This window comes from Pseudophryne corroboree, chromosome 3 (genome assembly GCF_028390025.1).
Source record: "Pseudophryne corroboree isolate aPseCor3 chromosome 3, aPseCor3.hap2, whole genome shotgun sequence".
Classification (NCBI taxonomy): domain Eukaryota; kingdom Metazoa; phylum Chordata; class Amphibia; order Anura; family Myobatrachidae; genus Pseudophryne; species Pseudophryne corroboree.
The window spans coordinates 367,367,696-367,511,874 of record NC_086446.1 but is presented as its reverse complement, the minus strand read 5'-3'; the positions used below and the strand labels follow the sequence as shown (position 1 = coordinate 367,511,874).

Here is a 144,179-nt window from a genome sequence, read left to right as displayed (position 1 = left end):
CGTCCCTGCTTTACAGTAACATCCAGACAATGAATCGATGAAAAGTCATATGTGCATGTGAACCTAATGGACCCTGGTAAGTTATCAAGTTTGTCAACAGACTTCAGTAGTGTAGTCTTGTCTTCAGTCCACCTCATGAAAAGATCATCAATATAGCATATATAAAATGTAATGAATATTGTAAAAGCAGAATCCACTAAAATATGAATCTTTTCGCAATCAAACATAAAGAGGTTCGCATATGACAGGGCCATATTTAACCCCATCATGGTGCCATTTAACTGCAAATAAAATACTGTGGGGGAAATTTACTAAGCTCCCGATTTTGACCGAGATGCCGTTTTTTCATCAAAGTGTCATCTCGGTAATTTACTAAGCACTAATCACGGCAGTGATGAGGGTATTCGTAATTTTTTGCAAGTTCAGGTAAAAAATTACGAATGAATACACCATCGGTCAAAACGCGGCTGTTTAAGTATGAATCTCGGTCATTTACTAAGAAGTGCAAAGCAAAAAAATAAGAATTTACTTACCGATAATTCTATTTCTCGGAGTCCGTAGTGGATGCTGGGGTTCCTGAAAGGACCATGGGGAATAGCGGCTCCGCAGGAGACAGGGCACAAAAAGTAAAGCTTTCCGATCAGGTGGTGTGCACTGGCTCCTCCCCCTATGACCCTCCTCCAAGCCTCAATTAGGTACTGTGCCCGGACGAGCGTACACAATAAGGGAGGAATTTTGAATCCCGGGTAAGACTCATACCAGCCACACCAATCACACCGTACAACTTGTGATCAAACCCAGTTAACAGTATGATAACAGAGGAGCCTCTGAAAGATGGCTTCCTAAACAATAACCCGAATTAGTTAACAATAACTATGTACAATTATTGCAGATAATCCGCACTTGGGATGGGCGCCCAGCATCCACTACGGACTCCGAGAAATAGAATTATCGGTAAGTAAATTCTTATTTTCTCTATCGTCCTAGTGGATGCTGGGGTTCCTGAAAGGACCATGGGGATTATACCAAAGCTCCCAAACGGGCGGGAGAGTGCGGATGACTCTGCAGCACCGAATGAGAGAACTCCAGGTCCTCCTTAGCCAGAGTATCAAATTTGTAAAATTTTACAAACGTGTTCTCCCCTGACCACGTAGCTGCTCGGCAAAGTTGTAATGCCGAGACCCCTCGGGCAGCCGCCCAAGATGAGCCCACCTTCCTTGTGGAGTGGGCCTTTACAGATTTAGGCTGTGGCAGGCCTGCCACAGAATGTGCAAGTTGGATTGTGCTACAGATCCAACGAGCAATCGTCTGCTTAGACGCAGGAGCACCCATCTTGTTGGGTGCATACAATATAAACAACGAGTCAGATTTTCTGACTCCAGCTGTCCTTGCAATATATATTTTTAATGCTCTGACAACGTCCAGTAACTTGGAGTCCTCCAAGTCACTTGTAGCCGCAGGCACTACAATAGGCTGGTTCAGATGAAATGCTGACACCACCTTAGGGAGAAAATGCGGACGAGTCCGCAGGTCTGCCCTGTCCGAATGGAAAATCAGATATGGGCTTTTGTAAGATAAAGCTGCCAGTTCTGACACTCTCCTGGCCGAAGCCAGGGCTAGTAACATGGTCACTTTCCATGTGAGATATTTTAAATCCACCTTTTTTAGTGGTTCAAACCAATGAGATTTTAGAAATTCCAAAACCACATTGAGATCCCACGGTGCCACTGGAGGCACCACAGGAGGCTGTATATGCAGCACTCCCTTAACAAAAGTCTGGACTTCAGGAACTGAAGCCAATTCTTTTTGAAAGAAAATCGACAGGGCCGAAATTTGAACCTTAATAGATCCCAATTTGAGACCCATAGACAATCCTGATTGCAGGAAATGTAGGAATCGACCCAGTTGAAATTCCTCCGTCGGAGCACTCCGATCCTCGCACCACGCAACATATCTTCGCCAAATGCGGTGATAGTGTTGCACGGTTACTTCCTTCCTTGCTTTAATCAAAGTAGGAATGACTTCTTCCGGCATGCCTTTTTCCTTTAGGATCCGGCGTTCAACCGCCATGCCGTCAAACGCAGCCGCGGTAAGTCTTGAAACAGACAGGGACCCTGCTGAAGCAAGTCCCTCCTTAGAGGTAGAGGCCACGGATCTTCCGTGATCATCTCTTGAAGTTCCGGGTACCAAGTCCTTCTTGGCCAATCCGGAACCACTAGTATCGTTCTTACGCCTCTTTGCCGTATAATTCTCAATACTTTTGGTATGAGAGGCAGAGGAGGAAACACATACACCGACTGGTACACCCAAGGCGTTACCAGCGCGTCCACAGCTATTGCCTGCGGATCTCTTGACCTGGCGCAATACCTGTCCAGTTTTTTGTTGAGGCGAGACGCCATCATGTCCACCATTGGTCTTTCCCAACGGGTTACCAGCATGTGGAAGACTTCCGGATGAAGTCCCCACTCTCCCGGGTGAAGGTCGTGTCTGCTGAGGAAGTCTGCTTCCCAGTTGTCCACTCCCGGGATGAACACTGCTGACAGTGCTATCACATGATTCTCTGCCCAGCGAAGAATCCTTGCAGCTTCTGCCATTGCACTCCTGCTTCTTGTGCCGCCCTGTCTGTTTACATGGGCGACTGCCGTGATGTTGTCCGACTGGATCAACACCGGTTTTCCTTGAAGCAGAGGTTCTGCCTGGCTTAGAGCATTGTAGATTGCTCTTAGTTCCAGAATGTTTATGTGAAGAGACGTTTCCAGGCTCGTCCACACTCCCTGGAAGTTTCTTCCTTGTGTGACTGCTCCCCAGCCTCTCAGGCTGGCGTCCGTGGTCACCAGGATCCAATCCTGTATGCCGAATCTGCGGCCCTCCAATAGATGAGCACTCTGCAACCACCACAGAAGAGATACCCTTGTCCTTGGAGACAGGGTTATCCGCTGGTGCATCTGAAGATGCGACCCTGACCATTTGTCCAACAGATCCCTCTGGAAATTTCGTGCATGGAATCTGCCGAATGGAATTGCTTCGTAAGAAGCCACCATTTTTCCCAGGACTCTTGTGCATTGATGTACAGACACCTTTCCTGGTTTTAGGAGGTTCCTGACAAGCTCGGATAACTCCTTGGCTTTTTCCTCCGGGAGAAAAACCTTTTTCTGAACCGTGTCCAGAATCATCCCTAGGAACAGCAGACGAGTTGTCGGCATTAACTGGGATTTTGGAATATTCAGAATCCAGCCGTGCTGTTTTAGCACTTCTTGAGACAGTGCTAATCCCATCTCTAGCTGTTCTCTGGACCTTGCCCTTATTAGGAGATCGTCCAAGTATGGGATAATTAATACGCCTTTTCTTCGAAGAAGAATCATCATCTCGGCCATTACCTTTGTAAAGACCCGAGGTGCCGTGGACAATCCGAACGGCAGCGTCTGAAACTGATAGTGACAGTTTTGTACAACGAACCTGAGGTACCCCTGGTGTGAGGGTTAAATTGGAACGTGGAGGTACGCATCCTTGATGTCCAAGGACACCATAAAGTCCCCTTCTTCCAGGTTCGCTATCACTGCTCTGAGTGACTCCATTTTGAACTTGAACTTAATAATACCCCTTTCCCTGTTGTAGAAGAGGTACCTTGACTATCACCTGCTGAGAGTACAGCTTGTGAATGGCTTCCAAAACCGTCTCCCTTTCGGAGGGGGACGTTGGTAAAGCAGACTTCAGGAAACGGCGAGGCGGATCTGTCTCTAGTTCCAACCTGTACCCCTGAGATATTATCTGCAGGATCCAGGGATCTACCTGCGAGTGAGCCCACTGCGCGCTGAAATTCTTGAGACGACCGCCCACCGCCCCCGAGTCCGCTTGAGAAGCCCCAGCGTCATGCTGAGGCTTTTGTAGAAGCGGGGGAGGGCTTCTGTTCCTGGGAAGGAGCTGCCTGTTGGTGTCTCTTCCCCCTTCCTCTGCCTCGTGGCAGATATGAATATCCCTTTGCTCTCTTGTTTTTAAAGGAACGAAAGGGCTGCGGTTGAAAAGTCGGTGTCTTTTTCTGTTGGGGAGTAGCTTGAGGTAAAAAGGTGGATTTCCCGGCTGTAGCCGTGGCCACCAAATCTGATAGACCGACTCCAAATAACTCCTCCCCTTTATACGGCAAAACTTCCATATGCCGTTTTGAGTCCGCATCGCCTGACCACTGTCGCGTCCATAAACTTCTTCTGGCCGAAATGGACATAGCACTTACCCGTGATGCCAGTGTGCAGATATCCCTCTGTGCATCACGCATATAAAGAAATGCATCCTTTATTTGCTCTAAAGACAGTAAAACATTGTCCCTATCCAGGGTATCAATATTTTCAATCAGGGACTCTGACCAAGCTACTCCAGCACTGCACATCCAGGCTGTCGCTATAGCTGGTCGTAGTATAACACCTGTATGTGTGTATATACTTTTTTGGATATTTTCCATCCTCCTATCTGCTGGATCTTTAAGTGCGGCCGTCTCAGGAGAGGGTAACGCCACTTGTTTAGATAAGCGTGTGAGCGCCTTGTCCACCCTAGGAGGTGTTTCCCAGCGCGCCCTAACCTCTGGCGGGAAAGGGTATAAAGCCAATAACTTCTTTGAAATTAGCATCTTTTTATCGGGGGCAACCCACGCTTCATCACATACATCATTTAGTTCTTCTGATTCAGGAAAAACTATAGGTAGTTTTTTCACACCCCACATAATACCCTGTTTAGTGGTACCTGTAGTATCAGCTAAATGTAACGCCTCCTTCATTGCCAAAATCATATAACGTGTGGCCCTACTGGAAAATACGGTTGATTCGTCACCGTCGCCACTGGAATCAGTGCCTGTGTCTGGGTCTGTGTCGACCGAGTGAGGCAAAGGGCGTTTTACAGCCCCTGACGGTGTTTGAGGCGCCTGGACAGGCACTAACTGATTGTCCGGCCGTCTCATGTCGTCAAACGACTGCTTTAGCGTGTTGACACTATCCCGTAATTCCATAAATAAAGGCATCCATTCTGGTGTCGACCCCCTAGGAGGTGACATCCCCATATTTGGCAATTGCTCCGCCTCCACACCAATATCGTCCTCATACATGTCGACACACACGTACCGACACACAGCAGACACACAGGGAATGCTCTTAACGAAGACAGGACCCCACTAGCCCTTTGGGGAGACAGAGGGAGAGTTTGCCAGCACACACCAAAAGCGCTATATATGACAGGGATAGCCTTATAATAAGTGCTCCCTGTATAGCTGCTTTTATAATATAATTTTTGCCACTATTTTGCCCCCCCTCTCTTGTTTTACCCTGTTTCTGTAGTGCAGTGCAGGGGAGAGACCTGGGAGCCGTCCTGACCAGCGGAGCTGTGTAAGGAAAATGGCGCTGTGTGCTGAGGAGATAGGCCCCGCTCCTTTTTCGGCGGGCTCATCTCCCGCTCTTTAGTGTATTCTGGCAGGGGTTAAATATCTCCATATAGCCCCCGGAGGCTATATGTGAGGTATTTTTTAGCCAAATAGGTTTTCATTTGCCTCCCAGGGCGCTCCCCTCCCAGCGCCCTGCACCCTCAGTGACTGCCGTGTGAAGTGTGCTGAGAGGAAAATGGCGCACAGCTGCAGTGCTGTGCGCTACCTTTAGAAGACTGAGGAGTCTTCTGCCGCCGATTCTGGACCTCTTCATGTTTCAGCATCTGCTAGGGGGCCGGCGGCGAGGCTCCGGTGACCATCCAGGCTGTACCTGTGATCGTCCCTCTGGAGCTGATGTCCAGTAGCCAAGAAGCCAATCCATCCTGCACGCAGGTGAGTTCACTTCTTCTCCCCTAAGTCCCTCGTTGCAGTGATCCTGTTGCCAGCAGGACTCACTGTAAAATAAAAAACCTAAGCTAAACTTTCTCTAAGCAGCTCTTTAGGAGAGCCACCTAGATTGCACCCTTCTCGGCCGGGCACAAAAATCTAACTGAGGCTTGGAGGAGGGTCATAGGGGGAGGAGCCAGTGCACACCACCTGATCGGAAAGCTTTACTTTTTGTGCCCTGTCTCCTGCGGAGCCGCTATTCCCCTTGGTCCTTTCAGGAACCCCAGCATCCACTAGGACGATAGAGAAAAGAACAAACACTGCCGTGAAAAATTACAACTCGTAAAAAAGTGCTAAAAAAAAACAGACCTTTTTTTTTTCCCCGTGATTAGATAGGCATGCAGGGATCCATGAGATCCGTGCATGTATATCAATGGGAAGGGGTGGGAAAGTGCTTATTTTGTCAAAAAAAATTGCGTGGGGTCCCCCCTCCTAAGCATAACCAGCCTCGGGCTCTTTGAGCCGATCCTGGTTGCAAAAATATGGTGAAAAAAATGACAGGGGTTCCCCCATATTTAAGCAACCAGCATCGGGCTCTGCGCCTGGTCCTGGTCCCAAAAATACGGGGGACAAAAAGAGTAGGGGTCCCCCGTATTTTTAAAACCAGCACCGGGCTCCACTAGCTGGACAGATAATGCCACAGCCGGGGGTCACTTTTATATAGTGCCCTGCGGCCGTGGCATCAAAAATCCAACTAGTCACTCCTGGCCGGGGTACCCTGGGGGAGTGGGGACCCCTTCAATCAAGGGGTCCCCCCCCCCAGGCACGCAAGGGCCAGGGGTGAAGCCCGAGGCTGTCCCCCCCCATCCAATGGGCTGCGGATGGGGAGGCTGATAGCCTTTGTTGTAAAAGAAAAGATATTGTTTTTAGTAGCAGTACTACAAGGCCCAGCAAGCCTCCCCCGCATGCTGGTACTTGGAGAACCACAAGTACCAGCATGCGGTGGAAAAACTGGCCCGCTGGTACCTGTAGTACTACTACTAAAAAAATACCCCAAAAAAGACAAGACACACACACCGTGAAAGTATAATTTTATTACATACATACACACATACATACATACTTACCTTAAGTTCCCACGCAGGTCGGTCCTCTTCTCCAGTAGAATCCAAGGGGTACCTGTTGAAGAAATTATACTCACGAGATCCAGGGGTCCAGGCTCCTCGGGAAATCCAGGGGTAATCCACGTACTTGCATAAAATAAGAAAACGGAAAGCCGAGCCACGAACTGAAAGGGGCCCCATGTTTTCACATGGGACTCCTTTCCACGAATGCCAGAAACCCACTCTGACTGATGTCTAAGTGGGTTTCTTCAGCCAATCAGGGAGTGCCACGTTGTAGCACTCTCCTGATCGGCTGTGTGCTCCTGTACTGACTGACAGGCAGCACACGGCAGTGTTACAATGTAGCGCCTATGCGCTACATTGTAACCAATGATGGGAACTTTCTGCCCTGCGGTTGACCTAAAGTGACGTCACCGCTGAGCAGAAAGTTCCCATCATTGGTTACAATGTAGCGCATAGGCGCTACATTGTAACACTGCCGTGTGCTGCCTGTCAGTCAGTACAGGAGCACACAGCCGATCAGGAGAGTGCTACAACGTTGCACTCCCTGATTGGCTGAAGAAACCCACTTAGACATCAGTCAGAGTGGGTTTCTGGCATTCGTGGAAAGGAGTCCCATGTGAAAACATGGGGCCCCTTTCAGTTCGTGGCTCGGCTTTCCGTTTTCTTATTTTATGCAAGTACGTGGATTACCCCTGGATTTCCCGAGGAGCCTGGACCCCTGGATCTCGTGAGTATAATTTCTTCAACAGGTACCCCTTGGATTCTACTGGAGAAGAGGACCGACCTGCGTGGGAACTTAAGGTAAGTATGTATGTATGTGTGTATGTATGTAATAAAATTATACTTTCACGGTGTGTGTGTCTTGTCTTTTTTTGGGTATTTTTTTAGTAGTAGTACTACAGGTACCAGCGGGCCCGTTTTTCCGTCGCATGCTGGTACTTGTGGTTCTCCAAGTACCAGCATGCGGGGGAGGCTTGCTGGGCCTTGTAGTACTGCTACTAAAAACAATATCTTTTCTTTTACAACAAAGGCTATCAGCCTCCCCATCCGCAGCCCATTGGATGGGGGGGGGGCAGCCTCGGGCTTCACCCCTGGCCCTTGGGTGGCTGGGGGGGGGGACCCCTTGATTGAAGGGGTCCCCACTCCCCCAGGGTACCCCGGCCAGGGGTGACTAGTTGGATTTTTGATGCCACGGCCGCAGGGCACTATATAAAAGTGACCCCCGGCTGTGGCATTATCTGTCCAGCTAGTGGAGCCCGGGGCTGGTTTTAAAAATATGGGGGACCCCTACTCTTTTTGTCCCCCGTATTTTTGGGACCAGGACCAGGCGCAGAGCCCGATGCTGGTTGCTTAAATATGGGGGAACCCCTGTCATTTTTTTCACCATATTTTTGCAACCAGGATCGGCTCAAAGAGCCCGAGGCTGGTTATGCTTAGGAGGGGGGACCCCACGCAATTTTTTTAATGATTTTACAGTGTTTAATTTAAAAAAAAAAAAAAAATAAACCCCAGCACGGATCACACAGATCCGGCCGAGATTGATTGTAAAAAAAGTCGGCAGTGTTTTGCTAATCACTGCCGTAAAAATAGGTAAAAAACCACGAATGACATCGACATCGGAAGAAAAGAAAAACCCGAATACGACAGCTTAGTAAATCCATCGTAATCAATTCAAAAAGTTGCACTTTTACACTGTCGATGTCATTCGTGATTGAACTTGGACATGAATTTGGAAAATACGAATCTTAGTAAATGTACCCCTGTGTGTGTGTGTGTGTGTGTGTGTGTGTGTATACATATATATATATATATATATATATATATATATATATAATATAATTCTTGAAATTGTGGATCCGTAGTAGTTGCCAAACTCTGCAAGCCTCTGGTTTGCCTATATCTCTCTGGGCACCAGCCAGTTAATCACAGTGTACAAATTTCCTGGTCCTATTTATATGCCTTGACATTATATGTTCTCTGAAGCTCACTCCGGGCTTTATAAAGGAATACTTCTTCATCTTGGCAAATAGTCAATTATCCAGGAGCCTGCAATACCTCTCTTGTGTGGTTTTCAGATTCCTCAGAAGAGCTGGAAATAATGAGGATATTATCCATGTATATAAGCACTGATGTGCCTAGTAGGTACGTTGGGGTTTTGCACAGGATGAGTAGAATAACCTGGCATTCATTGTGTGATGAAAGCCATCATCCAATTGACCACACTTAAGTTAGGTTTTGAGAATTCGGTTAGGTTTTAGACTCCTAGTAGACCCAGTTTGGTGAAGAATATAACTTGCTGAAGGCTCTCAAAAAAGTCCAAGACCCTGCGGAAACCTTGATAATTTTCAGGTAGTCCCACTGCTCTGGGATTAGTCTCTTGTTTTGGGTAGTTGTCACTTTCACTGCAGTGATGTGTGGTGAGGTGAGGAGGCAGAGCCTTTCCTGTCATACTCCAGTATAAGCCATGTATTGTTTATATAAAGGATATGAAAAATACATAGAATATATTATAAATATCTTTGTATTATTGTATTTTTTTTTTATAGTCAAAACTCTGGAGTAAAAAGTCTATGACAGGTGAGGCACTGCCTACCTTTTCCGCACATCTCTGATCAAAACTCACCAAATTTCCAGTAGTATATGCTGCTGCACCTGTGTATAATGCCCACATGAACCCTTGGGCACATATATTTTGTGTAAATCTGGCTCTGGTACTAGTAAGTGCCTCCTGAGCCATTTAACTCACCGCACGTCCCTGTTTCTCTGGTTATGTGCAAATGGCCTGTTATGACTCGTCAGACTACTGTATTATATTTTCCCATCTCTTGTCTTTGGGCAAGGAAAACCTCCCTCACAGCATGAGTTCTTGAAGTACACAGCAGGCACAGCTGCTTAGTGAACTAATGGCATATTGTAAGAAGCCATTTATATCTGCTGAAGCTCATTCAGGTGAAGAGATCTTCTTTATAGACTCTGCCAATCCTTCCAAGTAAGGAGGAGAGCAGTGACTTGATGTTCCATCCAATCACTGCAGTGAGAGTACAAAATTCAGTGTATCCTACTGTAGGAGATTGAGGGATCAATTTACTAAAGCTTTTTAAAAGACAGAGGTGGTGCTGTTGCCCCAAGCAACCAATCAGATTCTAGATATCATTTCTCTACCTTATTCTGGTTAATGATAGGATCTGGTTGGTTGCTATGGGCACCATCAGTTCTTCTCTTTTTTAAAAGCTTTAGTAAATCTACTCCTGAGTGATCATGTTGCTCTATCTTATCATGGGCAATGAGACCTGGAGAGTCAAATGGACAGTCAAACATGGCCAAAAACTCCTTGCTGTTACCCATCAATGGAACAACATTTTCGTGGAGTGGTATGGACAAAGCCAAAACCTAGTCTGTCAGCAGGAGGATGACATATACCATTTTGATCCACTCTGTTGGGAATGATGTTGCCTTTAACTTAAACTGCAGAGGAATCTGGGTAAAGTATACTCTGCACTCTTTGCGGGTGAAATAAAATTAAAGTTACAGCAATTTTAGTATCTGGAAAAAGAGATTTTATCAGCAGATGAAGGAGGTGGCTGTCCAAATATTCATAATTGGCAACAGTCTTGCTGACTTGAGGACACCAATCTCTGTTTTGTGTACTTACAGTCTGAGTAGTGTTGCAAAGTTTGGTGCAGTTAATACAGACACACCATGTCTGCCCAAGCAACAGTATTTAATGCTAAGACACAAGTCACGAGGGACAAAGCTGAAGAAGATGAGTTGGTGAATGTAGAATTGTAAGGGATGAAGCGGAAATCAATGATAACTGCCCATCTTGTCCATAATTCCCTTAAACAACTGATGAGTAATAAAGCTATGGGGATCTCTGAGTTTGGTGGGTGCTCTTGCTCAACAGCACAAACAGCAGTTAAAGTTAGGTGTACACTTGTATTAGCCATACAAGTGGAAGCAGTAACAAGTTATTTTAAGTGAAATTTTTAGTTTTGTTGGCATGTACCTTTTGCTCTGGGACTCTAATCTTGCAAAAAGTCTACATGAAGGCTCTTCCCACACCCCCATGACAGTCTGCCTAGCAGTGGCTTACCATTAGAAGCGCTCCATGCTAATCACAGCCGGAGGGGCAGTCCCAGGGGAGGTGATAACTACCCTAGGGACTGCAATTAGTAGAAAGAGCTCTTTTAATGGGTAGCCCCTCCTCTGCTATAACAGCAGCCCTAACTTGATTCTAGGGGCTGTAGCCAATGCAGTCCCAAGAAGCCTGGGCTGCTTTTTAATGTGTGTGCATGTGTAGGATCACAATCCCATGCATGCGCACAATCAGCACATTTCAACCAACAATGCTCTCCCATGACCAGTGATGCAGTGGGAGGCAGAACCCTCCAAAGGAATGACAGGTAGGAGCTGCTGCTAAAACTGACTAATATACTAATTACTGGACTGTTAGGAAGCCTTGAGGGCCGAGTTTGGAAATCCCTGTACTCACATAAAAATTTAGAGCTCTAGATATCCTAGTCCAATACAAGCAATTAACATTTTATAATAATAATAATAATCATCATCATCATCATCATCATCATCATCATCATCATCATCATCACCACCACCACCACCACCACCACCATCATCATCATCATCATAGAGCAGCATGAACTAATTTGTATATTGGAGATGATATATCTATATAAATGTAGCCAGGCGTGGCCTTTCTTCTTCTTGTGTAAAATAATGAAAATGTCTAAATTTCCTGAAAAACTAGTAATGAGCTCTCAATTCATCTGAAAAATATCTCAAGGTCAGAGATTAAGTGCATTCCATTGAAAATTGTATTTCCTGACCATGAAAGTGTATCTGTGGTTAGTTTAAATGAATTAGGCTAATTTACTAATGAAAAAATGTGTGTATCTTATTCAAACACTGACAAACATTTAATTAAAGGTAAGGAGTGGTAATGATGGACTTTTAAATCAGTTTATATTTTTAATTATTTTACTACTGCCTAAGTGACTACAGTGGAATATAAAAGAGGTAAAGATAGAAAGCATAGAAGAGAAGCTATTGCAATTGTAGATGACGTAAACGTATCCACAGTATAGTAAGGGGTTTCTTTGTTATCACAGGTTGAAACCATCTACCATATTCTCTTTGTTTTTGTTTTTTTAATATTAATATGTCATGTAAATGATGGTGGGTTATCAATAAATAAGGGAACATTGGACTACAGAATTTCCCTATATTGGTAATAATAGAGTATCAAAGAACCTCACACACCAGGCGCTAATTAAAATATATATACTGTATTTAAATATTGTTCATAGAAGTTTAATCATAAGCGGCAATAAACACTCAAAACATGCTTGTGAACATGCACAAACTCCACAACATGGATGTGGAACAAGGTCATTTTTCTGACAAGAGTGTGTGCTAATTTCAGTAACCCCAGTCTATGTGCCAAAAACCACCAGATGAATCTTGCAATAAATTAGTTTTTTTATTTTCTACAGTGCATCTGGAAAGTATTCCCAGCGCTTCACTTTTTCCACATTTTGTTATGTTACAGTCTTATTCCAAACTGGAATAAATTAATTTTTTCCCTCAAAATTCTACACACAATACCCCATAATGACAACGTGAAACAAGTTTTTTTTTTTTTTTTTTGCTAATTTATAAAAAAATAAAAAACTAAGAAATCACAAGTACAAAAGTATTCGCAGCCTTTGCCATGAAGCTCAAAATTGAGCTCAGGTGCATCCTGTTTCCACTGATCGTCCTTGAGATGTTCCTACAGCTTAATTGGAGTCCACCTGTGGTAAATTCCGTTGATTGGACATGATTTGGAAAGGCACACCCCCTATATAAGGCCCCACACTTGACAGTGCATGTCTGAGCAGAATCTTTGAAAAAGCACCTGTGTGCAAAACGCGTTAGTGAATCCTGCTGATCACTCCTCACGGATTACCCCACACCCGAATCCGCTCTATACAGCTGGGAGCCAAGGACAGCCGACGCGACTCCATATACCTGCCTTGGTGGCTGAGCCACCATCAGAGGCAACAGGGTGAGCCAGCTGATGCTAGGAGTCCAACCTGCTAATGTCCACATACAAGCGGCGCCAGCACGCCGAGCAGGCTGTGATTCACAGCGGCTGCTGCTACGGAACAGGCACGAGGAGATTGTCATTAATCAACGTCCATTCACACGGCCGCGGCGGTAAACTGCATACATATGTTAATCCAGCAATTTACAAACCGTGGAATAACGGTTTAAAATCTAATTGTGCTGTTATATAAAAGACTGGGATATTCTGAGAGACATTATTGATCTGTGTGGAAGCGTTATATGCCTGCACAGAAACAAAATATATAAGATTCTTTTATTATATCTTCAAAGTGGACTTTTTATTATAAAATCACTGCATATGAATTGATAGAAGGTTTATAAGAATTAAGTGAGCTCACATTTGGGTATATGTTGTTTTTTAATTATATATTTTTTAATATACACAAATAAAACCAGAAGGTTATATACGATACAAGTGGTTTCATTCATATACGCACCTGATAATAATATAGCGCAACCAGTCATTTTTCTCTTTCATGTCTGAGCACAAACCAAGCATGAAGTCAAAGGAATTTTCTGTAGACCTCCGAGACAGGGTTGTCTCGAGGCACAAATCTGGGGAAGGGTACAAAAAAAATATCTGCTGCTTTGAAGGACCCAATGAGCGCAGTGGCTTCCATCATCCATAAATGGAAGAAGTTCGGCACCACCAGGACTCTTCCCAGAGCTGGCAACCCGACTAAACTAAGCAATTGGGGGAGAAGGGCCCTAGTCAGGGAGGTTGACTAAGAACTTGATGGTCACTCGGTCAGAGCTACAGCAGTCCTCTGTGGAGAGAGGAGAATCTTCCAGAAGCAATCCACCAATCAGACCTGTATGGTAGAGTGGCCAGACGGAAGCCACTTCTTAGTAAAAAGCACATGGCAGCCCGCCTAGAGTTTTCCAAAATGCACCTGAAGGACTCTCAGACCATGAGAAACAAAATTCTCTGGTCTGATGAAACAAAGATTTAACTCTTTGACATGAATTCCAGGCGTCATATTTGGAGGAAACCAGGCACCGCTCATCACCAGGCCAATACCATCCCTACAGTGAAGCATGGTGGTGGCAGTAGGTGTTTTTATACATGTTATACTCTTGCTTATATACATGTGATATTTTCAGAAGAAATATGTTACCAGTTTTAAAGAAAAAATAATTTTATTGATAGAAAATAAAAAAGCTAATTTATTGCAAAACTCTTCTTGTGGTTTTTGGTACATATCAGACTGGGGTGAATGAAATTAGCGCACACTCCTGTCAGAAAAATAATAGAGTATCAGTCAATAAGAAGTTTATGGGATAGGATAGATGAAGCCAAGTTAGCCAATATAAGGATACAAATATAATATCAGGAAATAAATATAGTATTAAGGGGGGCAGTGGCGGAACTAGTGAGCGGTGGGCCCAGGTGCGACAAAATGCTTTGGCCCCCCCCCTCCATCCCATCCAAGTCCACCCCCTCACCCCTGGAGAGGATCTGGTGAGGGGGACCTGCTCAGGGCCAGAGAAATGGATACCTAGCAACAGTGCCGTAACTAGACATTTTAGCACTGTGTGCAAGAAATGGCATCGGAGCCCCACCCCTGCATGAAAAACAGGGGCAGTGCACGCCGCAGGCGCGCGCAAAAATACATAGTGGCTTCGTGGGGAAGGGGTGTGGCCACAAAATAATACCAATTCATAAAACGGTGTACAGTAGTCTCCATTATTCAAATTACGCCGCACAGTAGCACCACTACACCAGGTAGAGACCCTTTTACACCTTATGGCGGACAGATTCCTCTTTTTACACATTACAGCAGACAGCGTCCCCTTTTTACACATTACGGCAGACAGCGTCCCCCTTTTTACACATAACGGTAGACAGCATGCCCTTTTTACACATAGCGGCAGACAGCGTGCACTTTTTACACATAACGGCAGACAGCGTGCCCTTGTTACACATAGCGGCAGACAGCGTACACTTTTTACACATAACGGCAGACAGCGTGCCCTTGTTAAACATAGCGGCAGACAGCGTACACTTTTTACACATAACGGCAGACAGCGTGCCCTTATTACACACAACGGCAGACAGCGTCCCCTTTTTACACATTACGGCAGACAGCGTGCCCTTGTTACACATTACGGCAGACAGCGTCCCCCTTTTTACACATTACGGCAAGCAGATTCCCCCTTTTTACACATTGCGGCAGAGAGCATCCCCTTTTTACACATCACGGCAGACAGATTCCCCCTTTTTACACATCACGTCAGGCAGATTCCCGCTTTTTACACATTGCGGCAAAGATATTTCCGCTTTTTACACATTACGGCAGGCAGATTCCCCCTTTTTACACATTGCGGCAGGCAGATTCCCCCTTTTTACACATTGCGGCAGGCAGATTCCCCCTTTTTACACATTGCAGCAGACAGTCCCCCTTTTTGAAGAAAGAAAGAAAGAAAGAAAGAAAGAAAGAAAGAAAGAAAGAAAGAAAGAAAGAAAGAAAGAAAGAAAGAAAGAAAAAGAAAGAAAGAGAAAGAAAGAAAGAAAGAATTATACTTACCCTCTCCGCTGGCTCAGGCTCCTCGGTGCAGCTTCTGGCAGATCACGATTCCCGGGCAGGAGAGAAGGAGGAGGAGGGAGGTGGAGGAGGGAGCCGCAGCAGCACTGTGTTATTGGTGGAGGCGCTGCTGTCCCTCTGCTTCACTATAGGCTGTTCTCGGAAGACAGCCTATAGTGAAGCAAAGGGACAGCAGCAGCAGCACCTCAACCAGTAGCAAAGTGCTGCTGCTGCTCCCTCCTTCTCCCCCGTACCGCTGCGCTCCTCTCCTCTCTGTCCGGGCGGCTGTGTGCTGCGGGCAGCGGTTGCCTGCAGCACACAGCGGCATGTAATGAGTCAGTTTGACTCATTACATGCTTTGGGCCCCTGGACAGTGGCGGGCCCCAGTGCAACGCACTAGTTACACTGGCGGTAGTTCCGCCTCTGAATTGCTTAGATTTTCAGCAAGATCGCTCCGTGTGTAGCCCTAGGTGCTAGATTGGCCTGCATGCAGGCCAATCTAGCAGGTCGCTCATTTCACCCGCTGGGTGAAATGAGCGGCCCCCCGTCACCCCCCGCACGCTCAGCACACATCACGCTGTGCCGAGGGCCGGGAGAGATGTGTGCTGAGCGGTTCGCTGAGCACACATCTCTCCCAAATCGGGCCGTGAGCACTGGCCTTAAGAATAAGAATTAAGAAAGAAGAGCACAAGATACATCTGGTACAGAGAATGCCTGCATTATGATGGTAACAGAGTAGCAGTAAATAAGAGAAGGTTGTGGAAAGAAATGTCTGGATATTGATTATTTTAGACCATTAGAAAATAAACGAAGGCTGGTTATAGAAGATAAAAACATTACATACGTTCATATATATATATATCAATGTATATGTAGAATGTGTATATATATATATATATATATATATATATATATATCAATAATAATAGACTAGAGCAGGGGTTCCCAATTGCAGTTCTCAAAGCACCCTATTGGTCCAGGTTCTAAGTTTATCCATGCTTGGGCATCGGTGAATTAATTAGTACCTCATTTTGATTTAACCATCTGTGCTGAGTCATGGATATACCTAGAACCTGGACCGTTGGGGTGCCTTAAGGATTGCGTTTGGGAACCTCTGGACTAGAGTATCAGAAAATATAGAATGTATACTGTAGCTCTTTAGAAATACAAAACTATACACCCCACATTCCACCCCACAGAAGAATGTATAGTGGTATAGAGCAATATGAAATGAGAAAGCTGAAGTATGGAATGTATAGATATCAATGACTACAGAAATCAGGAATCTTTTGTGCATTGCAGCAATACAATTTCCCAGAAAGTTAGAATCAGAAGGCTGACTGCAGAACAATAAAATGGATACTACTCATGAACCTGTAGCAGCCAATTAGTTAACAGATTTTACTGTATAGCCTGCAGTAGATTAATCAAATGTTGCTGATTGTTTGCTATAGGTTACTGCACAATTGCAGTTTGCTCGTGAATCACCCTCAGGAGCTATATATGAGAATAGTGCAGAGGGTTAACTGACTGCTTTATTCTTAAAACAATATAACAGAATTCACAGTAGTACTCTTGGTTGCAAAGAAAGAAGGGTAAGATATAGAAAGAGGGCAGGACACAAATAAGATTTAAGATTACTGGGACAGGATGGCAGGGAGACATGAGTCACTTGAGAGGGACAGGTGGATGAGTGGGAGTGTAGAGGGAGTCCAGAGAGAAAATCTTTACTAGTTATTGAAAGTAACTGTCAGGCTCAGCTGAATTATGTCAGCAGCACTTTGCTCTGTAGAACACGGTTTAGATAATAACTGAAGAGGATGAGGAGTCTAAAACCACAAGTCAATGAGCTAGAATAGAAGAGAGAAGTAATGAACATATCGACCTGCCAACCTGTCCCTTTCTCTTTGTAGAGCCTCCTCTTTCTGTATTAAACCTTTGCAGGCTGTTATCAATAGCATCTCAAGAGGTTTGCAGAGCATTTCTTCAGCAGATTTTTTTCCCCCTGTACCCATTTTCACAAGTGTCTAGGTGATGTCCCTGCTACACAGTGAATGGAGAGAATGTGTTCTCACATAATGATTATCTCAGTGATGTCCATGTACACAGTGGTGAATTTACGTGTAATATCATGACAAGTGGCGTAAAAGTGCAATATGAATTGTTCACACATTTTACTGGGTATGTTGGAGTTCCTCCACATTGTTTCAGTTCACTTAATCTACAATTATACCTTTTGCAATAGTATTTATTTGACGAAAAATTATCTCATAAACAAGGTCAGCAAATACATATAATTGGCTTCTACAATTACAAAAGTTTCAAAGATAAAACTTCACAATAGCATTTCATTAAGGTAATTAGGGTAAAATGGGTTAGCGTTTCACAACACTTGACTCAGTTACAAACCGTTCGCACACTGCGGTTCATCACTGCGGTGCGAACGGGTCGGAAATGCGCATGTGTGGTGCCCGCAATGCGCACGCACGTTGTTGCCCGGTCGCTGGGCAACGATCAGAAGAAAGAAGAAAGTTATCACTAGCGCAATTGCAAGAAGATTGACAGCGGGGAGGCGTTCCGGGGCGTATACTCACCATTTTCCGGGCGTGGAGATCCGAACGCAGGCGTGTCCAGGCATTTGGAGGGCGGTTGTCTGACGTCAATTCCGGGACCTTCATCCCTGGATCCATCGCACAGGGTAAGTAACTGCAGGGCTAGTCTTGTTCTGCACAAAACTTTTTTAGCATAGCAGGGCTGCACAAACGATCGCAGCCCTGTTATGCTAAAATACACTCCCCCATAGGTGGCATCTAGTTGATCGCACGAGCAGCAAAAAGTTGGTACGTGCGATCAACTCGGAATGACCCCCTCTATCATTAAGATTGCAGGTTATTTTGCAACAATTACAAACCTTTGCAAAATGTAACAAATTCTTTGAAATAACTTCACTGGAGAGTTGTATTCTCCTTCCTAACCCTTATGCAGAATATACAGTAAGTAAATTATTTCAATAACTTCCCTAATGGGCCCTGCACATTGGCCGATCCGCCGCCGAGCTGCCCGACGGCGGATACGGGCGCCGGGCAACCCGGCGGCGGAGGGGGAGTGAAGTTTTTTCACTCCCCCCGTCACCCGGCTGCATTGAAGTGCAGGCAAATATGGACGAGATCGTCCATATTGGCCTGCATGTACAGCCGACGGGGGACCAGCAATGAACGAGCGAGGTGCCGCGCATCGTTCATCGCTGGAGCCTCCACACTCAAAGATATGAACGGTATCTCGTTCATTTATGAACGAGATCGTTCATATCTTTGACTGATGTCAGCCAGTGTGTAGGGCCTATAAGAGAGTTTATGCTTTAAGGCCAAACATTCTTTCATTGGTACATGTATGTAGGTTATTTATTAACATGGGTTTAATTACTATAGTTATCTGGTGTTGGTGATAGTGCTGTTTATTTTTAAACTTTTGCAGTTGATAGTACTATGGGCCTAATTCAAGGTTTATCGCAACAGAAAAATATTCCTCTAATGGGCAAAACCATGTGCACTGCAGGTGGGGCAGATGTAACATGTGCAGAGAGAGTTAAGGCCCGTACACGCTGGTCGATATATCAGCCTTCTCCTGAACGGCCGATATATCGCGGGACCGTCGGCCAGTGTGTATGGCCGATACGTCTGTGAACTCCGTCGTTCACAGACGTATCGCGTCGGCCCCGCAGCACAGCCGACGGCCAATATATCTACCGATATATTGGCGCGTCGCTGTGTGTGTACGGGGCGGTCGGCCGACCGCCCGTACACATGCTGCGGCGACCGGCGGTGATTGACAGTTCATGACGTCAGTCCCCGACGGATCGGGCAGTGTGTATGCTGAACACACTGCTCGATCCGTCCATAGATATATCTGCAGATCAATTGATCTGCAGATATATCTACTAGTGTGTACCCACCTTTAGATTTGGGTGTGGTGTGTTCAAATTGAAATCTAAATTGCAGCGTAAAAATAAAGCAGCCAGTATTTACCCTGCACAGGAAAAATATAACCCACCCAAATCTAACTCTCTCTGCACGTTATATCTGCCCCACCTGCAGTGCACATGGTTTTGCCCATTAGAGGAAGATTTTGCTTTTGCAATCAACCTAACAAATAGGCCCTATATGAGGGATAGCCACTAAATATGTTTACTGTTACCCAAATTCCTGTCCATATTTTCTGCAAGTAGCAGTCTAGTTTGTTAGAAATGGTGCAGTTAGATAAATGTAATCCTTAACTATGGGCCTGATTCTGATTAGTACATAAACCCAATACTTTCAAGTTCTGGATCTGCATAAACCCCATGGTTCAAGTTCTGGATCTGCGTGTGTGCAGAACGGGTTCTACGTGATTGCTCACAGCCCCCTTTTGCCACACCGTGATTAACATGCTAAGGCGTTTGGAGGGTAGAGAGAGGGGGAATATCCCTCCAGTTTTGAAGGCATGCCGAGCACGGGGCATGCATCATTGGATGCAGAATTTGGCTAATGCTGACTGGCCAAGGCCTGTAATGGTGATCCGATGTTGCATTTTCAGATGTTGCGCTCAGATTGCAGATGCTGCCCAGAGATGTCTATGTCCTACAGACGGGTGGATTGAGATAGAAAACCAGTCTGGAAAATTTCTTGGAGCAGCCTAATGGAGATGGGGATTGTTGATTGGGCGGAGTCTGTGGAAGGGCGATGGAATACTCTCTCCTCATAGGGGTTGATTCTGAGTCGGAGGCTATTGCAGCCATCCTTGTGCCTTTTACTGCAAAGGCATCTGCGACTTTATGCTAATGCCATTACATTGCTCTTCCCTAGTTTACATCTGTGCATTTGAATGTCCAAGGAATGGGGAGCCCAATTTCAGTTCTGCAATCATGCTTTCCCTTACAGAGTACAGGCAAGAATAGCAATTGCACTGAGACTTGGCACCCATCCATCTGAAGGTGCTATATGCAGCACACCCAACCATCGCTGCCCATAACCAACCACCAGACCCACTAATAGGTGACCTTTATTGAAATCCTGTGTCTGATAGGCCTGCCGGACAAGGGTAGTACACTTAAAAGGCAACTGATAAGGTGCACTGGATGCATTAAGATGTGCAGTAAAGTGCATTTGGCTGACAGTTAAATATGGACAATTTCACTTCTCCTGATCAGAACATAGCAACTTACCAGATGTCCACTGCTCATTCTCCCACAGCAGGCAGAGCTGTACACTTAACAGCACTACTGACTCAACTGGCAGCACTACACTGGCCGACTTGTTGCTGTGAGCCATTGTTTACCTCCCACCTTTCTATTGTCGGAGGTGTCCAGTGAGCCTCGCTAGCGGGCATGTCTATACAAAGTAGCTTCAAAGTCCAAGCAAAAATGTAAAAACATGTCCATCTGCAGAAAAGACTGCAGATAATTTAAGAGTTAGCCTCATATCCTCATGTTTCTCACCTCCTTCCCCAACCTGTGTCTCTCAGCCTCATGCCCCACCATGTCTCTCACCCTAATCCCCTACCATGCCTCATTCCCCTCCACGTGTCTCTCAGCCTAACACTCCTCCCTTGTATCTCTAAAGCATAGGTCTGCAAACTCGGTCCTCATTACCCCATACAGTGCATGTTTTACAGGTCTCCTCACAGAATCACAAGTGAAATCATTAACTCCACCTGCGGACCTTTTAAAATGTCTCTGTGAGTAATTAATACACCTGTGCACCTGCCGGGTTACCTGCAAAACATGCACTGTGCGGGGTAATGAGGACCGAGTTTGCAGACCTATGCTCTAAAGATTTTCCTCCTCCTATATCTCTCAGCTTCACCCACTCTGTATCTCTCAGGCTTATCCTTCCGGTGTCTTTCAACCTGAGCCACTTTGTGTCTCTGAGTCTTATCCCCCCTGTGTCTTTTGGTCTCACCCACTTTGTGTCTCTGAGGCTTATCCCCCCTGTGTCTCTCAGTCTAACCCACTTTGTGTCTCTGAGGCTTATCTCCCCCTGTGTCTTTCAGCCTCACCTACTTTGTGTCTCTGAGTCTTATCCCCCTGTGTCTTTTGCTCTAGTCCACTTTGTGTCTCTGAGGCTTATCCACCCCTGTGACTTTCAGTCTCATCCAGTTTGTGTCTCTGAGGCTTATCTCCCCTTTGACTCTCAGCCTCACCCACTCTGTGTCTCTCAGGCTTATCCTTCCTATGTCTTTCAGCCTCATCCACTTTGTGTCTCTGAAGTTTATCTCCCCCTGTCTCTCATGCTCACCCAGTTCATGTCTCTGAGGCTTATCCACCCTTGTGTCTTTCAGTCTCATCCAGTTTGTGTCTCTGAGGCTCATCTACTCTGTGTCTCTTAGCCTCACTCACTCTGTATCTCTCAGGCTTATCCTTCCTATGTCTTTCAGCCTCACCCACTTTGTGTCTCTGAGTCTTATCCCTCCTGTCTTTTGGTCTCACCCACTTTGTATCTCTGTGGCTGATCCCCCTGTGTCTCTCAGGCTCACCCAGTTCGTGTCTCTGAAGCTTATCCACCCCTGTGTCTTTCAGTCTCATCCAGTTTGTGTCTCTGAGGCTTAACTACCCTGTGTCTCTCAGCCTCACCCACTCGGAGTCTCTCAGGCTTATCCTTCCTAAGTCTTTCAGCCTCACCCCCATTTGTATCTCTTAGGCTTATCCCACCTGTGTTTTGCAGCATCATCACTCCCCCATGTCTCAGTCCTGCCCCATGTCTTTAGCAATTCCTATGTTTCTCCCTAGCCCCGTGTTTTCAACTCGATCTCATTTCACACTTCACCTCCAATGTCCCAACACCTGCCCGAACTTGACTTACCACTTGCTGTCGATGCTGCTCCTCTTCGCGGGCATCAGTGGCTCGGCTCTTCTCTGATCCAGCAGCATGATGTCATGACATCATGCACGTTGCACTTACAAAAAAAAAAACTTTATTGCACTGGTTGTGTGCCAGGTTTCTTGGGCTGCTGCTGCCTGTACCGCGCTGAATGCAGTACAGCATTCAGTGCAGCGCTATTACACAGGCAAGGAGGGACACACGAACTAGACTCCTGAGATTCTTGAGGAGCCACACCTGCCCAGTAATGCCATCAGTACAAAATAAACTGATAGACTGCCGAAGCAGTGAAAAGTCCTGTTTCATAAAGCACTTCGGAAAATGGTCTTTTCACGGCTTCCTCATATTCAAGATGGGTTACAGTATACTATGGAGAAGTCTAAAATGTATCCAGCAGTGCTAGAATGGTTAGAATCATTTACAGAAGAATGGAAACATTTCTGTTTCGCTTCTACATTTCATTCCAGCATCTGGAGATGGCAAAATGAGCTGAAGTGTACCTTGGTGAGGGGACATGAGCAGTGAAGTTCACTGCTCCTTCTCCATTGCTCCTCCCCCTTGTGTCCAGCTTATGCCTTGTTTCGCAGACAGACACTGCCAGCACATGTGCAGTGGGAAGAGAATTTATCAGATTCCCAATATTTAATTCTTCTCAGTTCTTACCGGGATCGTGTAGGGAGTGTTTATTGAAGAATGTCACTGGACAGGTAAATATTACTGAATGGCTACTAAACATTACTATATATTGCATGTTAGCACTGGGAGGCACGTGTCCCGGCCGTTGCCGTGGAGCCGGGCCGCCGCACCTCCCGCTGACCCCCACCCGGCGCCCAGCAACAGGCAGCCGCCAGCTGCAAAGTTTCCTAGTCCACGCCCAGTGCCTAGCAACAGGCAGATGCCGGGCGCTGTGAGCCGCCGATCCCTAGCAATGGGAACGCTGGAGGCAGACGGCGTTCCCCCAGGGCCGTAACTACGTGTGTGCCAAGGGGGCTTGGCACACAGAGCAGTTGCCCTGGGGGCGCAACGGCCAGCGGCATGTAATGAGTCAAATTGACTCATTACATGCCGCCTCTGAACTGCGCCGTGCGCCGCGCTGGAGGAGAGAAGACAGGAGCGCCGGGCAGCGGAGGAGGAGGGAGGGGGAGCAGAGAGCCGCAGCAGCGCTATTTGATTGGTAGTAAGCGCTGCTGCAGCATCCCCCTCTCCTTCTGTATTGGCTGCCTGGCGCTGCTGTGGATGCATCCCAGCATCCACAGCAGCGCCGGGCAGCCAATACAGAAGGAGAGGGGGATGCTGCAGCAGCGCTTACTACCAATCAAATAGCGCTGCTGCGGCTCTCTGCTCCCCCTCCCTCCTCCTCCTTCTCAACTGACTTCACACTGCACCGAGAGGGAGATGCACGAGGAGCCTGTCAGCGGGGAGAAGGTAAGTATATTTCTCTCTCTTTCTCTCTCTCTCCTGCAATGTGTAAAAAGGGGTCCCATCTGCTGCAATGTGTAAAAAGGGGTCCCATCTGCTGCAATGTGTAAAAAGGGGTCCCATCTGCTGCAATGCGTAAAAAGGGGTCCCATCTGCCGCAATGTGTAAAAAGGGGTCCCATCTGCCGCAATGTGTAAAAAGGGGTCCCATCTGCTGCAATGTGTAAAAAGGGGTCCCATCTGCCGCAATGTGTAAAAAGGGGTCCCATCTGCTGCAATGTGTAAAAAGGGGTCCCATCTGCCGCAATGCGTAAAAAGGGGTCCCATCTGCCGCAATGCGTAAAAAGGGGTCCCATCTGCCGCAATGTGTAAAAAGTGGTCCTGGCTGCCGCAATGTGTAAAAAGGGGGACTGGCTGCCGCAATGCGTAAAAAGGGGGATGCTGTCTGCTGTAATGTATAAAAGGGGCTCTACCTGGTGTAGTGGCGCTACTGTGCAGCGTAATTTGAATAATGGAGACTACTGTGCACCGTAGTATGAATTGCTATTATTTTGTTGCCACGCCCCTTCCCGTGAAGCCACGCCCCTATATATTTTTTGCGCGCCTACGGCGCGCACTGCGCCTGTCTTGTACGGGGGGGGGCGCCAATGTCAGTTATTGCACACAGCGCTAAAATGCCTAGTTACGGCACTGCGTTCCCCATTGCTGGGTAACTAAGTACCCAGCTATGTACAAGGACGTGCAACAGCACAGCTGCATGATATTTGCAATTAAGGAGTTTCTTCTGTGATTGGTGCAGCACCATTTATATTCTCTTCCTGGTCACTCCAAAGACACTGGTGATAGTTCTTACTTCTGTGTGATCATGTCAGCTCATTGGAGAACCTGCCTGTGTTGTGCTGTGACCTGGAGACTTGACTGATCGATTCTTGACCAGATCTTGCCAGCCGGTGTTCAGGTTTTCGTGGAGTATCCACGCTAACAGTTCTTGTTTATATTTATATCTTTAACATCCCTGAGCATTGTTGCTCTCACTGTTTACTTGCTTATAACATCTAAGACCATTGTAGTTCTCATTATTATTATTATTATTATTATTATTATTATCCTTTATTTATATGGCGCCACAAGGGTTCTGCAGCGCCCAATTACAGAGTAGTACATAAACAAATAATCAAGCAGGAAAACAGCAACTTACAGTTGACAATATAGGACAAGTACAGGGTAAATAAACATAGCTACATCAGCAGATGACACTGGAATAAGTATCAGGTGGCAGAAGACTGCTGGATTTGGTGCAGTTGAATATTATTAAAGTAAGAAAAGGATAAGCACATGAGGGAAGAGGGCCCTGCTCGTGAGAGCTTACATTCTAAAGGGGAGGGTAGACAGACAGGACTCGTGCATTGGTGTTGCAGGGTTAGTTAGGTTCCCCACTTACTCACTCGCAGTCTCGGGTGGTGCCTCGTCACTTAATAAGACCGGGGGGCATCGGAGTTTGGGCGGATCTAATTCGCCCATTCAAACGCGGCTGCCATGGGCAGAAGAACACTAGCACCGCGGACACCCTCCGATGACTAAGAGGGGTAACGGAGTCAGGGGTAGAGCATGAGTTGCTGCAGACATCAATTCTAGCTGTAAACCTCCACACAAAAGTAGACATTGTTTTTCCTGCTGTCAAATTATTCTGTTTCTGCCTCGTAGACTTATTTATAACACAGAAAGCGAGTAATGAGACAGATAAGCATTCAAAAAGGGATAGGAAATATGTTATACATGTAGAAAAATGTGAGTTACAGCAGTGAAATAATGAAATCATTAGACCTTGGGACATAGATGAGGGAAGGGTAATATGTTCCCCAATCCATGATCGCTCCAGCAGACATGCTGCACAGGCTGTGACCTGCATCTCTCTAATGAGGACAAGGCGTATTGCTGCCTGCTGTACATACAATATATATGTGGTATTTCCATAGATACTCAACTGGAAGAATTCATCTCATAATGTGTATGGTTTTCTAAATTGCAGGTGTTCAGAATGCAAAGGGCAGGGCATGGTAACCCTTGTTTCTGTATATGCAGACAGCTATATGTTAAATAGGCATAGTGAGCATACAAAGCAGACAACCTGTGACTGTCGCCTTTGTTGGTTGGCAATGCCTGCAGCTGAAGTCACAAGCCAAGTAATCATTTTAAAGAAATATCTTAAGTAAAAGTAAATAAATAAAAAAACATAATAATTAGATTAAATGTGTATATAGTCACTGCTCTATATATGAGGAAGAGTCAATGTTAATAACATTAGCAGTTTGAGAAGAATGTATAAAGCAGGTGTTTTATTGCCTGTTAGCCATATAGCGATGATAAACTTAAGACTTGTAAAGCAGGTTATTATTCAAAATACATATCACATTTTAAAACTCTTTCAAGTACAATTCAAAATGACAATCTTACATTTTTTTGGTTCAGAGGTCATTCTCCCTGGAGAGAAATGGTGACCTAATGACAGTGGCTGGTTTAATGGATAATAATAGACCCACAATATTTTAAAGAGAAAGTATGCTCTTTTTATGAGAGGATTTATTTATTTAGTTTATATTAGCTACAAGTTCACGGAAACCTGGACAGAGAATACTTGACATTTCCGTATACAGTAGTAGGGACTTGCCAAACAGCTTGCACAGCCATGGCAAAATCCTCTGGATCCTTCTCCATTTGACCTTGATGTCACATGCACTGGCCAATGGCCACTCACATGTAGTAAGCACACACTGACTCTTTGCCGAGAAGGACTCTTAAATCCGTTAATCTACATCTTCACGTTGCGAATTCAGGCATAAGAAATGTATCACATTCATAAGAACCACAATTACATGCAAAAAGATGCAGACTATTCCATCAGGGATACACAGTGGGTGCAAGCACTGCTGGAAGTGTGTGTGTGTGTGTGTGTGTGTGTGTGTGTGTGTGTGTGTGTGTGTGTGTGTGTGTGTGGTCATTGATACATTATATAGGGCATAATTCAGACCTGATCGCTCCTCTGCGAATTTGCAGAGGTTTGCAATCGTAAAGTCGGCATCCAAACATAGTGAAATTCTGACCCGTGCAAATCTGCGTATGCCCTGCGAGAAAGCTTTGCAAACGCCGGTCAGCTACAAATCTGTTTGCAACTCACTCACCATCTAATGGGGTCATTCCGACCCAATTGCACGCTGCAGTTGTTCGCAGCGGTGCGATCGGGTCAGAACTGCGCATGCGCCGGCGCATGCCAAACAGGGCATAGGCCATCATTGCCTGGCGATCGCCTCTGCCTGATTGACAGGCAGAGGCGGTCGCTGAGTGGGAGGGGGCAGCACAGCGTGTTTTGCCGCCGTTTTAGGGGCTCGGTCCGGCAAATGCAGGCGTGGCCGGACCGTGCGGAGGGCGGGCCGCAGTGGCTGGGTGATGTCACACGCAGCCGCTGTGACCCTGGCAGCGACAAGTAACTCCCGGCCAGCTGCAGGAGCTGCGCTGGCCAGGAGTTACTCTAAAAGTACAAAAGCTTTGCCGCTGTGCGATGATTTTGTACTTGTGCGGGGGGGAGGGGGGGCGGTCTGGCATGCAGGCCGGACTAGCCCTGTGCTGGGCATCGCCCCGCACATCAGCGAAGATGATTGTAGGTGTGCTATATTTAGCACACCTTCGATCAACTCAGAATGACCCCCAATGTTTTTTCCAGTCTGTGCGTAGCCAAGGACTTACTTCTACAATGCGAAAGAAACAGGCTGATCAGGCTGACATCACACACACACACACACACACACACACACACACACACACACACACACACACACACACCCTGAAAGCACTTGGGAACGCCTGTGTTTTTCCTGACGCTCCCAGAAAATGGCCAGTTACCACCCCCAAACGTCCACTTTCTGTCAATCAACCTGCATTCGCCTAGCTGATTTCTTTTGTAGTTTGGCCTCACGCGTGCACATTACGATCTGTACGCATGCACAGTAGTTCGATAATCGCCCCCTCCCCCCTTCCCCCCAGCGAATTCACAGAACAGCGATCAGGTGTGAAATACCCCCCTATTACCTTCATTTACTATATAATGTTCAAATAATATAATAGCCAAAAGGGACATCAATGCACGTGACTTTATTTGTAACGTGATCTGGGAAATGAGTAGGGAATTGTAAAGGGATGAATAGAGAAGGAATTTAACAGCTGAGAATGAAAACAAGTGTGGATAAAGAAGGATGAATATCTAAAAAAACAGGAAATGAGTGATTTAGTTTACAGGTAATTTCCAAATTTTCAGGGGCAACACTGCACATTTACTAAAGTTTAAAAAATGATTTTAAAAATAATCTGTTAGTAAATGTATGTTTTAGCTCCTGAAACACAGCATCGATTTCGATTGATTTAAAATTGATAAATATCAACCTTTAGTAAATTTACCCCTTAGTACATGAATCTAGTGTTATCACCTTTGCCCTAAAGCTGTTATGCATACAGGTACTCGTATGTTGGAACTCATCTTGGTAAGAATACGTTTATCCCAGAGTGGTATTATTGTGAAGATAGGACACTAATCACATCTAATAATAGATATAGTCCAATGTACTAGGCAACAAATATAGTACATAATACTGATACCATAATATAATTGTTTTTGACTGTGTATATATACTGTATTTGATATGAATTATTGATTGTAAGCTCCACTTTGGACAGGGATTAATATGTGTGCACTATATAAATAACTGTTATTAAATAAATACATGGAAGAACAGAATCGAACAATGGTCCTTCAGTAGTACAACATAGGTCAGTAATATGCATAAACATCATACTCACTGTAATACTGTACAATAAAAACCACTACCATGTGGTAATGCAGCAGTGCATAGACAATACTAACCAGACGTTATATGTAAATTGTACACAATCATATAATATCCTCTGGCAAAAGTACTCTAGTATGTGGTTCAATAACAGCAGAGTAAACTACAGTATATATGAATGTGGCCCTATATGTGAATATTGCCCAATAGATCAATTAGTGTAAGCAATTATTCTGACATAACTGTGGAATAACCAAAGTAATACAATCTTAAATCAATGGTAAGAGGCAGACAGAATAAACCGTGAACTATTCCAAAAGTCAGGACTAGTAGCACAAAATTGGAAAAGAAAGCCATGGTTATAACATGTAATATCATATATGGAATAGAACCGGTAGTAACCACTATAGAAGAACTATCACTGGCAAGGAGGCTAATTCCTCCTTGCCTTTTAAATTCAGAGGACCCAAAGAGAAGATACCAAGCAGATTTGTAATATCCTGCTATGGGACACTGTGCATCGCATTGCTCTACATTGCATGTGTAAAGTATGTCATTACACTAACAGAGCAAAATTCCCAGCAGCCTCTGCAGCTGCTCAAGAGGACATAACATGAGCAGTATCAGATTCAAAGGCAAGCAACAATTGGAAGCTTGTGGCAGTCGGGAGAATGCTGAGTTACCTGAGGCAGGAGCAGGGCCTGAGTACTGCTGTCCTTTTGGTCAAAAATAAAAATACAAAGTCCTGCGTCAAAACACAGAGGTAACAAAACTGACTGAGGAGAGGGATCGTAGAGGCGAAGATTATGTAAGCATCAAGGCTGTACTGCTTGGCTGACAGTAGGGAAGGAAGAACATGTCCAGAGCTGTTCGTTAACATAGTGCTGATTTGGCTGCTGTCTGACTGCAAGAAGTGTATGGTAATGTAATCAAAGTACTATATCACATTTGTGTAAAAAGGAGTGTGTAACAGTAATCGACAAGGCTCCTCAGATATAGGATGTATAAAATTCACGTGTACATTCCTTGTTGACGAATGACAATTCCGCCTTTGCAAAGAGATCCTCCAATAGTGATCAACAGCACATGTAGAGAGAACAGAATCTCATCATGTGTAGTAATAACATTTAATGATACATCACAGATCACAATAAAACAATTGACATACAGTGTTTAAAATAAAAAAGAAGAGGTCCCCCTATGTTCCTGTGCAATGGAAAAGAGGGCAGCGTAATTACCAGAAGGTCTTGAGAACTGTTAAAAAGCAGTTCTCAAAATACGTCTGTTAACAGTCACCAGGTGTCCCCCCGGGTGGGTAATCTAGGATTTTCCTTCGGGCAAAGCAGCTCCAGAGTCTCCAGTCCCACACAGAGACAGCGGGGTCCCCACCCTGTGGCAGCCAACGCGTTTCAACCCTTAAGCCGTGGGTCTTTGTCAAAGCAATGACCTGTATGTCTCATTTCCAGTAATTTAAACTATGACTGTCCAATGAGAATCCTCCACACACAGCTGATTGTCAGTAGTCCAAAACATGGTGTCACAGGTTGCCATGACAACCGGAACCACGATCACACCCATTGGTCAAGGACCCGCAGTGTCACCTCCCCCAACACGACACCCACATACTCCCACTGCTACATCACTTCCAGGTACAGCCCCATGTGTGAATACATCCAGAGGGTGGGAGCATCTAGTTGCTGTGGTCCCGCTCTGTCATTTCCTGTGATAGAGGTACTGCAGCCGAAGGTAAAGCATCGACTCTAATGACCCGATACATTACTTCCGGGTCATTGAAGTGAAGGGGAAATAACGATCTTATGTTCTCTACAGCAGAAGGGGAGACAGCAATAGAAACCAATAGCAGCATATCAATAAGGGTTTCAAATATCATATAATAGCAGCATATCAACTCAAAATAGATATATAAGAAATTAAAATACATATAACAGTTAAAATTGATAGCAGCATATTTAACAGAAGCTAAAAATATGGACCCACATAACCTAGCCCCACAGAAAAATGTATGGAGCTATATGATATATCAACCAAAAATATCTGAATGTATGGATAATAAACATAGCATAAAAGATGTTAAAATGAAAACTAAAATTAGCAAGAGAGTAGTGCAAAGAATAAAAGTCCGTCACCAATCATAAAAACCACTTCAGCTCAAAATCATTGTTAATTCCTTTGGGATGCAGGGTATTAAAATCATATATGCATTCCATCTCGCACTTTGCCAATGAAGTGGCAATATCTTTCTGGCGTTGATGGCATCTAACCAGTTTGATCCATGCAAACCTCACAATGTTTTTGGTTGAGCAATTATGGTGTTTTTTGAAGTGGTTGGATAATGCATGCGTGTCTAAACCTTTTTTAATATTCCTACAGTGTTCGCTAATGCGTATCTTCAGAGGTCTAGAAGTACGACCTATGTAAAAAAAGGTAACACGTGCATTCTATAAAATAAACCACATTATTCATGTTACATGTGATAAAATCCTTCAAATTCCAAATTTTATCATTAATCTGTACTCTCTCTAATTTTTTTGATCCGTCACTCTTAATATCGCGACAGCCCATACAGCTGCCGCATCGATGGAATCCTTTTGTGGCAATACGCCCTTCCCTTTTTATATTCGGTAAATAGCTCCTCACTAACTTATTTTTGAGGTTGGGGGCCTTTTTGTAAATAAACACAGGGCGTTCTGGTGTAGCTTCTCCTATAATAGGGTCCTTTTTGAGTATCTTCCAATTCTTTTGAAAGGACCTCTCCAGAATCCGAGACTGAGAATTAAATCCAGTAATAAAGGCCCACTCAAATCTGCTCTTATTGGCTGATGTGTTCGATTTGACAGTTAATAAATCCTTTCTCTCTACTTTATTTGTTTCTTCTACAGCTTTGTCAACAATCTCCTGTGTATATCCACTTTTTTTTAAATCTACCTTTTAGCTCTTTTGCCTGCTGCTGGTATGTATTCTCCTCTGTAAAATTCCTTTTCATACGTTTTAATTGGCCGCAAGGAATAGCATTCAGCCAACTGATGTGATGACAGCTATTAGTATCGATATACGACCTGGAGTCTGTCGGCTTAGTGAAAGTTTTAGTACACAGTTTACCATCCTTTATAAATATTGTAATGTCTAAAAAATCAACACTCTGTATATCTATATTAAAAGTGAATTCGATATTGAGGGTATTTGCATTCAGCGAGGAACAGAAGGAGTCGAGATCCTCTCTCTCCCCCTTCCAGATAAACAGGACGTCATCTATATAGCGTTTGCAGGACACCAGGTTCGCTCCTTGGGGGTAATTCCAAGTTGATCGCAGCAGTAAATTTTTTTGGCAGTTGGGCAAAACCATGTGCACTGCAGGGGGGGGGGGGGCAGATATAACATTTGCAGAGAGAGTTAGATTTGGGTGTGGTGTGTTCACTCTGCAATCTAAATTGCAGTGTAAAAGTAAAGCAGCCAGTATTTACCATGCGCAGAAACAAAATAACCCACCCAAATCTAACTCTCTCTGCAAATGTTATATCTGCCCCCCTGCAGGGCACATGGTTTTGCCCAATTGCTAAAAAATTTCCTGCTGCGATCAACTTGGAATTACCCCCCATATTGTTGGACCAAATGTTATCCAACTCCCACTGGCCCATAAAAATATTCGCGTAACTAGGAGCGAACCTGGTGCCCATGGCAGTGCCCACTTTTTGGATATAAAAATCTCCGTTGAAAATAAAATAATTGCTGGTAAGAATAAAACGTATGCCCTCAACAATAAAATTTTGAATATTTTCCTCTAAAGTGCTATTTCCAAGAAACCTCGTAACTGCTTGTACCCCGGCCTCGTGGTTATTAATAGAATATAGAGACTTAATGTCTGCTGTAATTAAAAACATCCCTTCTTCCCATTGAACTGTGTTTAGGAAATTTAGCAAATCCCTGGTGTCTTTTAAATGTGAGATTGTTTAACACCAGGGGCTGGAGAAAAAAATCTATATACTCAGATAAATTTGCAGTAGCAGAGTCTATCCCGAAGATGATAGGTCTCCCGGGTGGATGGTTAACATCTTTATGCACATTTGGTAAAAGGTAAAGTACAGGGGTGACTGGATTATGGTTTATTAAAAATTTTATTTCCTTTTCCTCTAAACTCCCAAGAGCTTCATATTTTTTTTATAAGTAGTTGTAAACTATGAATGACTCTACTAGTGGGATCTGATCTTAATTTCCCATAGGTATTTTTATCCCCCACGTGTTCTTCTACTTCTTTCATATACCATTCTTTATTCATTATAACCACCCCACAGCCTTTATCGGCCAGTTTGATGGTTGTTCCCTGATTGTCCTGGAGATCTTTAAGTGATGATCTTTCTTAGAAGGTTAAGTTGGACTTAATACCTGTGGGTTTAATATTCCTAAGGTCTTCCTGTACTAATTCGCTAAAAGTTTTGATAAAGTTGCCCTTTAAATGTGTGGAGAAGAACACCGAACGGGGTTTGAAAGGGTTTCTCGCAGGACTAACGGGTTCAGCTACTTCATTGGTGTCCTTACTTAAGAAGAATTTTTTAAAACATAATTTATGTATAAATTTATGTATATTGACAAATGTGTCAAATTTATTAATAAAAGTGGCTGGTGCATATTTAAGTCCTTTTTCAAGGACATTTCTTTCATGACAGGTAAGCTGAGAGCCAATGTTAAAAATCATAACTCCTTTGGGTTCATTATTCACTTCACTTTCTATTTTAGAAGCTGTATCTTCACTATGATTCCTTCCTTCATTGTGTGTAAAGTGACGGGGGCATCTTGTGCAACGTGTATACTTTTATGCTTTTTTGTTACTTTCCCCTTGCGTTTTCTTACTCCCCCCCCCCTTACACCTCTATGTATTCTTTTATGCTTCATCTCCATCTGTTGTCCCTCCTCCCACTCCCTAAAAAATGCTGTCTGTTGCCTTCTTGTTGTAAAACTTCATATCTATCCCTTGTTTGTATTGGGGTGTAATGGGGTTCTCTATTGAAATGGTCTCTTCTTTCTCCCTCCTCTCTAAATCTCCCATGTCTATCTATTGGTAGTTCTCTTTTCCTTTCTCTTCCTTTATTAAATCTCAAATTAGGTACGAAATTCGACCTATATGGTGGTATTCTATTTCTATCCCTAAATTGATATGTCTGATGTTCTCCTGGGTAATGATCCCATCTACTATTACCCCCTCCACCCTTGGGGGAATCTTCCCTTACTCTTAATTTCTTTGTAGTATGGTTCCCGTAATCCTAAATCCTTCTCTGTATCCTCTCTAAAGGAAGTTTCGGAATTGTCATCATCTTCCTCTACGTTATCTGACTCTTTTTTGTTCCGAATAAATTTTCTGATTTTTCTCTCTACCAAGGTTTTTTCATTTTTCTTAATAGTTACCTCAATCTTAGCTTCTAGTGACTTATAGTCCGCTACATCGGAAAATGGAATGATAAGGTCCTTACATTTTTTTATTTCATCATCTAATTGTATCAACTCTTTCTTTCTTTTCCCAATAATTAAATTCATTAAAGAGAAGGAGCATTCATTTAAAATGCGATCCCACTCGTCTCTGAATTTATCTGATGCTGTGGTGAAGGAGGCTTTCTTTTCAATCCTCAAAGAGAGCGTATAGAACTCTTGGATGTCAGTCTAGAGAATATTATGAAAAAACTAGAGAACACCTTATTGAAAGAGAACAAAATATGGTGGGAAACAGTTACCCTTGAAAAGTATTTAGCACATGACATTATTCCAAGGGGTTTGAGGATTGAAAAGAAAGCCTCCTTCACCACAGCATCAGATAAATTCAGAGAAGAGTGGGATCGCATTTTAAATGAATGCTCCTTCTCTTTAATGAATTTAATTATTGGGAAAAGAAAGAAAGAGTTGATACAATTAGATGATGAAATAAAAAAATGTAAGGACCTTATCATTCCATTTTCCGATGTAACGGACTATAAGTCACTAGAAACTAAGATTGAGGTTACTATTAAGAAAAATGAAAAAACCTTAGTAGAGAGAAAAATCAGAAAACTTATTCTGGACAAAAAAGAGCCATAACATAGAGGAAGATGGCGACAATTCCGAAACTTCCTTTAGAGAGGATACAGAGAAGGATTTAGGATTACGGGAACCATACTACAAAGAAATTAAGAGTAAGGGAAGATTCCCCCAAGGGTAGAGGGGGTAATAGTAGATGGGATCATTACCCAGGAGAACATCAGACATATCAATTTAGGGATAGAAATAGAATACCACCATATAGGTCGAATTTCGTACCTAATTTGAGATTTAATAAAGGAAGAGAAAGGAAAAGAGTACTACCAATAGATAGACATAGGAGATTTAGAGAGGAGGGAGAAAGAAGAGACCATTTCAATAGAGAACCCCATTACACCCCAATACAAACAAGGAATAGATATGAAGTTTTACAACATGAAGGCAACAGACAGCATTTTTTAGGGAGTGGGAGGAGGGACAACAGATGGGGATGAAGCATAAAAGAATACATAGAGGTGTAAGGGAGGAAGTAAGAAAACGCAAGGGGAAAGTAACAAAAAAGCATAAAAGTATACACGTTGCACAAGATGCCCCCGTCACTTTACACACAGATGACAATGAAGGAAGGAATCATAGTGAAGATACAGCTTCTAAAATAGAAAGTGAAGTGAATAATGAACCCAAAGGAGTTATGATTTTTAACATTGGCTCTCATCAGCTTACCTGTCATGAAAGAAATGTCCTTGAAAAAGGACTTAAATATGCACCAGCCACTTTTATTAATAAATTTGACACATTTGTCAATATACATAAATTTATACATAAATTATGTTTTAAAAAATTCTTCTTAAGTAAGGACACCAATGAAGTAGCTGAACCCGTTAGTCCTGCGAGAACCCCTTTCAAACCCCGTTCGGTGTTCTTCCCCACACATTTAAAGGGCAACTTTATCGAAACTTTTAGCGAATTAGTATAGGAAGACCTTAGGAATATTAAACCCATAGGTATTAAGTCCAACCTTACCTTCAAAGAAAGATCAGCACTTAAAGATATCCAGGACAATCAGGGAATCATCAAACCGGCCGATAAAGGTGCTGGGGTGGTTATAATGAATAAAGAATGGTATATGAAAGAAGTAGAAATTAAGATCAGATCCCACTAGTAGAGTCATTCATAGTTTACAACTACCTTTTACCGAAGGTGCATAAAGATGTTAGCAATCCACCCAGGAGACCTATCATCTCTGGGATAGACTCTGCTACTGCAAATTTATCTGAGTATATAGATTTTTTTCTCCAGCCCCTGGTGTTAAAAAATCTGTCACATTTAAAAGGCACCAGGGATTTGCTAAATTTCCTAAACACAGTTCAATGGGAAGAAGGGATGTTTTTAATTACAGCAGACATTAAGTCTCTATATTCTATTAATAACCACGAGGCCGGGGTACAAGCAGTTACGAGGTTTCTTGGAAATAGCACTTTAGAGGAAAATATTCAAAATGTTATTGTTGAGGGCATACGTTTTATTCTTACCAGCAATTATTTTATTTTCAACTGAGATTTTTATATCCAAAAAGTGGGCACTGCCATGGGCACCAGGTTCGCTCCTAGTTACACAAATATTTTTATGGGCCAGTGGGAGTTGGATAACATTTGGTCCAACAACCAATATGGAGCGAACCTGGTGTCCTGAAAACGCTATATAGATGACGTCCTGTTTATCTGGATGGGGGAGAGGATCTCGACTCCTTTTGTTCCTTGCTGAATGCAAATATCCTCAATATCGAATTCACTTTTAATATAGATATACACAGTGTTGATTTTTTAGACATTACAATATTTATAAAGGATGGTAAACTGTGTACTAAAACTTTCACTAAGCCGACAGACTCCAGGTCGTATATCGATACTAATAGCTGTCATCACATCAGTTGGCTGAATGCTATTCCTTGCGGCCCATTAAAATGTATGAAAAGGAATTGTACAGAGGAGAGTACGTACCAGCAGCAGGCAAAAGAACTAAAAGGTAGATTTAAAAAAAGTGGATATACACAGGAGATTGTTGACAAAGCTGTAGAAGAAACAAATAAAGTAGAGAGAAATGATTTATTAACTGTCAAATCGAACACATCAGCCAATAAGAGCAGATTTGAGTGGGCCTTTATTACTGGATTTAATTCTCAGTATCGGATTCTAGAGAGGTCCTTTCAAAAGAATTGGAAGATACTCAAAAAGGACCCTATTATAGGAGAAGCTATACCAGAACACCCTGTGTTTATTTACAAAAAGGCTCCCAACCTCAAAAATAAGTTAGTGAGGAGCTATTTACCGAATGTAAAAAGGGAAGGGCGTATTGGCACAAAAGGATTCCATCGATGCGGCAGCTATATGGGCTGGCGCGAGATTAAGAGTGACAGATCAAAAAAATTAGAGAGAGTACAGATTAATGATAAAATTTGGAATTTGAAGGATTTTATCACATGTAACATGAATAATGTGGTTTATTTTATAGAATGCACGTGTCACCTTTTTTTTACATAGGTCGTACTTCTAGACCTCTGAAGATACGCATTAGCGAACATTGTAGGAATATTAAAAAAGGTTTAGACACGCATGCATTATCCAACCACTTCAAAAAACACCATAATTGCTCAACCAAAAACATTGTGAGGTTTGCAGGGATCAAACTGGTTAGATGCCATCAACGCCAGAAAGATATTGCCATTTATTGGCAAAGTGCGAGATGCAATGCATATATGATTTTAATACCCTGAATCCCAAAGGAATTAATGATTTTGAGCTGAAGTGGTTTTTATGATTGGTGACGGACTTTTATTCTTTGCACTACTCTCTTGTTAATTTTAGTTTTCATTTTAACATCTTTTATGCTATGTTTATTATCCATACATTCAGATATTTTTGATTGATATATCATGTATAGCTCCATACATTTTTCTGTGGGGCTAGGTTATATGGGTTCATATTTTTAGCTTCTGTTAAATATGCTATCGATTTTAACTATTATATGTATTTGAATTTCTTATATATTTATTTTGAGTTGATATGCTGCTATTATATGATATTTGAAACCCTTATTGATATGCTGCTATTGGTTTCTATTACTGTCTCCCCTTCTGCTGTAGAGAACATAAGATCGTTATTTCCCCTCCACTTCAATGACCCGGAAGTGACGTATCGGGCCATTAGAGTCGATGCTTTACCTTCGGCTGCAGTACCTCTATCACAGGAAATGACAGAGCGGGACCACAGCAACTAGATGCTCCCACCCTCTGGATGTATTCACACAAGGGGATGTACCTGGAAGTGATGTAGCAGTGGGAGTATGTGGGTGTCGTGTTGGGGGAGGTGACACTGCGGGTCCTTGACCAATGGGTGTGATCGTGGTTCCGGTTGTCATGGCAACCTGTGACACCACGTTTTGGACTACTGACGATCAGCTGTGTGTGGAGGATTTTCATTGGACAGTCATAGTTTAAATTACTGGAAATGAGACATACAGGTCATTGCCTTGACAAAGACCCATGGCTTAAGGGTTGAAATGCGTTGGATGCCACAGGAGGGGGACCCCGCTGTCTCTGTGTGGGACTGGAGACTCTGGAGCTGCTTTGCCCAAAGGAAAATCCCAGATTACCCACCCGGGGGGACACCTGGTGACTGTTAACACACGTATTTTGAGAACTGCTTTTTAACAGTTCTCAACACCTTCTGGTAATTACACTCCCCTCTTTTCCATTGCACAGGAACATAGGGGGGCCTCTTTATTTTTATTTTAAACACTGTATGTCAATTGTTTTATTGTGATCTGTGATGTATCACTATTGGAGGATCTCTTTGCAAACGAGGAATTGTCATTCGTCAACAAGGAATGTACACGTGAATTTTATACATCCTATATCTGAGGCGCCTTGTCGATTACTGTTACACACTCCTTTTTACATAGTTGTATTCTGGTGTTTTGGGAGAGACACTTAATTGGGTAATTGGTTCTCCAAGGCTGACCAGATTGCGCAGTTTGCACATCACCCTACTTTTTGTATATCACATTTGAGCTGCAAAAAAGGGAGCTAAATACAGTAATAGAATTATTGCATGTGTGTAATGCTAAGCTGCTGGACAACACATCTCCCTCACCATTAGCTGTAGTGAGGCCAGACAGACTTGGGGGGTAATTCAGACCTGAACGCTGGGCTGCTGATTTGCTGTCCTGCGTTCAGATAGTCGCCGCCTCCAGGGGGAGTGTAAATTTGCCATGCAAGTGTGCCATCCCATGTGTACGCTGAGCTGCAAAAATCCACTGTGTGTAGTCCCCTACAGTGTGATGAGAAGAGGCTGATCGGTGCCAGAGCTGACGTCAGACACCCTCCCTGAAAATGCTTGGGCACGCCTGCGTTTTTCCGGACTCTCCCAATAAATGGTCAGTTACCACTCACAAATGGTCTCCTCATGTCAGTCACCTTGCCAGCGTCCGTGTGATCGGATTTTTCGCACCATACTGTCGCTGACCGGCGATACCCTTTGTTGTTGTCCGACGCGCGTGCACATTGCGGTGCATACACATGTGCAGTTAGTACCTGATCGCCCGCTGTGCAAAAACGCACAGTAGCAATCAGGAATGAATCAGGCCCTTAAAGTAACAGACATTGACCTAAAATTTCTAAAATTCACTTGCACAGTTAGGAAAAAGGAACGCAGGGATCCATTCACATCTGCTCCAGCCCCAAAACGAAAATAACTTACAGTACTATGTTTAACACACTCCTGTTTACAGGTATATATTATAAGTAAACTCATAGAAGGATTTAAGAACTCCCCAGGAGTTCTTAAAGCCTACAAGTATCAACACAGTACAAGACTCCTTAGACACATTATATTCCATCCCACCAATGACAGCTGCAACAAATAAGGAAATATTCTGAATCAGGGTCTTAATCATTAGTGAAATACATATTAAGTTGTTATTACAACTGGAGAATTTTCTTCCCGTGAAGGCTGTGGTTTCCGGAGATCTTCTGGCCAGTGACTCTTGTACACCCTGGGTTAAGATTCGTAGAACTCACCAGTAGGTCTTCTTGCATATAATCAGGGGCGGAACTGTGGGAGGCAGTGGAGTCGGCTGCCGCCGGGCTCCTGGCCACAAGGGGGCGCATCTCCTCCACTGTCTCCCGCAGCCTGAGAACTGCGCTGCTATTGCAGATGGAGGAGCTGTGTCAGTGACACGGAAGCTGCCTCCTGTAGAGAGAGATGGCACTGGCTGCAGCTAGGGGGAGCTCCAGAGCACAGCTCCTCCCGGGCCCTTAGTAAGCCAGCCGAGGGAAGCTCAGAACTCTCTGCTCCTCCATGCTCTGGATGATAGCCAAAGGTAGGCACTGTGTGGGGGGTGGGGGAGAGGTGTATTTGGGGGGGAAGTACTGTGTTTTGTGTGTGCTTGTTTTTAAGTGAGGTGTGTGTGTTTTTAAGGAAAGTTGTACATTCAAGTAAAAGAGGCATGTGTGATGTGTGTGTGAGAGTGGCATGTGTGTGAGAGGCATGTATGTGTATGTAAGTGAGAGGCATATGTGTGTGTGTGTGTGTGTGTGTGTGTGTGTGTGTGAGGCATGTGTATGTAAGTGGGAGGCATGTGTATGTAAGTGAGAGGCATGTGTGTGTGTGTGTGTGTGTGTGTGTGTGTGTGTGTGTGTGTGAGAGGCATGTGTATGTAAGGGGCCCTACACACTAGGCGATGCGCCACCAAGGTGCCCGACGGCCGATACGGCCGACGAGCGACCCGGCGGCGGGGGGGCAGTGACGGGGGGAGTGAAGTTTCTTCACTCCCCCCGTCACTCGGCTCCGTAGACTTGCAGGCAAATATGGACGATCTCGTCCATATTGGCCTGCATGCACAGCCGACATGGCCCCAGCGATGAACGAGCGCGGGGCCGCACATCGTTCATCGCTGGGGACTCCACACTGCACGATATGAACGATATCTCGTTCATTAATGAACAAGATCGTTCATATCGTGCAGTGAAATCGCTATGTGTGTAGGGCCTATAAGTGAGAGGCATGTGTATGTAAGTGAGAGGCATGTGTATATGAGAGGCACGTGTATGTGAGAGGCACTTTTGTGAGAGGTGTGTGTAAGTGAGAGGCACGTGTGTGAGAGGTGTGTGTAAGTGAGAGGCATGTGTATGTAAGTGAGAGGCGTGTGTGTTTAAGTGAGACGTGTGTGAGTGTTTAAGTGAATGAGGCGTTTGTGTTTTTTTTAATATATATCTAGTGTTCACGCTAGGTGTCTGCCCCTTTTTTAGACAGCTGAATCCCGCCCTGCCAGTTTTTGTGCGCCCTGCCGCCCCGCCGTTTGCTGCCTGCCGGACCCCTCCACGTCGGCCAGCCGTGCGCCGCCAGACCCGGTACGTACATGAGAGTCCCCCTGGGCTAAATTAACCTTGTAAGTATTTTGCAGCTGTAAACATTAATCTCAGTGCTCTCTACCTGGTGCAATGTATCTCAGTGCTCTCTACCTGGTGCAGTGTGTCTCAGTGCTCTCTACCTGGTGCAATGTATCTCAGTGCTCTCTACCTGGTGCAGTGTGCCTCAGTGCTCTCTACCTGGTGCAGTGTGCCTCAGTGCTCCCTACCTGGTGCAGTGTGCCTCAGTGCTCCCTACCTGGTGTAGTGTTCCTGAGTGCTCTCTACCTGGTGTAGTGTGCCTCAGTGCTCTCTACCTGGTGCAGTGTGCCTCAGTGCTCTCTACCTGGTGCAGTGTGCCTCAGTGCTCCCTACCTGGTGCAGTGTGCCTCAGTGCTCCCTACCTGGTGCAGTGTGCCTGAGTGCTCTCTACCTGGTGCAGTGTGCCTCAGTGCTCTCTACCTGGTGTAGTGTGCCTCAGTGCTCTCTACCTGGTGCAGTGTGCCTCAGTGCTCTCTACCTGGTGCAGTGTGCCTCAGTGCTCCCTACCTGGTGCAGTGTGCCTCAGTGCTCCCTACCTGGTGCAGTGTGCCTCAGTGCTCTCTACCTGGTGCAGTGTGCCTCAGTGCTCTCTACCTGGTGCAGTGTGCCTCAGTGCTCTCTACCTGGTGCAGTGTGCCTCAGTGCTCTTTACCTGGTGCAGTGTGCCTCAGTGCTCTTTACCTGGTGCAGTGTGCCTCAGTGCTCTCTGCCTGGTGCAGTGTGCCTCAGTGCTCTCTACCTGGTGCAGTGTGCCTCAGTGCTCTCTACCTGGTGCAGTGTGCCTCAGTGCTCTCTACCTGGTGCAGTGTGCCTCAGTGCTCTCTACCTGGTGCAGTGTGCCTCAGTGCTCTTTACCTGGTGCAGTGTGCCTCAGTGCTCTCTACCTGGTGCAGTGTGCCTCAGTGCTCTCCTCCTGGTGCAGTGTGCCTCAGTGCTCTCTACCTGGTGCAATGTGTCTCAGTGCTCTCTACCTGGTGCAATGTATCTCAGTGCTCTCTACCTGGTGCATTGTGCCTCAGTGCTCTTTACCTGGTGCAATGTGTCTCAGTGCTCTCTACCTGGTGCAATGTGCCTCAGTGCTCCCTACCTGACGCAATGTGTATAATGTGCTCTATCTGACGCAATGTGTATAATGTGCTCTATCTGGCGCAATATGTATAACGTGCTCTACCTGGCGCAGTGTGTATAGGAGGTTCTAACTGGTGCAATGTGTATTAGGGGCACTACCTTCCCCACGAAACAACGCCCCTAGATTTTTGCTGCGCACCTTCGGTGCGCACTGTCCATGTTTTGGCCATAGGAATGGGAGCACCGAGCATTATAGTATGTACCTAAGTTTGCCCATCTAACTTAAAAATGTGCCCTCCCGAATGAAAAATGTGCCCTCCCCGTGATCAGCACCCTGCCCTAAAAAAAAATACCACAGTGAACACTAATTATATTGGCACACCGCTGCGCCAAAGCATCTCCATGGAGACCTGGCGGGTGAGGGAGCACTGTAGGTGTACTATAATGGTATGCTGGTGTCTGTTTTATTGTAATGACTGACTTGGAGTGCGTCCACTTTCTATGTGTATCTATATTACTATTGGGAAAGGTACCTGAGCACGCTGCTACTGTTCACCCTGGGTGCCGGATAGCTACATATGGTATGTGTGTGTATGTGTAGGGGGGCACCAAAATGTATCATGCCTCCGGGCGACTAGGACGAACTTACGCCACTGCATATAATAGCCGCTTTTCCCATAAGGCACAATGTGCCTATTGGTATTTGTATGCCACCAGGACTTAATGCCACTGGTGGTAGTACAAGCTTATCCCTGAGTGACCTGAATCAATGCGGGTAGAAAGAAAGACCCAATAGAAGAGAGGAATAGCACAAAGATAAAGACCAGAGAAAGAGAATGCCACTACAGTGTAGGACAATAACCGGGAGATCCAAAGGTATTCAGACAAGAATGTCTCTGACTACGACAATGCAGATGAAATGGGGACTAGAAATGTAATGAGGGAATGAGAGCACACAACCGTGAGAGCTCTGAACCAGTATGGGGACCTACTGGAAGTGGGAGGAAAGAAGTAAGAGGACACAGAGAAAGCACAAAATACTAGAATTAATTAACGAAGAGAGATATTTCCAGAGATTATAAATAATCAGCGTGACTGCTAATGCAACTGACACAGGGCTGGACACAGGGACTCTGCAGAGGCCAATAGTAAGGTAACCAGGCAGAGGAATCCACAGGCTAGTACTAGAACCAACAGACAAGGGCTCCTGCTGCAGCCAGGACATATGACCAGCAAAGAGTGAGAGGCAGACCAGGAAGAGAAAGGAAGCATTAACCAATCAGCCATTCTGTGAAGCCAAGCCTCCCCTAGATCATTCCAAACAGCTGCCCCACTGCACGTCCTGTTGTTTTCCTGTAAGTGCCTGGCTTCTGCATAACCAGACAACTCACAGAAGCTGCCGGACGGAAGTTCCCTAGCGTCCCTAGCATCCCCGCCCGGTGCACCGGCTCAGAGTGCATGTTGCCATGGAGCTGGCAGCCGGGGAAGAGGGAGGGGGGGTGGAAGGACGCTAGCATTCTGGTCGTCTAGCAATGACTGGGCGCTCGTCTGAGACACGGGCCGCGGCCCGTGACAGTTGTAAAGTATAGAGTGTTAACTGAATGGATTGTTGTAGGTTGCTAGTAAAAAGTTGACATCTAAAGAGTACATATGTATTAGTAAACATTGTTTAATAGTATTTATAACCTTTGACAGTTAAAGTGAGAGAGTAACAAGGGGCTCTCAGCAAGATTTAAAATAAAAATAAAAAGTATGATTGTTACTTGCGTATATAATATAGTTAAAATGAATCAGTTACTGTATTCAATGCAGGAAGGGTACATAGTGAAATTGTCATTTCTCTTTTTAAAAAAGTATTAGAGAATGTAGTCATACTATATATCATTAAAAACGATCTAAGTGGTCTTCTAGGGTAAGTACCCTGATTCCTCTCCTGTATATTAAAGTAAGCAAAATTCCATTGTCTTCTTACTGTGTTAAATGGTTGGATGGAGTACTCTTGCCTCTCTGCTGTGGTGGGGAAAGAAAAGGAAGAGCTAAATGATGGCTGAGATTGAACCACTTACAGTAAGAGATGTTTTTCTTTTTTTTTCACAAGATGATCGATATTGTGATGGTTCAGAGGCTTCATGTAGTGAAGTAACCAAGAAACTCTGGGAATGGACTGGGTGTGTGTCTTGATGAAACACAGTTGTGGATTAAGTGTTCTTGGCACTTTATAAATGAACTTATGCACTGCAAAAAGTGGACAACCTGTGTCTTCTTTAAAAGTATAATTTTGGGAATGGTGAGAGCCATCCAGTATCATATCAAGTGGTATCCGGACTATAGATCTACACTAAAAAGGTCTACCACTAATGGTAGACATGTATTAGATCGACAGGGTCAAAAGGTCAATAGGGTCAAAAGGTCAACATGTAAAAGGTAGGCAGTTCAAAAGTTCAACAGGGTCAAACAGTCAACAGGGTCAAAAGGTTGACATGATAATGGTCCACACACATATGGTAGACACAAGTTTTTTATTATTATTTTTCATTTTTTCCAACTATTTCATACTTTATCATCCACATGGACTACGATTGGGAATAGTAACCTGTGAAGAGTGCAGTGGTAGCAGAGCGAGGCACCTTGCCCGAAGCATGGCGAGCGAAGCAAGCCATGCGAGGGGATGCAGTACACTAATGGGGCTTCTTTGTGGCAGAAAAGTGACAAAACACTCCAAAAAATTGTGTCTACCTTTTTTGTATCTACCATTTTCCATGTTGGCTGTTTGAACCTGTTGACGTTTTGACTCTGTCGAACTTTCCTACTGTCTATCTATTCTATGTTGACCTTTTGACCCTGTCAACCTAATGCATGTCTACCATTACTGGTAGACCTATTGACTGTAGACTTTTTTTAGTGTAGCTCTAATAATCCACACCCATAACAAGTATATCAGTCAAATAATGGTGTGAGGCAGCCAGGATCAATGCCAGTAAGGCTGGATTATGGACAAATCAGCATACACTGACTCAATCTCTTCTGCACTGCCTGTCCTTCTCCCTAAACCCTGGTGTGAGGTCCCCTCTCAGTGCCTCCTTCCTGAGTCCCCATCCCCTCCCTCATTTCTCCTCTGCCCAGCTAGTAATTTTTCCAACTGTGAGGTCCCCTGTAGCATGTAGCTACCCCATTGCCAAAATCCTACCCCTTCCCGAGTCCTTGTCCATTCTCTTTCCTGCTATGCCCAGCCTGTTCTTTTACTCTGCAGCCAATGTGTAAGGGAGCACAGAGCCACCAGCAGGCCTGCAAGCAAAGGTAAGTACCTGAGGAGGTGCTGTATTCTTATTCATGTTATCATGGCAGGTGGGGTTGCATACCAAAATGATCTAGGGGTGAAGTGAGTTTGGGGTGTAGTGATGTATCTGCGGTGTGTATACTAAGGGGTACTTTTTTTTAGAACTGGTGATGTTACCCATAGCAACCAATCAGATTCTATTATCTTGTAGAAGCAGCTAGATAATTGTTAAGTAGAATCTGATTGTTGTTAAGAGCAATATCACCAGTTCTAAAAAAAACTCCCACCTTAGTAAATGTACCCCTAAGTGTATACTAATATTATCTGGGATGTGAGGAGGGTTGAGGGATTTACTAATGTTTCTTGGGTTGTTGTGTAAGGATATTCTCTGGGGAGGAGTATGTATTAATGTGGGATTATTTAATATATTCTATTGGCATATGTTGATATACAGTATTTGGCGGTTTGGTAATGTTATGTGGAGATGAGGGTGTAGTAATGACACATGGGAGTTGATAAAGGGGTGTATTAATGTTTTGCACACCACCAGCTATCAAACCTTTGCGGATTTGAAGACTGAGAGAAGCAGCTGTCCAGAAGAGGAGATCAAAAGAGCAGAAAGTAGTGTAACGTACACACACATATTATTCATATAGTCATGTATGCATTTCAGGCAGCACAAACCCAAGATAACCAACACACCTAAAAATGTATTTTAACTGGTCATTAAAATGCAAGCAACATTCCAATGTAAAATCCTTAATGGGCTGGCATAAAAAAAACCTTCATGAGTCATAGCCATAGTCCATTGTGCATGATAATTATGAGGTTTGTGTGTACTTTCTGCAACCTACAATGCATGTATGACCTGGCAACTCACTACAACTGCATTTTCCATATATAGGAGATTATTCAGTACGGATTGCAGATTCTGCTAAAAAGCAGACTCTGCAATCCTTTCCCTTGCATGCTGGGGGCCGCCCATCGCAGGGCAAGGTCACCCAGCATGCAGAATGTGGTTGCAGCAACTGTGGACTACTCCCTGCAGCCACAGCTAGGCTGCTTAAACAGGCGGTCAGCCGCCATTTTTCTAAGCGGATTGGCTGCATGTGATGTTACAGCACCTCAAAAACGCAGCCGACCCACCCCCATTTTCCCCATGCCACTCCTGCAATGCTCTGTCACCGCCACCCGCCAGCCCTGCAAACGCCAGCAGGGGAGGGTCCCGATCCAGTACCTTTCCTTGATATTTATGATACAGTACACCATTATTTACTCCGTTACATTTTTCCAAAAATTAACAATTAAAAACAAATATATTGGTGAGATGTACTAAGCTTTGGACAGTGATAAAGTGAAGAGCGATAACGTACCAGCCAATCAGTTCTTAACTGCCATGTTTCAGACTGTGTTTGAAAAATGACAGTTAGAAGCTGATTGTTGGTAGTTTATCTCTCTCCACTGTATCACTCTGCAAGGCTTTGTTCATCTCCCCCATAGAATGGTGAGAGCAAGCAGAGATTAGATCCAGTTCCGCTTGCTCCTGTGCAGTTTCTGCTACATAGGTGCAATGGCACCAGCACACAGCAGCGTGAGACTGCCAGCTGATTGACAGGTAAGGAGGGCGGTGGGGGGAGTAAGCAAACCCCTCCAACAAGCTTGGCCCCTCCAACAAGCCTGAGCCCAGGTAATTACTACCCACCCCTCCTCTCAGCATCACTGGCAGTAGCGATCCTATCACCTGACCCTGCATAAAGGTCCAAAGGCTGGATAAAGGGCCAGGTGATCATGTTATGAAAGTAGTAAGCAAGTAGTAACTCGGACCAATAGCTTAACGCGAGGGCCCAAGTTTTCTGTGACTGCGCAGTCATGCTGTGAATTTCCCACTACACCAAATTGTTAAAGTGCTCTTTTGGATTGAGATCTAGTGACTGCGTAGGCCATTGGAATAAAATAGCTCATAGTTGTATTCATGGTACAAGCTTAAAACCGCTTTTTTTTTTTGCAGCATGGGGCCTAATTCATGTTTGTACGCAATGAGTGATATCTCACACAATGGAGCCATTATTGGCAGACTGAACATGTGCTGCCATCACAATGCGCATGTGCAAAGGTGCCGCTGCAATCCTGCTTACAATGAGGATCTAATGGAAAGGTGGTTGACAGGAAGTGACACTTTGGAGTATTAATGGGGAGTTTACTGGAGGGAAAAAATAGGCATGTCATGCCTATTTTCTGGGTGTGTATCTGTCCTCAGCTGCAAGCTCGTACATGCTAAAACATGCATCTCTACGGGATGCGGTCAATATACTGCCTGTCGGGATCCCGGCGTTCAGGATCCCGACACGGGGAAGTCCGTCTAACAGTGGATGTCATCTCCAAGCGCTACTGTGCCTGCCAATCAAATCCTTTTAGACATGACCTGGGTCATTGTGACGCAGGTAATGCCTTTCAGACCGCAGGCAACCCGGATTGGGCAGAGGTGGCCCTAACCAATATGATGCCCTAGGCAAGATTTTGACTGGTGCCCCCCAGCACCGCCGCTAGTTCTACCTCTGACCCTGCACCTCTTTCAAAGCACCATCACCCCTCACCCATAGCAGTCCTCATTTTGGTGCTCCTATTGCCTATATTTTACATAGGAACAGTGCACATATTGGGTGCACAGCTCAAAAACGGGCATGTTCTTGCTGCGAAGGGCCATGGCCACACAATAGTAACACTATAGTAACTCAATTCAAATTACACCACACAGTAGTGCAACATTATTCACATTATATCATGTGATACAGTCCCTTATTTACGTTACATCACACAATAGTTCAATTTTACCTTATATACTGTACGTTACTCCTCACAGTAGTGCCCCTTATTCATATTACATCACACTGAATTGTGTTTTATTCACATTACACCACACCATATTGCTCTTTATTCACATTAGACAACAAAGCAGTGCCCTTTCTATACGTTACATCACACAGTAGAGCACCTTATACACATAATGCCCCACATTAGTAGTGCATTTATACATATAATACTACACAGTAATGTTCCTTACACATATGACACACACTATTAATGTCCTTATAAACATAAAAACATAATGTGCCTTACACATTATGCCAACCTTTATTAATGCTCTAATACACATAATGTCCCTTAAACATATGCTGCTCTTTATTAATGCCCTTATACACATAATGACACACATAGAGCCCCTTTCACATGTCGCACATTATTAATGCATTTATACACATGACACACACAATGCCCCTTACACATATGCCGAACACTATTGCACAACCAACCCACCTGTACACAGCACTCACACAGCCACTAGAACAGTGACCTTTGCCTTTGCTTGGATATAGATGTGTCCTTAAACAGTACATCTTACCAGAATATGTCATGCAGCAGGAGATGCCTGGAGTGAGTCAGTTTGCAGCTCTAGGCCAGCTCTGCTAACGTCGGGCACCTTTTTTGCCGAAAATGCATCTTATTTGCATTGCTGTGTGACTAGGATGCACAAGCAGCTTCTGCTGATTTAAATGATATGTGACATGCCTATATTCTGTGTACGACTGTGGCTGTATCTGCATATGAAATGTTGTGTTACAGTGAATTCCAGAAATACACTGTAACATAGCATTTCATAAGCAGATACAGCCGCAGTCACATACAGAATAAAGGCACGCCACATATCATTTTAATCAGCAAAAGCTGCTTGTGCCCCATGGCAGTCCAAATGCCCTAGGCATTTGCCTAGTTTGCCTATGCCTAGGGCCGGCTCCGGGATTGGGAATATCCCTGGTACCCAGCAGGGTCGTGGGCCTGGAACAATGTCCTTGGTCTAAAGGATATATCGGAAAGGGATATCAGGTAACATTTTTCCAATTTTCAAAGGGAGATTTGCAGCATGAATATGCAGATCACAAAACTGCAGCAGCTGCATGATGCTATCATGTCAGCATTAGAGATGAGCGCCTGAAATTTTTCGGGTTTTGTGTTTTGGTTTTGGGTTCGGTTCCGCGGCCGTGTTTTGGGTTCGAACGCGTTTTGGCAAAACCTCACCGAATTATTTTTGTCGGATTCGGGTGTGTTTTGGATTCGGGTGTTTTTTTCCAAAAACACTAAAAAACAGCTTAAATCATAGAATTTGGGGGTCATTTTGATCCCAAAGTATTATTAACCTCAAAAACCATAATTTACACTCATTTTCAGTCTATTCTGAATACCTCACACCTCACAATATTATTTTTAGTCCTAAAATTTGCACCGAGGTCGCTGTGTGAGTAAGATAAGCGACCCTAGTGGCCGACACAAACACCGGGCCCATCTAGGAGTGGCACTGCAGTGTCACGCAGGATGTCCCTTCCAAAAAACCCTCCCCAAACAGCACATGACGCAAAGAAAAAAAGAGGCGCAATGAGGTAGCTGTGTGAGTAAGATTAGCGACCCTAGTGGCCGACACAAACACCGGGCCCATCTAGGAGTGGCACTGCAGTGTCACGTAGGATGTCCCTTCCAAAAAACCCTCCCCAAACAGCACATGACGCAAAGAAAAAAAGAGGCGCAATGAGGTAGCTGTGTGAGTAAGATTAGCGACCGTAGTGGCCGACACAAACACCGGGCCCATTTAGGAGTGGCACTGCAGTGTCACGTAGGATGTCCCTTCCAAAAAACCCTCCCCAAACAGCACATGACGCAAAGAAAAAGAGATAGTATACTCGTAACTAGTATGTATGTATAAAGAAAGAAAAAAAAACCACGGTTAGGTGGTATATACAATTATGGACGGGCTGCCGAGTGCCGACACAGAGGTAGCCACAGCCGTGAACTACCGCACTGTACTGTGTCTGCTGCTAATATATAGACTGGTTGATAAAGAGATAGTATACTCGTAACTAGTATGTATGTATAAAGAAAGAAAAAAAAACCACGGTTAGGTCACTGGTATATACAATTATGGACGGGCTGCCGAGTGCCGACACAGAGGTAGCCACAGCCGTGAACTACCGCACTGTACTGTGTCTGCTGCTAATATAGACTGGTTGATAAAGAGATAGTATACTACTAATATTATATACTGGTGGTCAGGTCACTGGTCACTAGTCACACTGGCAGTGGCACTCCTGCAGCAAAAGTGTGCACTGTTTAATTTTAATATAATATTATGTACTCCTGGCTCCTGCTATAACCTATAACTGGCACTGCAGTAGTGCTCCCCAGTCTCCCCCACAATTATAAGCTGTGTGAGCTGAGCAGTCAGACAGATATATAATATATATAGATGATGCAGCACACTGGCCTGAGCCTGAGCAGTGCACACAGATATGGTATGTGACTGAGTCACTGTGTGCTGTGTATCGCTTTTTTCAGGCAGAGAACGGATTATAAATAAAAGTGGTGGTCACTGGTCACTATCAGCAAAACTCTGCACTGTACACTACTGAGTACTCCTAATGCTCCCCAAAATTAGTAAATCAAGTGTCTAAACGGAGAGGACGCCAGCCACGTCCTCTCCCTATCAATCTCAATGCACGTGTGAAAATGGCGGCGACGCGCGGCTCCTTATATAGAATCCGAGTCTCGCGATAGAATCCGAGCCTCGCGAGAATCCGACAGCGTCATGATGACGTTCGGGCGCGCTCGGGTTAACCGAGCAAGGCGGGAAGATCCGAGTCGCTCGGACTCGTGAAAAAAAACATGAAGTTCTGGCGGGTTCGGATTCAGAGAAACCGAACCCGCTCATCTCTAGTCAGCATAGACCATAATCTGCAAGGAATGTTTCCATACAGTATATCTGTAAAGATTAACTACAGTATAGGCAGTGACAAATTTAGATTTGCATTTCACTAAGCCATCAGGGTATGTGGTATACATTGTGCATGGACACTGCCAACTTCAGGCTCTATATATTCATTTATCTCATACACTTTTTTCTGCTGCCATTTGAACAGTGTACTACAATGAACATCCATAGGTTAAAGTGGTAAGAAATATAGGGAACTTTGAGATGGCAAAAATGAAAGTTTGGGGGACACCTTAAGGGGTGCATTGACCTATGATTGTACTGGGAATTTTCCATCAGGTTGGTAGCCCTCATGATGTCAGAGGCATTTTTTTATTATTTTAATCCCTTGTTTTAGTTGCTTGAATAAGAAGGCATCAAAGGTTGACAGCCCCAGTGGTGGATGGTGAATACCACAGACAGGCAGGCAGCCTGGCAGCAATTCACAGTGAGATACAGTAGCTACATTCCGATTTGCCATGTGCCCACATGATATCCCTATCTTTCATACTGCCAGAGGAATGTTTTCAAACCTTCCAATGGTGACAAGTGGAAATTATGCCCATAGCAACCAATCAGATGCTAGCTATCAATTTATAGAATTAGAAAAAATAAGAATTTACTTACCGATAATTCTATTTCTCGTAGTCCGTAGTGGATGCTGGGAACTCCGTAAGGACCATGGGGAATAGCGGCTCCGCAGGAGACTGGGCACAAATAGAAAGCTTTAGTACTACCTGGTGTGCACTGGCTCCTCCCCCCATGACCCTCCTCCAAGCCTCAGTTAGGATACTGTGCCCGGACGAGCGTACACAATAAGGAAGGATTTTGAATCCCGGGTAAGACTCATACCAGCCACACCAATCACACCGTATAACTTGTGATCTGAACCCAGTTAACAGCATGATAACAGAGGAGCCTCTAGAAAAGATGGCTCACTACAACAATAACCCGATTTAGTTAACAATAACTATGTACAAGTATTGCAGACAATCCGCACTTGGGATGGGCGCCCAGCATCCACTACGGACTACGAGAAATAGAATTATCGGTAAGTAAATTCTTATTTTCTCTGACGTCCTAGTGGATGCTGGGAACTCCGTAAGGACCATGGGGATTATACCAAAGCTCCCAAACGGGCGGGAGAGTGCGGATGACTCTGCAGCACCGAATGAGAGAACTCCAGGTCCTCCTCAGCCAGGGTATCAAATTTGTAGAATTTAGCAAACGTGTTTGCCCCTGACCTAGTAGCTGCTCGGCAAAGTTGTAAAGCCGAGACCCCTCGGGCACCCGCCCAAGATGAGCCCACTTTCCTTGTGGAATGGGCTTTTACAGATTTAGGCTGTGGCAGGCCTGCCACAGAATGAGCAAGCTGAATTGTACTACAAATCCAACGAGCAATAGTCTGCTTAGAAGCAGGAGCACCCAGCTTGTTGGGTGCATACAGGATAAACAGCGAGTCAGATTTTCTGACTCCAGCCGTCCTGGAAACATATATTTTCAGGGCCCTGACTACGTCCAGCAACTTGGAGTCCTCCAAGTCCCTAGTAGCCGCAGGTACCACAATAGGCTGGTTCAGGTGAAACGCTGAAACCACCTTAGGGAGAAATTGAGGACGAGTCCTCAATTCTGCCCTATCCGTATGAAAAATTAGGTAAGGGCTTTTATAGGATAAAGCCGCCAATTCTGACACGCGCCTGGCTGACGCCAGGGCCAACAGCATTACCACTTTCCATGTGAGATATTTTAAGTCCACAGTGGTGAGTGGTTCAAACCAATGTGATTTTAGGAACCCCAAAACCACATTGAGATCCCAAGGTGCCACTGGAGGCACAAAAGGAGGCTGTATATGCAGCACCCCTTTGACAAACGTCTGAACTTCAGGAACTGAAGCCAGTTCTTTTTGGAAGAAGATCGACAGGGCCGAAATTTGAACCTTAATGGACCCTAATTTGAGGCCCATAGACAGTCCTGTTTGCAGGAAATGCAGGAAACGACCCAGTTGAAATTCCTCTGTAGGGGCCTTCCTGGCCTCGCACCACGCAACATATTTACGCCAAATACGGTGATAATGCTGCACGGTTACATCCTTCCTGGCTTTGATCAGGGTAGGGATGACTTCATCCGGAATGCCTTTTTCCTTCAGGATCCGGCGTTCAACCGCCATGCCGTCAAACGCAGCCGCGGTAAGTCTTGAAACAGACAGGGTCCCTGCTGGAGCAGGTCCCTTCGTAGAGGTAGAGGCCACGGGTCCTCCGTGAGCATCTCTTGAAGTTCCGGGTACCAAGTCCGTCTTGGCCAATCCGGAGCCACGAGTATAGTCCTTACTCCTCTCCTTCTTATGATTCTCAGTACCTTGGGTATGAGAGGCAGAGGAGGGAACACATACACTGACTGGTACACCCATGGTGTTACCAGAGAGTCCACAGCTATTGCCTGAGGGTCCCGTGACCTGGCGCAATACCTGTCTAGTTTTTTGTTGAGGCGGGACGCCATCATGTCCACCTTTGGTTTTTCCCAACGGTTCACAATCATGTGGAAGACTTCTGGGTGAAGTCCCCACTCTCCCGGGTGGAGGTCGTGCCTGCTGAGGAAGTCTGCTTCCCAGTTGTCCACTCCCGGAATGAACACTGCTGACAGTGCTATCACATGATTTTCCGCCCAGCGAAGAATCCTTGCAACTTCTGCCATTGCCCTCCTGCTTCTTGTGCCGCCCTGTCTGTTTACGTGGGCGACTGCCGTGATGTTGTCTGACTGAATCAGCACCGGCTGACCTTGAAGCAGAGGTCGTGCTAGGCTTAGAGCATTGTAGATGGCCCTTAGCTCCAGGATATTTATGTGAAGTGATGTCTCCAGGCTTGACCACAAGCCCTGGAAATTTCTTCCTTGTGTGACTGCTCCCCAGCCTCTCAGGCTGGCATCCGTGGTCACCAGGACCCAGTCCTGAATGCCGAATCTGCGGCCCTCTAGAAGATGAGCACTCTGCAACCACCACAGAAGAGACACCCTTGTCCTTGGGGACAGGGTTATCCGCTGATGCATCTGAAGATGCGATCCGGACCATTTGTCCAGCAGATCCCACTGGAACGTTCTTGCGTGGAATCTGCCGAATGGAATCGCTTCGTAGGAAGCTACCATCTTTCCCAGGACTCTTGTGCATTGATGCACTGAGACTTGCCCTGGTTTCAGGAGGTTTCTGACTAGGTCGGATAACTCCCTGGCTTTTTCCTCCGGAAGGAACACCTTTTTCTGGACTGTGTCCAGAATCATCCCTAGGAACAGAAGACGTGTCGTCGGAATCAGCTGCGATTTTGGGATATTTAGAATCCAGCCGTGCTGCCGTAGCACTACCTGAGATAGTGCTACTCCGACTACTAACTGTTCTCTGGATCTTGCCCTTATCAGGAGATCGTCCAAGTAAGGGATAATTAAAACACCTTTTCTTCGAAGAAGAATCATCATTTCGGCCATTACCTTGGTAAAGACCCGGGGTGCCGTGGATAATCCAAACGGCAGCGTCTGAAACTGATAGTGACAGTTTTGTACCACAAACCTGAGGTACCCTTGATGAGAAGGGTAAATGGGGACATGGAGGTAGGCATCTTTGATGTCCAGAGACACCATAAAGTCCCCCTCTTCCAGGTTCGCGATCACTGCTCTGAGTGACTCCATCTTGAACTTGAACCTTTGTATGTAAGTGTTCAAGGATTTCAGATTTAAAATAGGTCTTACCGAGCCGTCCGGCTTCGGTACCACAAACAGCGTTGAATAATACCCCTTCCCTTGTTGCAGGAGGGGTACCTTGATTATCACCTGCTGGGAATACAGCTTGTGAACTGCCTCCAATACTGCCTCCCTGTCGGAGGGAGACGTTGGTAAAGCAGACTTCAGGAACCGGCGAGGGGGAGACGTCTCGAACTCCAATTTGTACCCCTGAGATACTACTTGAAGGATCCAGGGGTCCACTTGCGAGTGAGCCCACTGCGCGCTGAAATTCTTGAGACGGGCCCCCACCGTGCCTGAGTCCGCTTGTAAGGCCCCAGCGTCATGCTGAGGACTTGGCAGAAGCGGGGGAGGGCTTTTGTTCCTGGGAATTGGCTGTCTATTGCAGTCTTTTTCCCCTTCCTCTGCCCCGGGGCAGAAAAGAGGAACCTTTTGCCCGCTTGCCCTTATGGGGACGAAAGGACTGAGCCGGATAAGACGGCGTCTTTTTATGTTGAGAGGCGACCTGGGGTAAAAATGTGGATTTCCCAGCAGTTGCCGTGGCCACCAGGTCCGATAGACCGACCCCAAATAACTCCTCCCCTTTATAAGGCAATATTTCCATATGCCGTTTAGAGTCCGCATCACCTGACCACTGTCGCGTCCATAATCCTCTTCTGGCAGAAATGGACAGCGCACTCACTCTTGATGCCAGAGTGGAAATATCCCTCTGTGCATCTCGCATATATAGAAATGCATCTTTTAAATGCTCTATAGTCAACAATATACTGTCCCTATCCAGGGTATCAATATTTTCAGTCAGGGAATCCGACCAAGCCACCCCAGCGCTGCACATCCAGGCTGAGGCGATTGCTGGTCGCAGTATAACACCAGTATGTGTGTATATACTTTTTAGGATATTTTCCAGTTTTCTGTCACCTGGTTCCTTGAGAGCGGCCGTATCAGGAGACGGTAACGCCACTTGTTTTGATAAGCGTGTGAGCGCTTTATCCACTCTAGGGGGTGTTTCCCAACGCGCCCTAACCTCTGGCGGGAAAGGGTATAATGCCAATAACTTTTTAGAAATTATCAGTTTTTTATCGGGGGAAACCCACGCTTCATCACACACACACCTCATTTAATTCGTCTGATTCAGGAAAAACTACAGGTAGTTTTTTCACACCCCACATAATACCCTTTTTAGTGGTACTTGCAGTATCAGAAATGTTTAACACCTCTCTCATTGCCGTGATCATGTAACGTGTGGCCCTACTGGAAGTCACGTTTGTCTCCTCACCGTCGACACTGGAGTCAGTATCCGTGTCGACGTCAGTATCCACCACCTGAGGTAACGGCCTTTTTAGAGCCCCTGATGGTTTCTGAGACGCCTGGACAGGGACTAGCTGATTAGTCGGCTGTCTCATGTCATCAACTGTCTTTTGTAAGGAGCTGACACTGTCACGTAAATCCTTCCATAAAGCCATCCACTCAGGTGTCGACTCCCTAGGGGGTGACATCTCTATTATAGGCAATTGCTCCGCCTCCACATCATTTTCCTCCTCATACATGTCGACACAAACGTACCGACACACAGCACACGCACAGGGAATGCTCTGATAGAGGGCAGGACCCCACTAGCCCTTTGGGGAGACAGAGGGAGAGTATGCCAGCACACACCAGAGCGCTATATATAGATATAGGGACAACCTTATATAAGTGTTTCTCCCTTATAGCTGCTGTATTGTTAATAACCCGCCAATTAGTGCCCGCCTCTCTTTTTTACCCTGTTTCTGTAGTGCAGGACTGCAGGGGAGAGTCAGGGAGACGTCCTTCCAGCGGAGCTGTGAGGGAAAATGGCGCCTGTGTGCTGAGGAGATAGGCTCCGCCCCCTTCTCGGCTGCCTTTCTCCCGCTTTTTGTGAAAATCTGGCAGGGGTTAAAATTCATCCATATAGCCCAGGGGCTATATGTGATGTATTTTTAGCCAGCCAAGGTGTTTCTATTGCTGCTCAGGGCGCCCCCCCCCTAGCGCCCTGCACCCTCAGTGACCGGAGTGTGAAGTGTGCTGAGAAGCAATGGCGCACAGCTGCAGTGCTGTGCGCTACCTTGTGGAAGACAGGATGTCTTCTGCCGCCGATTTGCCGGACCTCTTCTTGCTTCTGGCTCTGTAAGGGGGCCGGCGGCGCGGCTCTGGGACCGAGCTCCAAGGCTGGGCCTGTGATCAGTCCTTCTGGAGCTAATGGTGTCCAGTAGCCTAAGAAGCCCAATCCACTCTGCACGCAGGTGAGTTCGCTTCTTCTCCCCTTAGTCCCTCGATGCAGTGAGCCTGTTGCCAGCAGGTCTCACTGAAAATAAAAAACCTAAACTAAAACTTTCACTAAGAAGCTCAGGAGAGCCCCTAGTGTGCACCCTTCTCGTTCGGGCACAAAAATCTAACTGAGGCTTGGAGGAGGGTCATGGGGGGAGGAGCCAGTGCACACCAGGTAGTACTAAAGCTTTCTATTTGTGCCCAGTCTCCTGCGGAGCCGCTATTCCCCATGGTCCTTACGGAGTTCCCAGCATCCACTAGGACGTCAGAGAAATAAATAACTACAAACTTATTGGATGTTATAGGCAATACCTCCACTTCTGTTTAGAAGGATTGATACATTTCCCCCAGGAAGAATTGAAACCGTTGTGTTACGGACAGTGGATGAGGCCCCACTAAAAACTATGTAGCTTATACTGACAGAGCCAGGCATTGCCATTGAAAAATTGCGCCACTCATATAACTGATGCTCTCACCTACTTGTGTTTGCTTTGTGTACCAGCAGTGTCGGACTGGAGCATGAAGGACCCACCGGGGGAATGAAGTGGTTAGGGCCCGTGTTTATGGGTGTGGCAAGTCTACAGAGGGGGTGTGGCCAGCCACCACATTGGTTTGCTTAACCGTTAAAGAGTGTATGGTCTGGGCCCCTTAATAAATATATATAGATAATACTGCTAGTGCATGCATGATAATTTATCAGATTAATAACAGCAATGCACTGTAGAAAATACACCATACTTCTGTGCAGTATAAGGTAACATATGTACAATGTATAGTTTATAGTCCACAGCTTAGAACCTGATTCCTAGAGAAGGAGGTGGGGCCCCAGACAGCCTACCGGGGGTTTCCCCTGTACCCCTGTGGGCCAGTCCAACCCTGTATACCAGTTCTGTTTTCCCCACTTGTGTGTTAGCGCTTCATACTGTGAAAGGCTCCCCTTCTATTGCTTTGCCTTGCCTACAATTGTGTTGCATTGAAAGTGTTTACCACCAAATGGCTAGGGCTAACCATGCAAAAGCTCTCTTTTATTTGCTGACCCTGAACACCAATGATGTGGACTAACAAATTCAGATTTTTTTTTCATGACACTATGGGTCTTATTCAGTATGGATCGCATATGGGACGCGATTGCATACTGATGATTTTCTAATAAGTCTGCATGCGAGGGCCCAGCAATGCGTTCACTTTGCATTGATGCGTGATTGACAGGCAGAGGCGGTTGGGGGTGGCAATGCAGCATTGCAGGGGGCGGTGATGCGGCATTTCGGGGGCATAGCGTGAGACACACACGTGGCCGCTGCAACAAAGAAAATGGCAGCAGCCCGACTGCCTCCACAGGCTGAATGAGGAGACAGGGGGCTTCCCATATTCAGCAATTGAATTGCAGTTGCATCGCTGGCTGCCGTTAGCATGCTGGGCTGCCTTGCCCTGTGCTGGGCGGCCCCCAGCATGCGATCCCAAGCAGTTAAATTGCAACTAAAGCTGAATTAGGCCCTATATTCCCAGTCCGCCCTTGGGCATTTTGACGTGCCCATTCTAATGTCTACTAATTCCAAAAAGACAAATCAAATTTATTTTCTTTACACATGCATCCTCACTAAAATACTGACACACCACTGCCAGGAATATCAGTGAATATGAATGCTACAGATCATTTGCATGTAATATTATATGCAATATGAGTTCCTGTTTCCTCTCACCAAGCTTTGTGGTAGAATATTTACGTGTGAACATATTTTGTGTTAGTGGCTTTATTTTATGTAGTGTATCTGTAAGCATCTGTGCATTTTAATACATGCAAATTTTGGTGTATTTATAATTACATTTGTTTGTATGAATTCACACACATATAAAGCTGCTATATATGTACAAGAAAAGCAGCCATCCGGAGACCTCGGAATGACGTTCCCATTGCTCTGGAAAGCCAGATGTCTCTTTATAAGATGACAAAAGATTTATTCCCAATGTAGGATCTTAAGTGTTTGCTGTGGAGTCAGCATGAAATTGCTTTCCTCCTGAACACAGCATTGAGCAGTCCAATCACCCCCCCCCCCCCCCCTTGCCATTTAGACGTCTGCTATAGCGAATACTCTGCAGCACTGCTATAGCATTAACCTTTTATATTCTCCTCTACTGATATAGAATATGATAATACTGCCCTCCACTGCTATATCATATATTTATACTGTTATACTCTGTTATGCTATATCATGCTCCAATACCCAAAAACTGTCACTACATACACACTGTACACTATTCCACTGCTGTTTCACATAGTCATTTTCCCCACCATTAATATATATTATAAACTGCTTCTCCCTACAAATAAATAATAATAATTATTATTATTATTATTATTATTATTATTATTACTACTACAATTTAACTCATTATAGCTCCTAAAATTCAATGTAACATCTCATGTAACTCTTTGTAATACTCTATATCATTTATTGTTGCAATTTCTTGTTATATTACTTATAACCTATCCCCAAAATGATTCCTATTTCTTTATATGCTATGTAGACAAATATGATTGGACCACCCACCCTGCGCAAGTCAAATGGTGTGCTCCTGAAAACAGATAGAGGGGCACTGATTTGATCATTTGCTAACGAAATGGCTTGCTGGAAGGTGCTAACCGAGTTTGAACAGGGGATCATCATAGGTTGCGCAATGTCATGTTCGGTTACCCGGATGGACTGGCCAGCTCAGAGTCTGGATCTTAACCCCATTGAGAACCTCTGTGACAAACTGGAGAAACTGGTCTGTCCTAGACCAACTCGACCTTCTTTGGTGCCACAGGTGGTCACTGTACTTAAGGCTGAATAGTAAAACATACCTCCTGCTGTTGTCCAGGAACTTGTGGACAGTTTGCAAGAAGGGTGTCCGTGGTGGACCTACAATGTACTTAAGTCATTAAAATCTTGTTTGCTGGTAGTGTCCAATCACTTTTGTCTACATAGTGTATAACTTTCCCTACAATTCCTCCAGTTACTCTGTATAATCTCTCGATATATTACTACTGCATATTAACCACTCTTTATTCCATATAACCTTTGCTAAAATATTTGCCATGTACCACATATAACCCACATAAATAATGATACCACTCCATATAATTTCTTGCCTAGATTATAGCCTCTAGCTATAATTTACTGCACAGTTGTGTCTATATATAGGTTTAGTTCTTATAGAAATATATTATTGTGTATGAGCAACCAGAATTTAAGAGGAAATGAATGTTGAGTGGTCAGGGCAAAGGTCGCAGTTGCACTGGTTATTTCATAGGGGGCAGCACAAGGTATACAGACAAACTAGGCTTATTAGAGGAGTAAGGGGTCTTTATAGGAAATGAGGGATCAATGAGTTGTTCTATTTCTCTGTTCAAAAGGTCACTTGGCAACAGACATACAAATTTGCAAATTCCATGCCATAAATATTTCTATGGTTTGGGATTGACTGCACAGTGTCTTCTGAACATTAAAGAGGTCCTATTGTGTTGTAGGCTCTGTGTACAATTTACACCATACATTGAGAATGATTACTTGCACAAAGGGTTCATTCTTAATGAAGGAAGCCACAGAAGAAGATTGTAGAGTTTTTATCCAATCTAAAATACAGCAGATTATGGAGAAAAGATTGGTTTGTTTATTAGCTGAATTTTCCACATATTTCTTCTCTCATTCTCCTGTCAATTTGTTTAATTATATGCAATAAACTATTTACAAAATGTTAGTATCACTGCATTTCGTATTTCCTACATATGTAACCAAGAACCATTTCCATTAATCATGACCATTTTGGCCCATATTATTTTCCATATTTTATTGTAAACTGCTATATCTCTCAGTGACATCTTTGCATGTAGGAAACCAGTCTTGATAGAGATACCTGGGGCAGATTTTCGAAAAAAAAAAAAGCAGTCAGCCTCATAAAATGGAGACTCACTGTACCTAAATTACCGGGACAACAGCAATAAGCGCCCATCCCGTCTTTCAATGACAAGTATAGAGATTGCTTATGTGATCCCAATTCCATATGCACATTGGGAATACCTCAGCCCACCAGAGAGGAATTGCAGGATCCCTCACTTGCAGGGCTGCCCCATTGAAGATAGTGAGATAACGCCATCTGATGATGGTGTTACTATTATTTTTATTATTATTATTATTATTATTATCTGTTATTTATATGGCACCACAAGAGTTCTGTATGGCCTTCTAAAGTACATAAGCATAAACAGGGCAAACAAAGCAAAAGGGAAAAAATGAAAAGACTTACAATATAAAACATTGCATAACGTGGGTGCAAGCTATGAATACATTGCTTCATATTCAGTCACAGTACCCACAGAGTTAGCACTGCCTGCTAAGCCTAAAGTTTAGTGATAATAATAATAATAATAATAATAATAATAATAATAATTTTATTTATATAATGCTCTTTCTCCAACAGGACTCAAGGCCCTTTATAGACATCAAAAACAATGCACAAAATACAGAAAATTGTCTTGAGTCCTGTTTGGAGAAAGAGCGCTATATAAATAAAATTATTATTATTATTATTATTATAAGATTTACATAGTACAGCAATTGACAAGCCAAACAGACATAAAAAGAAAACCTTGAGCACACAGCAAGCATAATGCAGGATTGGTGTAGGCATTTTGGGTAACAACCTCCAAGAGTTGTGTAATCCACCCTCACAAGGTACAAGATGAGGCAGCCATGTAGGATTACCATGGATGGAATAGTCTACCCCTAGAAGAGATGACACAAAATGGGGAAGTTGTAATGTTAATGCTCAGAGTAGGCTCCCAAAAAATTGACCAGGTCCAGTTATTTTTCATACCATCTACAAGCATACCAGATGAGGCAGCCATGTTGGGCACAAAAGGTTACACTGTGGATGGTGAACCATACAAGGGCCATAGGCATTTCTATAATGGGTGCACTCATTTATAATATTTACTTTTCCATAGTTCAACGTCTGAAACTGCATTCACTGCAAACATTGCTGCCAAAATGGCCGACACGCATGTGCAGTAGCCAAATTGGTCTCCAAAATGATGGGTGCCATGTTTCCGGAGACCTGCGCATGCGCAGTAGACTCCGGCACAATGCCAGAGACTTTGCGATGTACAAAGGAGGGGTCCCAGCCGAAGATGCACACAGGCCTCCTCCTCTGTTAAAACGCCACTGACAAGGGCCCAATGTATACATTGGAAAACTGACATTTGTGTAGTAGTAGTAGTATGATATACCCTGTATAGAAAGATTCACATGAAAAACATCCTGCCTGAAAAGGAACCATCTGACACCACTATCTAGGGTGTACTGCATAGGTAACACTGGCAGAGTGTGCAAACAGTGGAGGTACACATTACAGTAATAGCACACAGTGGGGTGAAAGAGAGAGAAAAAACACCTGGTAAAAAAACATTTGCAGGTAACCAATGGAAGGTGGAAAATTAGGATAACATTATTTTGATAAAATGATAAATGTCCTGGTCTCATGGTAGCAGAACAGGTGGGTATGAGAATGTGGGGAGAACACTTAAGTCCGAAGGAAATGTCACTGCTGAGCCTGCTCCTGGTTCTCTCCCCCCATAGCTCCCTGCTTATCTTGAGGGTTAGGCCTGGTGGCAAACCTAATGTTCTCAACCAGAGTGGTGGTAAGCCTGGTCCTGAAGTTCACATTGCAGAGGAGGGGAGAGGCCACATAATGACTCTGAGCTTTGTGGTTGTAATGCAGTCCTTCTGTAGTAACATAGTATCTGAGGTTGAAAAAAGACAATTGTCCATCGAGTTCAACCTATTTGTGGTCTCCTATGCATGATGATTTGACTAAAATTTCTGACTGATGCTGCCGTCAGCCGTTGCATTTTATCCCTATTTATAGTAACTATAATGCATGACTATGCACCATACCCCTGGATATCCTTATCCATTAGGAATTTATCTAACCCATTCTTAAAGGTGTTGACAGATTCCGCCATTACAACTCCCTCGGGCAGAGAATTCCAAACACGTATTGTCCTTACCGTGAAAAAGCCTTTACGACGTATTGTGTGGAATATCCTCTCCTCTAACCTGAGCGAGTGTCCACGAGTCCTCTGTGTTGATCTAACCAAAAACAGGTCCCGTGCAAGCTCTGTGTATTATCCCCTTATATATTTGTAGATGTTGATCATATCCCCTCTTAGTCTCCGCTTTTCCAATGTAAACATGCCTAATCTTTCAAGCCTTTCCTTGTATTCCATCGTCTCCATGCCCTTAATTAGTTTGGTCGCCCTCCTCTGTACCCTTTCTAGCTCCAGGATATCCTTTTTGTAGTACGGTGCCCAGAATTGTACACAGTATTCAAGGTGTGGCCTCACTAGTGATTTATATAACGGGAGTATAATACTCTCGTCCCTAGCATCAATACCCTGTTTTATGCATGCTAATATCTTATTAGCCTTCTTTGCTGCAGTCCTACTTTGGGTACTACTGCTTAGCTTGCTATCTATGAGGACACCTAAGTCCTTTTCCAGTACAGAATCCCCTAATTTTACCCCATTTAGTAGGTAGGTGTAATTTTTGTTCTTGTTACCACAGTGCATTACCTTACACTTGTCTGTGTTGAAGCGCATTCTCCATTTGGCTGCCCATGCTTCTAATTTAACTAAGTCGTTCTGAAGAGACTCGGCATCCTCCTCTGTATTTATAGCCTTACACAATTTGGTATCATCTGCAAAAATTTACACCATGCTCTCTAGACCTTCTGTTAGGTCGTTAATGAAAATATTGAACAATAGTGGTCCTAATACTGAGCCTTGCGGCACACCACTTAGCACTTCAGTCCAAGTTTAAAAAGATCCATTAACCACAATGCGCAGCTCCCTATTATCTAACCAGTTTTTGACCCAAGTGCATATTGTGCTTCCTAGCCCTGATTCTTGTAGCTTGTAGATAAGTCTCATGTGTGGTACAGTATTGAACGCTTTGGCAAAGTCTAAAAAGATTACATCCACGTCTTTACCCTGATCTAGGTTTGCGCTTACTGTTTCATAAAAGCCAAGTAAGTTGGTTTGACAGGATCTGTCCTTCATAAACCCATGTTGATTCCTTTTAATGACCTTATTGACTTCAAGGAACTTCTGAATACTATCTCTTAGAATACCTTCCAATACTTTCCCCACTATAGATGTAAGACTAACTGGTCTATAATTACCTGGTTCAGCTTTACTTCCCTTTTTGAATATAGGCACTACTTCCGCCATACGCCAGTCTTTGGGAACCATACCTGATATAACTGAATCCTTAAAGATCAAAGATAGCGGTTTTGCCAGTTCAGAGTGAAGCTCCATTAGAACCCTTGGGTGAATACTAGTGATGAGCGGATTCGGTTTTACTCGGTTTTACTCGGTTTTACTCGGTTCTCAAAACGGCATCTTATTGGCTCACGGATGTCACGTGTTTTGGATAGCCAATAAGATGCCGTTTTGAGAACCGAGTAAAACCGAGTAAAACCGAGTAAAACCGAACCTCGCTCATCACTAGGGAATACCATCGGGCCCTGGTGATTTATTAATCTTTAAATGTTTTAATCGTTCACAGACTACTTCCACGCTTAAATAAGTACCTATCAGTGGGATATTCTCATTATTGAGATTGTGTGTCAGTCCCTGAATTGGGTCCTCTCTAGTGAATACTGTTGAAAAAAACTCATTTAGTGTGTCCGCTATGTCATTATCATTTTTGCTTAAGACTCCCAACTTGTCTTTTAAAGGGTCTATACTCTCCTTCTTTAATCTCTTGCTATTAATGTATTTAAAGAATTTTTTGGGATTCGCTTTGCTTTCCTTTGCTACTAGTTTTTCAGTTTCTACTTTAGCCACTCTTATTTCCTTTTTGCAAATTTTGTTACATTCCTTATAGTGCTGAAATGACTCTGCTTCCCCGTCAGCTTTGTATTTCTTAAATGCTCGCCTTTTCTTGTCCATAAGTTCCTTAATCTTTTTGTTAAGCCACATCGGTTTATGATTTTTATTCCTTTTTTTGCTGCTCATAGGAATAAATTTGAGTGTATTTTTAGCTAGCAGGAATTTTAGTACCTCCCATTTCTCCGTAGTATTTTTTCCTAAAAACAAACCTTCCCATTCAATATCCCTGAAAAATACCCTCATCTTTTCAAAATTTGCTTTTGCTAAAGTTTAGAGTCCTAGTTGAGCCAGTATAGGGCTGTTTATGGAAACTGATATTGAATGTGACCATACTGTGGTCGCGGTTTCCTATGGGTTCCCCTACTATAATACCTGATACCAAATCCCCATTGTTTGTTAATACCAGGTCTAAGATTGCATTGTACCTAGTTGGTTCCTCAATTAGTTGGACTAAGTAGTTATCATTAAGTGTGTTTAAAAACATATTGCCCCTAGCAGTATCACATGAATCGTTTTTCCAGTTTATCTCTGGATAGTTAAAATCTCCCATCACTACTATGTCTCCTACTCCTGCTGCTCTTTCAATTTGCTTTAGTAACAATTCCTCATCAGATGCGTTGATACCAGGCGGCCTATAGCATACACCCAATACTAACTTTTTTATTCCTTTTTCCCCGCATGCAATTTCTACCCATAATGTCTCGACAGTGTCTACAGTCCCCTCCTGAATATCTTCCCGTATATCAGGTTTTAAAAACGGCTTTACTTAAAGACACACCCCTCCACCCTTTTTATTTAGTCTGTCTCTCCTAAACAGTGTATAGCCCTCTAGATTGACTGTCCAATCATGAGATTCATCCCACCAAGTTTCAGTAATGCCTATAATATCATACTGTTTGCTTGCTGCAAGTATTTCTAGTTCACCCTTCTTACCAGTAATGCTTCTAGCGTTTACATACATACAACTAAGATAAGTATTTTCCCTTGCGTTAGGGACATCTTTCACCTTATGTAGCAATGATGACCTGTAATCGTCATTGGTTAGTGCTTTGGTAAAATCTCTTTTAGTACCCATGTTAGTAACCTTACCGCCTGCTCTTACCCTCCCCTTCTGCTTTCCTTCTGTTTAACGCAGGTATAACGCTGCTATTGATTTTTAGCTGCCACTTTATAACTAGCCACTTCATATACTAGGCACTGTAGCATCCAAAAGGACTGGTGTCCTATCGTAGTAATACTTCATTATCAGCAGTTGAAATAGGCTGCAATAGTGATCTGAATAGGTTTACCTAGTAAAACAACGTTAACAGCAGCTGAAATCGGCTGCAATAGTTGTCTAAATAGGTTTACCTGTTGATGAGAAGAAGAAAGGAGGAGTCAATTCGCAATCAATATCAGTTGAAGATGTAACTAATAACATGTTAGTATAACGCTGCTATTGATTTTAAGCTGCCACTTAACTATAACTAACCATTTCATATACTGTGCACTGTAACGTCCAAAAAGATTGGCGTACTAGCCTATACTCCAATGTGGGCAGGAGAGGAACACAAGAGGGAAGAGGACCCTGCTTGTAAGAGTTTACAGTCTAAAGGGGAGACAGACATAGGTGACACAGACTAGAGAGACAGTGAGGGATGAGCATGGAGGTTGAGTTAGAATGAGAGCTGTAATGTTTTATAATAGATGTGAGTTTTGAGAGCTTGTTTGAAGCTTTAGAGAGAAATGAAGAGTCTGATTGAGGGACAGAGAGAATTCTAGTGGTTGTTAGCAGCAGAGGCAAAATCTGGGAGCTGGGTGAGGGAGGTACTATTTAGATAGGAGACGAGGCGGCAGTCATTACCTAAGCTAAGTAGGTGGCCAGGAGTGTGGAGGGAGATACGATTTGAAATGTAGGGGGGAATGGATTAGGTGAGTGCTTCATAGGTGAGTATGAGGCCTTTAAATTGGATACTGAAGAGAGGGGAGTCAGTGAATGGTCTGGTGGAGAGGGGGGACAGAAGCATTTAGTTTAGAGAGGAGGATGAGCCAAGCAGAATCATTGAGGACAGTTTGGAATGGAGAGAGGTGGGAGCCAGGGAGGTTAGATAAGAGGAGTTAGTAGTTGTCCATTCTAGAAATGACCAATTGGTGGATGAGGGTCTTTGTTGCCATAGAGTGAGAAAGAATCTGAACCTATGGAAGTGACAAGAATTGTGGAAGTGACAAGACTTGGAGAGTGTGTAAATGTGCGGTATGAAGGAAAGGTTGATATCAAGGATAACTCCAAAACAGCCGACTTGCATGATAGATGAGGAGAGGGCGAAATCCGCTTGAGGATCTTCTAGGCAAATGGGTAATAGTTACAGTGCCAAGCTCAAGGGTGGGGTTTTTTAAGTGTGGAGATAATAGAGCTTGCGTGAATGCAGTGGGGATAATTCCTTATGAGAATAGTTGAAGAGATGGGAAATATGGGAACGGGGATTAGAGGAGGCAGGAGGGGATAGGATCAAAAGGGGAGGTGGATGAAGGAGCCATGTTGCTGTGACAGTTGCATTCATGGTATTATTATTAAGCAGACACTAGTGGCCTGGGAGCTTGAAGGCCTGAGCTATAACCTAATGGCAGAAGCTATGTTGATGATAGGTGTCATCAGTGTGTGATGTCACTTAGTTCACATGTTGAGTAACTTAACCAGTGATTGGTTTATTAATCAGTAGAACAGCAGGATGTAAGACAACTCAGGGTTAATGTAGAATAATAGAAGAACAGTATGAAGCAGAGCCAGCAAGGAGGGGGTTAACAGAGATAGCATGTATGCCACAGCCAGAAACTGGGGAGAAGGAAGTCAGGAGTTGGCAGGATGGAGGTTTAGGATGGGGCTGGAGTGGAGGAGGCTAGATGGGAAGGGAGAGCATGCAGAAAGGAGGACCTGGTGTGAGGTGATGTCCACATGAAAACAGCATACAGATGGAGCCTCCGTTATCTTTGCCTGCCTAGTCGCAGGCGTGCACTCCCGGCGTGACTAGGCGATCCATCCGTCTAGTCACGCCGGGAGTGCACAGAGATGCTCCCATTCAGAGCGTCCATTGAGAAAGACCAAAAGATGATGTGAGGGAAAGGCGTTTAGAGGTAGCGTGGTCCATGGAGACATCAATAGGTATAATGAAGTCACCAAAGAAGAGCGAGAGAACGGCAGAAGAAAGGAAGTGGGTTAGACCACACCTGTAAGTTCCATACAGCTACAACACTTATGTGATCTGGTTAAATACTGCCCCATAGATAACTATGGCGATGGCTGCAACGAGGGATGATGTCTATAAAGCAGGAGACTTAGGGCCTAATTCAGACCTGATCATGAAAGCAAACTTATTCTCTAATGTGCAAAACCATGTGCACAGCAGGTGGGGCAGATGTAACATGTGCAGAGAGAGTTAGATTTGGGTGGGGTGTGTTCAAACTGAAATCCAAATTGCAGTGTAAAAATAAAGCAGGCAGTATTTACCCTGCACAGAAACGATATAACCCGCCCAAATCTAATTCTCTCTGCACATATTATATCTGCCCCCCTGCAGTGCAAATGGTTTTGCCCATTAGAGGAAGATTTTGCTTTTGCGCTCAGGTCTGAATTATTAGGCTCTTAGAGTCTTCTACTTTCTTTCTTATTACATGCCAGAGACACTTAAGTCTGCCCTTAAAATGCGGAAACAGAAGTTTCAATTTATTTTAAGGGCAGAATTGCTTGATAAATAGGCTTCTTAACAAGTAAACCTATCCGAGTAAAGGTGTATACACAAGGGGGGTGATTCCGAGTTGTTCGCTCGCTAGCTGCTTTTAGCAGCACTGCACACGCTAAGCTGCCGCCTACTGGGAGTGTATCTTAGCATAGCAGAATTGCTAACGAAAGCTTCGCTAATTTTCTCGTAACGATTACCCCGCAGTTTCTGAGTAGCTCCAGACTTACTCAGCCATTGCGACCACCTCAGTCCTTTTCGTTCCTGGTTTGATGTCACAAACACACCCAGCGTTTGCCCAACCACTCCCCCGTTTCTCCAGCCACTCCTGCGTTTTACAACTCAAACGCCTGCATTTTTCCGCACACTCCCATAAAACGGCCAGTTTCCGCCCAGAAACACCCACTTCCTGTCAATCACACTACGATCAGCACAGCGATGAAAAAGCTTTGTTATGCCGGGAGTAAAATACCAAACTTTTGTGTAAAATAACTAAGCGCATGCGCTCTGCGAACCTTGCGCATGCGCAGTAAGCGACTAATCGCAGTATAGCGAAAATCGGCAACGAGCGAACTACTCGGAATGACCCCCAAGGTGAGATTCTGGCTAACCCGGATTCTCACTGTCTGATAGGGACTAAGTCGGTATCACAAGCATATAACTACTGTGCTTGCAATACTGGCTTTGGGCCTAATTCAGACCTGGTCGCACGCAGGCTGTTTTTTGCACTGCTGCGACCAGGTAATTGCTGCGTACAGGGGAGGGGGTAATCGCTGTGCAGGGGTGCAAATGGCTGTGCAGATAGCTGCACAAACAAAAGTTTATGCAGCTTCTGCACAGCCCAGGATTTACTCAGGGCTGTTGCTGACATCAGGACTCCGCCTCCCGAACGGTTGGGCAAGTCTGCGTTTTCCCGAACAGTCCCTGAAAACGGTGAGTTGCCGCCCACGAACGCCTTCTTCCTGTCAATCTTCTTGCGATCGCCGCTGCGATCGATTTCTTCGAAGAATCTGTTGCTGTCCGGCGACCCCCGTCACAGGCCTGCGATGCGCCTGCGCACCGCGGACCCCATGCATGCGCTGTTCATACCCAATCGCATGGCTGCAAAAAAAGACAACGTGCGATCTGGTCTGAATGATCCCCTTTGTCCGATTTTGGCTAAGTGTCAATTTTGACTATCGAGATAGTCAAAATTGAATTGCCTGCACAGTCTATCTAGGCTTGTGATACCAAACATGCGGGACCGCGCATCAGGATCGCATGGTGATTTTCACCTTGCGATCTGCACTAACTTTCCTTACGATGTTGACTATATAGTCAAAATTGTAAGAAAAAATCTCACCGTGTGTGTGTACACACCTTATGGTGGATTAAAGGACCATACATTAAAATACAATTGATCCTACTTAATATTAATGGGATTGGACATTATTTGCTATAAAATATGACTTACAAACACAAAGAAATGAGGGATTTAATACTCATCTAGGGAAGTATGGGTGGAGACGTTTAAACTGTTCCTTATACGTTGTGTCCTTTCCAGCCAACTGTAGATCAGAAACCACAGGTCAATAACAGTTACAGCAGGATGTATGTATCCAGCTAGCATGCAGCTGTCCTCAGCTTATTAGCTCTCATCGAAGTAATACAGAAAAATGTTGCAAGATATGGAATAGAGGTTTAGGATTTCAGTTGATGAAATGTGTTAGAACTGAAGAGATTTGGGATCTCTTGATGACTGACTGACTGACTGACTGACTGACTGACTGCATGCTTAAATGTTAGATCAACAAAGTCCTCTGGCTTTCCTTTTTCTAGATACAGCCACAGGCGTGCGCAGAGACTGACTGGCGGGTGCCGCTCCGGACTTCCCCCCCCTCCACGGCATTATAGTGTTCTCTCACCTCCCCTGTCCTGGATATAAACTGCTCACCTGGGCGGCCCAGGTGAGCGGACCAGGTGAGCAGTCTATATCCAGGACAGGGGAGGTGAGAGAACACTATAATGCCGTGGAGGGGGGGAAGTCCGGAGCGGCACCCGCCAGTCAGTCTCTGCGCACGCCTGTGGATACAGCTGTAGTATGTTAGTGTTAGCACCAGTGTCGGACTGGGGCATGAAGGGCCCACCAGGGAATGCAGTTACAGGGGCCTATGTTTGAGGCATACTTGCCTACATTAGATTCCTCTCCGGGAGAACCCCGGAGAGGAGACGCTGCAGGAGTCTTCGGGGGGGGGGGGGGGAGAGGGGGGTGTTTGGGGACTGTGACATCATCAAGCCCCGCCCCCACATCATCGGAAGATGCCACAATTCGCGGGTCCACAGGAAGGGGGAGGGGCTAAAATGATGCGATTTGCGTCATTTTAACCCCTTCCCCACCCGAAGGACCCGCGAATACGGGAGCTTATCTCTACATCCTGCACGCATCACTAGGGTGCGAGCAGGATGCGGGAGACCTGCCTACTCTTCCAGGGGTGCGGGGGCTACCCCAAAAAAAGTGAGCCTCCCGCAGCTTCCGGGAGAGTAGGTAAGTATGGTTTGAGGTTGTGGCCAGCCTTTAGAGGGGGCATGGCCAGCTGCCACAAAGGTTTAGCTGATCAGTAGAGAGTAAATAGTATAGTAAAGTATAGTAAATACTGCTAATGCATGCATGATAATGTACCAGATGAATAATGTCAATGCACTGTAGAAAATACACCATACTCCTGTGCTGGATAAGGTAACATATGTATAATAACATAACATATACATATAACATAACATATACATATGTATAACATAATGTATAACACAAGTGCACAGTCTGGAACCTGATCCCTAGAAGAGGAAGTGGGGCCCCATGCTGTGGGGCCTACCAGTGGTTTCCCCTGTACCCCTGTGGGCCAGTCCAACCCTGGTTAGCACCAATATGCTTTCTGCTTTGTATACATATATGGCATTAATATTGTAATGCAGCTGGTACCATAAAACCGAGTATGGGAATATTTCCATTTTCCTAGGTGTTTTTTTTAGCTGATATGCTTGGTTGAAGTCTTACCTTAAATGCCAGTGTGCAGATGATCCTCAAACCAGAGAGCACGTCAATAGCAATGTTTAGAATTCTGAGTGATAGAGTAGGACTAACCATATGGGGGAGACTTTGGAGCAATTGATCAGCTTTACAAATGTTGCAACAACTGAATCTAACATTCCCTGTTGTAAAATATAGAGAATGCAGTTTAGAACGTTTATAATAGATACAGTGAGTGCAGAGCTTCCTTGATTTTTATTTAAACAATGTGGTGATATATGACATGCACCCCAGGTTTAGCCGAGGTGAGTGCAAGGGATCAGTGCCGATACTGTATACACAATACCTGCTGTCCGGAAGATACAGAGGGGAGGGATAAAAATTTGCGTGACTTGATGATTCATTTCTCATCATCAAAAGGGCCAAGTAAAATTGTTCAGTGATATTACTAGCATCTCTACTGTGCTGCCCTCTGAGCTGTAGGCTTGATGTCATCCTTTTATCATATACAGAATTCTTTGCCTGCAAGAGGGGTGTAGTATGTGATGCCGGTGATCGGGCTCCCGACGGCCAGCATACCGGCCTGGGAATCCTGACCGCCGGCATACCGACAGCTGGGCGAGCGCAAATGAGCCCCTTGCTACGCGCGCCACGCTATCTATTCTCCCTCCAGGGGGGGGTTGTGGACCCCCAAGAGGGAGAAAAGCTGTCGGTATGCCGGCGGTCGGGATTCTGGATCCGGTATGGTGGTCGTCGGGAGCCCGGCCACCGGCAACCTGAAGACCACCCCTGCAAGAGAGTATGGAAGCCTAGTTTAGTAGTCACCTTATATTACGAGTTAGTATGCAGCTATGGTATACAGTATACAGAACCGTACTTTATGCCTCTACTGGTATTTAGACATGGATATAATGACACTTTCATTCTCCAATGAATACTAATCAAAAAGTGGTAATAGTGATTTTTTTATTGACAATTATCATTTATCTGTTATCTATTTGTCAATAAAGACAGCTAATGGATACTTTATTTAATGGCCGCTACTCTACAGGCTAGTGTACAGCACAGTAATTCATCGACTAATTAATAAATTAATATTTTGGCTAGTGTATAGAAGACCTCCAATCTGGCGACTAGTGTGCAAACATACAATCACCGGGCCACAAAGGGAAATTTGCAGGAGGGGCTGGTGATATGTGTGTCCTCTAGACTGGATTTTCTAATGTCTAATGATGCAATATTTGGGGTTTAGGGTCTGTAATTGAAAGTTCACTTGTGCTTCGCTGGTCTATGCACTTACTAGCACCAAACTATAATCCCATCTGAAATGCCTTCCATAACAAAACAAAAAAAACAAATAAAAATTACTTTTTTCTTTGCTTTTCATCCACATCTTTATAAAATCAAGCCGATTTTCTATACAATGACAGTAATAACACTACCTGATTATATAAGTGCAAGGATGTAAAAAAAGAAGGAAATATAAAATAAAAGGGATCGGTATGCGATCTCGGTTGATGGGATGTCAGCGGTCACATTACCGATGCCGGCATCCCTTTGGTCACCATCCCGACAGGGGTGAGGTAAGTACCCCTCTTAGTGCCTAAATCTAATCCCAAATAAAGTATTAAAAAACAAAGTTGCCAGAAGGTGTCCTATCGTAGTAATACTTCATTATCAGCAGTTGAAATAGGCTGCAATAGTGATCTGAATAGGTTTACCTAGTAAAACAACGTTAACAGCAGCTGAAATCGGCTGCAATAGTTGTCTAAATAGAAGAAGAAAGGAGGAGTCAATTCGCAATCAATATCAGTTGAAGATGTAACTAATAACATGTTAGTATAACGCTGCTATTGATTTTAAGCTGCCACTTAACTATAACTAACCATTTCATATACTGTGCACTGTAACGTCCAAAAAGATTGGCGTACTAGCCTATACTCCAATGTGGGCAGGAGAGGAACACAAGAGGGAAGAGGACCCTGCTTGTAAGAGTTTACAGTCTAAAGGGGAGACAGACATAGGTGACACAGACTAGAGAGACAGTGAGGGATGAGCATGGAGGTTGAGTTAGAATGAGAGCTGTAATGTTTTATAATAGATGTGAGTTTTGAGAGCTTGTTTGAAGCTTTAGAGAGAAATGAAGAGTCTGATTGAGGGACAGAGAGAATTCTAGTGGTTGTTAGCAGCAGAGGCAAAATCTGGGAGCTGGGTGAGGGAGGTACTATTTAGATAGGAGACGAGGCGGCAGTCATTACCTAAGCTAAGTAGGTGGCCAGGAGTGTGGAGGGAGATACGATTTGAAATGTAGGGGGGAATGGATTAGGTGAGTGCTTCATAGGTGAGTATGAGGCCTTTAAATTGGATACTGAAGAGAGGGGAGTCAGTGAATGGTCTGGTGGAGAGGGGGGACAGAAGCATTTAGTTTAGAGAGGAGGATGAGCCAAGCAGAATCATTGAGGACAGTTTGGAATGGAGAGAGGTGGGAGCCAGGGAGGTTAGATAAGAGGAGTTAGTAGTTGTCCATTCTAGAAATGACCAATTGGTGGATGAGGGTCTTTGTTGCCATAGAGTGAGAAAGAATCTGAACCTATGGAAGTGACAAGAATTGTGGAAGTGACAAGACTTGGAGAGTGTGTAAATGTGCGGTATGAAGGAAAGGTTGATATCAAGGATAACTCCAAAACAGCCGACTTGCATGATAGATGAGGAGAGGGCGAAATCCGCTTGAGGATCTTCTAGGCAAATGGGTAATAGTTACAGTGCCAAGCTCAAGGGTGGGGTTTTTTAAGTGTGGAGATAATAGAGCTTGCGTGAATGCAGTGGGGATAATTCCTTATGAGAATAGTTGAAGAGATGGGAAATATGGGAACGGGGATTAGAGGAGGCAGGAGGGGATAGGATCAAAAGGGGAGGTGGATGAAGGAGCCATGTTGCTGTGACAGTTGCATTCATGGTATTATTATTAAGCAGACACTAGTGGCCTGGGAGCTTGAAGGCCTGAGCTATAACCTAATGGCAGAAGCTATGTTGATGATAGGTGTCATCAGTGTGTGATGTCACTTAGTTCACATGTTGAGTAACTTAACCAGTGATTGGTTTATTAATCAGTAGAACAGCAGGATGTAAGACAACTCAGGGTTAATGTAGAATAATAGAAGAACAGTATGAAGCAGAGCCAGCAAGGAGGGGGTTAACAGAGATAGCATGTATGCCACAGCCAGAAACTGGGGAGAAGGAAGTCAGGAGTTGGCAGGATGGAGGTTTAGGATGGGGCTGGAGTGGAGGAGGCTAGATGGGAAGGGAGAGCATGCAGAAAGGAGGACCTGGTGTGAGGTGATGTCCACATGAAAACAGCATACAGATGGAGCCTCCGTTATCTTTGCCTGCCTAGTCGCAGGCGTGCACTCCCGGCGTGACTAGGCGATCCATCCGTCTAGTCACGCCGGGAGTGCACAGAGATGCTCCCATTCAGAGCGTCCATTGAGAAAGACCAAAAGATGATGTGAGGGAAAGGCGTTTAGAGGTAGCGTGGTCCATGGAGACATCAATAGGTATAATGAAGTCACCAAAGAAGAGCGAGAGAACGGCAGAAGAAAGGAAGTGGGTTAGACCACACCTGTAAGTTCCATACAGCTACAACACTTATGTGATCTGGTTAAATACTGCCCCATAGATAACTATGGCGATGGCTGCAACGAGGGATGATGTCTATAAAGCAGGAGACTTAGGGCCTAATTCAGACCTGATCATGAAAGCAAACTTATTCTCTAATGTGCAAAACCATGTGCACAGCAGGTGGGGCAGATGTAACATGTGCAGAGAGAGTTAGATTTGGGTGGGGTGTGTTCAAACTGAAATCCAAATTGCAGTGTAAAAATAAAGCAGGCAGTATTTACCCTGCACAGAAACGATATAACCCGCCCAAATCTAATTCTCTCTGCACATATTATATCTGCCCCCCTGCAGTGCAAATGGTTTTGCCCATTAGAGGAAGATTTTGCTTTTGCGCTCAGGTCTGAATTATTAGGCTCTTAGAGTCTTCTACTTTCTTTCTTATTACATGCCAGAGACACTTAAGTCTGCCCTTAAAATGCGGAAACAGAAGTTTCAATTTATTTTAAGGGCAGAATTGCTTGATAAATAGGCTTCTTAACAAGTAAACCTATCCGAGTAAAGGTGTATACACAAGGGGGGTGATTCCGAGTTGTTCGCTCGCTAGCTGCTTTTAGCAGCACTGCACACGCTAAGCTGCCGCCTACTGGGAGTGTATCTTAGCATAGCAGAATTGCTAACGAAAGCTTCGCTAATTTTCTCGTAACGATTACCCCGCAGTTTCTGAGTAGCTCCAGACTTACTCAGCCATTGCGACCACCTCAGTCCTTTTCGTTCCTGGTTTGATGTCACAAACACACCCAGCGTTTGCCCAACCACTCCCCCGTTTCTCCAGCCACTCCTGCGTTTTACAACTCAAACGCCTGCATTTTTCCGCACACTCCCATAAAACGGCCAGTTTCCGCCCAGAAACACCCACTTCCTGTCAATCACACTACGATCAGCACAGCGATGAAAAAGCTTTGTTATGCCGGGAGTAAAATACCAAACTTTTGTGTAAAATAACTAAGCGCATGCGCTCTGCGAACCTTGCGCATGCGCAGTAAGCGACTAATCGCAGTATAGCGAAAATCGGCAATGAGCGAACTACTCGGAATGACCCCCAAGGTGAGATTCTGGCTAACCCGGATTCTCACTGTCTGATAGGGACTAAGTCGGTATCACAAGCATATAACTACTGTGCTTGCGATACTGGCTTTGGGCCTAATTCAGACCTGGTCGCACGCAGGCTGTTTTTTGCACTGCTGCGACCAGGTAATTGCTGCGTACAGGGGAGGGGGTAATCGCTGTGCAGGGGTGCAAATGGCTGTGCAGATAGCTGCACAAACAAAAGTTTATGCAGCTTCTGCACAGCCCAGGATTTACTCAGGGCTGTTGCTGACATCAGGACTCCGCCTCCCGAACGGTTGGGCAAGTCTGCGTTTTCCCGAACAGTCCCTGAAAACGGTGAGTTGCCGCCCACGAACGCCTTCTTCCTGTCAATCTTCTTGCGATCGCCGCTGCGATCGATTTCTTCGAAGAATCTGTTGCTGTCCGGCGACCCCCGTCACAGGCCTGCGATGCGCCTGCGCACCGCGGACCCCATGCATGCGCTGTTCATACCCAATCGCATGGCTGCAAAAAAAGACAACGTGCGATCTGGTCTGAATGATCCCCTTTGTCCGATTTTGGCTAAGTGTCAATTTTGACTATCGAGATAGTCAAAATTGAATTGCCTGCACAGTCTATCTAGGCTTGTGATACCAAACATGCGGGACCGCGCATCAGGATCGCATGGTGATTTTCACCTTGCGATCTGCACTAACTTTCCTTACGATGTTGACTATATAGTCAAAATTGTAAGAAAAAATCTCACCGTGTGTGTGTGTACACACCTTATGGTGGATTAAAGGACCATACATTAAAATACAATTGATCCTGCTTAATATTAATGGGATTGGACATTATTTGCTATAAAATATGACTTACAAACACAAAGAAATGAGGGATTTAATACTCATCTAGGGAAGTATGGGTGGAGACGTTTAAACTGTTCCTTATACGTTGTGTCCTTTCCAGCCAACTGTAGATCAGAAACCACAGGTCAATAACAGTTACAGCAGGATGTATGTATCCAGCTAGCATGCAGCTGTCCTCAGCTTATTAGCTCTCATCGAAGTAATACAGAAAAATGTTGCAAGATATGGAATAGAGGTTTAGGATTTCAGTTGATGAAATGTGTTAGAACTGAAGAGATTTGGGATCTCTTGATGACTGACTGACTGACTGACTGCATGCTTAAATGTTAGATCAACAAAGTCCTCTGGCTTTCCTTTTTCTAGATACAGCCACAGGCGTGCGCAGAGACTGACTGGCGGGTGCCGCTCCGGACTTCCCCCCCCTCCACGGCATTATAGTGTTCTCTCACCTCCCCTGTCCTTGATATAAACTGCTCACCTGGGCGGCCCAGGTGAGCGGACCAGGTGAGCAGTCTATATCCAGGACAGGGGAGGTGAGAGAACACTATAATGCCGTGGAGGGGGGGAAGTCCGGAGCGGCACCCGCCAGTCAGTCTCTGCACACGCCTGTGGATACAGCTGTAGTATGTTAGTGTTAGCACCAGTGTCGGACTGGGGCATGAAGGGCCCACCAGGGAATGCAGTTACAGGGGCCTATGTTTGAGGCATACTTGCCTACATTAGATTCCTCTCCGGGAGAACCCCGGAGAGGAGACGCTGCAGGAGTCTTCGGGGGGGGGGGGGGGAGAGGGGGGGGGGGGGAGAGGGGGGTGTTTCGGGACTGTGACATCATCAAGCCCCGCCCCCACATCATCGGAAGATGCCACAATTCGCGGGTCCACAGGAAGGGGGAGGGGCTAAAATGATGCGATTTGCGTCATTTTAACCCCTTCCCCACCCGAAGGACCCGCGAATACGGGAGCTTATCTCTACATCCTGCACGCATCACTAGGGTGCGAGCAGGATGCGGGAGACCTGCCTACTCTTCCAGGGGTGCGGGGGCTACCCCAAAAAAAGTGAGCCTCCCGCAGCTTCCGGGAGAGTAGGTAAGTATGGTTTGAGGGTGTGGCCAGCCTTTAGAGGGGGCATGGCCAGCTGCCACAAAGGTTTAGCTGATCAGTAGAGTAAATAGTATAGTAAAGTATAGTAAATACTGCTAATGCATGCATGATAATGTACCAGATGAATAATGTCAATGCACTGTAGAAAATACACCATACTCCTGTGCTGGATAAGGTAACATATGTATAATAACATAACATATACATATAACATAACATATACATATGTATAACATAATGTATAACACAAGTGCACAGTCTGGAACCTGATCCCTAGAAGAGGAAGTGGGGCCCCATGCTGTGGGGCCTACCAGTGGTTTCCCCTGTACCCCTGTGGGCCAGTCCAACCCTGGTTAGCACCAATATGCTTTCTGCTTTGTATACATATATGGCATTAATATTGTAATGCAGCTGGTACCATAAAACCGAGTATGGGAATATTTCCATTTTCCTAGGTGTTTTTTTTAGCTGATATGCTTGGTTGAAGTCTTACCTTAAATGCCAGTGTGCAGATGATCCTCAAACCAGAGAGCACGTCAATAGCAATGTTTAGAATTCTGAGTGATAGAGTAGGACTAACCATATGGGGGAGACTTTGGAGCAATTGATCAGCTTTACAAATGTTGCAACAACTGAATCTAACATTCCCTGTTGTAAAATATAGAGAATGCAGTTTAGAACGTTTATAATAGATACAGTGAGTGCAGAGCTTCCTTGATTTTTATTTAAACAATGTGGTGATATATGACATGCACCCCAGGTTTAGCCGAGGTGAGTGCAAGGGATCAGTGCCGATACTGTATACACAATACCTGCTGTCCGGAAGATACAGAGGGGAGGGATAAAAATTTGCGTGACTTGATGATTCATTTCTCATCATCAAAAGGGCCAAGTAAAATTGTTCAGTGATATTACTAGCATCTCTACTGTGCTGCCCTCTGAGCTGTAGGCTTGATGTCATCCTTTTATCATATACAGAATTCTTTGCCTGCAAGAGGGGTGTAGTATGTGATGCCGGTGATCGGGCTCCCGACGGCCAGCATACCGGCCTGGGAATCCTGACCGCCGGCATACCGACAGCTGGGCGAGCGCAAATGAGCCCCTTGCTACGCGCGCCACGCTATCTATTCTCCCTCCAGGGGGGGGTTGTGGACCCCCAAGAGGGAGAAAAGCTGTCGGTATGCCGGCGGTCGGGATTCTGGCGCCGGTATGGTGGTCGTCGGGAGCCCGGCCACCGGCAACCTGAAGACCACCCCTGCAAGAGAGTATGGAAGCCTAGTTTAGTAGTCACCTTATATTACGAGTTAGTATGCAGCTATGGTATACAGTATACAGAACCGTACTTTATGCCTCTACTGGTATTTAGACATGGATATAATGACACTTTCATTCTCCAATGAATACTAATCAAAAAGTGGTAATAGTGATTTTTTTATTGACAATTATCATTTATCTGTTATCTATTTGTCAATAAAGACAGCTAATGGATACTTTATTTAATGGCCGCTACTCTACAGGCTAGTGTACAGCACAGTAATTCATCGACTAATTAATAAATTAATATTTTGGCTAGTGTATAGAAGACCTCCAATCTGGCGACTAGTGTGCAAACATACAATCACCGGGCCACAAAGGGAAATTTGCAGGAGGGGCTGGTGATATGTGTGTCCTCTAGACTGGATTTTCTAATGTCTAATGATGCAATATTTGGGGTTTAGGGTCTGTAATTGAAAGTTCACTTGTGCTTCGCTGGTCTATGCACTTACTAGCACCAAACTATAATCCCATCTGAAATGCCTTCCATAACAAAACAAAAAAAACAAATAAAAATTACTTTTTTCTTTGCTTTTCATCCACATCTTTATAAAATCAAGCCGATTTTCTATACAATGACAGTAATAACACTACCTGATTATATAAGTGCAAGGATGTAAAAAAAGAAGGAAATATAAAATAAAAGGGATCGGTATGCGATCTCGGTTGATGGGATGTCAGCGGTCACATTACCGATGCCGGCATCCCTTTGGTCACCATCCCGACAGGGGTGAGGTAAGTACCCCTCTTAGTGCCTAAATCTAATCCCAAATAAAGTATTAAAAAACAAAGTTGCCAGAAGGTGTGTACAAATTTCTAAATTACAGTAATCTGTACTTTACATTTAATTGATCCATTTGAGCTTGAATTTCAAAATGTTCCTACTTTTTTCTGTCTGTCCTTTCATCACAACATTCACCCATATAGTCAGGGCCGGCGCTTCCACTAGGCAGCTTTAGGCAGCTGCCTATGGGCGGCGGTACCTGAGGGCGGCCTGCTACAGCTGCCTAGAAGAAAAAAATCTCTGAAATAGCTTTCTATTGTCGGCATAAGAGCGGAGCAGTGTATGTGACCACACAGCTCCTCAGGCACAAGTGACTCCCAGCCTACAGATCGGCACCAGGGAGAGAGGGCACAGCGCTGACAGCCTCAGCCTCAGTCACAGGCACCGCCCCTCGAAGTCAGCTCCTGTAGAGGCGATAGTTTGCTGAGGAGAAGATGAAACTGATCCGAGTCCAGCCGAAGTGAGGTAAGATACCGTCTCCGCCGCCCGGCCGCCCGCCCTCCCTTCCCCGCTCATACAGCGCAGGACAGCAGAAAGGTGCCCATATGTGAATGCTTGTCCTAAGTGGCTGAGTAATGCCCGGTTACAGCTCGTCAGTGTGCGGCCAAATTACACCAATCTGGCGTTTGTTATACTGACCGTTGATTCACTTCTTACAGCGTCCTGACAGCACTTAGATTTGAGGGGAGCGTTCCGTGGTGTCAGGTGGGTGACACTGACAGCCATTAAGTGTACAGTCCGCTGTTAAGTAAAAGGACGTCCATTTGACACCTTGAGGTGCATCAGATTCCCAGCAGCCGTCTCTACCTGTACAGAGCTTTGTTATTATTGTGCCATATATAGCTTTTAGTGAGCAGGTCTCCATCCAAAAAAGTTCGGTATCCTGTAGCCCCCCTTCTCCCCAGGTCCTGTGTCACCCCCCTCCCTCATGTCCCCAGGTTGTGTGACAACTTGTTTCCCTTCTCCCCCTCTCCACCCCGTCATGTCCCCACGTTCCGTGATGCTCCCCCCCATGTACCCAGGTCATGTGTCCCTCCTCCTCCTCATGTCCCGTGGCACCCCCTCCCACCTCAAGTGCCCAGGTCATGTATTTCTCCTCCCCCTCATGTCCAGTGGCACCCCCTCCCCCCACAGGTGCCCAGGTCCTGTGTCCCAACTCCCCCTCTCCACCCCCTTCATGTCCCCACCTTCCCCCTCATGTGCCATGGACCAGTGTCAATCCCCTAAATCCTGTGTCCCTCATGCCCCCAGGTCTTGTGTCCCTCATGCCTCCAGGTCTTGTGCCCACAACCCCCATTTCCCATGTCACCCTCTCCCCCTCATATGCACAGGTCCTTTGTCATCCTCCTAAGTCCTATGTCATCCCCCTCCCCTCATGTCCCCAGGTCCTGTCTCTCCTCGCCTTTTCGCCCTCATGTCTTGTGTCTCTTCCCCCCTCATGTGCCAAGGTCCTGTGCCACACCCCCTCATGTCCCGTGTCCTGTGTCCCTCCTCCCACTCCCCATCGCCCTCATGTCCGCATGTCCCGTGTCATTCCCCCTCGGTTGTGTCTATGTTCCCTTCGTGCTCAGGACCTGGAAGTGACAAAACGAGAGGGCAGGAGAGAACTTCCATCCTTACAGCACCTAAATGTCTTCTTCGTTCTCCGTTCGTTTGGGGGAATTTTATTTTTCTATGCAGCATTGGACACTTGCCACGCTTCGGGCTCGGTGTCTCACTTCGCTAACCACACTTTACTATTACAAATAGATTGTGACTTGGACCCAGGGGGTTATGGGAAAGGTCCATAAGGTAAACTAGACGCTACCATTCCCCCTCATGTCCCCAGGTCCTGTGTCCCTCCTCCCTCTCCCACCATCCCGCTCATGCCCCAAGGTCTTGTGTCCCTCTCCCCCTTCATGTGCCCTGATCCTGTGTCACAGCTTCACCAGCTCATCCATCCCTGCAACTCTTTGTGGAAGCATGGGCAACCAACAGGAGACCCACTAACAGCAGAGAGTCCCTGAGCAGAACCATATGGACTCAGGATAGTGCGATTGTGACTGTACTGGTGACACCGAGTGCATCCTTCCCTGTGGCTGGAGCCTGGTCTGGTGGGGGCACTGCCGACTCTAGAAACGATTAATATTAACAGGGGGCTATGGACTGTATGTATGCCACTGTCTCCCATGCAGGACACCAGTAGTGACTGCAGGTACCAGACACGCACACAGCATGCCAGGATGACAGCACTACACGTCCTTGGCACTGTCGGCAGTGCCTGGCTGAAAAATAAGTATGGGGGGAGTGGGGGGGGGGGGGGGGGGGGGGGGGGGGAGTAGGCTGAAGTTTTGCCTAGGGTGCTAAGAAACCTTGCACCGGCCCTGCATATAGTCATTTTCTAGCCTAAAACTTTACCTACAGCTTATACGTCATGCCATGATCTCTGCATGCTGAAGCCTACTGAGCAGCAATATAGAGCAATAATACTGAGCTCTGCGTGCCTCTGCTTATTTCTGAGGTTCTTGTTTACTGCACATTTCTCAAGCCTGTGGCACACTAACACAATATAAACAATACACACGCTTACATACTTGTCAGTAAACCACACCGACATTTGTTATGTAATGGAGAAAGGCAGCTAGTTTTATACAGCTTCTTCTTATTCCCAAATGTATTCTCTCCAATATACTGGAGAAGGAGGACAGGGTTTCCTCCTGTTCTGCTACATGACTTGATTCTTTCCGAACATGTTCTGTGTCTCTGTTCTGCGCTGATTAGAATTCCAACCAATATTCTCTCAATCCCTTAAGGCAGCCACATTCCCATCTTTTAGATAAACATACACTAATCACAAACATATTAATTCACATTTCCTGACCCCACAAACTATCATCATAGCTACAGCGCTACCTTTCTGGTTTTATGTAATTTGAATGTTCTTTTATACCCACCAATGGTTTAATAGCGGATAAAATTTAAATGATTGTTCAAAGGCTCCCATCACACTGTTTAGAGGCAACAATTGTCATAGATCTTCTCTCCATTGTGTCCTGATATTGCTGTGTCTTTTCTGCTCACTGACACTTTTCCTCATCTTCTGTCATTCCTTTGCTGTTCTACTTATTCTTCGCACAGGATTTTCTGATTTTATCGGTTGTAAATATAAATGAGTATTAAAAATTTGATAAGTCTATAGAGGTGTAAATTTGAGACCTGTTAATGTAAGTAAATATTAATCGATGGTCCTTGGTGTTACCCGAGGAGCACCCATAGCAGATATTGTAAACCAGGGGTGGGGAACCTTTTTTCTACCAAGGGCCATTTGGATATTTATAAAATCCTTAAAAATTACCCTGCCCCCCCAGTAGTTATGCCCCTTAGAGGTACTGAGTCCACGCACCAAAAAATGGGTGTGGCCAATTAAAATGGGACGTGATACAGATATGCCCCCAATAGTGCAGTGCCAGATACACATATGCCAGTGCAGTGCCAGATACACAAATGTCGCCACAGTGCCAGAAACACAAATGCCCCCACAGTGCCAGATATACAAATGCCCCCACAGTCCCAGATATACAAATGCTCCCACAGTGCCAGATCCACAAATGCCCCCACACTCACACTGCCAGATCCACAAATGCCCCACAGTGCCAAATCCACAAATGCCCCCACAGTGCCAGATCCACAAATGCCCCCACAGTGCCACATCCACAAATGCCCCCACAGTGCCAGATATACAAATGCCCCCACATATGCCCCACCCCCACCCCACTGTGCTGCTCACCGCTGCTGCTCCATCCAGCCGCTGCTCCTTCCGGCGGCGGCATGACTCAGCTGCCAGGGGGTCAGGGCAGGGAGGAGAGCGTGGCTATGTCGGGCGGCGGCATGTAGGATCTCAAACCAGCTGCTGGTTTGTGAGCCAATCAGAGCTCGCGGACTGGCAGCGGCGGCTCCTGATTGGCTCACGAAACGGCAGCTGGTTTGAGATCCCACCCACCGCTGCCACCGGACATATAGCTGTGCTCTCCTCCCTGCCCTGACAGCGGAGACACGCCGCTGCCGGACTGAGCGGCGGCATGTCTTGCTGACCCACAAGCGGGTCGGCCGGAACAAATGGCTTTGCGGGTCTTATATGGCCCACGGGCCGGAGTTTCCCCACCCCTGCTGTAAACAGTGACAGGAACATTTTTGTAGTTTATTAAATTCTACACACTGGAGGTGCAATCCAAATTTTTATCCAATTGTCCATTTGGGTGTTCACGCAACGCAAGCCACGCATCGGTAATGACATCATTATGTCAACCCCCTTTTCATCCCCTTAGGGGAGGTTTACTAAAATTCTAATTACATACTTTTCCTATTTCCCACCTGCAGAAAACTTATGTTAAATTTCAGCTTCCTAACATATCGGGAAGTAAGAGAATTAGTGATGAGTCAGGGAGCCAGTCAGTCAGTCAGTGAGGGAGGGCTTTTGTATATATATATATATATATATATATATATATAGATATAGATAAATAGATATTTATATAGATATATTATGCAGTTTTATATATATATATATATATATGCAGTTAGGCAAGATGCATTATATCTATAATCAAGGTGCTAATGTATTTCATGTCAACAAATCAGTTGTAATTTGCACTACATCAATATAATATTATTGCTGATTTGCTATTATGGGATGCTGCATGTTTTTTAATTCTCAATGAATATAGTTAATTCATATTTATCTCTTCCAGGAAAGCTTAAAATTAAGTTAAATCAAATTTGCATAAAAGTATTGTTTTTTTGATAGATTAAAAAATGGCATGCTAAAAGGGGGTGGTCTTCAGGTTGCAGACTGTCGGGATCCCAGCGCACAGTATACCGGCACCGGAATCCTGGCAGCCGGCATACCGTCAGTTTTTCTCCCTCGTGGGGGTCCACGACCCCCCTGGAGGGAGAATAAATAGCGTAGCGCGCAACTGTGCCCGCAAGGGGCTCATTTGCGCTCACCACGCTGTCGGTATGCTGGCGGTCGGGCTTCCGGCGCCGGTATGCTGGTCGCTGGGAGCCCGGCCGCCGGCATACCATACCACACCCGCTAAAAGGTATAGAGAAACATATTGGGCGGGATGTACTAATGGGAAAATGCGGTAAACTCCCCGTTTTACTGCATTTTCATATGTACTAACCCCTGGACACTGCATTTTCGCCCCTTAATGTATCAACATCTTTTTATGGCGATACCCTATGGGCTTCTTACTGCCGCCGCCGCCCCACACCACTCATGACGACCTCACACCCCCCTGGCATACCTTTGTGTCCAGTAAGCTGCTGCTGGTGCGGCCCCCCTCCACCTTCTCCCCCGCAGCACAGCCTTGTCTCCTTCCGGCTGCAGGGGGGATGAGGAGGAGCCCGGGGACTCCCTGCACACGTCACCTCCCGGGTCTGGGAGGTGACGGAGACCACCGCTGACCACGCCGACCCCTGCAGACATCATCGCGGGGGCCTCCTATACCACATTGCGATGTTAATCGCATATGTAAGTACACATGCGATTAGCATCGCTGCGGTAGGCGGCGAGGGGCGGTGATCAGTTATAGTACATCCCTCCCATTGTGTACAGTGGCGCCAAGAGGGGGGAGGGACAGGATACTAAGTACCTGGGACCAGGTCTGATGGAGGGGCCTACTGGAAGAGCTGCAGCTTTTCTCCTCAGCCCAGCACACGCTGCTGTGTGCTGGGCTGCAGTGTGGCCAGGGCGGCACTGAAAATAAAAAAAAATCTGTATTTGTTTCTAAGGGTGAATGGCCACGCCTCCTGTGGTTAGGCCACACACCCTGAAAAGTACCTGGGCCCAGCCAGGCGCTCTACTTACTACTGATTAGCTGCTTCATATTCAGTTATTTCCTTCAGTCATCGCATCCTAAAGTCCTCTCTACCCTAAACTATGAAAACATCTCTCTTTAGTATCCTTTTCTCACACATGGAAAAAACACATTTTTAATTGACGCTCTCATCATGCCCTAACTCGACTACTGTAATCCTTTCCAAATTTTCCGAAATCAGTGCCAGATTCTGTAGTGCCACTCCTAGACTTTTGCCTCGTGTCCCATTTCTGTGTTCCACTCAACATCACCACCTAATCTTGTGTGCACCCTCCAACAACTTTTACTGACACATTCCTTTCCAGCTCCCCTTTGTGCTTTCCATCTATTTAAATAATTAAGAAGAGTTCCTTCAAGGTAAATACAATAAAACTCCTATATTTAATTAAAAGGAAATACAGTAAAACTCTTATATTTAATTAAAAATACAGGTGAGCATGTACAAGTCATTCCCTTAAAGTTTAACTGAAGGTGGGAAATTATTTTAACTGGTTTAGCTTAAACTTGTCTGATGGTGTTTTCTCCTTGTGGCACAACGATGTGAGATTTACACCCATGCACTGGAGATACAATTATTCCTCTGCACAAAGGCCCTCATTCCGAGTTGATCGCTCGCTAGCTGCTTTTAGCAGCAGTGCAAACGCTAAACCGCCACCCTCAGAGAGTGTATCTAAGGTTAGCAGAAGTGCGACCGAAAGGTTAGCAGAACAGTGCTGAAATTTTTTCAAGCAGTTTCAGAGTGGCTGCAGACCTACTCCTTCCTTGCGATCACTTCAGTCTGTTTAGTTCCTGCTTTGACGTCAAAAACACGCCCTGCGTTCGGCCAGCCACTCCCCCGTTTCCCCAGGCACGCCTGCGTTTTTACCTGACACGCCTGCGCTTTTTAGCACACTCCCGGAAAACGGTCAGTTACCACCCAGAAACACCCACTTCCTGTCAATCACTCACCGATCAACAGAGCGACGGAAAAGGGTCGCTCGGCCTTGTGTAAAACTGCATAGTTTTTTGTGAAAGTATGTCGAGCGTGCGCACTGCGGCCCATACGCATGCGCAGAAATGCCAATTTTTAGCCTGATCGCTGCGCTGCGAACAACGGCAGCTAGCGATCAACTCGGAAAGACCCCTAATGTTATAAAAACAGTTGCTTACATATAACAGTAGAATAATTTTAACACCCAGAATACAGTAGTACAACAGGGAGACTTTATTAATGTAGTATAACACCTTATATAAGGCAAAAGATCACATAAGTATAAAGATTATTTCTGCCTTTACCTACCAGCTGGACTTTTTACATGACTTCCAATACACTGAAAGACTTCTATTATAGCACAGTATATAGTCACTGCACACTGTAACTTTTATTAAATGAGTTTTCCATTTTAGGGTGTCAAACCCCTTACTTTAACTTTCTAATAAGGAACTTAAGGCTCGATTCAGAGATGGGCACAAACCCGATTTATACACAGTTGAGTGACCTGACTGTGCATGCGTCTAAGTCACTGTGCACATGTGTCGCAATGGTTTTACATTGGCGATCACAGAGAAGATTTATTCGCAAAGTGGCTGACAGTCATGTTACAGGAAATGGTTCGCAAAAATGCAGGTTTGTTGTGCTGTTTTCGGGGTGTCAACCTGCAACTGCAATCACATATGCAGCTGCAGAAGCTCTGATGTCTTAATTCCTGCGGCCAAGCTGTGTGTCCATAAGGCCACTTAGAACTTTGATAATTGACTGATCTGTGGCCAATGCTGCATCTTTGTATGCATGGGTTGGGACTTGTAAATCTGCTGGTGGGTAATACTAATTTATATCCAGTACATATCCATATACAATATATATCCAGTCAGCTGAGGCATTTGCGTATTTTTGCAAAGTCGCTGCATACCCATACGCAGCTGAGGCAACATTAGCATACATCTTTGAATTAGGCCGTTAGATATAGTGGTAACTCCTAGAGTTGCCTCTTGACCTGTATTTTCTTACTGGCTAGTATCTGCATACCTCCCAACATGACCCTTTCCAGGAGGGACAGAATGCTCTGCTCCTGGACCTCCCTATTAATGTATGATTACCATTGCCTGTGCTGAAACACCTTTCTTATCCATTAACCTGTTCAACACAAGTGCCGGCAATCATACATTAAGAGAAAAGTCCTGGAGCAGAGCATTGTGTCCCTCCTGGAGAGGGTCATGTTGGGAGGTATGTATCTGGGACAATGCAGATAATGGGTCTGACTCTGAAACACAGCAGACAGGAAATCAAAGACTAGCAACTATGCTGATTCCTTATTTGTTCGTGGTGAGTTTAGAATGCTGTGACTGTAATACCTTCCAGTCTGTGTGCCACGGGCGGAGCTTGCTGTAGTTAGCTGAGTAAGAAAATATTAAGGTCAGATCGGCAGACTCAGACCGACCATTAGAGATAAACAGAGGTCCTCCGGTGAGCCCCAAGCTCTGCCCCTATGAACTACAGTATATTTGATTCAAGAAAAACATGGGAAATACATTTATTTTCTTCTAATACCCTAAAATAATGAGACAAATATATCTATCTTATTAAACACTAAAGGCACAAGAAATATATATAGTATATAATTATTTACCACAGTCCAGAACTGCCAGTGAGCTAAGCCCCATGTTATGGCTTCTGCCCTGCTCTTCCATTCATTCATATACGACTGATAATGCCTTGTAAAAGCAGGCTCATTTTTACTTAACCTCACAAAGTATCAAGCAGATAATGGTGTCTACTATTCCCTAATTGCACTTAATGATGACTACCTGATGGCATTCTCTCAGCAGCTTATTAGGAGTGATATGAAATGGAGGTACCAGGGATAAGTTAAATGTACTTTAATGTGTTTCAATGTAATTAGCCATGTTTAAATAGAATGTTTAGAAAGTGTTTGGAGCACATTGCACTTAGAGTAATTTATTGGGTTCCAGTCGGTTTGAAGTAATATATGTTAACCATTTTGTAACCTTTCTTCAACAGCTAGTCCATGTACTTGAATATTTAGAATAGAGGTGTCTACTGGGTGCTTAAAGGCCTTAAGAGGGCAAATTATTCATACCCATTTGGTGACAATCTGTGGGGCCAGCACTTACTGTCATCCTTGCAGTCATATAACTACTTTAACCTTTAAAAAAAAAAAACAAGATAAGAGATCCAGCATGAGCAGTGGTGTAACTTCACTCCAGGCAAGATAGATGTTGGTAACCCCCCCCCCCCCCCCTCCTCCAATGCACACACATCCACAAACTAGGATTTGATTTAAACCATTCCTAGTTTTTAACACTAGGTAAGAAGCACTGCTAGAAGATAGTGTGCATCTTCCACTGTCAGGTGTCTCCATATCGCCACTTAACGGCTGCCAGCAGACACCATGTGGTATATTTACGCAGAGTTCACAAATACGAATGAATAGACCATCGGTCAAACGCGGCTGTTTATGTATAGAACACAGTAATTTACCAAGCTTTCGTATTTGTAATGTCATCCGTGAAAGGACAATTGCGACCGTAAAAAAAATTGTGATTAGTAAAAAACCGCTGGGAAAAAATAGACCTGCTTTTGGCTGGCATGTTTACATGTGTTTCAACTTCACCATTAATCACACCTGAATTTTGGAGCCTTTAAAAGGGGCCTAAGCACATTATTCACATCCCTCACTCTGAAATGGCTGCTGGGCTGTGTAGCAGTGAAGTATTGTGTGCTGGGGGATTTCTGAGACTGCTCTATCAGTCTGGAAGAAACCAGGGTCATGAAACTGAACATCATCAGCAGGTTGTACAGATGCCGCGGAGACTGCGCAGGCCTCGTTTTTTTTAGGGGGCATTTAAACTTAGATGCATTGGCCGATGACCAGGTCATACAGATGTTCCGGCTAAATAAAACATTTTCCGTCTGTATGACCTTGTCAAACTGGACCTAGACCCTGAGACAGCATGCTCTCGCTCTGTCTCAGGCCTGCACAAACTCCTGGCTGTGTTGCATTTTCTGGCTACTGGCAGCTTTCAGGCTGTGTGTGGCGATGTCATTCGGATCTCACAGCCCACCTTTTCAAAATACTTAAATCAGGTGATGTATACCATACATACTCATCTATGCCAAAGTAGTTTATGCGGGATGTTACATTACACAGTGTGGTTGTTAGTTGTACTCATCTCACTCACCTCATTTGTTCAAATGTACACACAGGTGTTGGATGCATTCCAACCCCACATAGTTGCCTCTAACTGCTTCCCTACCCAGGCGTCTCAGTGGCATGCAGTCAGGGTAGCTTTCAACGGCCTAGCTGGCATGCCCAATGTACTAGGTGCCATAGATTGTACACATGTTGAGCTGAGACCACCTAGGGGCAGGCAGTATATTTATACTAATCGACATCAGGACCACTCTACTAATGTCCAGGTGGTTTGTGGTGCAAAACTAAAAATAATGAGTGTTGTTGCTGGTTACCCTGGTGGCTGCCATGACTCCTTCATCCTCAGTCAGTCATCCCTCTTTGATAAATTTGACGCCGGACAAATGCCCGATGGATGGCTGCTGGGTATGCAACTAGATATGTGTATAAATGTATATATGTTAAAAATGGCCACTATGTCAGCAATGTGTTGCTGAATACCTACTTTACAGTCTATACTATATATGTCTTTCATGTGATGGGGGATATGGCTGTTTCTCTTGGCTTCTGACTCCATTCTCCAGTCCTGATTCCCCTGCTGAACACAATTACAATCATGCACATAAGGTCACTCGGAATGTGATAGAAAGATGTTTTGGAGTACTGAAATCTAGGTTTCAGTGTCTTGACACATAGAAAACCCTTTCCCCGAATACCTGGACCCCACGTGACTTCTGTCACTGAAGGTCACGCCAGCCAATCAGGAAGCGCCATGTCATGGTGCTCTCCTGATTGGCTGTGCGCTCCATGACGTGGCGCTCCCTGATTGGCTGGGGTCCCGGCATTCGGGGAAAGGGTTTTCTATGTGTAAACGTAGAACCCCTTTCAGTGCGTGGATCGGGTTTCCGTTTTTTTTATTTTAATCAAGTCCGTGGATTATGTCTACAAAGAAGAGGAAAGAACGATGCCGGATTGTTTGTAAGTATAATTTTTATTTACATGTAACCCGTGGATTCTACATGGACAAGGGGACCGAGGTGCTTCGTGGGAAACTAGGTAAGTATGTGAGTGTGTAAGTGTGCATGTATGATTGTAAAGTTGTACTTTCACAGTGTGTGTGTGTGTTGTGTTTTTTTTGTGGTATTTTTGTTGTTGTAGAACTACAGGTACCAGCGGGCCCATTATTTTCCCGCATGCTGGTACTTGTGGTTCTCCAAGTACCAGCTTGCGGGGGAGGCTTGCTGGGGCTTGTAGTTCTACCACAAAAAAACAATATTCTATTTTTTACACAAAGGCTATCAGCCTCCCATCCACCACCCACGGATGGGGGGGACAGCTTTGGGCTTCACCCCTGGCCCATGGGTGGCTTGAGGGGGGGACCCCTTGATTTAAGGGGTCCACACTCCTCTAGGGTACCCCGGCCAGGGGTGATTAGTTGGGGGGGTAATTCCTCGGCCGCAGGGACCTATATAAAAGTGTCCCCCGGCTGTGGCATTATCTCTCTGGCTAGTGGAGCCCGGTGCTGGTTTAAAAAATACGGAGGACCCCTACATCTTTTGTCCCCATATTTTTTGAACTAGGACTGGACGCAGAGCCCGGTGCTGGTTGTTTAAATATGGGGGGACCCTACACAATTTTTCCCTTGTATTTTTACAACCAGGACCGGCTCAAAGAGCCCGAGGCTGGTTAGACGTAGGAGGGGGGACCCCATGCAATTTTTTTTTTCATTTAACTATGTGTGATGTCCACAGGGCTATTGTCTGCTGCTAGTGAATTTGCCTTTTGACCAGCCCCCCTAGCACCCTAATCCAGCCCATCAAATGTATTTGATATTTTGTGTACCTTACCTTTATATGTTGTTAATTAATTGAATTGTTGTGTTAATAAAATACAATATATACCCTCACGGACAGCGCTTCTTATAATTTTTCAAGTGCCTAAAAATACGATTAATCGCATAAAATCTTGCGATTAATCGTGATTAGAAATTTTAATAGTTGCCCAGCACTAATATATATTCTCCTTCTTCTATTCTATATATATATATATATATATATATATATATATATATACGCTGCTCAAAAAAATAAAGGGTACACTAAAATAACACATCCTAGATCTGAATGAATGAAGTATTCTTATTAAATACTTTGTTCTTTACATAGTTGAATGTGCTGGCAATAAAATCACACAAAAATTATCAATGGAAATCAAATTTATTAACCCATGGAGGTCTGGATTTGGAGTCACCCTCAAAATTAAAGTGGAAAAATACACTACAGGCTGATCCAACTTTGATGTAATGTCCTTAAAACAAGTCAAAATGAGGCTCAGTAGTGTGTGTGGCCTCCTCGTGCCTGTATGACCTCACTACAATGCCTGGGCATACTCCTGATGATGTGGCGGATGGTCTCCTGAGGGATCTCCTCCCAGACCTGGACTAAAGGATCCGCCAACTCCTGGACAGTCTGTGGTGCAACGTGGCGTTGGTGGATGGAGCGAGACATGATGTCCCAGATGTGCTCAATTGGATTCAGGTCTGGGGAACGGGCGGGCCAGTCCATAGCATCAATGCCTTCGTCTTGCAGGAACTGCTGCCACACTCCAGCCACATGAGGTCTAGCATTGTCTTGCATTAGGAGGAACCCAGGGCCAACCGCACCAGCATATGGTCTCACAAGGGGTCTGAGGATCTCATCTCGGTACCTAATGGCAGTCAGGCTACCTCTGACGAGCACATGGAGGGCTGTGCGGCCCCCCAAAGAAATGCCACCCCACACCATTACTGACCCACTGCCAAACCGGTCATGCTGGAGTATGTTGCAGGCAGCAGAACGTTCTCCTTGGCGTCTCCAGACTCTGTCACGTCTGTCACATGTGCTCAGTGAGAACCTGCTCTCATCTGTAAAGAGCACAGGGCGCCAGTGGCGAATTTGCCAATCTTGGTGTTCTCTGGCAAATGCCAAACGTCCTGCACGGTGTTGGGCTGTAAGCACAACCCCCACCTGTGGGCGTCGGGCCCTCATACCACCCCTCATGGAGTCTGTTTCTGATCGTTTGAGTAGACACATGCAGGTCATTTTGCAGGGCTCTGGCAGTGCTCCTCCTGTTCCTCCTTGCACAAAGGCGGAGGTAGCGGTCCTGCTGCTGGGTTGTTGCCCTCCCACGGCCTCCTCCACGTCTCCTGATGTACTGGCCTGTCTCCTGGTAGCGTCTCCATGCTCTGGACACTACGCTGACAGACACAGCAAACCTTCTTTCCACAGCTCGAATTGATGTGCCATCCTGGATGAGCTGCGCTGCCTAAGCCACTTGTGTGGGTTGTAGGGAGGTCATACAGGCACGTGGAGGCCACACACACTACTGAGCCTCATTTTGACTTGTTTTAAGGACATTACATCAAAGTTGGATCAGCCTGTAGTGTGATTTTCCACTTTAATTTTGAGGGTGACTCCAAATCCAGACCTCCATGGGTTAATAAATTTGATTTCCATTGATAGTTTTTGTGTGATTTTGTTGTCAGCACATTCAACTATGTAAAGAACAAAGTATTTAATAAGAATATTTCATTCATTCAGATCTAGGATGTGTTATTTTAGTGTTCCCTTTACTTTTTTGAGCAGTGTATGTATGTATATATATATATATATATATATATATATATATACAGGTTGAGTATCCCTTATCCAAAATGCTTGGGACCAGAGGTATTTTGGATATCGGATTTTTCCGTATTTTGGAACAATGCATACCATAATGAGATATCATGGTGATGGGACCTAAATCTAAGCACAGAATGCATTTATGTTACATATACACACAGCCTGAAGGTAATTTTAGCCAATATTTTTTATAACTTTGTGCATTAAACAAAGTGTGTCTACATTCACACAATTAATTTATGTTTCATATACACTTTATACACACAGCCTAAATGTCATTTAATACAATATTTTTTGTAACTTTGTGTATTAAACAAAGGTTGTGTACACTGAGCCATCAAAAAACAAAGGTTTCACTATTTCACTCTCACTCAAAAAAGTCCGTATTTCGGAATATTCCGTATTTCGGAATATTTGGATATGGGATACTCAACCTGTATATATATATATATATATATATATATATATATATATATGTACAATGCATTTACTGACATACAATTGATGCATGTGTAATATATTTGTTGTATACAGTATGTGTGAACGTAATATGTGTGGTGCTCATGGGTTTTTCAGGTAGACAAGCATGTGTTTTGTTGCACAAAATTTTTTTGGGCTGTTTTCCTTGTTTAAGGCCGCATGGTTGTGTGGCCAAACCACAGAGTACAAATACAAGCCATTAACTAAGACATTAATTTTTTTTTTTTTTTCTATGAAACTGCGTAATGTTTTAGTAAAAAAAAACATAATGGTTACAATTAATATCTTCATAATGTGGATACATGGCATTGTAATTGTGAAAAAACATGGCATAACCACACCTCTACAAAAAAATTGAATAAAATAGCAATAAAGGCACATTTTACAGAATGAGTCATGACAGTGCCATAATGCAAATACAGTACATGCCCTGCTAACAATGTGATTGGTTTTTTAACCAATTAAATGACATAATGCTCAGGTCTTACTGATTCTGATTGTCCATTTCAAGGGTATGGATACTGACCAAGGAATAATGATTCTATTATTCTAAAGAAAATGGATACTGACCAAGGAATAATGATTCTGATTATTATTGTAAAGAATATGGATACTGACCAAGGAATAATGATTCTAATTATTATTGTAAAGAATATGGATACTGACCAAGGAATAATGATTCTGATTATTATTGTAAAGAATATGGATACTGACCAAGGAATAATGATTCTGATTATTATTGTAAACAATATGGATACTGACCAAGGAATAATGATTCTGATTATTATTGTAAAGAATATGGATACTGACCAAGGAATAATGATTCTGATTGTTATTGTAAAGAATATGGATACTGACCAAGGAATAATGATTCTGATTATTATTGTAAAGAATATGGATACTGACCAAGGAATAATGATTCTGATTATTATTGTAAAGAATATGGATACTGACCAAGGAATAATGATTCTGATTGTTATTGTAAAGAATATGGATACTGACCAAGGAATAATGATTCTGATTGTTATTGTAAAGAATATGGATACTGACCAAGGAATAATGATTCTGATTATTATTGTAAAGAATATGGATACTGACCAAGGAATAATGATTCTGATTATTATTGGAAAGAAGTGTAATAATGGTCATGTAATACTGAGAGTGATTAGGACTTACAAAAAATTCACATTATGGGAGAGATTAATGATGTCAAATTTACAATTTCAGTGTCCTTCATACACTTAAACTGACGCAGTTTCTTCATCCTAAACAGAATGAACAACAACACCTGAAGCCTATTTTTTGGGTGCCACTTTGGAGGCTGATGTGCCTTTCCCAGTGACATGTGTCCATGTACGGCTGGATCGCCTTGGTGGGGAGGTAACTGGGAAAATGATAGGAGTTGTGTTTCCTGAGCTGGTGCTTGGTTGTAATGCTTGTTGGGAACTGAGGTTTTGGCTAAGGTTACTCAGAGTAGCATTGAGTTCTCTGGTAGCTGCAGTGTGACTTTCCATAATGCGGCTGATGCTTTCTATTAACATTTGATTGGTTTACAGAATGTTGAGGTAGTTTTGTGCTGTCTGTGTTGTTCATCCATTACTCTCTGGAATGTGTTCATCATATGTGTGTTGTCGGCACGCATTAATTCCATTGTGTTGGCAATTCGAGTGACTTGCACACTTAGCCGACTACTATTTCGACTAAATTGGGGAAGATGATGTGGCAGACTAGCTAGAAATTGCATATGACTACGCAGACAATCCAGGTTATTTGCCTGCTGGGTTGACCAAGTATTCCAAAAAACGTGATTCTGTATTGTCACTTGTGATGGTGGACTCACAGGTGGTGTTGTAGGTGTTGTTTGGTCAATTGGCTGGAGATGTAACACAAAGCTTTCCTCCATTTGTGTGTCATGCTGGGGATCCGAGGGAATGTTGTTGTCATCTGTATGAGCTGTAATGGAACAACATTTTAGTTTATATAGACATATATTGTTTTAATATGATTTGTTGTTTTTTTGTGCCAAGACATGATAAAGGTGATTCCAAATGGTGTTGTCAACAACATCAATACTCCAGTTACATTAAGGCCATGCCTCTCGACTATATTAGATGTGTTGTTTTAGAATGTAATATTAATCCAAATCCGTCTCACAAATACATAACATACTGTGCAAACACTGATTATGGCTTGTTTAAACGTGTTAAACTAGGATTGGTTACACAAAATTTATGATGGGTATGCTGGATCTCCACACTACATCTAACTACATCACCACACACCAGTTTTTTATGATCTAATCCTTGTGAAGCTTGCACTTCTGCTTTTATTGCAGCATCTTCATCTTAATACACTACTCTATGGCTGAAGTGTACACACATATATTTAGTGTTGAGCTGTAACTCCATAACATTTGTTAGGCATTTTGTTGTTGGGGTTCAGCCATACGTAGGCTATTGTGTGGTCTCCAACCAGGATATTTTTTTATAAAGTGCCCTGTGTAAGTATGTGTACTAATGTTTGGTTTTTTTCTACTCACCAGGCAGCTGAGGTGATTGTGGTTCCCATGTTGGCGGACTCTCCAATAGTTGGAATGGGGGCCTTGAGGACACATTTGATATGCGTCGTTGAGGTGGTGACTCGTGTTGTCTGGTATGCACATCCGGCCTGTGTCTCTTGTGGGCCATATGTCTTTGCCTGCCAGAATCCTCTGGACGCCTCCTTCTGGGAATGAGCCATTGTGTGGATGGTCCTATACACAAAAAAAAATTAATGTTGTGCCAAATCATTTGCACTCATAATATGTCCATATATTGTAACTTTACCTGCTTCACCATCATCATCATCTTGTGCCTGAGTGGTGGCAGGCCGCCCTGTTGTTGTTTTTTTGGACACTGTGAAGATATGAAAAGCGTGTTTGTTTTTTTAATACTGTGTAAACAAAATTTGAACATCATTATTTTTTGTTTATTGCTTAAGTAAATACACATTTAACAAAATAAAAAAAACATAGCAACATTTGTTAAAGTGTATATTGTGTGTACTTTGTCCAGGAACCAAACAAAACAAACCCCACATCATTGGGCCATGTGCTTAGGTCACATTTCCAACAAGCCTAATGTTTAAGCACTAATAGTATCACACAAAAACACATACATTAACACACAACACTACAAATGACAATTATGTTTTTAAAGAATGTGGAGTGTAAAAGAATTAATGTAGGCGGAAACAAAACAGTATGATGTGTTCAAGTCCACAAACACTATTACACAATCCCCCCCCCAAAAAAAAATGTTTTTAAAAATGTAGCATTAAATGCAGAACACATTGTCCTCAAACAAAAAAAAAACAAAAAGAGTACTCTTGTCACGTGGCAAACAAAGAGATCACCACCAAATAACGAAAAACAACAGAAAAAAAACAAAAACACACTCAATCCGCAAAAAAACACTGTAAGCTAATTTTTAATGCAAGACATACATTTTACATTTGCAGACAAATTGACAATGCAAAGAGTAAGTGGCTCTGCCTCATGAGCCACACAAAAAAAGTATACAGTATGAATATATAGCCATAGCCAATCAACATAAACAAGCAACTGCAGTAATGTGATTATGATTTTCAAGACACAAATTAAATTTGCACACTCCAATCTGTGTGAAAAAATAAAAACACAACTAATAAACAGAAATGCATAAAGTAACTTACACAAATACAGTCAATAGAAGATGTTATGTTTTGAAAAGTTACAAACGCACTAAGAAATGGCAAAATATTTTTTTTTAAAAACCCTCACCATCCTGCCTGGACTGATCCGAATCCCGGACATAAGTAGCTCTGAAAACTTCAGGAGGAATTAGGCTCCTCATGGGCTCCTTGTACTCAAGATATTTGGCGATAAAGGGATGTCCCCCACCTGTCTGTTGAGCAGACTTCGCCTCCTTGGCCATTTTCACCTCCACACGCCGCTTTATATCATAAAAGCATTTGCGGCACATGTCCTCTGTATGCTTGACCACACCCTCGCTGTTGACAGCCGCAACCACTTTGCCCCACAAGACACTCTTCTTGCGTGATGTGACCTTTGCTGACTCACGGCCAAACAGCTGACGATGATATTTCATCAGCTCACGCACCAAAGCCACATACTCTGCATAACTAAATTTCACATTGTGGCCAGTCTTTGTAGTGGTGCATGGCTGCAGAGCTGCATCACTGTCACTAGAGGCTGCAGCAGCAACCTCACCCACCTCCTCCACCTCACTAACCTCGTCCCTATCACTAACCTCCTCCACCTCACTCACCCCCTCCACCTCACTCACCCCCTCCACCTCACTCACCTCCTCCACCTCACTCACCTCCTCCACCTCACTCACCTCCTCCACCTCACTCACCTCCTCCACCTCACCCACCTCTGAGTCTGACGTACTAAAGACAAACAACAATTAATACTGAGAAAAAAACACAAATAACACTCTTCTACTACCACTACACACCAACCACACACACACACACACACACACACACACACACACACACACACACACACACTGACAATAGACTAAAAAAGGACAAGGACAATCAATAAGACAAACTCCAAACAAACTACACAAGAATGACAAGATTACTTTCATACACAATACAGCACTCAGAACTCATAAGAAAACCTCACCAAATCCACAAACCAACTCACCAACTCCACAAAACAACCTCTCACCTCTCCACTAACTTAACCCACGAGGTTCGGACGGTTTGGGGCGTATTTATACTGTGCCGCACAGACACTCCTACATCTGAAACACAACCAATCATGTTCGAGTGCCAAAAACGAAAGTATAAGTGGAAATGCAGCCGCAAAATACTAAAACACTGCCGTGAATGAAAACTACGAATCCGGGAAAAAAACTAATCTTCGGCCGGAAAACACTAATCCGGCCGCAAATTGAGGAGAAAAAAATAAGATTTTACTTACCGATAAATCTATTTCTCGTAGTCCGTAGTGGATGCTGGGGACTCCGTAAGGACCATGGGGATATAGCGGCTCCGCAGGAGACAGGGCACAATAATAAAAGCTTTAGGATCAGGTGGTGTGCACTGGCTCCTCCCCCTATGACCCTCCTCCAAGCCTCAGCTAGGATACTGTGCCCGGACGAGCGTGCATAATAAGGAAGGATATTGAATCCCGGGTAAGACTCATACCAGCCACACCAATTACACCGTACAACCTGTGATCTGAACCCAGTTAACAGTATGATAACAACGAAGGAGCCTCTGACAAGATGGCTCACAACAAGAATAACCCGATTTTTGTAACAATAACTATGTACAAGTATTGCAGACAATCCGCACTTGGGATGGGCGCCCAGCATCCACTACGGACTACGAGAAATAGATTTATCGGTAAGTAAAATCTTATTTTCTCTGACGTCCTAGTGGATGCTGGGGACTCCGTAAGGACCATGGGGATTATACCAAAGCTCCCAAACGGGCGGGAGAGTGCGGATGACCCTGCAGCACCGAATGAGAGACTCCATGTCCTCCTCAGCCAGGGTATCAAATTTGTAGAATTTAGCAAACGTGTTTGCCCCTGACCAAGTAACTGCTCGGCAAAGTTGTAAAGCCGAGACCCCTCGGGCAGTCGCCCAAGATGAGCCCCCTTCCTTTTGGAATGGGCTTTTACAGATTTTGGCTGTGGCAGGCCTGCCACAGAATGTGTAAACTGAATTGTATTACAAATCCAGCGAGCAATCGTCTGCTTAGAAGCAGGAGCACCCATCTTGTTGGGTGCATACAGGCTAAACAGCGAGTCAGATTTTCTGACTCCAGCCGTCCTGGAAACATATTTTTCAGGGCCCTGACAACGTCAAGTAACTTGGAGTCCTCCAAGTCCCTAGTACCCGCAGGTACCACAATAGGTTGGTTCATGTGAAAAACAGAAAACACCTTAAGGAGAAATTGAGGACGAGTCCTCAATTCTGCCCTGTCAGAATGAAAAATTAAGTAAGGGCTTTATATATGATAAAGCCGCCAATTCTGACCCACGCCTGGCTGAAGCCAGGGCTAATAGCATCGTCACCTTCCATGTGAGATATTTTAAGTCCACAGTGGTGAGTGGTTCAAACCAATGTGACTTTAGGAAACTCAAAACAACATTGAGATCCCAAGGTGCCACTGGGGCACAAAATGAGGCTGTATATGCAGTACCCCTTTTACAAACATCTGAACGTCAGGCACTAAAGCCAGTTCTTTCTGGAAGAAATTCGACAGGGCCGAAATTTGAACCTTAATGGACCCTAATTTTAGGCCCATAGACAGTCCTGTTTTCAGGAAATGTAGGAAACGACCCAGTTGGAATTCCTCTGTAGGGGCCTTCTTGGCCTCACACCACGCAACATATCTTCACCAAATGCGGTGAAAATGTTTTGCGGTTACATCCTTCCTGTCTTCGACCAGGGTAGGGATGACTTCATCTGGAATGCCCTTTCAGGATCCGGCGTTCAACCGCCATGCCGTCAAACGCGGCCGCGGTAAGTCTTGGAACAGACAAGGCCCCTGCTGGAGCAGGTCCTTTCTTAAAGGTAGAGGCCACGGGTCTTCCGTGAACATCTCTTGAAGTTTCGGGTACCAAGTCCTTCTTGGCCAATCCGGAACCACGAGTATCGTTCTTACTCATCTCCCTCTTATGATTCTCAGTACTTTTGGTATGAGAGGCATAGGAGGGAACACATACTCTGACTGGTACACCCACAGTGTTACCAGAGCGTCCACCGCTATTGCCTGAGGGTCCCTTGACCTGGCGCAATATCTGTCTAGTTTTTTGTTCAGGCGGGACGCCATCATGTCCACCTTTGGTTTTTCCCAACGGTTTACAATCATGTGGAAGACTTCCCGATGAAGTCCCCACTCTCCCGGGTAGAGGTCATGCCTGCTGAGGAAGTCTGCTTCCCAGTTTTCCACTCCCGGAATGAACACTGCTGAGAGTGTTATCACATGATTTTTCGCCCAGCGAAGAATCCTTGTAGTTTCTGCCATTTCCCTCCTGCTTCTTGTGCCGCCCTGTTTACGTGGGCGACTGCCGTGATGTTGTCCCACTGGATCAATACCGGCTGACCTTGAAGCAGAGGTCTTGCTAAGCTTAGAGCATTGTAATTTGCCCTTAGCTCCAGTATATTTATGTGGAGAGAAGTCTCCAGACTTGATCACACTCTCTGGAGATTTTTTCCTTGTGTGACTGCTCCCCAGCCACTCAGGCTGGCATCCGTGGTCACCAGGACCCAGTCCTGAATGCCGAATCTGCGGCCCTTTCATAGATGAGCACTCTGCAGCCACCGCAGAAGAAACACCCTTGTCCTTGGAGACAGGGTTATCCGCTGATGCATCTGAAGATGCGATCCGGACCATTTTTCCAGCAGATCCCACGGAAAGGTTCTTGCGTGAAATCTACCGAATGGGATCGCTTTGTAAGAAACCACCATTTTTCACAGGATCCTTGTGCAATGATGCACTGATACTTTTCCTGGTTTTAGGAGGTTCCTGACTAGCTCGGATAACTCCCTGGCTTTCTTCTCCGGGAGAAAACATCCTTTTCTGGACTGTGTCCAGAATCATCCCTAGGAACAGTAGACGTGTCGTCGGAAAAAAATGCGATTTTGGAATATTTAGAATCCACTCGTGCTGTCGTAGAACTACTTAAGATAGTGCTACTCCGACCTCCAACTGTTCTCTGGACCTTGCCTTTATCAGGAAAGCGTCCATATTTCTTTTAAGAAGAATCATCATTTCGGCCATTACCTTGGTAAAGACCCGGGGTGCCGTGGACAATCCAAACGGCAGCGTCTGAACTGATAGTGACAGTTCTGTACCACGAACCTGAGGTACCCTTGGTGAGAAGGCAAATTTGGACATGTAGGTAAGCGTCCCTGATATCCAGTGACACCATATCGTCCCCTTCTTCCTGGTTCGCTATCACTACTCTGAGTGACTCCATCTTGATTTGAACGCTTGTATGTAAGTGTTCAAATATTTCAGATCTCACCGAGCCGTCTGGCTTCAGTACCACAATATAGTGTGGAATAATACCCCTTCCCTTGTTGTAGAAGGGGTACTTTGATTATCACCTGCTGGGAATACAGCCTGTGAATTGTTCCCAATACTGCCTCCCTGTCGGAGGGAGACGTTGGTAAAGCAGACTTCAGGAACTTGTGAGGGGGAGACGTCTCGAATTTCCAATGTACACCTGGGATACTACGTGTAGGATCCAGGAGTCCACTTGTGAGTGAGCCCCCTGCGTGCTGAAACTCTTGAGATGACCCCCTACCGCACCTGAGTCCGCTTGTACTGCCCCAGCGTCATGCTGCGGACTTGGCAGAAGCTGTGGAGGGCTTCTGTTCCTGGGAATGGGCTGCCTGCTGCAGTCTTCTTCCCTTTCCTCTACCCCTGGGCAGATATGACTGGCCCTTTTGCCCGCCTGCCCTTATGGGGACGAAAGGACTGAGACTGAAAAGACTGTGTCCTTTTCTGCTGAGATGTGACTTGGGGTAACAAAAGGTGGATTTTTCAGCTGTTGCCATGGCCACCAGGTCCGATGGACCGCCCCTTTATACGGCAATACTTCCATGTGCCGTCTGGAATCTGCATCACCTGACCACTGTCGTGTCTTCGTCTGGCAGATATGGACATCACATTTACTCTTGATGCCAGAATGCAAATATCCCTCTGCGCATCTCGCATATATAGAAGGCATCTATAGTCAATAAAATCTTGTCCCTGTCAAGGGTATCAATATTTTCAGTCAGGAAATCCGACCAAGCCCCCTCAGCGCTGCACATCCAGGCTGAGGCGATTGCTGGTCGTAGTATAACACCAGTATGTGTGTATATACTTTTAGGATATTTTTCAGCTTCCTATCAGCTGGCTCCTTGAGGGCTGCCGTATCTGGAGACGGTAACGCCCCTTGTTTTTATAAGCGTGTGAGCGCCTTATCCACCCTAAGGTGTGTTTCCCAACTCGCCCTAACTTCTGGCGGGAAAAGGTATACCGCCAATAATTTTCTATCGGAGGAAACCCACGTATCATCACACACTTCATTTAATTTATCTGATTCAGGAAAAACTACAAGTAGTTTATTCACACCCTACATAATACCCTTATTTGTGGTACTTGTAGTATCAGAAATATGTAACACCTCCTTCATTGCCCTTAACATGAAACGTGTGGCCCTAAAGGAAAATACGTTTGTTTATTCACCGTCGACACTGGAGTCAGTGTCCGTGTCTGTGTCTGTGTCAACCGACTGAGGTAAATGGGCGTTTTTACAAGCCCCTGACGGTGTCTGAGACGCCTGGACAGGTACTAATTTGTTTGCCGGCCGTCTCATGTCGTCAACCGACCTTGCAGCGTGTTGACATTATCACGTAATTCCTAAATAAGCCATCCATTCCAGTGTCGACTCCCTAGAGAGTGACATCACCAATACAGGCAATTTGCTCCGCCTCCTCACCAACATCGTCCTCCTACATGTCGACACACACGTACCGACACACAGCACACACACAGGGAATGCTCTGATAGAGGACAGGACCCCACTAGCCCTTTGGGGAGACAGAGGGAGAGTTTGCCAGCACACACCAAAAACGCTATAATTATACAGGGACAACCCCTTATACAAGTGTTTTCCCTTATAGCATTTTTATATATGTAATCATATCGCCAAATAAGTGCCCCCCCTCTCTGTTTTAACCCTGTTTCTGTAGTGCAGTGCAGGGGAGAGCCTGGGAGCCTTCCTCACAGCAGAGCTGAGCAGGAAAATTGCGCCGTGTGCTGAGGAGAATAGGCCCCGCCCCCTTTTCGGCGGGCTCTTCTCCCGGAGTTTGAGATCTGGCAGGGGTTAAATACATCCATATAGCCTCAAGGGCTATATGTGATGTATTTTAGCCATAAAAAGGTATTATACATTGCTGCCCAGGGCGCCCCCCCCAGCGCCCTGCACCCTCAGTGACAGTTGGTGACTGTTGGTGAAGTGTGCTGACAACAATGGCGCACAGCTGCAGTGCTGTGCGCTACCTTATGAAGACTGAAAGTCTTCTGCCGCCTGTTTCTGGACCTCTGGACCTCTTCAACTTCGGCATCTGCAAGGGGGGTCGGCGGCACGGCTCCGGGACGAACCCCAGGGTGAGACCTGTGTTCCGACTCCCTCTGGAGCTAATGGTGTCCAGAAGCCTAAGAAGCAAATCCATCCTGCACGCAGGTGAGTTTACTTCTCTCCCCTAAGTCCCTCGTAGCAGTGAGCCTGTTGCCAGCAGGTCTCACTGAAAGAAAAAAACCTAACTTAAACTTTTATTCTAAGCAGCTCAGGAGAGCCACCTAGATTGCACCCTTCTCGGCCGGGCACAAAAATCTAACTAACTAACTAACTAACTGAGGCTTGGAGGAGGGTCATAGGGGGAGGAGCCAGTGCACACCACCTGATCCTAAAGCTTTTATTATTGTGCCCTGTCTCCTGCGGAGCCGCTATATCCCCATGGTCCTTACGGAGTCCCCAGCATCCACTAGGACGTCAGAGAAATATGAATAATATCGACATTGAAAAATACAAACATCTAAAACTTGACAGCTTAGTAAATTCCCGAAAATGATTTAAAAAAGTTGCAGAAAAATCCGACCAATAAAATTTGATTTCAAACTCCCACCAATTCGGCACAAACACGAATCTTAGTAAATATACCCCCATCGCTGTTACCTTCAGCAGAAGAGGAAGAGGGGGAAGGTAAGGGATGAAGTGGCCAGAACTGGAAGCAGAAATGAGGAGATTGAAGAAGGTGTAGGACAAGAGGAACAGTGGTTTGTGAAGGTCACAGGGTCAGGGTGGATAGTTGTCGGCAAATGGTAGAAGTAGGTGGGAGGGGGGAGAAGATACATAATAAGAAGTGTAATGGGAGACACAGGCAAAAGAGGAAAAGAAAGACCATACATACATAAGGATGATAAAAAACACACTGGGGCCTGGACATGGAGACATACACACAGGGGGCTGGGGGGACATAGATACATATACATTGGGGACTGAAGTGGACATGGAGACATACACACTGCTGCCGGTGAGGGGTGACATGGTTACATTATTATTATTACATTTTATTTATAAGGTGCCACAAGTGTTTCGCAGCACCGTACAAAGGACAGTACAGGGAGACAAAACTTAGCATTACAGTAAATAAATAACAAAAATAGAATACAGGTAACAAATAGCACCACAATTCTCAAAACATAATACAGCTAAGATGTAAGTAGAGAGGGAGTAATCATCGCACTACTTGGGGCTGGCAGCCATAGATAGAGATTAGCCTTTAACAGCAGGAGATAAAGCTGGTAAAGATGGTCGCTGCGTAGGAGAGAGCTGTGAGTGAAATGGGTCGAGAAGAGGGCTTTGACAACAAGAGGAAAGAGGGCACTGCTCTGAAGAGCTAACAATCTAGTGGGAACGGGTGACAGACAGATGACATGAGGTGCAAGCAAGCGGGAGGTAGCCTGGTGGCAGTATGTAAGCAAAGCAGAGATGTTCAAGGCATGAGGCAGGGGGATGGAGGAGCAGCCTCACGACTAGGTTATGCATCGGAAGGGTACAATTTTATGAAAAGGTGGGTTTTCAGTGCCCGTTTGAAGCTTTGCAAGGTCAGGGAGCGTCTAGTGGAGCGGGGGAGCACGTTCCACTGAAGGGGTGCAGCATGAGCAAAATCTTGAACTTGAGCATGGGAAGCAGTGACCAGGGTAGAGGAGAGGCGATGGTCATTGGCCGACCGTAGGGGGGCGGGAGGGAGTATGAAGGGAGAGGAGGTTGGAGATGTAGCAGTGGAATTAGAGATGGTCTTGTATGTGAGGGTGAGGAGTTTGAAGAGGATTCTGTAGGGGAATGGGAGCTAGTGAAGATAGAGTTGTGTGTCATCAGCATAGAGGTGGTATTGAAGGCCAAAGGAGTTAATGAGCGCCCCCAGGGAAGAGGTGTACAGGGAGAACAGAAGGGGTCCTAGGACAGAACCCTGAGGGACACCAACAGGAAGGATGGAAGGGTGTGAGGTGGTGCTGGAGGCAGACACAGAGAAGGAGTGGTTAGTGAGGTAAGAGGTAAACCAGTCAAGGACAGTGCTAAAGAGGCCAATGTTTTGGAATGTGTGGAGGCGAGGCCTGGTGGACAGAAGGACATGGTGACACATACTGCAACCTGGGGGGTATGGGTGGCATGGTGACATTCACAGTGGGACCTAAGGGGACATTATGTCACATATACTGAGACCTTGGGGGGACATTGTGATGCACACCCTGGGGGGACATGGAGACGTACACACTGAGAAGCCTGGGGGGTGATGACAGAGTGATACACACTGTGACCTGGGGGGACGACATGGTGACATGGTGAACTGGGGTAGGGGAAATAGTGATACACACACAGTGAGGAGGGTGGGCAAATAGATATACACACTACAGTTTTGGGGAGAGGGGCTGACATGTAGACATACACCCTGTTGGAGCAGGCAGAACAGATGGTAGGTGAGGACCTCAGCACAAGGAGCACAGAATGTGCATGAGAAAAGCTGCACCACTATGGAAGACATACAGCTGAATAAAGCCACCTGTGAGTGCTGAGAGCAGATGCCTCAATTTGTGCTCCTCGTCATTACTTAGCTGTCCCGACATCCTGATAGCTAGCAGTGCAGCATTGGTTTAGGGAGAAAGATGGGGGTAGGACAGAGCAATAAATCACTTCCCACGTCCACTCCCCGTCGACACTCGTGACTCCTGATCCACCCATAATGCCCCCACATGCTGGCACCAATCACTGCAATGTTAAAATAATTCACTAAGTGATCGCCTACAGCGGCAGCACACCTCCACATTGTGCAAGCCCACCAGGTCGCTCTATCAGGCAGAGAAACTGCACCAGGGGCATTGGGCACTTAGGGGAACGGTGGAAGCAAGGACAGTGTAAGAGAGATGACCCCTTCAGGGCTAACACCTGGCAGCAACTACTTTAATTGTCTCTGGTAGTTCTGCCACTGATCGTGTGATATTAGTACCTGGCAAAAACTGCTTCCATTGTCTCCATTGTCATTTTCTCACTTGATTGCCGTCATTGAAACTTCCCCATGGCCTGTTGATTGGACTTTTTGATAATGGGGACATTACCAAAAAAGAGCGGAGAAGTGGACAAGTAGAGAAGTTGCCCATAGCAAACAAGCCTATGTCACTGACCTAGGTTGGGGGTGTTGTGAACTCGGGGGTTCTCCCGATGGTAGGGGAGAGGAACCACAGTTGGGTCGGAACAGGGATGGCTTGATATAGGTCTTCCTCATACAGGACTCTGACAGTAAAGCTTGGTGAAAATATTAAAGAACTTTATTGCAGGAAGGGAGCAACACAATGTCACATAGCAGAGAAGGAACGTATGGGGGGAATGTCCAGGCCTATAGGAGAACTTGTAAGCAATGTTAAAGATTTCCAGGAAAAGAAGTACTTGTGAGTGTTGGTACAAGATAATAGTGACTGAAGAACTTGTGAGTGATGTTTTTAAAGATACTGATGATTTGAAGAACTGGTGAACGGTGGTTAAAGACTCTGATGATTTGAAACACTTGTGAGCGGTGGTTAAAGACACTGATGATTTGTATGACTTGAGAGCGGTGATTAAAGACACTGTAGAACTTGAGAACGGTGGTTAAAGACACTGATGATTTGTATGACTTGAGAGCGATGATTAAAGACACTGTAGAACTTGGGAGCGGTGGTTAAAGACACTGGTAACTTGCAAAACTTGGGAGCGGTGGTTATAAGACACTGGTAACTTGCAAAACTTGGGAGCGGTGTTTAAAGACACAGATGACTTGTAGAACTTGAGAGCAGTGTTTAAAGACATTGATGACTTGTAGAACTTGAGAGCGGAGTTTAGCCCGCAGCCCACGCTGACTCCAAGAAGCACTGGTGACTGGATTGCAGAGGAACACACCAGCCGCTGTATACACTGGAACTGTGCAGCAACCGGCACCTGGAAGTGCCGGAGACACTGGGGTACGACTGCAGAGAGATTCGCCGGGAACAAGAGCACTGGCATCCACTTCTGGGGAAAAGACGATACTCAGGCGCCGAGGCTCTGCCCGGCGTATGCCTTTGAATCTCCCGCCTCCGCTGGATTGGCGGAACAGTCTGATGACGTCACCTGCTCCCCGCCCACGTGATGCCGGGTGTCATGGTGGCGCCCCTGCCCCAGGGAACCACCGGGAGCCGCGCCAGCCAGGCGCCGGAACCCCGTGGACCATCGAAGGCCGCAATACAGACCAGCAGGCACGCAGGGGTAAGCGCGGTGAACGCCGCCTATGGCGTGTGACAGTACCCCCTCCTCCAGGAGTGGCCCCCGGACACTTTTCAGGTTTTGTTGGATGTCTGGAATGGAAAATCCGCACCAGTCGGGGAGCCATAACTTCAGTAGCCTTGACCCAGCTCCTCTCCTCGGGGCCAAAACCTTTCCACTCCACCAAATACTGTAGATTCTTGTGAATATAACGAGAGTCAAGAAAAGCTTTGATTTCAAAGTCCGTTCCAGTTTCAGACTCTGCAGAGGTTGGCCTCGGGGACTTTAAATGGAACCGGTTTAAAATAAGGGGGCGAAGGAGAGAGACATGAAAGGAGTTTGGTATCCGGAGGTGGGAAGGCAATCCCAATTTGCAGACAACCGGATTCAGGACTTGTAACACGGGGTAAGGACCAATAAACTTTGGGGCGAACTTCATAGTGGACACCCTTAACCGGAGGTTGCGGGTGGAAAGCCATACCCTGTCACCAACCTTGTATTGGGGAGCTGCTCGTTGCTTCCTATCCGCAAAGAACTTATAGCGGCCGGAAACTCTCTTGAGATTATCATGAACTCGGCTCCAAATTTGGCTGAAGTGCCGAAGAGTAGAGGCTGCAGCAGGAACATCCTCTGGAGGACAAATGGGTAATTCAGGAACTTGAGGATGGAACCCATAATTAATGAAAAATGGGGATTCACCAGTCGAAGAGTGGTAAAGATGATTATGGGCAAACTCAGCCCATGGCAACAGTTCCACCCAATCATCTTGCGAGGGAGAAAGATAAACACGGAGAAAAGTCTCTAAATCTTGATTGACGCGTTCAGTTTGCCCATTGGTTTGTGGATGGTAAGCGGATGAAAACTTGAGTTTTATTTGTAAGGCCGTACAGAGAGCTCTCCAGAATCTTGCAGTGAATTGTACACCCCCGGTCAGAGACGATTTCCTGAGGTAAGCCGTGCAGGCGGAAATGTTCTCGGATAAATAACAAAGCCAACTTGGGAGCTGATGGTAACCCGGTCAAAGGTACAAAATGTGCCATCTTAGAGAAACGGTCGACAATTACCCAGACAGTATTGTGACCCTTGGAGAGAGGCAATTCGGTGACAAAGTCCATAGAGATATGTGTCCAAGGCCTCTGAGGAATGGACAGTGGATGCAACAACCCCGCAGGAGGCAAACGAAGAATTTTGTGCTGAGCACACTGAGGACATGAGTTGACATAATCTTGAATATCCTTCTTCATAGTGTCCCACCAGTTAGACCTTCGTAGAAACTCCCACATCTTTTGAACTCCAGGATGACCAGAAAACTTGGAAATATGAGCCCACTGCAACAACCTTGGTCGAAATTTAGCTGGCACAGACATTCTCCCAGGAGGAGGACCCAGAGCGGTGGGAGCCACTGACATAGAAACTGGACTGAGAATCAAAGACTTCTCAACGGAATTCTCCTCATCCGAAGCTGTTAAGGAACGGGATAAAGCATCAGCCTTGGTGTTAAAAGTCCCAGCCCGGTACTTAATAACAAACAAAAACCGAGTAAAGAAGAGCGCCCATCTAGCTTGACGGGGATTCAAGCACTGGGCCGTCTTGAGGTACAGCAAATTCTTATGATCAGTGAAAATTGTAATTAGGTGTTTAGCAGCTTCCAAAAGATATCTTCATTCCTCCAAGGCAGATTTTATTGCCAAAAGCTCTTTGTCTCCAATGGTGTAATTCTGTTCCGCAGGAGAGAATTTGCGAGAATGGAAACCACATGGATGTAACTTCCCATCTGGAGCGTACTGCGAAAGCACGGCACCTATGCCTACCGTGGAAGCATCAACCTCCAAAAAGAATGGTTTTGAAAAATTTGGTTGTTGAAGTACTGGAGCGGACATAAAGGCTGCCTTTAGCTGAGCGAACGCTACTACAGCTTCGGAGGACCAATGACTTGGGTCAGAACCCTTCTTGGTTAGGGCAGTAATAGGTGCAACGATGGTAGAGAATCCCTTTATGAATTTCCGGTAGTAATTTGCAAAACCCAGAAATCGTTGTACCGCTTTCAAGGAAAGAGGCTGAGTCCAGTCCCGGATGGCAGTGAGTTTCTCCGGATCCATACGAAGCTCCGTGCCCGAAATGATGTAACCAAGAAATGGAATAGAAGTAACCTCAAAAGTACATTTGGAAATCTTGCCATAAAGATGAATCTCTCGCAATCGAAGAAGTACCTCTTTGACCTGTATTCTGTGCTCTGTGAGATTTTTAGAAAATATCAATGTCATCCAAATATACCACTACACTTAGTTATAGCATATCCCGAAAGACTTCGTTAATGAATCCCTGGAAGACGGCAGGGGCGTTGCTGAGGCCAAACGGCATTACCAGATACTTGTAATGACCGTCCCTGGTATTGAAGGCCGTCTTCCATTCGTCCCCCTGTCGGATACGTATCAAATTATAAGCTCCCCTTAAATCAAGCTTGGTGAAAACTCGGGCTCCGCGAACTCTATCAAAAAGCTCCGTAATGAGCGGCAGAGGATACTTATTCTTAATGGTGACATCATTTAGACCACGATAGTCAATGCATGGTCTCAGCCCTCCGTCCTTCTTCTTCACAAAAAAGAAACCCGCCCCCGCCGGGGAGGTAGAGGGGCGGATGAATCCTTTCTGCAGATTAGACTTGATATAGTCCGACATAGCTTGGGTCTCGGGCAATGATAAAGGATAAGAGCGACCCCGAGGTGGCATTTTCCCCGGAATGAGCTCAATGGGGCAGTCCCAGGGTCTATGCGGTGGTAGCTGATCGGCCGCTTGCTCCGAGAACACGTCAGAAAACTCCCAATAGGCCTCCGGAATGAGCCCTTCATCTGACTTGGAAGATACACGGAGTGGATAGACAGGGGTGAGACAATTTGAATGACAAAAAGAACTCCAAGATGTTATTTGTGTCGAACTCCAGTCAACGTGAGGGTTGTGAAGTTTAAGCTAAGGAAGGCCAAGAACCAGATCGTGGGGCATCTCCCGAATCACTAGGAACTCCAGGTGTTCTTGATGCAGAGCTCCCACTTGCAGTTTGATTGGTACTGTACAACTTGAAATCAGACCATTAGAAATTTGGGTACCATTGATAGCAGTCAACGTAATAGGTCGTTCGACCGACCGTAGCTGAAAACCCAGATCCTGGGCACAGGAAAGGGAAATAAAATTCCCTGCAGCCCGAGTCCAGCAGAGCCTTAACGGGTTTGGCTATTGACTCGGAGAACAGAGACACGGAGAGTAAACAGTCCACTGGCGGAGAAGGTTTAGAAGAAACCCCTAGCTCGACTCCTCCGGAACAAGCTAGGACTGCCCGTTTCCCAGGCGAGACTTGCAAAACTTGAGAAAGTGATCCGCGGCTCCACAGTAGAGGCAGAGTCTACCCTCACGACGACGCTGACGTTCTTCTGGGGACAGCCGAGATCGATTAATCTGCATGGGTTCAACAGGACTTGGAATAACCGTTTGCTTAGACGGAAGAGATCGGACCCTTGATCGATCTGACCGACTACGTTCGCCACCTCGTTCCTACATGCGAAGATCCACCTTTACACAGAGCGAGATCAACTGTTCTAAAGAATCCGGCAAATCTCTAGTGACCAACTCGTCCTTTAGACGATAGGAGAGCCCGTTCCAAAAGGCAGCCCGAAGGGCATCATTATTCCAGCGCAGTTCTGAGGCTATGGTCTGAAAATTAATCACATACTGTCCCACTGAACGAGAGCCTTGTCGGACACGAAGCAAGTCTGCAGAGGCAGCGGTTGTCCTGCCGGGCTCATCAAAGATCCTCCGGAATTACGTAATTAAATTGGTGTAACTAGAAACCAATGGATCAGATCTCTCCCATAACGGAGACACCCAATCCAACGCTGAACCCTCGAACAAAGAAATAATGTATGCCACCTTGGACTGATCAGTAGGGAAGTTATGTGAAAGAAGTTCAAAATGTACCTCGCACTGATTGAGAAAACCACGGCAATTCTTTGGATTCCCATTATAGCGAGAAGGAGTAGGGAGCTGAAGGCGTGACCTGGTTCCAGAGGAGGATGAAACATTACTAGAGACAACCACTGGAGCGGGTACTGGAGCTGGGGCCGGTACTACTGAAGCCAGAGAAGTCTGAATTTGATCCAGCCGGCCAGATAATTCCTGGAGATAATGCATCACCTGGCCCTGTGCTGCTTCCTGACTTTGTACTCGAGAAATCAAGTCCTGGATGGTACTTGCCTCTGGGCTCCGATCCCCCGGGTCCATGAGGCCTGAGTATACTGTCACTGACCTAGGTTGGGGGTGTTGTGAACTCGGGGGTTCTCCCGATGGTACGGGAGAGGAACCACAGTTGGGTCGGAACAGGGATGGCTTGATATAGGTTTCCTCATACAGGACTCTGACAGTAAAGCTTGGTGAAAATATTAAAGAACTTTATTGCAGGAAGGGAGCAACACAATGTCACATAGCAGAGAAAGAACGTATGGGGGGAATGTCCAGGCAATGTTAAAGATTTCCAGGAAAAGAAGTACTTGTGAGTGTTGGTACAAGATAATAGTGACTGAAGAACTTGTGAGTGATGTTTTTAAAGATACTGATGATTTGAAGAACTGGTGAACGGTGGTTAAAGACTCTGATGATTTGAAACACTTGTGAGCGGTGGTTAAAGACACTGATGATTTGTATGACTTGAGAGCGGTGATTAAAGACACTGTAGAACTTGAGAACGGTGGTTAAAGACACTGATGATTTGTATGACTTGAGAGCGATGATTAAAGACACTGTAGAACTTGGGAGCGGTGGTTAAAGACACTGGTAACTTGCAAAACTTGGGAGCGGTGATTAAAGACACTGGTAACTTGCAAAACTTGGGAGCGGTGGTTAAAGACACTGATGACTTGTAGAATTTGAGAACGGTGTTTAAAGACACAGATGACTTGTAGAACTTGAGAGCGGCGTTTAGCCCGCAGCCCACGCTGACTCTAAGAAGCACTGGTGACTGGATTGCAGAGGAACACACCAGCCGCTGTATACGCTGGAACTGTGCAGCATCCGGCACCTGGAAGTGCCGGAGACACTGGGGTACGACTGCAGAGAGATTCGCCGGGAACAAGAGCACTGGCATCCACTTCAGGGGAAAAGACGATACTCAGGAGCCGAGGCTCTGCCCGGCGTCTGCCTTTGAGTCTCCCGCCTCCGCTGGATTGGCGGAACAGTCTGATTACGTCACCTACTCCCCGCCCACGTGATGCCGGGTGTCATGGCGGCGCCCCTGCCCCGGGGAACCGCCGGGAGCCGCGCCAGACGCCGGAGCCCGTGGACCATCGAAGGCAGAGGCCGCAATACAGACCAGCAGGCACGCAGGGGTAAGCGCGGTGAACGCCGCCTATGGGGTGTGACAGCCTAAGTCCATAGCATCCAATCAACTTGTCCCTATCATTTTGCACAGCGGTGTCTGTTCTGCAAATCTCTGATCAAAACCCACAATATTTACAGGAGTTTATATTGATGCACCTTTGTATAATTCCCACATGTACCCTTTGGCTCATATATTTTGTGTAAATATGGCTCTAGTGCTCAGGGGTGTAGCGAGGGTGGCTCCAATGGAGAGCGAGCTCCGTGCACCGAAAAAGTTAGAGGATGCGCTGCTACCCACACCCTTCCCACGGGCCACTGTACTGGCAGCCACGGAACAGGAGAAGCAGGGTCGCACACTGACTCGGAGACTATGTAGGGAACAGGGCAGGCCAGAGGTGACAGCAGGAGACACTGACAGCCGGCACATGCCGGAGCTCTGCCACCCTCTTTATATGTCTCACTGTCTGCTTGTAGCTGTGCAGCAGGGTTACTTCTGTCCTGCCCAGGCTGCTGTGGCATCTTTCTGCCCCGGCTGCTGCAGCACTTCTCTCTACATTAATGTTGCAGCACCTCTCTCTGCCTCTCAGGAAATTCTGGGACATTATTTTTCATTGAAGCATAGTGGGATTATCAGGTCTGGCATATCAGTTCTAGGGTTAAGGCATTGGGGACTATGAAATAGTGTGTGTGTGTGTGTGTGTGTGTGTGTGTGTGTGTGTGTGTGTGTGTGTGTGTGTGTGTGTGTGTGTGTGTGTGTGTGTGTGTGTGTGTGTGGCAATTTTGATGCAGTATTTTCATTGAGAGTTTGGGGGGGGATTGGGTCTGTGGGGGGTCACATTTGGGGCATTATTTTAATTGAGGCATTGGGAGATTGTCCGATTACCATGAGCTCCACAGGGTCTACAACCACCCTTGTCACCAATTTAGGATTTTTAAATATTGTTTCTTTTCAAATGTAACATGCCACCACATGTTGGCTAGGCCCCCAATTCAGCATTCAGTCTAGGGGAGGGGGGCACCAAAACATACCCTTGCTCCGGTCACCATGGCGCCTAGCTACACCTCTGCTAGTGCTAGCCAGTACCTCCTGAGAAATTTACCTCACTGCACATCCCTGCTGGGCTGCCCCCAGAAGTGGTCTGACTGCAATGCCGACTCCTACACTGTGACAGGAGCCGAGTGCTGCACATAATGTAACAGTGTATCACCAGGTTCCTGGCACTGAAGAGGAGCTGACATTTTGGTGTAACCCTTCGGCGGGTGACACCTGGGAGTGGCCCGCACCCCCATAATGACACCACTTATTTTATAGAATGTATTTGATAAATGCTAGCTACTGTACAACCTCTGCACTTGTCTCCTTCTCCACTCTTAAGGAGGATTGATACATCTCTACCTAACTGTTATAAGATTATCTCTGTTCTTCTTGGCTCTTTTGTTAATGTCACTCTCTGTGCTGGGTGTCCCCAAAATTTCCTGGTGAAGTACAGGAATGATTGTGCAAGGATACTTGCATATAATGGTTGGCAATAAGTATAATCAGGCCCTTAAGTCTCATTGCAAAAATGATAATCGGGTGCATGAGGTATGAGGAGATAATAATGTGAGTGTGTTAGAGGGAGAGGGTGGCAATATTGCTAACCTGTATTTAGTCTTACTCCATCTCTTGATGTTGTGTTCCAGTTCCTATTTGTACATTACAAGCAATGTCCAGGCCTCTTGCTGCCTTAGTGGCGTATTGCTTTCTTCTTCCAATTTTCAGCCTACACCAGTGGTTCTCAAACTGTGTGCCGTGGCACCCTGGGGTGCTGCGGGACCCTTGCTGGGGTGCCTCAGGTTGGTGGTCCAGGACCAATTCAAATTATTTATGGACAATGTAATAGACAAAGCCAGTGCTTATGGCTAGCAGTCATAAAATATGTGGACAAACAGAAGCAAATCTTGTCCCTCACCACACAATTAAACCTAAGTATGACACACAAACACAATTTACATAATTCAATATTTCTTTTTAAATTTCTCAATAAAAAAACTGTTGGTCTAGGGGTGCCGTGAAAAGAATTCTGATTCTCTAGGGCGCCATGATTCAAAAAGTTTGAGAACCACTGGCCTATACCATGCATTTCACATTACTATAAAATAGCTGTTTTTTCTACTGTCACTTCCTCTTGACTTCTAACAATCCTGTTTGACAACTTGCAAAGGACAAAAAAGAAAGACTAAAATAAATTTCCTTTGAAATTAGAGATTCTAAAAATTGTGTCTATTGGGGGCTGTAAGAACACAATATGTGCATCCAATAAGAGAGGCCACATAGGAAACTTTAGACAGGAAACATGTGTAGCAGGACAAACACTTAGCATCACACCGAACAATGTAACAGATGTTAAAGTGAAACTTCCACCGTTGCTGCTCATGTGTAGAAAAGAAAGAATCTGATTACCCGGGCCCCACTATTTCTATCTTCTTATTGTGATCAGCAGACACATCAAATGTCTTCCATGGCTGACAAAAGGTTACTGTGCATCTTTCAACTCAGCCAATTTCTAAGATGGATTACCTATTTTATGTGAGTGGTTTCAATAAAAACTTCAGTGAGATGTGATGAGCTGGGACAGTGATCTTCACATTAAAGAGATTGGTAACATGAGACATTTAGTGAGACAACTTTATAGGTGTAAAGGAGGAGTGCCATAGTGCATGAGTTCAGATGATGTGTGTTAGGGGCACTGTTTGATATACTCATGTTTTCAGTTGGCTTTAGGCAAATTTCATCTAAAATTTAATATTTAGCAATCCTAACTCTTCCAGTGTAGATGAAGTGTGGAAGGGGACCATGCCATTCCAGGATGACCACTTCATTGCAGAGAGCTCACCCCCTAGCAGCGGCACTCTTTTCCGTGCACTGACAAGTGGAAGAAGGAAAGGGAGGTAAAAACAGGGCTGTGTCAGCTGCTAATAATGACTTGGCAGAGTTCTGTCTCTCTGATAATTCTGTATGTACTGTAGTTTTACAGGTTGGAAGGTGCTCCAGAAATTCACCATGGTGGAAACAGTACAAGTGTTATAAACAGTACAAGTGTTATTCACAGTACCTTTATTTAAACGTACATTTAATTAGAACAGTAAGGGAAAAAAAAATTTTTAATTACATGTTTGAAACGCTTAATTACAAGGAGTGTGCAATAAGTTTCCAAATGTGTAGTGCATAGGTAGAGTAGACACAACAACACAAAAATAATTGAGGTGCTGTCTACCAAAAGTATATTTCTAAAACATTTATTCACATACATACATACATTACATACATACATAAAGCCTGCAAAAAAATAACACAATTGTTACTTAATAATTGCATGCAACATTAGCATACAAATAATTAAAAGATACGTATATATCCAGCAAGCATTTGCAGCAGAGATTAATAAGCAAATTGGCTCAAGCTGCAGAAATTATCTTTGATAATAGTAGACACAATCTGTCAGGTTGTGACCTGAATGTAATCTCTGACTAAATTCTTGTGAAATGTCAAGGCCCAGAACCATATATAAGCAGCAAACTCATTATGGAGAACAACAGAGGCCACTGGAGAGCCATGATCTTTTATGACTACAAGAGTGGTCTGCAACAGCAGAAGAGTGTTGACCAACGGTGAGCTGCTTTTGGAAAGGAAGCACCATCCCAAACCACTCTGTTTGGTTGGTTTGCAGAATTTCAGCACGGCAGGATGGTCCCTGGAAGATGAGGAGCGCTGCGGCTGACCTGTGTCCGCCATCACAGAGGACAACGTTGTGGCTGTATGGGCCATAGTTGTGGAGGACGCCAGGGGGACCATGGCCCAGTTAGTGAAGGAGATGGCTTCTTATCATGATCCAACTGTTTGATAAACCATGAAAAGCTTGGTTTCTGCACGTAGGGTGCCCCATCAGCTGACTCGAGAGCAGGAGAAGGCTCGGGTAACTTGGTGCTGCAACATGCTGGCCAGGCTTGATGGGAGTCACTCAAACTCTGTTTGGGAGTACATCAGTTGCAATGAATCCTGGATCTACAGTTTTGTCCCTGTGACCAAACAACAATGGACCCCAGCTGAAGGTTTGCCCTCACAGAAGTTCCAACATGAGCTCAGTGTAGCCAAGTACATGGTGGATGTTTTTGTGACCAAGACTGGTCATGTAGCTACCATACCACTCGTGCAGTAGTGCACTGTCACTATGGACTTGTACACAAACCAATGACTGCCGCAAGTGCTGGAAACCATTTCCAGGTGCTGTCCAAGAACTTGTGGTGCCCTTCTCCATCATGACAATGCACCTGCCCACAAGTCCAGGAAAGTTTCTGACCCATGAACACATCCAGAGCTTGGTCATTCACTGTACAGTACAGACCTGAACCCCTGTGACTTCTTTGTGTTTCCACAAATTAAGTGCAAGATGTGTGGGATTCTTTTTTAGTTACCAGAAGCTGCAGTGGAAACATTCATCCAGCATGTATTAGACATATCTGCTTTGGACTGGTCCAGCTGCTTCACCAAGTGGTTTGAGCACATGCAGCTTTGCATAGACTCCTCTGGTGAATACGTTGAAAAAAATTAAATTTTCACTTTGTTTGTAAATATAATACTTTTTTGTGGCTCTGGAAACTTACTGCACACCCCATGTCTATTCGTTGAAGCATACCTACAAATTTCCAAAACAGTATATCAAAAAGACATCAGAGGTGATGGAGAAAACTTTTATGGGAGAAAAGCTGTGCGCCACCTCACACCTCACAAATTAGTGATTGCTCCTGTAATTCTTCCCTTTCCAAACCTTTATTCACATTTAAATGACCTTTACTGGTTTGTAGTGAACAGATTTTAATGCACACTACCTTTGCCTTCGTAGCATTGGGTATCATACAGTAAAAAAAAATGATTGTTTCTACTTTCTTTTTTAAATAGAGGTCATCCCATAATAGAAACATTTCATTCTAGCACTATTGCCTAGGCTAACAATGGCTGGTATTTCATAGTAACTCTCCTTAGAAAACAATACAGCATAATTCAATTATATTGACAGATTCAAGCACACAGAGTAATGATGTTCTATTTCCAGAATAACCTTATTCTCCTGTTTTACTGAATCCACAAAGAAGAATTGTCTGAGTGCTTTTTACTACTAGCTTTTCCGCAATGTATGGTAAACAACCACTTCAACCAGTGCATAAATAATTGTTCACTTTCAGCAATTGCAATAAAGCTTATTTTGAATGCTGGATACTGTGGAGAATAGCAAAGTTAAGTGGAAGGGTGTCACAAAACTTGTGTTTTGAGCACAGTAATTGTGCAGTTGTAGTAGACACAACAGTGCTAGTGCTTTGATGGATTTCACAATAGTGTTGGTGTTGTGAACACAGTAATAAAAGTGTTATGGTGGACAAAAATAATGAAGGGGCTGTGAGGTACAGAGTAATGGCAGTGCTGGCGTAGGATCAACAATATTAATGCCATAGTGGACGCAATAAATGTGGTGCTCTGGTGGATACAATAATGCTATAGTGGCTACTATGGTGGACATAGCAAATGTAGTGCTGTAATGGAAACAGACATTGTGGATCTCTAGTGGGCACAATTACAGTGAAAAACAGCAACCATTACAGCAAGCCGTAATGTAGGATGTACTGTATGGTAAGAAGATGTGATAGAAAGAGTAAATAATGGATTTTGTACATGGAAACATCAGAATGTTCAGAACAATACAGCATGGGGACCCCAATATAACCTAGTGTTAAAGACGAGGGCAATAGATTTTACAAACACAAATGCATTGGTTTTAGTGGTGTAACAAATTCTATCAGTACACATACAGATTGATACTGAAAACAGATAGAAACAGTCAATGTACTACGGGTCTCTCTTAGAGAATGATTGCCAACTGCAAAGTTTATTTACAAAGTACACTTGCATAGGCATACACCAAGCGGATATCAATGTACTGCAATCTAGTGGACAGCCAAGCCATTTGACAGTGTATATATCAAGTGAAAAAGACAAATGAATAAACAAGAGCGTACCGTACATACTATTCAAGTGATCACGAGACTTCACTAGATGTATTCTGAGGCAGAGTCACTCATTAAGCAATGATTCTTCATGAGTTTGCCACTGTGATTTACTCCATACATCTATGATGAATATTACAGTACTTATCTGGTTGTTTTGTTTGTAAAATAGACCATGCCATTTGGGTGAAAGCCAATGAGCTTATGCTTAAAAGGTAAAGTGGTTTATAAAATGGAACTTCCAATCATGTTTCCAGAGGTAATTTTGTGAAGTGCAGCCACTCCAAGGAGTATATTTACTATTCGGTGGCTTTTCAAAGCTGCCACTTTTATCTGTGTCTATCTGCAGGATTTAAAAGGACAATAATATTAAATGCAAAACCTGGAGTGCATTGCATTTAATACTATTGCCCTACTAAATACCATGGTCAGAACTGTCGATAAACGTCAGATTGGAAATACCACTCCTTAGTAAATAAGCCTTGGGTGGAGATAAAGTGGACAGAGATAAAGTACCAGCCAATCAGCTCTTAACTGTCATTTTTCAAACCCAGCCTGTAACACGGCAGTTAGGAGCTGATTGGCTGGTACTTTATCTCCATCCACTTTATCTCCATCCAAGGCTTAGTAAATAGACCCTTATATCCCCAAGTGTCATAAAGTGGCAACTCACATCCATGTTATATACTCTATGGGGGTCATTCCGACCCGTTCGCACGCAGCAGTTTATCACTGCAGTGCGAACGGGTACGGAATGCGCATGCGCGGCGGCCGCAGTATATTAGCGCTGTGCTCCACACTCGTATACTGGCTGCAGAGAAGGTGAGTAAAAGATCATTCTGTTATATCAGTCATGCTGAAGTGATGCACAAATCACAATCACACTTACAAATGCTGTCACTGCAAACTACGATCTAAGAAGAATCCTATCCTTCCACTTCCTTGCTATCTTAACCAATCCTTAATGTCTACTTTACAATGTCTTCCCCAATATACCTTCATTAATTAATTCGTAGCTCAGTCATATCCACTCTTAAGCAAGATTCAGAGTTTCACTAGGTTGTAGAGTGCTGGTCATGCTAAGGCATGGAGTTTTATTTTACAAATCGGTAACTGACTTTGGGGCCGATTCAGACCTGATCGCAGCTGTGCGTTTTCTCACAGGCTGCGATCAAGTCTGAACTGCGCATGCATATGCACCGCAATGCACAGGTGCGATGGACCGGGGATCAGGATGGTACAAAATGACGAACACACTGGCGATCGCAAGGAGATTGACAGGAAGAGGGTGTTTGTGGGTGGTAACTGACCGTTTCTAGGGAGTGTCCGGAAAACCGCAGGAGGGACCCGGCATTTTGTGGGAGGATTTCTGACGTCAGCCCCGGCACTAATCATCGCAGCAGCTGAGTAAGTCCTGGGCTGAGCAGAAACTACACAAACTGATGTTTGTGCAGTTCTGCTACTGCTACACACAGGGTCGGACTGGCCCAACAGGGTTACCAGGGAAACCACCGGTAGGCCCCACTGCCTGAGTGTCCACTCCTTCCTCTAGGGATCAGGTTCCAGACTGTGCACTTGTATTATACATGGTAGATATGTTGCATTACACTGCACTTGACTACTGTGTATTTCAAGCCTCTGTGGAGTCTGGCCACACCCTTAAGTATGGGCCCCTATCACTGCATTCCCCCGGTGGGCCCCTCATGCCCCAGTCCGACACTGGCTACACATGTGATCGCACACCTGCACACACACAATATCCTCCCCTTGTAGGCGGCGACTACCTGATCGCAGGGATGCAAAAAATGCACCCTACCGATCAGGTCTAAATTACCCCCTTTGTGTAGCGCTAGGCTAAGGTTGACACCAGGGCTGGATGTAATGGCTTGCGAGACAGCAGTAGCTCCAAGACTCCGGATGAAATTGTAAGTTTTTTTAAAGCAGCAAACGTTTACAAGGCAAAACCTGGTTGGTTTTGCCTTGTAAACGTTTGCTGCTTTTAAAAAACGTAAGCCATTACATCCGGCCCTAAGTTTAGTCTTTCAAAACCCTAAGTCAAATATTAGCTTGAAACCACAGGCCTAATTTAAACAAAATGCTCTATAATTTGAAAATGACTCCTAGGTATACTAGAAATGGGCTGCCTGTCTCCTCAACGTATTCTTTCACGGTACTATAGCACAATAGTTATTAAAGTCAGTCCTACTGGTTTCTCCCTAATTGCTACTATACTCATGTTATAACCATCTGCACACCAAGCATATTAAATTCTGTACAGAAACTCTCTCTGCAAATATCCAAGTTAATACACAGCATGACACATGGGAGAGAAATTCCCTTCAATTAATTTAGCGATAAAGCCTCTTTCTGTAAAGTATGTTACGCACAGGTCCTTTGCTTCTTTCTCACAATTTCTGTATCCTAATTGAAAACATGGAGAAAGAATTAATTATCTGACTATATCTCTCTTTTATCAACTTCTTATTTCATATACAGAATGATTTCTGACAGGTGTACATTAGGGGGATGCTGGAAAAATATTTAAGCGTAAGAAAAATAAGAATTTACTCACCGGTAATTCTATTTCTCGTAGTCCGTAGTGGATGCTGGGAACTCCGTAAGGACCATGGGGAATAGCGGGCTCCGAAGGAGGCTGGGCACTCTAGAAAGATTTAGGACTACCTGGTGTGCACTGGCTCCTCCCACTATGACCCTCCTCCAAGCCTCAGTTAGGACACCGTGCCCGGACGAGCAGACATAATAAGGAAGGATTTTGAATCCCGGGTAAGACTCTTACCAGCCACACCAATCACACCGTACAACTCGTGATACTATATCCAGTTTGACAGTATGAAAACAACTGAGCCTCTCAACAGATGGCTCAACAATAACCCTTTAGTTAACAATAACTATTTACAAGTATTGCAGACAAACCGCACTTGGGATGGGCGCCCAGCATCCACTACGGACTACGAGAAATAGAATTACCGGTGAGTAAATTCTTATTTTCTCTGACGTCCTAGTGGATGCTGGGAACTCCGTAAGGACCATGGGGATTATACCAAAGCTCCCAAACGGGCGGGAGAGTGCGGATGACTCTGCAGCACCGAATGAGAGAACTCCAGGTCCTCCTCAGCCAGGGTATCAAATTTGTAGAATTTTGCAAACGTGTTTGCCCCTGACCAAGTAGCTGCTCGGCAAAGTTGTAAAGCCGAGACCCCTCGGGCAGCCGCCCAAGATGAGCCCACCTTCCTTGTGGAATGGGCATTTACAGATTTTGGCTGTGGCATGCCTGCCACAGAATGTGCAAGCTGAATTGTACTACAAATCCAGCGAGCAATAGACTGCTTAGAAGCAGGAGCACCCAGCTTGTTGGGTGCATACAGGATAAACAGCGAGTCAGATTTTCTGACTCCAGCCGTCCTGGAAACATATATTTTCAGGGCCCTGACAACGTCTAGCAACTTGGAGTCCTCCAAATCCTTAGTAGCCGCAGGCACCACAATAAGCTGGTTCAGGTGAAACGCTGACACCACCTTAGGGAGAAACTGGGGACGAGTCCTCAATTCTGCCCTATCCATATGGAAAATCAGATAAGGGCTTTTACATGATAAAGCCGCCAATTCTGACACTCGCCTGGCTGAAGCCAAGGCCAATAACATGACCACTTTCCACGTGAGATATTTCAGATCCACGGTTTTTAGTGGCTCAAACCAGTGTGATTTTAAGAAACTCAACATCACGTTGAGATCCCAAGGTGCCACAGGAGGCACAAATGGGGGCTGAATATGCAGCACTCCTTTCACAAATGTCTGAACTTCAGGTACTGAAGCTAGTTCTTTTTGAAAGAAAATCGACAGAGCCGAGATCTGTACTTTAATGGAGCCTAGTTTTAGGCCCATATTCACTCCTGCTTGCAGGAAATGCAGAAATCGACCTAGTTGAAATTCCTCTTTTGGCCTCGCACCATGCAACATATTTCCGCCATATGCGGTGATAATGCTTTGCCGTAACATCTTTCCTGGCCTTAATAAGCGTAGGAATGACTTCTTCCGGAATACCCTTTTCCTTTAGGATCCGGTGTTCAACCGCCCTGCCGTCAAACGCAGTCGCGGTAAGTCTTGGAACAGACAGGGCCCCTGTTGTAGCAGGTCCTGTCTGAGCGGTAGAGGCCACGGGTCCTCTGAGAGCATCTCTTGAAGTTCCGGGTACCACGCTCGTCTTGGCCAATCCGGAACCACGAGAATGGTGTTTACTCCTCGCTTTCTTATTATTCTCAATACCTTTGGTATGAGAGGCAGAGGAGGGAACACATAAACCGACTGGTACACCCACGGTGTCACTAGAGCGTCCACAGCTATCGCCTGAGGGTCCCTTGACCTGGCGCAATATCTTTTTAACTTTTTGTTGAGGCGGGACGCCATCATGTCCACCTGTGGTTTTTCCCAACGGTTTACCAGCATCTGGAAGACTTCTGGATGAAGTCCCCACTCTCCCGGGTGGAGGTCGTGTCTGCTAAGGAAGTCTGCTTCCCAGTTGTCCACTCCCGGAATGAACACTGCTGACAGTGCTAGTACATGATTCTCCGCCCATCGGAGAATTCTTGTGGCTTCCGCCATCGCCATCCTGCTTCTTGTGCCGCCCTGTCGATTTACATGGGCGACTGCCGGGATGTTGTCTGACTGGATCAGCACCGGCTGGTGTAGGAGCAGGGATTTTGCTTGACTTAGGGCATTGTAGATGGCCCTTAGTTCCAGAATATTTATGTGAAGGGAAGTCTCCTGACTCGACCATAGTCCTTGGAAGTTTCTTCCCTGTGTGACTGCCCCCCAGCCTCGAAGGCTGGCATCCGTGGTCACCAGGACCCAGTCCTGTATGCCGAACCTGCGGCCCTCTAGAAGATGGGCACTCTGCAGCCACCACAGTAGCGACACCCTGGTTCTTGGAGACAGGGTTATCAAGTGATGCATCTGAAGATGCGATCCGGACCACTGGTCCAACAGGTCCCACTGAAAGATTCTGGCATGGAACCTGCCGAAGGGAATTGCTTCGTAAGAAGCCACCATCTTTCCCAGGACCCGCGTGCAGCGATGCACTGATACCTGTTTTGGTTTCAGAAGGTCTCTGACTAGAGATGACAACTCCCTGGCTTTCTCCTCCGGGAGAAACACTTTTTTCTGGACTGTATCCAGAATCATACCCAGGAACAGTAGTCGTGTCGTCGGAACCAGCTGTGACTTTGGGATATTCATAATCCAGCCGTGCTGGTGCAGCACCTCCTGAGATAGTGCTACTCCCACCAACAACTGTTCCTTGGACCTCGCTTTTATTAGGAGATCGTCCAAGTACGGGATAATTAAAACTCCCTTTTTTCGAAGGAGTATCATCATTTCCGCCATCACCTTGGTAAATACCCTCGGTGCCGTGGACAGTCCAAACGGCAGCGTCTGGAATTGGTAATGGCAATCCTGTACCACAAATCTGAGGTACTCCTGGTGAGGATGGTAAATGGGGACATGCAAGTAAGCATCCTTGATGTCCAGGGATACCATGTAATCCCCCTCGTCCAGGCTCGCAATAACCGCCCTGAGCGATTCCATCTTGAACTTGAATTTTTTTATGTATGTGTTCAAGGATTTCAAATTTAAAATGGGTCTCACCGAACCGTCCGGTTTCGGTACCACAAATAGTGTGGAATAGTAACCCCGGCCTTGTTGAAGTAGGGGTACCTTGATTATCACCTGCTGGGAATACAGCTTGTGAATTGCCGCTAGCACCGCCTCCCTGTCTGAGGGAGCAATCGGCAAGGCAGATTTTAGGAACCGGTGGGGTGGAGACGCCTCGAATTCCAGTTTGTACCCCTGAGATACTATTTGAAGGATCCAGGGATCCACCTGTGAGCGAGCCCACTGATCGCTGAAATTCTTGAGGCGGCCCCCCACCGTACCTGGCTCCGCCTGTGGAGCCCCACCGTCATGCGGCGGACTTGGAAGAAGAAGCGGGGGAGGACTTTTGCTCCTGGGAACCTGCTGTTTGTTGCAGTCTTTTTCCCCTACCTCTGCCTCTGGACAGAAAGGACCCGCCTTTTCCACGCCTGTTTTTCTGGGTCCGAAAGGACTGAACCTGATAAAACGGCGCCTTCTTAGGCTGTGAGGGGACATGGGGTAAAAATGCTGACTTCCCAGACAATGCTGTGGAAACTAGGTCCGAGAGACCATCCCCAAATAATTCCTCACCCTTATATGGTAACACTTCCATGTGCTTTTTTGAATCTGCATCTCCTGTCCACTGGCGAGTCCATAAGCCTCTCCTAGCAGAAATGGACAATGCACTTACTTTAGATGCCAATCGGCAGATTTCCCTTTGTGCATCTCTCATATATAAGACTGAGTCTTTTATATGGTCTATGGTTAACAGGATCGTGTCTCTGTCTAATGTGTCAATATTTTCTGACAGTTTATCTGACCACGCAGCGGCAGCACTGCACATCCAAGCTGACGCAATAGCTGGCCTAAGTATAATGCCTGTGTGTGTATATACAGACTTCAGGATCGCCTCCTGCTTTCTATCAGCAGGTTCCTTGAGGGCGGCCGTATCCGGAGACGGTAGTGACACCTTTTTAGACAAACGTGTGAGCGCTTTATCCACTCTAGGGGGTGTTTCCCAACGTGACCTATCCTCTGGCGGAAAAGGGAACGCCATTAGTACCTTCTTAGGAATTACCAATTTTTTATCAGGGAAAGCCCACGCTTCTTCACACACTTCATTTAATTCATCTGATGGGGGAAAAACTACGGGTAGTTTTTTCTCTCCAAACATAGGCCCTCATTCCGAGTTGATCGGTCGCAAGGCGAATTTAGCAGAGTTACACACGCTAAGCCTACGCCTACTGGGAGTGTATCTTAGCTTCTTAAAATTGCGACTGATGTATTCGCAATATTGCGATTACAAACTACTGAGCAGTTTCTGAGTAACTTCAACCTTACTCTGCCTGTGCGATCAGTTCAGTGCTTGTCGTTCCTGGTTTGACGTCACAAACACACCCAGCGTTCGCCCAGACACTCCTCCGTTTCTCCAGCCACTCCTGCGTTTTTTCCGGAAACGGTAGCGTTTTCAACCACACGCCCATAAAACGCCGTGTTTCCGCCCAGTAACACCCATTTCCTGTCAATCACATTACGATCGCCGGAGCGACGAAAAAGCCGTGAGTAAAAATACTATCTTCATTGTTAAATTACTTGGCGCAGTCGCAGTGCGAATATTGCGCATGCGTACTAAGCGGATTTTCATTGCGATGCGATGAAAAATACCGAGCGAACAACTCGGAATGAGGGCCATAATACCCTTTTTAGTGGTACCAGTAGTTATATCAGAAATGTTTAACACCTCTTTCATTGCCTCAATCATACAGTGAATGGCCTTAGTGGGCATCAGGTTTGACTCATCGTCGTCGACACTGGTGTCAGTATCCGTGTCGACATCTGGGTCTGCTTGAGGTAGCGGGCGTTTTAGAGCCCCTGACGACCCATGCGACGCCTGGGCAGGCACGAGCTGAGAAGTCGGCTGTCCCACATTTGGCATGTCGTCGATTTTCTTATATAAGGAGTCTATACGTGCACTCATTACTTTCCATAAACCCATCCACTCAGGTGTCTGCCCCGCAGGGGGTGACATCCCTTCTAAAGGCATCTGCTCCGCCTCCACATCATTATCCTCATCAAACATGTCGACACAGCCGTACCGACACACCGCACACACACAAGGAATGCTCCGAATGAGGACAGGACCCACAAAAGCCCTTTGGGGGGACAGAGTGAGAGTATGCCAGCACACACCAGAGCGCTATATAATGCAGGGACTAACTAAGTTATGTCCCCTATAGCTGCTTTTTATATTATATATGTATTGCGCCCAAATTTAGTGCCCCCCCTCTCTGTTTTTACCCTGTTCTGAAGTGTAGACTGCAGGGGAGAGCCAGGGAGCTTCCTTCCAGCGGATCTGTGAAGGAGAAATGGCGCCAGTGTGTCTGAGGGAGATAGCTCCGCCCCTTTTCCGCGGCCTATTCTCCCGCTTTTTTATGGATTCTGGCAGGGGAATTTACCACATATATAGCCTCTGGGGCTATATATTGTGGTATTTTTGCCAGCCAAGGTGTTTTTATTGCAGCTCAGGGCGCCCCCCCCCAAGCGCCCTGCACCCTCAGTGACCGGAGTGTGAAGTGTGCATGAGGAGCAATGGCGCACAGCTGCAGTGCTGTGCGCTACCTTGGTGAAGACTGATGTCTTCTGCTGCCGATTTTCCGGACCTCTTCTTGCTTCTGGCTCTGTAAGGGGGGCGGCGGCGCGGCTCCGGGACCGAACACCAAGGACTGGGCCTGCGGTCGATCCCTCTGGAGCTAATGGTGTCCAGTAGCCTAAGAAGCCCAATCCGGCTGCAAGCAGGCGAGTTCGCTTCTTCTCCCCTTAGTCCCTCGCTGCAGTGAGCCTGTTGCCAGCAGGTCTCACTGAAAATAAAAAACCTAAAATTATACTTTCTTTCTAAGGGCTCAGGAGAGCCCCTAGTGTGCATCCAACCTCGGCCGGGCACGAAATCTAACTGAGGCTTGGAGGAGGGTCATAGTGGGAGGAGCCAGTGCACACCAGGTAGTCCTAAATCTTTCTAGAGTGCCCAGCCTCCTTCGGAGCCCGCTATTCCCCATGGTCCTTACGGAGTTCCCAGCATCCACTAGGACGTCAGAGAAATGAGGTTATACGCAGGTGAACACACAACAGGCCAAAACTGTGTAAATGAATTCAAGCTGAGCTATAACCAATATTTGGACTGATACACTCCCACAGAGGTAACTATACAGTGCTGATGGAAATAAGGAACTGCTTGGTAGAACTTGTTTTTTGTAAATATTAGCAATATGCTGGCAGGGTATGCGGTCAGCATATCGCTCATCGGGATCCCGGCTGTCACAATACCGACTCCGGGATCCCAATTGGGGCCAGTATACCGGCGAGGTAGGTGTGTGTTAAATGATGGCAAGAGACAGAGGTGACTGTTCAATATTAATCCTTCTGGATCTCTCTGCAGCATTTGATACCGTGGATCATGGGCTTCTGACTGAGCGACTGATACATTTTTGTGGACTGGATGGCACAGTCCTAAGCTGTTTCAAATCATTTCTCACAGGCAGGTCACAGAGAGTATCGTCTGGAGTATACTCATCACCATCAGTGCCATTGCCATGTGGTGTCCCACAAGGTTCTATACTATCCCCCATGCTTTTTGCAGTATACATGCTCCCGCTGGGTGAAATAATCAGGCGCCATGGGCTGGTCTACCACTGCTATGCAGATGATACGCAACTGTACTTGTCCTTTGCTCCAGGCACTGATAACCCAATGGCAACCCTAAATGGTTGTCTAGCTGAACTCCAGGAGTGGATGAGTGCCAGTTGGCTGCGACTGAACCTGGATAAAACAGAGGGCCTTATGATAGGACCGCAACATCAAAGGACAAGACTGCAGCATAGCCAACCAACTGGACTTACACTCTGGGATTTAGAATTACAAACCACTGATCATGTGCGGAATCTTGGCGTTGTCCTGGATGGTGGTTTGACACTTAAACATCAGATATCAGCCACAATCAAATCCTCATTCTTTTCACCTGAGGAACATAGCCAGAATCAAGCACTTAATTCCCTCAGATGATCTGCCAAAACTCATCCATGCATTTGTTTCATCTCGATTAGACTACTGTAATGCCCTCTACCTTGGTCTCCCAGCAAAAGAATTGCACCGCTTACAGCTGGTGCAAAACACAGCTGCCAGGCTGTTAACCGACCAGCCCCATTCTAGCCACATAACACCCATCCTCTACTCCCTTCACTGGCTGCCTGTAAGATGGCGAATCATCTTCAAGACTGGCTTACTGAGTTTCAAAGCACTAAATGACTAAGGCCCAAGGTACCTGAAGCAGCTTCTGACCCCATACTGCCCCACTCGATTACTGCGATCTGTAGATGAAGGACTTTTAGCAGTACCTAGAATCTCCTGTAATTCATCTGGGGGTCGAGCTTTTAGTCATGCGGCTCCAACTCTATAGAACTCACTTCCCCGCACAGTGCGAGAGGCTCCAACTATAGAATCCTTCAAAAGTAGACTCAAGACTTTCCTGTTTACTCAAGCATTTCCATAATGTCCCTTTAGTATCTACATGCTTCTGTATTTTATGAAAAGCTTTTCTGTACTTCATTATTTTCTGTACTATATTATGCTATGTATCTGTTAAGCGCCTTGAGTCCTATTGGAGAAAGAGCGCTATATATTTAAATAGGATTTTGGTACCTACCAGTAAATCCTTTTCTCTTAGTCCGTAGAGGATGCTGGGGACTCCAAAAGGACCATGGGGGTATGGATGGATCCGCAGGAGCCTGGGCACACTATAAAGACTTAAACTGGGTGTGAACTGGCTCCTCCCTCTATGCCCCTCCTCCAGACCTCAGTTAGAAAACTGTGCCCAGGAGAGATGGACATTTCGAGGAAAGAATTTATTGTTATAAACACGGTGAGTGTCCTACCAGCTCACACCTCAAACACACCGTAGAACGTGGCATTCAGTAGAATACCAGCCCACAGTATGAACAAAACACAGCCATATGTTGAGAGAATATACAACACAAACCGTGTGTCCACATAAGCAAAAATAAGACCCCGCATGCTATGGCATGAAAAAACGGTAGCAACCGCCTGACAGAGAAGACACACCACCAGGGTGTAACCAAAACCACTAACTGCAGACACCGTACGCACTGGGACGGGTGCCCAGCATCCTCTATGGACTAAAAGAAAATAATTTACCGGTAGGTACCAAAATCCTATTTTCTCATACGTCCTAGAGGATGCTGGGGACTCCATGGGGTTTATACCAAAGCTCCAAAACGGGCGGGAGAGTGCGGACGACTCTGCAGCACCGAATGAGCAAACAAAAAGGTCCCCAACAATCATGGTATCAAACTCGTAGAGCATAGCAAAAGCATTTGATCCCGACCAATAATCCGCTCGTCAAAGTTGAACCGCCTAGACTCCTTGGGCATCCGCCCAAGAAGAGCCCATCCTTCCATTAGAATGGGCTTACATCGACTTCGGTCACGGCAATCCAACCATCGAACAACATGCCAAATCGTATCACAGATTCAGCGTGTAACAGACAGCACACTGCAGTCGCCCCAAGCATGTTGGGAGCATACCGGAGAAACAGAGCCTCTATTTCTCCAAACTGAGCCAAATTGGCAACCTAAATATTCAAATCCCCGGTAACACCGAAAGACTTTGAATCAGCTAATGCCGAAGGAACCACCGGCATCAAAAATAGACTGTTTTCTGCGAAACCCAGAAACTACTCTTTGGTAGAACTACAATCCGAGTTCACAAGTCCTCTCTGTCTACCTGGAAGATCAAACAAGGCTCTTGTGAGACAAACCCACCACGTCCGACACCCACCTTACGGACGCCAAAGCCAATAGCATGACCACTTTCCAAGAGAGAATTTTTTTTTTTTTAGAAAATAATAAGGCCATACTGCCCCAAAATGGAGCATAACTGTAGGCATGCATCCCGAAATGGCTTGTAAGTATGGATAAGAGCGACCTAGCAGAAAGTCTTCCGTAGGAACCATCCTGGATTCACACCAAGACACATAAATACGCCAACCACGGCGGAAAGGCTTTGCCGTTACTTCTGTCCTAGCCTGAAATATTGAGGAAACGGCTTCACTGAGAACATCCTTCCGGCTTAGAATATGGCATTCAACCGCCACGCCGTCAGACGCAGTCGCGGTAAGTCTTGATACACGCCCTGATCTAGTTGTAACAGTTCTTCACGTAAAGGAAGAGGGCAGGAAACTCCCATGAGCAAATCATGAAAAACTGGATAGCAAAACCTCCTTGGCTAAATCAGATCCAAGAGGATCACCTGAACCTATGTTCTTCTTACGTTTATCACCTTCCGAAAAAATGAAATAGGAGAGGCCACATAGACCGACTAAAAACACCCATGGTGTCACGAGGGTGTCCCTTGACCTGAAACAATATCCCTGAGGCCTCTCGTTGAAGCGAGACACCAACATGACCAATTGCGACCCTCCACAAAAGTGGTCACGTCTGTGAAAACTTCTCGACGATGACTGCAATTTTCCCCGGATGGAGATCGCGTCAGCAGAGGAAATCTATTTCTCCTTCGCCAACCACTGGAACGAAAACTACCAGACTTTTTGCCCCACGGCAAAACTGTGCATCTTCTGCCATTGCCGCTTTGCTCCTTGTTCCGTCATAGCAGCTTACTCACGCCATTGCTGATAAGTGGTCTGGCAGAACTAATATGGGCCGAACACAAAGAATACGTTCGTCGAAAATATCTTTTAAATCAAGAAAGCTTATTGCAAACAAGCTTTCCAACGTAACCTTAACCTCTGGAAATACGTCCCTTGCAAGGCCTGCTCCCCAGCCTCGGAGATCCCTATGCACGGTTACCAGGATCTAACCTTGGATCCCGAACCTTCATCCCTCTAGAAGGAGAGAACCGAGCAGACACCACAGGAGTGATGTCCTGGCCTTTAGGCTTATATTCCGGTGCATGTGCAGGTGAAACGCGGACCACAATTTCAACTGGCCCCTTGAAAGCCACTCTGGCAGTAGACGTGCTCACCAAAACAGGCCTCGTAGGCCGCACCCATCTGTTTTAGTAACAGAACATATTGATGAAGTGTCCCAACAAAGCTGATCCAACTATGTATCCTCAGACCTCTTTCCACAGGAAAAAAAACCCGAACATTAACCAGGCAGTATCTACTCTGAAACCCACCTCCGACAACTGTGTCGGTGGGAACAACAGCCAATCCCTGTGTCAAAGAACAGTCAGAGAGAAACAATGATTTGCACCTTTATACAGGGACAACCGGACAATGTCCTGAACCTGACGCACCTCTATATGACTTAGCGTACTATCTCCCCAAACAGAAGGGTACGGCAAGATCCATTAGAAAAAACAGTAAGGGGAACAACCGTAACTCAGAATGCTCCCCCTTTTGATTCTATAAATAACTCACCAGTCTTAGTCCATTCCTGGACTAACTGAAATTATTAGACTAGCACTCACCGGAGTGGGAACTAGCCAGATAGACTTTGCGACAAGTGGTGGATGTGTTAGAAACAGAAAACGACATCCACTTCTGCGAACCTACCAAGGCTGCAGAACTCTTACCTTCCAACCTTCCACTGTCTGCACAGAAAAGGAAAAAAGAACGGTATCGAACCGGTTAAAACGACTGCATCCCACAAAGGAATGCGTCACCAACCGTTGTGAAGGAGGCTAACTCACGAAGGTAGACTTACCAGGTGTATCTGCTGAGAGTGACTGAACAGAGGGCTCACCAAACAGCTGTATACCTCCCCCGAGTATCTCTCGGAGACAACCTCAGCATTTTCCCGGCTACACCTCCTGCTGTCACGCGGCAGCCTGCTGCAATGTTATAAGTAGAATCAACATAAGCAAGCTTACCCACTCTGGGTAGGGTAATTCTATCGGATGCCTACCCGAATACAACCCTCCCTCATGTGCATGCAATGCAAATAAGGCCAAAGTATAGAAATAAAATATCACTTAGCTTCCTGTGTATGATCTTTTTCGACCGGGCTCTGCGTCGACCTGGAGTTGACTGCCGTAATGTTCTCTCCGCGTCGGGAAGAGAATAATATTCGGACTCCTTGAGAGGATCGAAAACCAACTCGTCACGGCCAATCTAGAGCTTAATCAACAGAGCGATCAGCACATGAGAAGAATACCATTATCTTAGCATTCATGGATATACATAATGTAATACACAATAATACACACATATCCTAACCATGCATATATAAATATATATCTACATATATATACATATAGATATAACCTATACGCAAGTGGATTGTCCAGACCCGTCAGGTCCCAGCAATGTGTTGTGAATGTGTATGACCATGTACTGACGTGCCCCCGATGTGGATCTACCAGGAACGTTATGGTCGACAGAAACTGAGTAAATGTCGACAGCAAGGAGTAGTAAGCGGGCAAAAAATAATAATAATCTTAGAACCCCGAGGGGTCTGAGGGAAGTATACATATACAATTTCAATAACACTCCCCCCACATATACCTATAAATATATATATATATATATATATATATATATATACCAATACAGGTACAAGGCAATAACAGCCTGTTCATTTTTCTACCCCGGAAATACCGTTGATGCCGACAGGGCATCCACCAACAACTGTGTCTCCCCTAGCGCGTTGACTTGTTTTCAAGCACACAAAACCAACCTGCTAATACTTAATTTTTTTGAATCAAGTACCGCCAAGCGTCGGCGAAGCCGACAGTTATCCCCACAGCAGCTTGTGACAAAGCCCTAACACCTGTCGACATATGTCGACTAACCGATAGTGGGTAAAACACAGGGAAACAGTGAGTTTATGTATCGCAACAAGGATTATGCGTCCATTATTAAACATAATACTATATGACACCCATATAGCATTAAACACTCTGTGCCCCCCCTCCTACTTACTATATAGTAAATCCTGGTGGGGACCTGAGGAAAATGGTGCTGACTCCTCTGTGAGGGCTAAGCTCTGCCCCCTCCCGGCGCGCTTAAGCCCGCTCAATTAAATAAATATAAATATATAACCCCCTAAAAACTAGCTGTGGACCCTATATACAGGGGGTAACCCCCTGTATAACTTACTTTTTGTCCCAACGCAGCCCAGGGCGCTCCTCCTGCGCCCTGCACCCACGGAAGCCGTTGGTGTGTGGGAGCTATGGACCGCAGCGTGCACGCTGCGGTCTCCCGGCGGGGCGAAGACACCCGGTGTCCGGGTATCTTCCCCCGCCCGGGATCCTTTTATCAATGCCGCCCAGGGCGCTCCCCCCCAGCTCCCTGCACCCTGGAGGCCGATGGGGAGCGGGAGCAGAGAGCGCAGCACTACCGCTGCCTCTCCCGTTCACGGCGCACTGGCGGGGCGGGCGCCGAAGCATGTCCCCCCCCCATCAGTGATTAAATTTTTTAAATGTTGCCCAGGGCGCTCCCCCCCAGCGCCCTGCAGGCCCGGTGGAGTGCGGGAGCCGGGAGCGCAGCGCTACCGCTGCTGCTCCCTCCCGTTCACGCCGCACTGGCGGGGTGGGCACCGAAGTATGTTCCCCCGCCAGTGATATTACTGATTTTATTATATGCTGCCCAGGGCGCACCCCCCCCCCCCCCCAGCGCCCTGCACCCTGCAGGTGATGGAAAGCGCGGGAGCCGGGAGCGCAGCGCTACCGCTGTCTCTCCCCCCTGCGACACGCTGGCGGGGTGAACATACGCTGTGCCCAGGCACCGTAATATGTCCCCCGCCAGCATTATAGACCATCAGCAACATGCCCCCAGGGCGCTCCCCTCCAGCGCCCTGCACCCTGCCAGAGACGTTGGTGTGTGGGAGCATGGAGCGCAGCCCTACTGCTGCTGTTACCTCCGTTACTGAAGTCTTCTGCTGTCACTGAAGTCTTCTTTTCTTCCAATACTCACCCGGCTTCTTTCTTCCGGCTTTTGTGAGGGGATTGACGGCGTGGCTCCGGGAACAAGCAGCTAGGCGCACCAAGTGATCGAACCCTCTGGAGCGAATGGTGTCCGGTAGCCGAGAAGCAGAGCCTTTAAACTAAGAAGAAGTGGGTCCTGCTTCTCTCCCCTCACTCCCACGATGCAGGGAGCCTGTAGCCAGCAGGTCTGCCTGAAAATAAAAAACCTAACAATAAAGTCTTTAGAGAAACTCGGGAGAGCTCCCCTAGTGTGTGACCCATCACTCCTGGGCACAAAGTCTAACTAACTGAGGTCTGGAGGAGGGGCATAGAGGGAGGAGCCAGTTCACACCCAGTTTAAGTCTTTATAGTGTGCCCAGGCTCCTGCGGATCCGTCTATACCCCCATGGTCCTTTTGGAGTCCCCAGCATCCTCTAGGACGTATGAGAAAAATTATTATTATTATTATTCCCCCTCTATGGTTGTCCACGACACCCATAGAGGGAGAATAGAACCTGTGGCGAGTGTACACTGAGCCTGTAGTGTGGCGAGCGCAGCGGGCCTGCACAGGGGCTTCGTTGCATTTGACCCCCTGCTGGCATTCCACCGCTCGGAATGCAGATGTCGGTATATCCCGTGCGGCGGTATACCATACCGATCCCGCTTGCAGTGCGTGGTTTGGTTATGCAGAATTTCTGTCTACTACACTTATTCACACTTCCTTATCTCAACATTTAATTTATGGGGGGGAGTCTCGACACAGTGAGAAGAGGCATGGTATGACAACACAGAGAAGTGGCCATATCACTATTGGAGCATAGTCACAATGTCTAATTGACCATGACAACAGGGGAGCTTACCAAGTATCTATGAAGAATTAGGCCCTAGCCCCTTTCCACTCCTGTGAAAATACGCATTGCTGGGTGACAGTCACCAATGTAAACAGGACATACCTCTATAAACTCCCTGAATTTAGAACAAAAGTCCTGGCTGTTAGGACTTGGGAGCAGGGCCGGCTCTACCATTAGGCAGATTTAGGCGGGTGCCTAGGGGCGCCAGCCACTGGAGGGCACCACTGAATTCAACTAGCAAAAAACTGAAGGATGTCTCTTTATGCGGGTTAGTAATAAACATACAGATGGGGGGGTTGAAGAAAATAAAATGTAATTGTATGTATATACATACACATGTGTATATATATATATATATATATATATACACATACATACAATTACAGGGATGTAGTCCGACTGACGGGATGTTGGCATTCGGAATACAGATGCCAAAATCCCTACACCTATAAGAATACCAACGCTGGAATCCAGACAGCCGGCATCCTGAATGTTAGTATGCCGGGGAGGGTTAAAATGTCGGTATTATGGTGGACAGGATGCTGCTGTCGGTATTCTGACAGCGGCATCCTGTACCCAACCCCAATTAAATATCCCCACTAGGATCCATATACAGTATTTCATAGTACAGTATATAAAGCATTGATAGCACTTTAAAGTGAAAGTATATTGTGAACAAAGCATACTTACCGACATTTTGGCTGCTCTCTCTGGGAGAGAGCAGCCAGGTCGGATCAGCAGGGGGCGGGGAAGGGTAGTGACGAGCAGAGGGGGGACAGAGGCATGGTGGGGGGTGGTTAATGGGTTGCATCATTTAAGCCACGCCCCCGCTGTATAATGCTGCTATTACCGGCATTATACTGCATGGGGCGTGACATTGATGACGCGATTCATCAAGAATCGCGTCATCGACTGCCCGGTCCGCCCACTTTACTCACTAAGTGGGCGGCCGGGCAGGGGGGAGCGCAGAAATCTGGAGACTTGCCTGCTTTTTCTGGGGGCTGGGAGGATCACCCGATTTTCGGGAGCCTCCCAGCCATTCCGGGAGAGTAGGCAAGTATGGAATAAAGTCGTTGACAATATACTTTATCACTAAAAGTTCTTGAGTGTTGTCCCTTTTCTCTGTATATGTATAATGATGCAATTCATGGGAGGTAGTGGCGGCTTTGCAGGTTAGGGGGTGCTAGACTGAAGCTTTGCCTAGGGTGCAGAGAGAGCTTGCACCGGCCCTTCTTGGGAGGTATACAAGCACTTGCTATTTGTTAGGATGTAGAGCTTTAAAAAATAGAGCTATATGACGTACTCTTAAGGGCTCATGGCATAGCACTAGTTACTATTGAAGCTGTATAATCCTTTTGAAGCCCATAGTACTAATTCAGCCTTCTCACTATTTATATAACCTATTGGTAGGAGGGGGGGGGGGGGGGGTAGGGGGGTAATTCAGAGTTGATCGCAACAGCAAATTTGTTAGCAGCTGGGCAAAACCATGGTGGTCTTTCCGAGTTGATCGTAACTGCTAAATTTAGCACAGCTACGATCTTCTTCCCTGACATGCGGGGGGACGCCCAGCAAAGGGCTAGCCCGCCCCACGTGTCAGTCCGGCCCCTCCTCGCAGAAGTGCAAAGGCATCGCACAGCGGCGATGCCTTTGCACTTCAAGAGTAGCTCCCGGCCAGCGCAGCTTTAGCGTGTTGGCCGGGAGCTACTCATTGCTCCCCGGCCCGCAGCGGCTGCGTGTGACATCACGCAGCCACTGCGGACCGCCCCCCCCGTTCGGTCCGGCCACGCCTTTTTTTGCCGGACCAAACCCACGAAACGGCGGCCAAACGCTGCCGTTTCGCCCCCTCCCGATCAGCGATTGCCTCTGCCTGTAAATCAGGCAGAGGTGATCGCATCCCTGCTACGGCCTTCAGCCGTCTGGCATGCGCCGGCGCACTACAGCGCCAGCGCATGCGCAGCAGGGACCTGTTCGCTCTGCTGCGTTAAAACGCAGTGAGCGAACGGGTCAGAATGACCCCCCATGTGCACAGCAGGTGTGGCAGATATAACATTTGCAGAGAGAGTAATACCCCTTTCCACTATCCCAAAAAACATGGGTACATGCAAGGGGGCACGCATTTACCCGTGTTTTTTGCTAGTGGAAAAGGGTCCCTCTGCAAAAACCCGGATCAAGTGACCCGGGTATCTACCTGGGTAGGACACGGGAATGATCCGGGTAAGGTTGTAGTGTAAACGGAAACCGTGTCGATGCGACACGGCTCCCGTTTACACTGTATGGAAGGGCAGCGCTGGGAGATCATGTGATCTCCAAGCGCCGCCCCTGCCACGTCACCAGCAGCGTCACCAACCATGGTGACTGCTAATGGGAAAGGGGCCATCGATGCGGGTCGCAGCTGGGTAGCACCCGTGTCAGGCTCCCGGCTGCAGCCCGCATCGTAGATGGAAAAGGGGTATTAGATGTGGGTGGGTTATATTGTTTCTGTGCAGGGTAAATATTGGCTGCTTTATTTTTATACTGCAATTTAGATTTCAGTTTTAAGTTGAACACACCACACCTAAATCTAACTCTCTCTGCACATGTTATATCTGCCTCCACTGCAGTGCACATGGTTTTGACCAACAAATTTTCTGCTGCGATCAACTCTGAAAGGCTTTCTAGGTTGTTAGAAATTACTACACGCAGCATTCTAGGGGAACCGAAGAGAAGGATGTGAAGCCAGATCCTGTCAGCACTGATTTTGCAATGCTGGAGATGGTAACACAGACAGTGTAATGGTTAGCATTACTGCCTCACAGTTCTGAGGTCATGGGTTTGATTTCCACCATGACCTAATTGTGTGGAGTTTGTATATTCTCTCCATGCTTGCGTGGGTTTCTTCTCACAATCCAAAAATATGGTGGTAGGTTATTTGGCTCACAACAAAATTAACCCTAGTATAAATGTGTGGTAGGGAATATAGGACCAAATGTATTAAGCTTTAACAAGAAATAAAGGGGGTCATTCCGACCGGTTCGCACGCAGCGGTTCTTCGCTGCAGTGCGAACAGGTTGGACATGCGCATGCGCGGCGGGCACATTGCGCATGCGCCTCGCGACGATCGTACCGGGGCGAATACTCACTGTTTTCAGCCGTTTTCGGTGAGTGGTAAGAAGGACGTAAGCGAACGGAGGGCGGATGTCAGGACCGGGACCTTCATTGCTGGATCCGTCGCACTAGGTAAATAGCTGAAGGGCTACTCTTGTTTTGAGTGAAACTTTTTTAGCATAGCAGGGCTGCACAAGCGATCGCAGCCCTGCTATGCTAAAATACACTACCCCAGCGTCGGACTGGGGCATGAAGGGCCCACCGGGGGGATGCTGATGTAGGGGCCCATGCTTAAGGGTGTGCCCAGGCTCCACTGGGGCGTGGCCAGCCACCACAGAGGTTTGGCTAACCCATGACCTCGGAGCTGTAAGGCAGTAATGCTAGCCACTGTACTCTGATGCAAGTTACTCTTTTATCTTTGTTATCCATTGCCTTACTGGCCTTCCAGTTCCAATTAAACAACTTTCCAAGAAACTCTTCCCCTTTATAACATGTGTGACTGTGGGCCTGATTCGGATTTGTATGCAAACCAGTTGCTTTACGTACAAATCCGATGTTTGTGGTTCTGCACATGTGCAGAATGTGTCTTGCGATTTCTCCCTGGACACAGCGCTCGGATCTCGCAATGCATGCAGGAGGCATCTATCTCCTACAGACGCCTCCTGCTGCATTTGCATTTTATTTGTACAGAGATACACAGTCACTTCTCTGCAGCTGTGCAATATCTTACACATCAGAATAAGGCCCTGTATGCCTGTGAGTTATTACCTTTCAGTCATTGTGAATCACACAAGGGGGCAATCCAGGTGGACCTTCATAATGGCTACAACCTGATAGTAGGATGATGAGCCCTCTAGTGTTGACCATACTGATTAAAAACCAATTGCATAAGCAAGATAGATCACTGATTGTAAAATGTAAGGCTAACTCATTAGCTGGTACGATGAAACTATACTATTCTTAAATGTTTTCTCTATAATACTCTTATGGAAGTTGTATTTTGGGGATGCAGTCAATTTACCTACAATCAAAATCCAGACGGTCAAAATACCGACAACCTTTGACCGATGGTCAAAATCCGACAAGGTAAAAATCCCCGACATGGTCAGAATACCGACATTTAAAATACCAACAAGATCAAAATACCAACATTTAAAATGTTGACAGGTTAAAAAGTCGACATGAGTTTTTCATGATTTTTTTCATTGAAATCGATTTGTTCATACTTTACCATCCCAGTGGACTTGAAGGGGGAATATAATAGTGTGCAGAGCACAGTAAGGCACCATCTAAGAAGCATGGTGAGTGCAGCGAGCCATGCAAGGGGACGTGGTACACTTATACGGTGTCCGTGTCAACCTATGTCGACATACACACCAAAACCCAATGAGAAACCTGTGTTGTCATTTTAAATGTCGACATTTTGACCGTGTCGACATTTTAAATGTCTGCGTTTTGACCTTGTCAGCATTTTTACTTTGTCGGTATTTTGACCATCGGTCAATTGTTGTCAGGATTTTGACCATCGGAATTTTGATAGTAGGTATTTCATACAGATCCCGTATTATGATAGGGTGTAATTCATTTGTGTGGCTTGCAGATGGCAAATTACCAGAGAGGCTTTGTCGGTGTCTGAAATCTCTTCATTGAATCAATCTAGAACTACGTCTGCAGGCCGTGAAAGGTAACATAATACATCCTATCCATAATCTACCTAATGTATTTGTTATGCATACTACGGTACACACATTCTTACATGTCCCAAATGTGAGATCATATACTGTTGTTACATTGTACATTTCGGATTCCTAATCTACTGGATCTGCTGCCTCATGTTGAAATATTTACAACAATTGCTGTATGGATGTTTTGCCACAAGCAAATTGATTTTATTCCAAATATCTTAATAACTTTGCATAGTAAGGAATTGTTGTTTAACCTAAAATGGTAATAAAGGTTGGTGATGGCATCTGCATCAAAATAGTCACTAGTTTAAAGAAGGAAGAAGAACCTTACTTAACAGGATGCCTGCACATACATGTCACCTTTCTCTGCCTTATTGATAAGACTAAATTGCTTAATTTCTAGAAAATGTGTAAGTGTATGAATTTGTATTTCCAGTGTATAATAAAGCGTATACCTATTCACATCTATCCAGGGGTGTCAGAACATTTATAAGTTGGGGGGGCAAGTAAGAGCCTGAGTTTGGCGCCCATGGGGGCAGAGCCACCAGGAGGAGGAGGCGGAACTACGGGGACAAAATTAAGGCGGCACCACGGTCGAGAGAGAGAGGAAGAGTGCAAAGGATAGAAAGAGAGAGAGACATGTGTCAGGAAAAGAGAGAGGGAAACAGTGTCAGGGAGAGAGCGAGTAGGGCAGTGTCAGGTAGAGAGAGACAATGTCAGGGAGAGATAAAGAGTTTCAGGGGGAGAGAGGAGCAAGAGGGGAGAGAGAGTAAGGGAGAGAGGAGCAAGAGGAGAGTGTTAAGGAGAGAGAGTGGGACAGGGAAAGAGAGGGGGAAACTGTCAGGGAGAGAGCAAGTAGGGCAGTGTCAGGTAGAATGAGAGACAATGTCAGGGAGAGATAAAGGGGTATATGCAATTCACGGCGAATCGCGGCAATTTTTCGCCGTTTTTTAATTCGACTTAATTCGACAGGTGAATTCCGGAAGGTGGCTTCCGGAATTCACCATATTCAATGAAAAACGGATTCGCCAGAATCGCGGGCGAAAATCGGCCGATTTGGCGGATTTTGCCGCGATTTTAAAAAACGGGAAAAACCCGGAAAAAAAATGGCGTGGGGTCCCCCCTCCAAAGCATAACCAGCCTCGGGCTCTTCGAGCTGGTCCTGGTTCTAAAAATGCAGGGGAAAAATTGGGCAGGGATCCCCCGTATTTTTAAAACCAGCACCGGGCTCTGCGCCTGGTGCTGGTGCCAAAAATACGGGGGACAAAAAGAGTAGGGGTCCCCCGTATTTTTAACACCAGCATCGGGCTCCACTAGCTGGACAGATAATGCCACAGCCGGGGGTCACTTTTATGCCGTGCCCTGCGGCCGTGGCATTAAATATCCAACTAGTCACCCCTGGCCGGGGTACCCTGGGGGAGTGGGGACCCCTACAATCAAGGGGTCCCCCCCCCAGCCACCCAAGGGCCAGGGGTGAAGCCCGAGGCTGTCCCCCCCCATCCAATGGGCTGCGGATGGGGGGGCTGATAGCCTTTTGTGATAATAAAAAGATATTGTTTTTTCCAGTAGTACTACAAGTCCCAGCAAGCCTCCCCCGCAAGCTGGTACTTGGAGAACCACAAGTACCAGCATGCGGGAGAAAAACGGGCCCGCTGGTACCTGTAGTACTACTGGAAAAAAAATACCCAAATAAAAACAGTACACACACACCTTGATAGTAAAACTTTATTACACACTACCGACACACACATACTTACCTATCTTGACACGCCGACTGCCACGGTCTCCGACGATCCGAGGTACCTGTGAAAAAATTATACTCACCTTCCAGCGTCCAGAGCTACATCCAGGTCCAGAGATAATCCACGTACTTGGCAAAACAAAAAAACGAACACCGATCCATACCGGACTAAGAAAGGGGTCCCATGCTTTCACATCAGACCCCTTTCTCCCGAATCCCGGGACATCACGTGACTCCTGTCACTGAAGTCCCTTCAGCCAATCAGAAAGCGCTACTTCCGTGGCGCTCACCTGATTGGCTGTGCGCTGTCTGTACTGTGACAGCGCATCGCAAAGCCGCTCCATTACTTTCAATGGTGGGAACTTTGCGGGTAGCGGTGGGGTTAACCCGCGGTCAGCCGCTGACCGGCGGGTGACCTCCCCGCTAGCCGCTAAGTTCCCACCATTGAATATAATGGACTGGGCTGTGCGATGCGCTGTCTGCTCAGACGCGCAGAGCCAATCAGGTGAGCGCAACGAAGTTGCGCTTCCTGATTGGCTATAGAGACCTTTCTGTGACAGCTGTCACTGACAGGTCTCTCTGCATTCGGGGATAGGGGTCTCATGTGTCAGCATGGGACCCCTTTCAGTCCGTTTGGTCGGGTATTTGCGTT

General features: G+C 45.5%; 1 long non-coding RNA gene across 1 annotated transcript; it reads left to right on the top strand.

The window, feature by feature from the left end:
• The first annotated feature begins 39,964 nt into the window (after positions 1-39,964).
• On the top strand, positions 39,965-97,844 carry LOC135057796 (uncharacterized). The gene is made up of 3 exons (XR_010244365.1): positions 39,965-40,073; positions 41,002-41,103; positions 97,384-97,844. It is a non-coding gene; the product is annotated as an uncharacterized LOC135057796 (long non-coding RNA).
• Positions 97,845-144,179: the final 46,335 nt, after the last annotated feature.